Genomic DNA, 142,910 nt, shown 5'->3' with positions numbered 1-142,910 from the left:
TTTTAAGCTGACTCATTTAAAATGATAGAAGTGTTGTTAAATACTATGTGTGTAGTTTCTACCAAAAGGGAGCTCGCAACCAAAATACAGTTTGTTGATGTGGGGAGGCTTTATGAGATCAAACAAAGACAAAAAAAACCCCAAAACAAGTGCTACCAATATAGTATATTCTACATTCAGGTGAGGCACCTACGCAGCGCATAATACAGGCAGGTCATGACTGAGGTCCATGAGCAGCAGTGATGCAGAAAGCAGGGCTCCACTCGTCATGCTCCTAAGCAGCGATGACCACCACAAACAGATGAAAAATGTTTCATGATGCCACCTGCGCATCACGTGAACATGTAGAAAATTACCTGTTTTCATTGCTCAGTCATCGAATATACTGTCTTCCCAAAGTCTTTAGTGTCTCTGACATACTTTGAAGGCGTTATTAGCTGCTTGTGCTCCGATGAAATTGCAACAAAAACCCTTAGTTCCTGTGTTTTTTTTTCTTAGAAAGATGGGCAAAGTCAGCTAAAAAAGGTCGGAGTAGTTTTGGTTGAATTTAGGTGCTAAGATTACTTGGTTGGGATTAGGGAAAAAAATGTAAAAGTGAATTAACCTCACATGTTGTAAAACAATGCTAAAGAGTGTTTGATGCAGTATATTTTGAAACTGACGAGCCTTGACAAGTTGGGATGAAGACAGGCTCACGAAGCTAAAGCTTTCATTTTGTTTTAAGCAATGTTTTGGACTTTAAATTGTCACAACTGCATTCTGTGTGTCCAAACTCGGTTGTTACCATGGAGACCATTTGTTGCCAGACCTTTCGACTATAGGTAAACTGTCAAACTGTGTGTTTCCCCTCTGATTGACCTTTGATGGAAACATAACAGCTGGGGTCGTTTTCTTGACCCTGCTGCAGAAAATATGTGCGTGTCTGTGTGTGCGAATCTGTGTGGGTGTGTGTGTGTGTGTGAGAGTGTTGGACGGGGGTAATGCAAGGAAGGGTTGGAGATGGTGAAAGGAAGGTAAAAGAAGGGTCATGGGACGGATGGACTGAACAGGTTTCAGAGGATGTGAAAGTCGGTGGGCCTCATGTGTAAACATACCTCTAGTGTGACAAGAGAGTGCATGAGTGTGTTTTAGACTGTGTATATGAACAGGATTATTTTCCCATAGTGATCCAGAGAGGCTCGTCTTGGGAATTATCTTGGCTCTCATGAGATGATAAATAACGGGTTCAGTTACAAGTGATGTATGAAAGGCATGAAACGCTGCTGTGTTTAATCAGATCTAAAGATTTTTGCTGTTTCATTCGCACCCTCCTCTCAGTAGTCAGTCTCATTTGATTCTGGCCTCAACCCTTAACCTTGGACCTTGGTGCTTGCTGGAGTCATTTTAAAGCCTACAGTGGAAGACCATAAATCTGCTCTCAGGAAGCTCAGTGAGTTCAGATGCTGGACTTTACCCTCACTGACATGAGACTTTTCATGTCATAAAGGACTACGTCTGATGGCTGATGGTGGGAACCAGAGTGGAACTTGTCCATCAGTGGGAGATAAATAATTTGAGATAATAATTATAAGGTCTGACTTTATCTTATTTGGACTGCGGCTGTTTATTCAGAGAAACTTTTGAATTAAGCACACAAGCACTGTGGTTCGAGCCAAGTTAAATGAATTGCGCCATTATATAGCCGTTATCATTTCTAATGTACCCCTGGGCTTTACAGGCTCTCAATAAAACGATTTCCAAATGCAACTTAAACTCCCAAAACCAAGACACTCCACTCCACAGTCCACCATAAGACATACGTATATAAACACCCAGCGACAACAGGAGACAGACACAGAGTAATAGACCTAAAAAACATTTAAAATGTCAGTTTGACAAAAAAAAAAGCTTATTTTGACAGAACGAGTAGATTTAATACTTAAAGGCAAGTGATTTCACAGTGAAAGAGCAGCAACTTCACAAGTCTGTTACCTTTTACTTTGTGACCTTGTAATGTGTATGAGTTGTTTTTTTTTCAGATTTAAGATGCCGTGGAACTGAGTGCAATTTAAGAGGGTGTAAAAACTAAAAGGGGTCTGTCGCTTGAACTTCTTTCAGCTGCATTTGACAAAAAAGGCTAGAGTTTTGAGACGGTTCTGAACTGATCATACTGTTATTTTTAACAATAAAACTGATGTGTTTATGAAGGCAGAGCTGGAATCAATTACAACACCCAAATATATTAGAAAACCAAATAACCAAGCCTGATTCTTCTAGATGACTCCTCGACTGAAATTGTTACTTCAATCTTAGTGCTATTAAGTCGTAGAAAGCCTTGTGCCATCAGTTCTTTATGTCCTCCACAGAGGCTAGTAGAGGCAGTAGGGAGTCCTGAGATTTCAGTGGAAAGGAGAACTGTGCCAAAATGCCACACTTTCTGATTTAACCAAGCTGAAGCATGTACAGGCAAAATTATAAGAAAATACCTACCTACTATTTGTAAGATAAATGTTGTGCTGTACCCTCAATGTCTGAGGTGTGTGAAAAGGATATAATGATCCATGGAGTCAAAGGCCTACTGAAAATGAAATAGCATTTTCCTTAGTCAACAGGAAGCAAAAAAAATAAAAAATCATGTCACCATTAAACGAGTTGTTTCAGTGCTCCATTCTCCATGTTTAAAAATAGTTTGTGATGCTACAAATCATTCTTGGGGGTATGCCTCTTAAGATAATATTTTCAATGAGCATGGAGGAAAAGTGCTCTTTCATCAATTAATGCGAAAAACAGCATTCTCCCGTCAAACTCTGCACGTTCAATTTAACGTGTTCATTGTTTAAAGGTGATGAAATGACCAGTGTATACACTGGTGACCGTTTGCAGTTATCTGAGTAAGTGAAAAAAAAAATAAAATCATGATTTCATTTATGAGGAGAGACGTACTGATGCTGAAAGGTCCAGAATTGCTGCCTTCCTTTGCACAGTGAAATTTTGACCCATTTACTGTATCCTTTCTGCAGGAACTTTGTCCTTTTAAAATTTGTGCAACTATTTCAAGCTCGCCGTTACGTTTGAACAAGAATGAACCACAAAACTTGCTGTCTGTTCATATCAAGAAAGCCCATCTTTAGAAGGGACCACTACATGTACACAATAAACAGCTGTATATATTTAGTTTTTCCTTTTACTGTCTCGGGCACATTCACATACCATAAAAAAAACTAAACGAGGAAGAAAAATACAGTTGATTAGCCACCCATTAAATGATGCTGAAATGTTGAGGAAAAAGCAAAGGATGCAAGTGAAACAGCAGGGTTGAAATTTTACAGCCTGGGTAATTTTTTGTTTTTTTGTTTTAAAATTGCAAAGATGTTTACATACTTTGTTAGAACACCATGTTCTTGTACATACTTCTTCACCATTGTGGTTACACTACTGGTTCACTAGACTGTAATTAAAAGTACAGATTACAATGGAAGTTGTCATTCTGCCTTGAAGATCTTGCTTTCAAACGTTCTTAGAAAACACCCGATTACGTCTATTAAGCAAACCAGGCCAGGAATGACACTGACTGCGAGCAAATGTCTGACCACACAACAGGAAAAGTGAGACTCTTTTCTGGCCCTCCTGCCTTGTGTGACAAATGGTCTGAGAAACATCCTAGACTCAGTAATTGTATTGGAATGATACCATCAAAAGAATAAAGAAAAAAATGATTCCTTCTTTTGAATCATTAAAGTAGCTTGTGGTTCTTATTTTCTTGTGACTAAACCAGAATACATCTTGCATGGCCGTAGATCAGGAGGAAGAGCAATCATCTCCCAATTAAAAACTTCGACTTCAACTGGTTCGACTGCAAATTGCACAGTGTAGCCTGTAAAACTTTATAGACTAAGAGTACTTGTATAACTGAATGGGTGAATGTAGCATGTAGTGTAAAAGTGCTTTGAGAGGCCACTTAGACTAGAAAAGCGCTTAAGTACAGTCCATTTATCATAAAACTGTTGTACAGATAATATCTAACTAGCATGTTTACCTTTCACTGTCTGAGTAGCTCCAAGCTCCATGTTTACCCTGCTGAAAGTTAAGGAGCAGTGAACTGAACTTGCTTCTTTGATGCATGGAAAGGAACACTGCACCAAATTTAAGATAATCACTTTGTTTGCTGTGCAAACATTACAGTGTACATGCATCAGCAGAAGCATGAGCACACACGCCTCTTGATCATGCATGCGGCATGCTCCACATGGCTGCTGGTGTTTGCAAAAGACCAGGAAACAAGAGGTACATACACACACTTCTGTTTGGTGAAGAAACATTGTGGAGTTTGATTAATACATAATCCTTTTAGCAGATTTTAGCGGTACAGGTAACCTGCATGTTTGGGCCCGTTATTGTTAAGATAACATTATGGGAATGAAAAGCCTCTGACTTGTTTGGATTTTCGTTAACACTTTTTTCTGCAAATTAATTAATTAATCGCAGAGACATCACAGTCTTGGACTGAATGTCTGGTGTATTTGATATTTTCAAGGAGGCAGTTGGGAAATAGTTCTTGAGTGAGCAGTTAGTGAGGAGTTGGCTAATGAGAGAGACAGAGACAGGGTTCAAAAAAGAAAAGGAGAGCTTGGTAAAGAAACTACAGTCTGCTTAAAAAACTCAACTGGATTTCGCAAAAGGTTGGTGAGAACAGCCATTTCTCTCCGATGTTTCCAACGTGCAATATCATGACAGCCTCGAGACAGAGAGGCTGTGTAGATAAACTGCCAGTTCTCTTCTACAACCAGGTGAGAGGAAAAGAGTTGATCACTCAGATATACTTGTAACATTTTGACTCATTAAAGATGAGAGAAAGAAAGCTCTGCACAACTACAAGAACTGCTTGATAGAGATGATTGAGATGGATTAGAGGTTAGGTCTGGTGAAAGATCTTGAAGTGTTTGGCACAGTTCCACAGATAATTTTGAAGTCCTTGTCCTAGACTTCAAAACTTCAGAATACAATGAAAACAAGTCGTGTCAATGATCCAACAACACTGAAAATCTTGTTATCTAAATTTGGATTTAGCAAATATAACATATTCTAAATCCAAATAACATCAACGTCTGATGTCTATTCCTCTTTTAGTGGATGATCTCTCATTCCACACTCCAGTCCAGCTGTAGTTATCGCATTACAGAACCACAAACATGGGTCTTTGTATTTGTTTTCTGCTTACTTTTACAATTCTCATATGTTGTATGAGCTCATGTGTTTTTCACATTTCTTTGAAATGCTTTCAGCTTAACACGAAGTGATGTAAGTCCAACACAATTGATTTAGCTGTGCAATGTTTCACAGTAATCTATTTTGCAGTTGTTCAGCTCTTTAATTGAAAACCAGAAATTTCAGCCCTGTGGTGCCCCTTCACAAGAATTCAGTGGGATGTATTTTTGACATCATGGCAATTAATCCAGCTGTTTCATTCAAATTTTACAAAGCAAGTGTATCAATGAAGGGTGTGTTAAGTTGTTCTAGAGGTCTAAAATGACCTTTTGTTGTGAGCTGAAACAATATAGAAGAAACTGAGTTGGAAATTTAACTGAATTTGTGGCGTATACAACATGCTCAACTTTGCCAGGGACCACAGTTATTTTCCAAACTTTAACCAAAGTGTGTGGGTTGCCAAATAAAACCAAAACCATATGAGTGGAAGATTACAAAATGTCATTTCTTTTGATAATCAGTGGGATTGTATTGGGAGACACGAACAAATAAAATCATCGTTTCTTGTCATCCTTTACTAGATGCAATTATTTTAAATCCTTGTGTTGTAATGTCAGATGCCAATACATAGACAACATATCAAGTTTTTTTTATGCATTCATATAGTTTTAACAAAAGCCCTCTGAACAAAAACTCAAAGGAAAGTTACAGAGCTTTAAGTCTAAGAACAGTAATTCACACAGCTGAATCCAAGCCGTGAGAAGGGAAAACTGAGTTGAGTAAACGCCAGTGGGACTTATCTGATAAAGGTCATATGTTAATTTCTAAAATGCACAAAACCAGCGAAAATGCCTTTGACGTGACATAAATGCATGTCAAAGTGGTTAGCATTAGCGTGATAACAATCACAGTTGATATCTCGGTGCTACAAATTTGTGTTTTCAGAAGTTCATTTTCTCTAAAGTGTTTAGAGCACATTCAGTTATAGTTTGTCATAGGTGGCCAGCACTGTGTTGCATATCAGTATGCAATTTGAAAATGGCATTTTGCTGCAGCTGCTAAACTCGAATGGAAAACTAGTAGTTTTGTCAAACTGTTTTGCTCTGATTTTCTCTGGCTGGGAACAAGGCTTGGTAAGGGGAGCAAACCCTGAGTGTGCAGACTTTCTGACCAGTTGTAGTGTTCATGCATTGTCGTCGTCGTCGTCCCCCCCCCCCCCCCCCCCCCCCCCCACACACACACACACACACACACACATTTGTAGAGCAGCTGTGACTGTCAGAGTTTGTGTAATTAATTAGAACGAATCCTCTGAAACAGACCCCTTCGCCGAGCCTTCAGGATGTGACAACACATAAATCATTGGTGTCAAGCAGCCGATGATATATGATGCTGTAAAGCTCGGTACTAAACATGCCCACATACATATGAAATTTTTTTGAGGCCAGCTTTAACTTTCTGTTTCCCTATATAGAGGCAAAGCTATACTTAACCACATACAGGTGTGTTTTTGGCTCGAGTATTGAGCCGGCAGGTGTGTTTGCTGTTACAATGTGATAATAATTATCATTACAGCTTCGGTAAAAGCAGGCACATAGGAGGCCTGGGCAGATACAAGAGGAAGGTAATAATGCTTTTAGCAGGATGTGAGTGCATAACTGGCTTTACTGCATCCTAAACATAGTTTGAGCAATAGTACACATTTACCCAGATGCACACACATCTTTATCATTCAAATCCTTTTTTCAGAACGGGGAGACATTTTTACAGGTATGGTCAATTTTTATGTTCTGGACACGGTGTGACGACTGAGCATAAATCAAACCACGTTACATCTGCTATGTGCTCAGCATGCACACTGTTTCATCACCATCTGGGGTGAATATTACAGCTTAGGGTTAGCTCCCGTGGTATTGTAAACAGGAACAAAAGATGCATGTGCACGTGGAGACCAAAACACACTTGATGATACTTCACGGGCCATGTTAAATCATACTGCATGACCACTTTGACCATTCACCATAATTGGCAGAAAACCTTCAACTTAACCACGACACCTTTAAAAAGTAAAGATTAAAAAAAAAAATGAGTGCGCTCGCAAAAACACACACACGAATTTGCACTTGAGAACTGCTCCAAAGAAAGCATTATTCTCTAACATGATTCTTAGTGTCAAAGTACTGGGGCCAAGACAAATGATATGGCATGATAAGCACCATCTGCATCAGTGATAAGGGCAAAAATGTTTTTCTAATCACACATTTGGTAATGATGATATAATTGCAATGTTTTTCCCGACTGGGTTGAATATTTGAAGAGCTTATTAATGCTGACTCTTTGCACTCTTTGTGTTTTTCAGCCAGTGTGCACTTACAGTAAAAGGTTATGAGTGAGACTAATGTCATAATATTTGCCAGAGGGCTTGTTAGTGGTTTATGGTGACATTTTTGTGCTTTGAAGATCGTTCAGTAACTTCTTGTCCCATTAACAGGAAGTCAAATCCTGTCATTTCGTTAATGATAACTGGGCCACCGACCGTGCATTAGTATACACGCACTGGAGCAAGACTGAGTTACTGAAATTCAATGAAAAAATTGATTTATCGCAAAGGAAAATTATATTATATATTGACGGAAGTATGTCAGACACAGCTGTAGATCTTCAGATCATTCAAGACATTCACTTGCTTTTAACTGGCTCTGTGGGAGAGATCTTTGTGCATCTAAGTATAGCCAGATTCACTGCACATTTGCTTGAATGGTGATTGTGTCAGATGACTGCTGGTTTAATATTTTATTAGAGCAGAGTGATAATCGGAGAAAGAATAAGGCGACCATGTGATTTTAAGTCACAATTTCTGACATTTTTTTAGTTGCCTGAGAAAAGAAACAGAAAAATATGAGGATGAGGGCAGCTTTTTTGGCTGTAATAACATACAGAATCTACTTAAGCTTTTACATGCAGCGACAGCTGAAATCGAGCGAAAACCGCATTACAACCGTTAGTCTGGCTTGGAGAAGGTTGATTTTTCACAATTTTGGTTGGATTTGGTTGGGCTGATGTGTTTATGTGCGTTTTACAAGTCTAAATAGGAATTATAAAATGCATGTGCATGCACCTTGGACACTAATTAGGTTCTTTCTCATGCCATCTAAATGTGCTTGGTGACAAGCAATAGAACCAGCAACAAGTCCAAATAGGGTGTCATGAAACAGAGTTTTTACCATATTTAACTATGAATTCTGTTAGTCCCACACGAGACAACTGCTCTCCCAATTTCACTCTCACTCCCTGTTCGGTTTGAGTTAAAATACAGCCTTTCACAACTTTAATGGAGCACATTGCAAAATAACTTTTAACCGTATATTCCAGTATAAAGGTCCTGAGAAGTAGTCATATGAGACAGGTTGCGAGTAAACTGATTCACTATGTTACTGTAACTGCGGACGTGATCATTTATTGTTGGAAACCAATAATTAAAGATGTTTTTCACTCTTTGACCACTTGGTGTGCAACCCCGGTACTGTAGTTTCCAATAACTCTCCTTTACAAAGAGCTCTAACTGATAACATTAACAATGGCTGATTAACAAGTTTGTAATGTTTTGTAAAGTTTATGACAATTTAAGAAACATATACATGGGTTACCATGACATCTAACTAATTAGAAGTAATGGTAGATATAATGAAAAACAGGCAATAGTTAAAGGAATTGCCACCTTTATTATTTATTATCCTTAAACAAAACTAATTTTGACCACTTTAAAAACCCTTCTAGAGGGTAGAATTAGAGAAAAACAAAAACTAAACTGATAACTGCTATTCATTTTTACACAACAATCCCTTGAGGATTAGGGTTAGGTTTCTTCTTTTCCTGCATATGGTTAGCATTTGTGGTTATTAATCAAATGGCTGAAACTATTCCACACCTCCCTCCTAATTAACTGCAGTACCAGTATGACTCCTTTTACAATTTAAAAACCAAAAAAATAAGACTTGTATGACCCTTTTTTAGTGGCTGATAGCTGCACGGCAACAAATCAATCTGTATTCCAGTTTCAGACCAGATCCAGCTGGCTAAACAGTTTACACAGCAGTGCACAAACACTTGAAATTAAGGATGAATCTGATTCATTGCTCCATTCCAGCCAGTTGTTTGGCATCTGATGTCATGGAAAAAAAAATCTCTCCAAATGTGAATTATCATTATTGTGTTGCCTAATAATATCAGGAGGATAAAGTTTTGCTTATGGATGCTTTTCACAATCTCTTAAAGCAACATTATCTACAGATGTCTGACACTAAAAAGTAGAGTCAGGTTTTCCTGTAACGCACAGCAAAAACACTGAAATGCAGACTTGCACGCTTGGACACACTCATTATCTGTCTTGCTCTCTTTCACGCAGACACACAGACGGACGAATCGTTCTTTCTCACAGTCTCGTCTTGCTGTTGTTTGACTTACTCGATGGCCTCTGACCCTGGCTGGGCTTAGTTGGATGGACTCTTGGCCCTGCTGCTGCTTCAACTGGTTCGTCTCCAACGTAACCCTGCTGGACCCCAGTGAGTACTCACTAATGTGAGAATGTAACTCTGGACACACTTCGTCATTTGTTTCCAGTGAAGTCTTTTTTTTTTTTTTGAGGCTGTACATTTTAGTGAATGTATAAATAGAACAAAAAAAAAAGGAAAAAGGAACAAAAATAATTGCCTGTTCATACCTTATATCTGTTAAAAGCTGCACTGGAGGTACTTCATCTAAACAAGAGTTACACAAAACAAAGCAGTTCTTATGCACTTGTACTCAGTGAAAACCTCTTCGCTCCCACATTTTCCCTGTTTTACAAGCTGCTAACTGACCTTTTGGTGTTATACATTTCCTGTTTTTTGTGGATTATAACTTAATGAGCCCGTGAACATACTCAAACACCAGCTTGAGAGCATTAGAGAAATTGCTCATTAAAATGTTTAATTTTTCATGAGTAAAAGTTCCTTACACTGCACCGATGTTGGGTTAGATGGCTAATTTATTTGCTTAAACAACAGTAAATGGCCCTTTTTCAAATAGACATAGAGCGAAGTGATTGAATCTTGACCAAGCCTCCCTCTTTGGTCTCTTCAGTCTCCTTTGATTTTATACTCAACTCCCTCAGAAGTAAGACCATATATGTTTTATGTTAGATAATTAATTTACTTTATAGTATTACAGATAATATTAATATTAGTCTGAAGACTTTAACTAAGTTAGCAGGCTGTGAAAACATTGCGTCAGTTCTGAAAACTCGTAATAAGATGGCAAAAAACTGCAGACAAAAGGACAGATAATTTCCACCTGCAGTGAAGGTATGAACCTTTTGCAAATGAGGAATAAAGAGAAAAAAGGAAAAAACTGTTTACAGTTATCTAAAAAAAAAAGTGTTGGCAGGGTAGAGAACATGCAGTTTAAAATCACATTGTTAATGAAGGCTTAAGGAGCACTTACTATAAAAATGTCGCTTGGGAACAGACGTTTCAAGCTTAGATCGCCTCAAGATGTTCCTCACTGCAATGTGACCTGTACTTATACCACCGTATAGGGTCTATTTAGCTGTCTCTCAAGCTCGTCACCATAGTTTGATATAATTTTTATGTTTCTAGAAACTTTTATGCCTATAATTAGGCGCAAAGATATATAATTTGAATGTTTTTCAGACAAAAGAGGGCATTGTAACATTGTTAAATACATAGGGCCCTAAGCAACATACACAGTCTGAAATGCTCTAATTTATCTATGTCTGACTGTTTCCTAATCCGAACCAGTTGGTTTTGTTCCTTAAGATGGACCAGTTTAACTCAACCCAAGCCAACAGTGAATGAGAATTAAAGTAAAAAAATATATAAATCATTGGCTCCAATAGGAATTTATGAGACTGGAGCTGCATGAATAAAGGAGAAACTATTTGAAAAAACTATAGCCTAACACTGGAGGCGTCTTCGGCTTTCTCGGATAAAGGTCAACTTATTCCACAGCCATGACTCTGAGCTTAAATGTTGATAAGGCACATGTTCGCATCATTGCAAGTTTCTGTGAAATATCAAGATTATATATATTTATACATTTGTGGTTTCTAAATAGATAAAATGGTCTGAGATAAAAAGTCTTAGACTAGTGACAAAGTTGGTCAGGTCAATCTAAAGTGGTGCGTGGAGAGCAGAAACAGAGAAATTAAACTTAAATGAAATGGTGAATATTAGAAACTGATATAGTACCTTTTAACACTAGCAGTTTACAAACAGCTTATTCATGGATTCATACAAACCTAGATACCGATAGTGGCAGAGCAGCCATGCAACAAAGTCATCTGCCACTGTAAGCAACCTAAGTGCTTTGTTAAAGGATAGTTCAGTATGTGAGCTGTGTATCAAACCATAAGCCTTATTATACTCCATAAACCTACATTTGTGGCATTTGCTATAGTTTAATCTCTGAAAGCCATATATAAACTTTTTTTTTCTGCACATGCTGCAAATACCCTTTGCTTTTAGACTGCAGTTGTTTGCTACGGGTGATGGATTTCCAAATTATTTGACATTGTGAAAATACATTTCATCACTTTTGCACAATAGGTATGAAAATCAACATAATTAGGATATTCAAATTGTAACTTAGATGGTAATATCTTAACATAGCAAGAAGAAGGAGCAGCTAGCATGATGCAGGAATAGGGTTACAAAAGCTGCCCATCTGCACCTTTAAAACATGTTATATCTTTTTTCTTTGTATACCTTATTGTATAGCAGCTAAAAAAGGTACTAAAATGTGGACTCTTATCTTCAAACAGGGTCAAATTACCAAAGTAACCACCCATACAGGCCAGTTGTAGCCAAGTGTCGACACACTGTACAGCTTCCTTCTAACCAGATGACGACCATTCTGAAAATGGATCTGGGTCAGTGTTTTTGGGGCGTTTCCTGGGTGCTGTTTATCTTATACCAGGACAGCTATGTTTCACCTGGGCTTTCTGTACATGCGTTATTAGGGGGAAATACTATTTTTGGCTACTTAAGTTTTCCCTTGCTGGAAGTTTTTGTTAAAAGCTCAGCTAATGAGATGCAGGTGTTAACTTCGTAGTCATTTTAAAGACAAGATTCGTTTAATTTCATGTGTGTGTCAGATTAGATTAGAAGGCAAGTGGTTTGAAAAGCCAGTTTTTACATCACCACTTTTCTAAAATGTTCTGTTTTTGGAGCAAGAAATTTCATAACACACTCCTTAGCTTAGCCCAGTTGTAGAAAACATTCAGTTTAAGCACCACAGTAACACAATTCCTGTGTTCCATGTCGACTTTTGTTATTGTCTTAGTGCTTTTCGTTGTTGTGCAACATACTGAAAGCCTCAATCCCTTGTTCTCAGTTCCTCTTAAGCCTTTGATAAGGAAGTGGACTCATTTTTTTCTTTGTTTTTTTTTTTTGCCTCTTCCAGAGACAGAGACATAAAAGACTGCAGTAGGTGGGACAGGTATGGGTAACAGGACAATAGCCCGTAAATCTCCCCACAGCAGCCGCACCAGAGCTTTGAGTACATGCTTGCAGAGGAAAGCTAATCAGCTTTTGGCAGATGGGCTAATAACCTTACAGTGGCTGAGAGGGGGGCCTATATTTAGCGTCACTCTCTGTCCCTCTTAACAGGGGATAACACTGGGCATGTTCTCATCTCTGTAGCTTATCTCTCTCTTTTTAAATTCATCAATAAGCCCAGAGAGGCGGAGATGAGGGGGAGTAAGAGAAGACAAATAACCTGCGGTAGAGATGGTACATCGATGTGAAAGAAAGTGAGAGTGATCTCACCATGACACTTATCTAAACCATGAAAATCAGTCAAAAGCCAAGATAGAGAGAAGAGAAAACACAGTGACAAAGGCAGAGAGTGAGAACCAAAAAAAAATAAAAGAGATCAGAGGAGACACAGAGTGAAATATTTTCTCAGTGTCAGCAGGGAAAGTGACATCTGGATGCCGAGGCTTCCGGGCATTAAAGTGATGCAAACCTGGAGCCAATCCACTCAGCAAGTTACCATGTGTTTCTGGACGCCAGGGCTCTGATGGTAGTAAGGTTTGTGCACATACACGATGTCAACCAGCTATTTCAGATTCACTCAGCGCTAATGAAGTTGGCAAACAACCCTATGACGCCCGCTGACGCCCGTCAGTGACGTCTCATGGAGAGGAAATCCTTCACGTTCAAGCTGTCACTTGCTGGCAGTGAAAGTTGTGCCCGGTGAGATTGTGCGGGCACCTAAGAGCATTGACCTAAAGTAGACTTTTCCAGCACATTAAAAAAGAACCTGGGTAACAAATCAAAATGCCAGAGCAGTTTATCTCAGCAAATGGTGAAGCATCTCAGAAACAAGCTGTTAATGTGGCTGTTAGTGTGATGAACAACAGTGAAAACAAAAACTCTTCAGACGAAACGACTCTTTTCTGATGATCTTTTGTAGTTTTTAATTATCAAGTCGATCAACTTGAAACAAAAAAATATCAGTTCATTCTTTTCATGTCACTTCTGTTAAAAAGACAATCAAACAATCTCTTTAGAGCAACAGAAATCCACATGAAACAGATCAGAGCACATACACAGTGAACACGTTAAAACCTCAATAGAACCACACCGTCCACCTGTGCTGCTCTTCATCAGCCAACAAATAACACGAATTCTCACACGCCACAGTAAATACTCAAACAGCTTGGAATCTGCCTGCTACGTCGGCCCAACACAAACTGTACAAAAATAGAGATTGAAAAATAGAAAAATAGGAGATCTGACACGTTTTGAGAGAATCCGCAGTGTGTTTAAAGCCGAAAAAGTACACCTACACCCAAAAATGTCCCCAGAATCAGGGCCAACACATGTTATTGCCATTCGGAAATCAATGCATTTGTGTTCATCATAATGCACACTACATTTCTTACATTATTTGAGATTAAATTTAAATTCTGTCTGTATTGGGAGTGGATTTAATATACATGAGGCTGTGATCTTAGATCATCTCTGAAGCTCCTGTGGTTTCTTGCAGCATGTATACATCTGTGGTGCAACATCCCTGCATACTAAGTACCACTTCCACCCCACATACATCTTGTATTCTCAAACCCCTCTATTTTTCTGTAACACACGGAAAGTCTGCTTTGACAGTGCAAGCCTAATGGCAAAAATGCCTTCAAAAGCCAAATGTTAATAGGATGTTAAAATGTTCAAATTGATTAGTATGAATGTTTAAAAAAAATAATAAAAAAGGGGGTGTTCTCCATATGCTGCAACTTTCCAGTGTTATTTCTTAAACTGAGCACCCGTGCTTTAACATACAAACATGTCATATCTACCATAGCTCATGTTTAATATGAAATTAAGGATCAATATCCTGCCGGCGCTTTTGCACGGTTACATTGATTGACAGCTGCAATTTCAATGCATTCAACGCTAGACATCAAAGAAACACTTAAGACCTTTGCACACAAAATCCGTATTTGTCATCTGCAAGTAAATACAAAAAAACTAATGACAGTAGTTACAGTTTTCCAAACAAGTTAGATTTTTCGCTTTTTCACATCAGTCAAATGCTTTCGGAGTTTTTTTTTTTTTTACTGCTCTTTCATTCCCAGCTTCAGTGATAAGTGACGTAAAGAAAACAGAGTTGATTGGATCATGGAAATTCTTGTCCCTTTTCTTAATGTGAGGTTCAGTCCACATACATCTGGAAACAATGGTGAGAATTCTGCAGCTCTTTCATTAGCAGGTAAACGTCTCCTTCTCTCGCGTTGTCAATTCTGGACGGATCCAGAATTGACTTATCTTTCTCTACTGTGAAGAAGTGAGTGGATAGTCAACCTCACTGCTTAATATTGAGCATATCCGCGAGGGGTAAATTTTTTAAATGTATCACACTCACTGGGTCAAAAAAAAAAAAAGCATACAAAAATACAGACCTGGTGTGCAAAGGCACTTTTAGTGAGTAACTCCAGATGTAAACATTAGTTTTAATTGTTTTCAGGAAAACAACTGGGGGTGCTCTTAATTAACCTTGCATTTGAATGCACAGAAACACTTCAAGAAATAGACTAAGGAAACTGCATTTTTGAAATGGGCATGTATTTTTCCTCCCCTAATGTGATCTTTTCTCTGAGACGTATAGTTTCTTTGGTTGTCAAGCTGTACATGGGTTCTCCTATTTTTCTATCAAAAGGAGTAGTTTACTCTCTCCCTTCTGTCAGCAGTCTTTTCTCTCAAATTCTATTTCACTCTGATAAGCATTTTTGATCCAACCCCCACTGCTTTCTACAGAAGACGAGATTACATTGTTACTTCCTCTTTGGTAATCAGAATGTGTACTTGCGCAGCAGAGCTGCTGATAAGAGCACAGTCTTCGGCTAAACACTGTCAGAATTACCAGTTGGTTTAATACCTCCCACTGTGTAAGAGACCCAACTCAGCACTGGAAAACTTTCAGACCCTAGATACATTCATAATCACCTTAAAAATATCAAAGAGACCTCAACAGTCCTTTATGATAAAGAATCACCAAAAAGCTCTTCCCTTTGGGCACAACCTAGGCACTTAAAATTATTTCTGTACAGAAATAAAGCATGCATTGTTTTGTTGTTTCTTTTTTTTTCTTCTCAGTTAAGAAAGATCACTGAATTTGTAAACAGTATCCAGTTCCTCGTTTTGCATTGTCTGTGAAAAGAGTTACACATGCACACATACACCCACACACACCATACGCAGTGCACATGGAAACCATCTGAATCAATCCATATTTTCAGCACATCAGCGGGGTCGTTTGCACCTCTTTGTGGCAGTTTATGAGCGTCTGATTTGGTTTGTAATGTGAAGAAGATGTGAATATTACATTAGTTGATTGTATAAAATGTCAAACGTTCTCATGAGCCGGAACTCACAACACATGAAGAACTTATCTCATCCATCTCAGTTGTGGTTTAGTTTATCAAACCATTAAACTGTAAGGTCATTTTCTTTCACCCTTTATGCTCAGCTCCTGCTGCTGTGGCCCCTTAACACAGGAAACATCATCTCTCAGGCTCGCTGCCTTGATCCAGTCTCCCTGTCCACATTTCCCTTCTTTCATTCTTCTTGTGTAATTTGGAATCTCTCTTTTATTTCTATTATTTCCCTCAACTTTCCACTTCAAGAAAGAGAGAAAAAGATCCTCATTCTTCCTTCTTGCGTGGACAAGAGCTCCACGAGTTATGCAAAAGTGCATGGGCTTACACAAAGTTTAGTTACAGGGCAGCCAGGTGGCATACATGGGATGCTGCAAGGTGGAAAGGTACTGCTGAGGAGATGAAGGTGGACAAGAGAAAACAGGCTGAATTTGCGCTACATAATAGTTGCTGAAGTTGCCGTCTGACACATAAGGAGCAGGCTGGTAGAAGCAGGTGACGTTGGCAGCGTTAGGGATGGCGTTCTGCTCGGCCAGGACACGAAGTGCCAGCGACGAGATGAGGCTGAGCGTCTGTCGCCTCTCGTGTCCCATCAGGCACACAGTGCTCTCTTGCACCACATCATACAGCGTGGCCAGGTAGTCGTACTTCCTGTCCTCCAGATCCACAAAGTGGTTCTGCAAGTAGGACTCTAACTTTCTCCTCTGCTCACTCACATCGGGGAAATCTATGAAGAAACGTGAGCACATGTAGCGCTGCAGGAACTTCATCTCAGCATCTGATGCGGCACGGAAACCTCGAACCAACAGGTGGCAGTACTTCAGCAGGCCTCCGCCTCGAATCTCCTCTGGGCTCCTGGTGCAGATGAGGCGCTTGCGCAGGTGATCGAGGGCAGCTGGGAAGTCGCCGTAGACACTCTCCCCGAGGATTGTGGGGTGAAACGTGGCCGCCATGGGGTGCTCGGAGCACTCATAGAAGAGGAGTAGGGAGTCCAGGCGAATCTGGAAAGAATCCACGCTGAACTCAAACTGCCGTCGCAAGGAGTCCACAAACTTGAGCTCTACATTCTTGCCACGATTGTTGGAGAGCGAGATGAGACTCCAACGATCTGAGTCGTTACACACCTTCACCATTTTCTGCACATAAGCCTCCTAGGAACAAAGAAAGTGTTAAAAAATTAGGTGTGCACAAAGACTGAAAACATTGATAAGTGTATTTTTGTGAGGTTTAAACAGGTCACTGAGATCTTCAGACTAAACCAAAGACAAAAAAGTTTACTCAGATAACCACAGAACACAAAGGTCGAACTCTTTTTTTTCACTTGTGTGTCTTGTAGTGCTAACAAAAGGCACCCGAGCCTAATTAGAGCCGTATTTGAAATCTTTAAAAACTGTGCTTGAATCCATCCCACACAGGCCTACTACCTCCTCCTCCTCTCTTTTCCACACTTTACCAGCTGCAATACGGTGTCAGCTCTTATGCTCTTACAAGTTCTTTTCTCTTTATACTTAATAATGACACTCATAAGAAAAATGTGTTCAGAATTAGGTTTAAGAATGATTGCACAGTAGATAGTGGGTGAAGACACACTGGATATAAAAGACTAAAAAACTGATTTTATTTGAGGAAGCTTCAACAAGTCAACATTAATTCTATTTGCACCAGATAGATATCTGGATCTGGTCTGTTAGTCATGATGTTTTACAGATCACATCTGTTGGTGGGCCATCATTAGTAGCCTAGGTAGTCAGTGGTATCCACGTAACTAAGGGCCAAGTGATTCATGTGGATCCGACTCCAATTGGATTAGACTGAATCCTCTTTGAATTGGAAACCGACCTTTTTCCTATTTACAGACTTATATATCTGTGCTAGTTGCAAGTATTCAGGGCAGAACTCAATCCTGTTTTGTAAGGCTGACTTAAATACACTTTGGATGGAAAACTTAGGCACCTTCTTTCCTAAATCGGGTGACAGCCTGATAAGTTTAAGAAAAACACCAATTCCTTTCACAAGTTATATTGAGTTTAACTATGAAACATAACTCCATATATATTACCTTTAATGTCACTGGTGTGATCTTTTCTTTATTCACTCCCTCGGGTAGGAAGTCTAGAAGAGAGTCCAGAACTATCTCTTTCACTATCTGAAACTCCAGCTCTCCTTTCAGCTCGGCGCAGAATATTAAATCCAGATCTTTCCATCCCAGACCGCTATCCTCGTGCAGGACGTAGCTGGCCGCTGATCCGTTCAGTCGCACTTCCCGGACATGTATCCGCTTCTCCTCCATGCGGCTCCGGACCACCTTAACGATATCCCGCGGTTTCACCTCTAGCGTCGGGAAGCTCCAGCGGCCGTGGATGGGGATGGACCCAGTGAGGATGGTGTCCAGCCGCTGCACTTGCTCCCAGTTGAGTACACTAAGGTTGATGCTCTCCCCGTCCGGGCAGCTGTCGGACACAACACACTCAGCACTCTGGTCCATGTCGACAGGAGGTAGACGGCAGGATGTAAACGACAAAACTTCTCGGTGACTCCAGTTGGAGCCGTGGCATCAGAAAGCTGCAGCGTTATTTGGAATTGAACCTTCGGAGCTCAACTCTACCATAACAAGATGCTGAACGGCAGAACGTCTCTACGCATGACGGGCAGAACAAGTAGGGCGGCGTTGTCCTACTTCTTACATAAAGTCTGCACACCAGACAAATTCAACGCGTAAGATTGTCCAGTATCAGCAGGCCGACTGCGCTTTCCGCTCTGTCACCAGATTCAGGAAACGGTAAATAACTGCAGTAAATGTTGTATCGGTTGTTCCTCTGGATGTCAGCTTTTGGATACTTCCCGCATCCATCTCACCCGCGAAAACCTATCATCCAGCGATTAAAAGTAAAACTTTTGTTCTCTTTTACGCACAGGATATTGCGCGTCCGTGCGGCGCAACTGCAACTTTAAGACACTTTTTTCCACTACACACCTACTTTCGGGAAGCGGTGTACTGCTGCTTATCCTTTACATTTTGTCCGTTTGTCGCTTGCAGATACTGCGTGATGCCGCACAAGGTTCCACTCCACAGTTCTGGGGAGGTAGTGAACTGTATGCTTCCCGTCTGAAAAACGCTGGGGCGGGTCGATTTGATTGATAGGTCACACTTTCTAATAGTTGCCGCCCCTTCCCATGGCTTTTTTGAGTGGCAGCAAGCTTGAAGATTGGGGCGTGTCCGTGTCTGAAGAGTAGCCGTTTAGAAGGAATCAGAATTAATTCCAAGCATCAGCAGCTGAAATCATTATCACCTTTTCCTCTAAAAACACACTGCTTCAAATACACTCAAGAGATGCCGCCTTCACACACTTTTCTTACATTGTGTCAAGTCTTACTTGACTTCATAAATAGGGGTACTATTATCACTGATCCAGTTTCAGTTGTTATTTGTTCAGTTTGGACATATGAGGAGGAACTGTAGATGTCTGTGCATCTCTTTATGATAACACACTCTGTCTTTCAGAGCCTTTTCTAACATACTAGAACATGAAAATAACAAATGTGAATGTTTCCGCTCTTATATTAAAGTTATGGCTATCCTGATCATTTAAAGCTGAGACTGTGGATACATATATACGTCCTCTAGGGATTTTTTCCCATCCATCTTTATTCAGAAATTCAATAATCGCCTTGCAGCTCCACCACTTTTCTAAATGTAAAACCTGCAGCAAAAATGCATGGAAGATGTGCAACTAAATTCAGTAATCTGAATGCGGACCCCCTTTTTCCCTTTTACCATGCATTAAATATGCATGCTTAGAATGATATATTCAGCATGTAAGCTGTCTGTCTGTATGAATGACTATGGGCCGTATCTGCGGGTTGGTTGTCATGAAGAATCTATCAGTGCAGAGATTGCCGCATACATCTGCGTCACGGCAGACGAGCCCATTAACCAGCTTATCGCAGATTACCCTCTATGTGAAGTGACACAAGTTCACGCAGGAGAAATAGGTAGTTTGCTCACAGAGACACGCATGCGCTCTCACGTTTAAGGTTTAAAGCGTTATTTTTTGGATGTTCTGCACACGTTTAACTAGTAAACACTGAAATAGGGCTCTTTTTGAAATAAGAAAAAACTGTAAACAGGTGATACATTTATTTTTGTCTAAATATGCATTATGTTAGGTCTGATAAAATTTCATATGTTGAACTTTGGAGCCATAAATACACAATTGAAATGCAAAATCCGTTTATTTTCACAGTGCGGCTTGAGGCATTTTGGTCAAGCTTACTGGAACTAATTTCAGTATCAATGGCATTTGTTTATGCAGTGAAGTGTATGGCATCTGTTTCACTTCTTGGTAATGCTTCTTTTCTGAGTCTCGCATTGGTCACAATGAGTTGCAATGAACAGAAGTCTCATCAGATGATGCTCTTCTGTGCAATGCAAACTGTAAACATAATTTCACTAGCGTTAGAACGAGTTTTTTCACTTTTCAGACTGCAGACAGTGCAGCTCTGTACGTTGACACAAGACGTTGGGTCAGTCACACTCTGCCCATTCACCTACTGGCTCGGTGTCAGGCTTACTGCTTGAGATACTTATCACGAAGAAGCTTTTTAACTTGACCTCTGACATGCCAAGTGGATGACACCAGCTTGGTTCTTGATGTCTGACGACATCAGAGGATTGGTGGGAGATTTCATGTGGACCCCTCATTGGGCTGCCCGGCCAACCACATACAGTATGAACACACATTTGTGTGAATATAGTCTCTGTATGTCGGCTTCACAGCTGTGCTGATGAATAAACTACATGTTTCAGTAGTTTATTCTTTGATTACCTTTTTGTGGTGTAATTTTTTTTGGTCCATGCATTTCCTTTTTGTCTGTGAACGTCTGACACCTGTTTTTGGTCCTTTCTATTCTGAGAGCATGACGCTACAAAACAAAGCACCTGATTTGGTGTTTAGCTCTCCACTGTCAGAATCCTTCCCCGCACCTTTTTTACTAATAAGTCTTCCTACCTTCCACCCTATCCCATTAGTCTGCTTTTTCTTGTTGTTGCTCATCCTCTCTCCCATCACCGTTTTCACTATAACTACACGTGGAAGTTCATTAAGAGATTATAGTGAACCTTCCAGATGAACATGCCTCCACCCCAACCCCCCCCTCCCCCTTCCCTTTCTCATCTCAAATCCTTAACACCAACTTATTTTGTTTGGATTTCAATTAGTGTGTTGTGTTACCTTGGGATCATGTACTCTTCACTCTGTCAATCTAACAAGTAGCTCTTCCTGATATTGCAGACTTAATTGCGAGTCATTTTTGAACAACTGATAAAAGAATTAGTAACTGTAAGGGGCATGTTGAGTTTTTGGGTGTTGGATATGCAGATTGTTTTCAAAGTGTAGAAACGATATTCTACAAACTTGTTTTTGTGAAATTGCTTCCAACCAAAGTGCAGGAGCTCTTTTTGGCATTAAAGTGCAATATCCGCAAGCTAACAAGTTTATTATAGACTCTTCTCAGAAGTGTGCGCATAATTTACAGGTCGTGAGTTTATTTCACATCCTATAACCACCAGTCAGAGTTGTTCATCTCCTCCTCACTCCTAAACACAAGCACACAGAGCTCTTTGCTGAGCCCATGGACTGCAACTATATCAACACCACAAGCTCCTTAGTTATAACAGACAATACTGTAATTGTCTGGCTGATTTCATACTATAAGGAGGTAGTCTTTAGGTTTGGGATGAAATGTCTGGTAAGTACAATAGTCTGGTTCTTAATACATCTGAGAGATGGAAGATACTGGATGTGACTTCAGCTTTATGAACATATCCATAGGATGTTTGAGGAGAAGCGGAACTAAAAGATTTGCCTTTATCTATGATTTATTAAACAATTAAAACTAAACTGACAAGAACATATAATATTATAATTGTTATTCCTGCCCTTCATCTTGTTCATGATGTATTAAAGTCTGTTCTTCTTTGTCACATAGCCCAGAAATGGCCAGCACAGGATTTAGTCTTCAGTTCCCTGCTTTCAGAATCTCTTCCTCCATCTTTTTGCAATTAAGCCACCCTTCCCTCTATTCTCTCCCACCAGTCTACTTCCAGTATGAGTCATCTTCTCTTTAAGTATGATCGTAATTAACATTTTTTAGCAAGGGCGATACTCCAACTCCTACTACATATAACCTAAGTCATTTTCACAGTGCAGCAGTGGACATCATACAAAATTCTAAGAATAAATGTCAGATTTTGTTGGATTAGACTTTATTCTTTATTGCTACCATCCAATAAAAGCTCCCCAAACTGCTGCCTCCATCAAATATCCCTGTTAAGCTGCTGAATAGGCCTCAGAAACACACACATTGGCATTAACTCTGTTGTTTGATGTGAATATGTAGAAGCGGATACATGTCCGGGAAGTGCAAAAGTAGGTGGGCTAATTCCTATTCAAATTGAAATATTTCAATATTTCAAAATGAAAGAGGCAGCTTTCAAACAACTAGTGCATTGAAATGTGAACAAATTGCACAACTGCAAAGTTAGCTGCCAATTTGTCTTGTTAGTTAAAAATAAACTTGGCATGAGCTGGATTTTAAAAAATGGGGTTAACTTAAATAGTTCATGCAGTTTAACAAAAACAATCTAACCATCTCCATTGGGTTCTCACTGGCTTGTGGTTAACATCATTCACATCACCTGTTTCATTAGCTTGAAGACTGGATTTATTTGTTTTGACCAGGCTGTCGCACAGATGGTTTTCAAGTTAGGTCAACTTTATAGCCTGTCCGTGTTTTCTAGATGTTACTATTCAACACTTAGCACGTAATGAATCAGCTGCCAGCAATTACAGACCTCCCTGTTCCTCTTATTATGTACAAAATTGTCATTGTTCAGCTTATTTCCCCTTGACATGCAGCAGTCATATGCTGTATATTGTATAAAATATATAGAGTAATATTTTATTATAAAGCTTTGAACTTAAAGAAAAGGAATAAAAATAATGCACAACACTGACCAATGTTACTTTCACAGGCTGTTCACCACCAACATAATTCACAGAGGATAAAAATGAATGCTTTAAAAGTTGTGTTTTGAAGGAATTGTGCAACAAAATGATTGCCTTTCTTTCATAAAGTATGGTCCAAAGAGCAGCTCATAAAACTATTAACTACTTAAATATTTTTGGGTCATTTCACGCAGTAAGACACCCTTCCAAGTAAAAATACTATTTAACCACAATCTTTGGAAAATTTGCAGCTTTTTTTCAATGTTTTCCATTTGTGAATAATCATTCTCTCTGTATAATGATGGATTTCACATTTTTGGGCAACAGCCTTATAAGCCCTCCCAGACGGATGGGCAGCATCAATCGCTTCTCTAAGATAGCAGCCCTGTTCTTTTCGTCTTGGCACTCTCTTTACACTCACCTGAATGTTCAAAACCAGCAACCTGACAAAACATCTGTTTAAGATTGTCACATTAGCTGATAATTGATTCCTTAATTTTATTTGATCAACAGGACCGAGCTGTTGCTGTTACCCACATAATTCCTGTGGAGGGAGTAAGGGTTTACTTAGTTTTTTACACACTGCTTCTGCATTTTGACTCAGATTTTGTTACAAATGAAAGACACCTTGTAATATTTCATGTGTTGTAGTTCATCTGTGGCTGCATTTCACTCGGTTTAAAACTGACTAAGGACGAGATCCCTTTCTGTTATGTCCTTATACGTCAAAGTTTAAATTTGTGTAGGTTTTTTTCAATGTGACTTTATGAACAGTTGGAAAGATGGGGCTGATGAACCCTTATGACTTTCCACCTGCCCACCAATGTAACAGCCCTCTTAGATATTTTTGCGACTAATGCCAAGGGCACATATAAGCTCATATTGCACATAGCGACACTGTATCCAGGCACACATCCAGGCAAAGACAGACATCAGCGGTATTTCCAATCGGTTTTAACCCTGGCCTAAGCAAGTGACCTTTGTTGACCTCCATCAACCTTCAAGAGCGCATATAGCAGTGTAAGCCCCCAACTAAACTCTTCTACAGCCGCTTATGAGATTCACTGATACGCTCTGAACTGTAAGCCAGGCTGCAGTACTCCTAGAAAGTCCTCTGTCTGTGAGTATGTATATTTTACATTAAAAAAAAGATCAGAAATGTTGAAGCACTTGTGCAAGATGATGTTTCCGGTGCACAGTCACAATCGATCATCACACAAAAGTTTGCCAATGTGTATTGCTCAAACAAAGATGTGAATACTGTGTATATAAAAGATACATAAAACAGTTTTACAATGCATGAAATAAAACCTTTTGTATCTGTCTTGTGTCATTACAAGATCACGCAGAAGACATTATTATTGCAGATAACCCCCAGCCTTTTCTTGACTATCTGGAAATATTGTCTGTACACTCAACTAATTTTTTACTACAACCCCAGAGACTCACACAAACCATCTGCCTTCTAGCTCTGTATTTTCTCCGATTGTTCTATCTCGCTCTCCATCTTAACTTGTAATGCTTGAAGGCGGTCAACTATAGTGCGAAAATATAAACAGGAAGTTTATTCGCTCTATGACTCAGTTTCCAGTACAAGATGGTGGTTGGTAAAGTTGTGACCACGGCCGCTATTCCATGTGAACAGACAAGAAAATAAAAGAGTTTCAAGTCATGATCATCAGTTCAACATGAGTTAGAAAAAGCGTTGTAACAGTCAGTCCAAACTTGGGGTTTGGGCCTAGTATGGCCTCAAAGAAAAGTGTTAAAAGGGCACATAAAGAAACTAATTTTAGTTGAAGACTAAGTGAGAATTTTTCATGACACCCAGCAATACCTTCACTCTTGCCTGTTAACACTGACCTATGAATAATTCAGTATAAGAAAAGGCACCTAACTGAACCAGTGCTGTCACTACACATAACAGACAACTTAGAAATAACCCAGTTTTGAATTGTAGCTTTTTGTTTATGCAGTTAGCAGATGCTTTTTTCCAAAGCGACTTACAAATGAGGATATAACATTACAGCTAACAGCAAAGCTAACAATAAGCTACCTAGAAGGAAACCACTAGTCAGACTCTGTCAGAGGTGACAGTGCGGAGATAGAGTGCAGGCATAGAGGGAAGTACAGAGAAAGTGCAGTAGAGGGGGTAGGGAAGTACAGGGTAAGTGCTAGGATAGGAGATGCTCTCTGAAGAGCTGGGTCTTCAAGAGTTTCTTGTAGCACTTGGTAGGTCATTCCAGCATCGTGGAACGACACATGAAAAGAGTGTGGATTGTCTTAAGCGTGATGTAGGCACTGCTAGACGACAACCCTTTGTCGACCGGAGTGACTGAGTTGTAACGTAAGCCTTTGTGAGAGCATTCAAGTAGATGGGAGCCGTTCCATTAAGCACTTTGTAGGCTAACATCAGTCACTTGAATTTGATGCAGGTGGCTAAGGGTAGCCAGTGGAGCTTAATGAACAGAGGGATGACACGTGCTCTTTTAGGCTGATTGAAGACCAGACGCGCTACCGCGTTCTGGACCATCTGCAGGGGTTTCACAGCACAGGCTGGGAGAACAGTTAGGAAAGCTTTAAGTACTTTGTAACTAGCAGCCTGACACAAAGACATATAACTTGTTCCTATTTATTTAGTTGCTTCTAGTAAAAAAAAGCTAAAGATAACACAGCTTGACAGCTTATAGAATAGTATTTTCACACCAAAAAGGTGATTCCCAAAGAGTTATTAGCTGAAAACATGGAATAACTCAGTATGGTGTACAGTGTACTTAAAAAAAAGAAACTGCAAAAGTAGAAGACAAATGAGGTGTGGCAGGCGTAAAAGAAATTTATTTACAGCAGAGGAACAGTATCCGAAAGTGATGTCCTTCAGAAATAGGACAAAATCCAGCAAAGACGTGACACAGGACCTGAGAGATGAATCTTACCCTTCAGTTGACTGTTCACCGAAACCTCTTCAGAAAATGGTCTCTGTGGAAGAGTGGCTGTCAAGAAGCCATTCTTAAGGAGGGGAAACAGGGAGAAAAGGCTGAGCTATGCCAAATGACACAAGAACTGAAAATCAGTGGCAACAGGTCTTATGGATTGATGAATCCTCCCCAGAGCCCGGAGCTCAGCATTATTGAAGCAGTGTGGGATCATCTTGGACAGAATGGAAGACAAGGCAGCCAACATCCATAGAAGAGCTTTGGAATGTTCAAAAAGTCTGGAAAACTATTCTTGAAGACTGCTTAAAGAAATTACGAGGAAGCTTGTCTCAGGGGGTTCAGGCTGTGTTGAAGACTAAAGATGTTCATATAAAATCTTGACTATAAAGACTGTTACAATTCTACAAACTCTGTTTTTTGCCTGAAATGCTGTATTGACATTTATCTTTGCATGTGTTTTCTGTTTTCCTGGCAAAATCCAAAAAAAAATACAGGTGGCTCCAGACTTTTGCACAGTGCTGTATGTTTGTTTGAAACAATCATCCAACAACAACAGCCTGGGTTCATGATGGATGATGATTTGCACATCTGCAACTCTACAACCATCAGCCCCCCCAATTATGTATTTTTTCACCTGCTTTGTCTGTGTCAGAAGACTCATCGCAGGTCAACAAAAAGCAATGAGAATACTCCTATGAGATGGGAATTTCAAGCAAGAATATCATTTGACAGATTCACTGGAAGTTATTCGACCATTTTTCATAGACAATCTCAGACCTCGTTTTAATCTTTTTTCACATTGTTCCACGCAGAACCATTTGACGGCTGTTGTGGTATTTGGCATAATTCTATTATTTGCACAGCTGTAGCATCCAATCTCACTGCACCATTCATGTTTTATTGGAGCCTGTGAGCAGTGAAGGCCTCTTCTTTTGTTAGTTGTGGCAGTTGGCAAACAGTTAGATGCATTACTGTTTTACTGTCAAAACAGTGCTGTGCTGCCAAAAAGAGGGAAAATGTACTTTAATACAAGACGATAACTGCAGAAACCTTTTGCTCTTTCTATGATTTAGTGACTTTTTGAAAATAATAAATTCATGACCTGTTGCTGCCTTCTTTATGTAATGACTATTATGTCTGTGTATTTGGAACGAAAATGAGAACGTTGTATCAAAAAAACGCAAATTAATAGGATTTGTTTTATGGATTGTGATGAGTCTGTATGGCAATCCGACCCAACCAAGTGCTTTTTGTTGTGTACATTTAGTAATGTTTGCGTATTAACTCTAGTTTTGTGTGTGTGCATGCGTTGCATCAAAAAATTCTAGGGTTTTGCAGCAGATGAGCCAATTTGTTTGTGTTAAATGCTCACAAGCTAGCCGGGTTTGGGAGCCACCGCTTTTTCTCAGAACAGTGTACCTGATATTACATTGATTTTCATGTATCTGATGAATGTTTCCTGAATTTAACTGAAGGCAGCAGAAATAAAATTGAAAAGTAATGACAGACTTCATTGCACAGAATTTGCATAGACTATAAAATGACAAAATTAAAGTAATTTAGAGCACTTCTTATATGATAAGATTGGCTTTCCCTCTTTTCTCAGTGTTCTTTTCAGTTTCATGGGGAAACTGGAAAACCCCTGAAAAGTCCCTGCAAAGGTCATACCCAGTCAAGAGTTATAGGTACTACAGTGCCACCTGCTGGATCACCAATCCAAACTCACCGGAAACTCCTCCACTCTCTTCATCTCTGCAGGTGGCGCTCTTTCCACACAGGTTGAATTTCAGTGAACATAACATCCATCTCTCTTTTCCCTTCACCTCAGTTTCCCACACTTCAGAACACTCAGAAATGTGAACACATGTATTTGTACAGCTGTGTTCGGTAAACACCGTCATTCTAAAGCCAAGTTAGATCATTCTATCTCTTAATGTTTGTCATGATTCTTTTATTATAAGCTGAGTGAGATAAACACAGTAATTAAATACATGCAACTATGACGCTTAGTTATTAATCATGCAAAGCATCTCCCTTTATTCCATCTATGTCATGATGTCTGTGTCATGTGTGTAGCGTGATTTAGGGTGAGACTGAACTCTTGTTTACAGTAATGCAGTAAGGCATCTGCTGTGGGGAATTTCATGTTGCTGTGATTATAAGCCTTTCTGTCCCAGAGATTAAACTATACATCTTTTCTACAGTCTTGTTTAGTTGTTTTGACCTGTGTCAGCAATATTATGTAGCAACAGCTCCCATCTTGCTTCGTTCTCTGTGGGACAGATGACTGTTCGCATGTGCTGCTGAAGCAAATGCTTGGGTTCTACCTAATTCTGACTCTGCAAAATGATTTATGGCCACAGACGGTGCACAAGTAGAAACAAATGCATTTTTGGCATCTGTCACAGTCGGGGGTGCTTGTTTGCATGTGTGTGTGAGGGAGAGTGCATGTTTAAGATCACTGTTAGGTCTGTTAGCTATTGAAATAAATTCAATTTGTTTGAATGCGTCCGGTAAACACTGTGAAAGATTGCATTTCCACTATTTTTCCTCTGATGTGTCTGTAACCAGTCAGCTAGCTTAATTGGTGAGAAAAAAGTGAGCCCACCAAACATACACACACCCTCCTGATAATAGCAATCAATCAACAATCCACGCCTCTACATATGACAATTTACGGCTCACATCAGGTTACAAGGGTTTTGGGGCTCCTTAGGAACAAAGTGGATTTTATGGGTAAGAGCTTGAAGGAAATCCAACCTGGCTTGGTTTGGTGGAGCCCTCTGTGAGCTGTAGCTGCAGGTGATGTGGCCATAATTGTCTGGCTGTAGTCAGTCATTTGGCACTTTGCTCTGTCATGAAAGGTTTAGGGTGGTGCTCCGCTCCTCTGCTCCTCTGTGTCAGCATTTTACTGAGCAGTTATTTAGGGTGAGGTGTATTTCCCTCAATTCCATCAGGCAGAGCAGGAGTGGGCGATGGGAAGGAAAGAGGATAATGCTCTCAGGAAAACTCTTCTGTGTAATTTAGGTCTCGGTTGAGGAGACAGAAGAGTGAGCGAGAGAGTCGAATAAAGAGAAAAGTGCAGGGAGTTATGATGAGTTGGACAGTGAGGAAGGGTGGGGACGAAGAGAAGGGAGAAGAGGAGGTTGAGAAGCATAAACAAAACATCAGAAGGAGAGGTAGATGATGAAGAGCATGATATGAACTTGTTAAGTCAAGTCTCAGAGGTTGTGGGATCTTATATGGCATCCAGTTAGCTTGTCTGCTTTTCATCATTTCATCCGTTGCTTACTTTTCATACTTTTCACTTCTTTCCTTGACTTTGCTTTGAGCTTTTGATCTCTTCTTTTCTCCTGCCAACTTTTAGCTTCTCCATGCAATTCTCTCATCCATTCTGAAAGGTATTTGTTGAATCAGTTGGAACATCCAAAACATCTATGAAGCCTGGCATGGGTTTAACCAACTATATAACACAAATGACATAAAGCAATGGCTTGTAACCATGTGTTACCACCAGCTTTCACAAAAAAAGGTTTGTGTTATTAAGACACAAAAACATATGTCTAGAAATCCTCAAAATACCTAAATGTAACATAACTTTAAAGCTGTATATGTGATTTTAAATTTGGTTATTGTAGTGTAGATTGGTTTTCTGCTCCAGGGACATGGCATATGATTTGAACATTTGAGCAACACAGACGCAGTGTCTGTTCTCGTTATGGCACTCACCTGGAGGATGTGTTCCATTTGTGCGTGGTAGCTAAGCATGGCATGTTGCCTGGTTGGCTATTGGTTAATTTGGCAACAAACTTGCTCAATCTGGTAAAGGAGGGAAGGGATGGAAAACGGTAAAACACAGAGAAAATGGACCTGATGGAGAAAAATTTAGTCACACTGCCAAGGAACAAGAAAAACAACATAGATTCATGTACTGGACGGAACTACTGGCCTTGATGCACTAACTTTGCTGAGATTCCTGCTTATTGCCAGCTTGGTTTTTGGACTGAATGGTTGGGAGTTTACAAGCAACAAATCCAAGGAAGCTTGCGAAAGGGTATTGACTCTATTGGTGTTGTAATCTGATTCCAGCTAGACGTGACCCACATTTCCAGTTCAGTCTCATCACAATACATATAATATGTATATTTGTCTACTTGTACAACATGCAGTCATGTTTTCAATTGGGAGATGGTTATATTTTCTTAAGATGTTGTTTTGTGTTGGGCAGAATCCACAAGTCACGACACATGGATATAAAAATGTGGAAACACATTTTTGTAATTGTCTACCCATCATGTTTTATCATGTTGAATAAAAAAGAACTGGTATGTTATTTCAAAAGCTAGTCTCCAGTATCTGCATAAGAATATGATCTAGGAAAATGCTTCATGTTAGCACCCAGCATGGCTAATATGTCTAATACTACAATCAGCTTTCACTGAATGCCAACTGGCTGAGTTATGTTAAGAATATAAGGCTGAAAAAGTACCAGAAACTGTGTTTACAGCAGATTTGAAATCAGTAAACACAAGCTGGGTGTTGGTTGCTGTGTTTTCATGTCAACTCTTGTGCTGTGAACCAATACTCAAAGAATTCCCAAAATTTGATGTGGCCAAGAGGCCATCTGTAATCACTGGCATTTCACAATCACCTTCTCCGCATCGTCTTTATCCACAGTTACAAGCATTCACTCCTGGGTGTGTTTTATGAAAAGTACTTATTAGTCTGGAATCTTTGCTGTTGCCTCATAAATAGTTGTTGTGTGTTTGTAATCAATGCTTTTCCTGTTTCCAGCAGAGATAAATGATTTTGGCCAGAGAGAAGTGTGTCACTGTTTGAGTCTGTAAAGCTGTACTGTTCATAAGAATATATGGTTTCAATGATCTGTTCCCCCAACATGTGAATTGATTACCAAATTACTTTTATTTTAAGTATCAGTGGGGATTGTAGTTAGGTTATAATATTGTCAGGCTATGAAATGATTAAAGCCACGGGCAGAACATACCAACATGTTGCATATCAACTCTTCACAATTTAATTAATCAGTGTACTGCTAGCCAGCAGTCGGCATTATTAGGAAATTCCCTTGTGGAAATGTGCATGGGAGTGTACGTGAAAAGTTTGATTAGCATCGACAGCTGCATGCTATCTCTCTTCATTGTTATTCTTACTAGAAAACTTCAGCTACAGTTCAAGTATTAGTGTCGTTGAGATTTGCCGCACTCATGTAAGCACAGAACTCCTAAAGGCCCACGGAAGTACGTCAATCAGGTGGAGGTCTGGACTTTTACTGGGTCATTACAATTTCGATTCTTTCCTTTTTCAGCCAGTCTGTTTTTGCAGATGTGTTTGGGACCATTTTACTTTCAGCCAAGCTTTAGCTGTGACACGGATGGCCTCACTTTTATACTGCGGTACATAGATGAGTTCCTGGTCTTTTTCTAATTGCACAGTACTGTTTGCAATTTGCAACAGTGGCTAATAGGCCATTTCTTCATACCCTTTAACTTGACCTATAATGGCGTCCTGTAAAGGACAAGCAACAGGGGGGAAATAGGACTCATATGAACATTTCCTGTTATGTGCACTTTGAGCTATATGCCTTATAGGAAGTGAGAACAAGACCAAACTATGACTGACCAACTGCTTTTTTTAACTTGTGAGTTACATTAAGTCACTAACACAACTCTTCACTAAAACACTTTCTGGTAGGGTTAGACAATAACGTTACTTTGGGTAAGAAAACTATCATGGTTAGGGCTAAAATACATTTTTCTTTTTTACAATGTGACCATCACCCTTATTGCTGCCATTTTTTTACACTTAACATGCAACCATTCTCACTACAACTATAGTTTGCATATTCTTTGAGCATATTTATCTTGCTGTATTTGACATGGTCAGATTCCTCATGGGAACGTTTTGGTCTGCTTTTATAGACTTAGTTTGTCACACAATGGTTCTGCCCTTTTGCCTTCATTTTGGTTACATCTATCCATCGACCTGTGTCAAAGAGTAACGTCATATTTGGTTGTTGAGCTGATCTGCATTCACCTAATGTTAGTATCTGGTAAAGTCCAGATGATTTTATGCCCTGATATGTAAAACCTGTGAATTGAAAAAGAGCGTAATAAACAAATTAATGTTTTTAAGTCAATGTTAGCATCTGTCTAGTCTCCACAGCTAGCAGGTGTTTGGCAGTCATAAAATGAATGAGGATTATGAGCTTTAAGTGAAGATATAAAGGACAGAGAAACTGTACCACGAAACCCAGTGATAACTGACATAATCTCAGGCTGTACATCCAGTTGGTTTGTGTGATGGGCAACTTGGATACAACAGCTATGTTTTTCGTTCAGATGGATCCAGATGGAGACAAAGATGATAAAGAAAGTGCATGCAGTTGAGAGGTGGATGATTTATTCAAGTGTAATTATGGACTCTAAGTGTCTCTAAGTGTAAGTGTTAGCCTCGCCAAACTGTCTCCTACTATTTCATGGTGCTGTTGAAATTCAGAAATTCTTTTTTTAAAGAGAAAGTAGCCAAAGTTGGATGGCCTGATAACGCTGCAAATGCAAAAACCCAGCAAAATGACAAAATGGAAACCACAAAAAGAGTGAAGGGAATTACTTAATCTAGTCATAATAACGTTCAAGCTGTCAATACTTGCCAGTTGTCAGACTCTTGTTTCTGTTCAATTACCACCATCAATGCACTGCCTGTAGGCTGACAAAAATAAAAACAATTCAGTGAGCAGCCCAGCTTAAAATATGTTTTAATAAGTGCATTGAGGACACATGTGGCCATGGTTTAAATTTTTTAATTTAATCTAGACTGCAAAGTTTCCATGGAAGATGAAAGTTTTTATCATATCAATATGTGAGTGGTCTGCTACATCAACCACCAATCCACACTGTACAACAAAATGCTGGCTCTGGTTGGCTAATGGAAATGACAATATTTTGTTAGGATATGAAATCAAAACTACTTGGGTTGTAGTTTTGATTTCAAACCCTAACAATAATGGTTAGGGAAAAAACTAGATGCAGTTGTATCCTTCATATTGAGGTGCAGATATTGTGGGGTAAATCTAATTCTTCTGCTTGAAAAATCTCCACTGTCCTCCCTCATCCCAGTGGGTTCATCTGAGGATTACAGGTCTTCATATCTATCCATCTGGTAAACACACAATGCTCAGATTTCTAACGCACGGTGTGATGGAAGAGAGTAAATCAAACAACTCAAAGCAGTGACCCTCACCATGGCAGAGGTTCTGTGGACACCATGTATGGACCACACACTCGTTGAGGAACAGCGGAAACCACACACACACACACACACACATGCACATCTGTTTTGATTTGGAGTAAGCAAACAGCAAAGTCCCCCTCCTCTTTCTGTTGGAATGATAACATGCACTCACCTCACACGTCAGCACTTTTATCACAACTTTGTCTTTCTGAATTAGATCTGGTTACAGATTGTCACAGTAAATTGAACTGATTGAACTTAATTACATGATTTAAAAGTTGATGAGAAAAAAAATCTGACTGTATCTGTGAGTCAGAATGAAGGCAACATTTACAAATTTCCTTACTTTTCAACTTTCATCGTCTGGTTTCCTGGTCTGGTCTAGTTCACGCTGTGTTCTTTCACTGAACCAGTAAATGCCTGATAAAGAAAAAAAAAGAAAAGAAAAAAATGTGGGTGAGGTCACAACTTTTTTTCATACACTTCATTAAATACTTTATGTATGGTGCCCAAACAAAACACAAAATAGTGAATATAAAACAAAACAAAGTCCCAAAGCGGTCTCTCTGGGTCCTGGGGTATCTTTCATCCACCACTCTTCAAGCCTCCTCACATGGGCTTTGCAGGTTTCCCTGAAATTGGAAAAAGGCATCATGAACAATAATGCATTAAGAATAATACAACAGGCAGTTCAAATGATAAGTATCTATTCACAAAACTCACAAATACATTTTCTAGTGTTGTGATCCATCCACCTAACCCTGTTTACATTAACTTCCATTTTTAATGATATACATCACAGAATTTACATTGTCATTGATGGTGTCACCATTAATAGTGTTCCACCATCAGTGTGACTGTGTGTTGCAGTTGGGCCAAAAAAACCTTGCACACCTACTTCTACAGAACAACTCTTCCTTTGGCCTGTAAAACTGAAGCTGCAGGCAGAGTGAAAAGTTAATGACTCCCATTGCAACAATAATCTCCACTAATTTGATAGACATCAGATATTTGTTAATCTGTCTCTCCAATCATGTCACTGAATTAAGGCATTCATGGGCAGTGTTGGGAAAAGTCTCTGGTGTATATTATTTTAGACTCAAGCTGATTTTTGAGAAATACCAGACCTTGTTATACCAGACCCTGAGTTCCTGGAAAAATGTGTAACAGTGTTCTGTACAATATTTGGATTTGGGAGAATTTTCTACCAGCATCCAGAGCTCTCAATCATAACACTGGAAAGATAAGACTGATTAGCATTAATCATGTAATTGACCCGTGTTCTGCACGATCCAAAGAGTCCTGTTCCATATTTAAAGGGGCGTGTCTCTAAAAGTCCCACATGGCCCGCATGTGTGCACACAAATGCAATGCACATGTTCATTCCATGAATTACAATTCATATCATATATTGTCTTGTTATAAATTCACTAATGAATCCTTTTTGTTTCAGTATTCATGCCTGTGTGCATGCAATAGCAAGTTACTTAAGTTGCTTGTATTAGCACCTGTTATACCAATAAGTGCCTCTACACATGCTTGGATTTTGTCTGAATTCGCAGTGTTCAGTGCGTGTGTCTCAGTGCCTCACCCTGAAGAAAAGCAAAGCCACACATCCTCCATCAATCCCTCATGGCTTTTTCAGAAGCCATCACTGCACATCACCATTATGATAACTAAACTCAGGCATCCTTGTAGGCATAGTGTGGCATAATTGTGGTTTACAGTACATGGACTTTAATTTCTTTTGAACCAATCATTTGGAATCTTGTGTCAATATAAAATGGCTCAGCCAGCAACATGTATTCACATGTAGACTGAATCAAACACGAATACAGACCCACACATTCAGTTGAAGATATTTTCAGACTGTTCAAACAACAGGTCACACTGGGATGTGATAATCTAATTCCACTGGTGGTCTCATAGGAAATTTCCATTTAACAACAGAATCCCACTAACTGATAATTATGGTTGGATGGGAACTGGAAAAGTTACGAGACGCATTGACTGAAGGGAGCCAAGATAAACCAACGCCCCCTTGACTCTCAGCTTTCTGCTCACTTATCTCTCCCACACTTGGCTTCTTTGTGAATACTATCAGCTGTGTCTATGTGAAAGAAAAGAGAAATAAAGACATTAAAGAGAAGGAAAAAGGACTGTAAATCTGAAATTCGTGAGAAGGGAAGAATGAGCAGGCAAAAATGAGTCATCAGCCATCCCAGGGCAGTAATGTTAGTTATCTCTTGTTCTCCAAAGACTTGACCCCTTTATATTAAAAGATTTTTATTATGTCACCTTGACTACAGTGATGTTATTTCCACTACATTAAAGTTTCGTAAACTTTAATGGGGGGGGGGGGGGTTACTGAGATTAATACCATTTGCATGCTACATTCAGATTAATTTTGGCTTAGTTTTGACATTCTATGACAGAAAACAGAGAGACTGAACGGTTAAATGAAGGTGGTAGATATAACGTCAAAGCTCACCAATGAAGGTGTTTTTTATTTCTTACCAAATTGGTGAAAGCTAGCTAAAGAGTCACGCCTTGCAAAACTACATCTGAACATCATGTATATCCTAGCTGGCCGTTTCCCTGTTTCCACCCACCCTTGTGCTGAGAGAACTGGTTGCTAAAAATCTTTACGTTTTCAAAATAAATGAAAGTGTCCACGACAATCAGCATATGATTTGGCTTATTTCCATCTCTATGTTTTTATTGTGGCACTCTTTTTGAGGAACTTTCAGTGTTAACCCCCCTCCCCCTACAATAGTATCATATATTGGCCATGTTTGCAGCTAAACATACCCTTTAAGCCCCTTTATTGTTGCTCCCCTATTCCTAAAAGTCCACTATTTGCTGATTAGCAGGACATGGATATAGATTTGAATCCATATCTAAAAGTGGATAACACAATTGTGTGAAATTATAATATATTTATTCTTGCCATCACAAATCGTATATGGTAAAATTTGCGAGAATAAAATTCCTCACACCAAAGGTAACAACAACTGAAATGTTGTTCTGTTGTTACTACAGTTGTTCATTATATCATTACTATAGTAACTTTGTCATTTATATGCTGGAGTACATTAAATGTCCCATACCATACAGATTATTATTTGAGTTTGTGGGTATGCTGTAGATGACTTATGAAGAAATCTGTAACAAATTCATATAACATTGATGTGAAAGTAGAAAAAGCATAAGAAACTGAATATCAAGAGCTGTCTGAAGCCAAAGCTTTTGGCTCAAAAGGATTCCATTTACAAATGCCAATGTCATTATTTGACACCTTGGACATGTTGAATATTGATATCTTTTATGGCACAGGATCTTGAACACATAGTGTTAGTGACCTGTAGAGCAGAAGTCATCCTTGCTTTGGAAAGGGATTCATTTATGTTGAGAACATGCCAGAGAAAACCTCGCCTGGGCCCAAAGGAACAGCTGGGAGAAAGACTGAGTCACAAATAGCAAACAAACACATGTGCACATGTCTCCTGAAGTAGTTCAGACCCTTAGATGGACTGGCTTTACTAACACAAAAAAGGTTACAACTTCATCCAGACTGCTGTCACTAGAGTTTGAGGAGCAAACACAAATGATTTAATTTCATCCGCTTCTGAGGGCAAGAGAAAGAAAAAAAAAGTCCTGCTTCTCACACACATATGAAGTGCACTAAACGCGTCAATGCTGGTGTCAGTTCAAGTACTCTGTAAATTACTCATGAGAAGGCATGAAGAAAAAGCAAATCAAACAATATAGACACTGATAAAACCAAATACTGTATTGTGATACATTTGTCATCAAAGAGTGATTTAGGTCAAAATAGTTATCACATGGCTGCACAGCCTCACCTCACAGCGAGAGGGTTCCTCCGGTTACTCCGGCTTCCTCCCATCGTGCAAAAAACATACCTGTTAGGTTGACTGGTGATTTAAAATAGTCCCTCGGAGTGAGTGCACGCTTGTATGGTTGTGTGTCTTGCTTGTCTCTTGTCTCTGGCGACCTGTTCAGGTTGTACCCTGTCTCTCGCCCAATGATAGCTGGAACACATAGTTGATGAGAGTATAGAATAGTTTCACTTGAACCAGCTGCAGCAGGAAAATTATGGTTGTATTACTAACAATTAAATCTAACAATAAAATGTACAGTCTTTGATGTTTCTCTGCATTCAGTGAGTTTGACTATTTGTTAAATAATATTCTTGTTAAATATTGGCAGAAAAAGTTTGACATTTAGGAAAATCTTTGTTCTCTTGCCGCAGGCAGCCTCGCTGATCATCATCAGTCAGGACTGAGCAGAAATAATCCACCTGGCTAAGTCACAAGTCCACCTCTTTAGCTCTCACCATGGCAGAGAAATATCTGAACTTTACATATGGGAGCAGCTGATTAAGCTTTCCAACGCCTCAAATCCATTGAGTTGAAAAGAAGACATCTAGGATGTAGGGCAGGGGCAGATTGGAGAAATAATAGGAGGAAATTCAAACCATGTCTTCCTATGATCACCATGGGAAATGTGAGATCGCTAACAAATACAGTGGATGAGTTTGCCATGTTTGTTAGTTTTGTTAGGTTTTAAGTTCCTGGTTTAGTCTTTAGTTTTGCCATGTTTTCCTCAGTTTCTTCTGCCCTGCAATCAGCTTCACCCACATCACCTGTGTATTGTCTCAGCTGCACTCACTCACCAATCACCTTTAGTCTCCAGGTTTTGCCATGTTCAATGGCCAGATCCTCACCGTCATCCAAGCCATGTCATAGCTACTCATGTCCAGTCAGGTTTGGACCCATGTTTTCTGTTTAGTCATGGTCAGGTTTTTGTTTTGCCAAGTTTTTTGACATAGTTTAGATTTGTGTTAGATTAAGTTTTACTTTTGAAATATCTGCATCCGAGTCCTACCTCCACTACGCCAAGCCACCATCCAATGTGACAGAGTTAAGTGCAGCGTTGTCAGTGCCATGAGCACCCAAATGTTGTATTTCCGTCAATGCTGTTTGGAGCCAGGACCTTGACAAACGTGCATCGACTTCATAAGTGATTGACTTCAGTTCTTTGAATGAGGAATGAATGATCAATGCCCGATATTAGCAGCTCCAGCCTTTGTGCTAAATTAAGACAACCAGATGTAGCTTTACAGTCAAAGTCATGGTATCATTCTTCTATCTAAATCTCATAAACAAAGATAACAAGCTCTCTTCCTAAAATGCTGTATAACAAACATTATCAATGCAAAACTTCAAGTTGTGTTCTATAATGTGGTCTCCTGACTTCTCTTTGACAAACTAAATGACATAGGGACATAACTTATAAATGAATATTTACATGAGTTTCTGCATGTGCTGGTGTTATAGTGGAGCACGAAACCATGAAACACATGAAACACATGAAAACAAAGTCAGAAAACGACTATACCTTATGAGTGTTAATGCTTTGCATTTCGTACATAAATCAAACATATCTATTTTGTAAATCCAAAATTGTAATTTTATTTCTCTTGCCCTGATTCAGTTTCAACACATTTCTATTTTAACAGCTATAGCTGCACACAAGTTGTAATCAGCACACAGTTGATTTTAGATACTACTTAAGCTTAAAGTTAGTAATTAAAGCACAAATCATTTACAGCTTGCTGTGACAAACTGAACTCCACAGCATGTGTGTATCAACAGAGATCAGATCTTTTAACCGAATAACCTTTTCTTGTTCCATATGCAAAAATCATTCTTCTATTTGTGATCCCTATCAAGGCTCTGCAGCTGGAGGGATGTTGTGTTTTGGGTCATTTGGACCGTCTGCCTCAGTGGTTGAATTTTCTGGCACACAGTGCAAACGTTGTGAGAAGTAAAGGCATACAGAAGTGGATTCAGGCAACCATTCATAAATGTTAGCACTCCAAAAAATGTTCCATGTGTCTGCACAAAGCCTCAACAGGCCCTTGTTGTTGAGGCACATAGCCAGCACATTTATGAATTGATATGGAAGCCACAGGACAAACAAGGTTACAGTGATGCTGGTTACCAGTCTAGTTGTCTGAGGGTGGTTGAATACGGCTACCTGGTTCACCCTCTTCCTACTAGGTTAATGTTCTGGAGCAGAGGAGACATTGGGTTACCACTGTGGAGGTGAGCTCCGCCATGCTGCAAACCTGATGGTAGATATGCAGTAAGTCAGGGAAAGACAAAATAAATGAGATGAGATTGCAAAAAAGGAAGCAGTGACACTGAAGCAAATGAAGGGTGATTCTAAAAATAACTCTTAAATTATAGCTACTTGATTAAGCATATTGGCCTTTTTTAAGTGAATTTGGAATTTCACTTACTTCCAAATAAAACTACATTACACGTTCAATTTATACTCCTAACTTAATAGATTGTTTTTTTTTTTTTCAATGAAAGGTGAATATAGGAACATATTCAAATGAAACACAGTCTGTAATAAGCAATGAAAATAATGTAATTGAAATAAAGTTATACAAAAAAATACATCAATGGATATTTCATGGATATTTCTAACACATTTGGGGCTTTCTGATCAAACGTGGTAAATTTAACAGAGCTTTGCAGAACAACTTCAGTGCAGTGTTTGCCCCGATGAGCAAAATGGTGCTGAGATATTAGAGGTGGAAACTCCTGCTTGTTCTGAATTTTTTATTTTTGTCTTTATTGCTGATCTCCAAAGTTCTGTCAAAATCGAAACCGATGACGTCAATTATTCAGCTGCTGCACAACAGAATTTTGGGTGATGTTTGCAATACATTAGGTCAATAACTGGTTAATCCTGATATCATCTCAAATACTCTCACATAATCTGTCTCTAAAACAGCTATGTGCGTTGATGTTGCAGCGTCCAAAGAAGGAATAAGGAGTTATTGGACTGAGTGAACTCTTGTTGCACAGACCAGTGAAATGAAACCACCATCGGTTACAGATTGCTCAAATTTGCCCTCCACCTGTTTGTAGCACCAATTAACAATTTTGCTTGCAGAATAACCAGAGAGCAATTTTGTCTTGAAATTTTTAAATGGTTTTAAAATCATATTCATCTCTTGAAAGCAGCAATGCTCTGTGTATATTCACTACGTAATGAAAAGGCTTCCAAAAGAGTCTCCGCATGGCTTGTCACGTGATCATAAAGCTCACTCACTCTCCTGAGCTGGCTCGCCCTCTTAACTAATGACTTTTTTTTTCACTCTCAGCCTTGGATGAAGATTTCTATCAGCACCTTTGACGCAGCTTCTCCTTGAGATGCAGAACATATAAGTACGTGTATTAATACTTTATATTATTTACATTTTTTTTACGGAGATAATGGAACTAAAGTCCATCACTTGAGTGAAAGGTTTTTGTTGTTTTTTTAAACAGACGTTTTCATAAATGAGCGGTAGAACACTCGCTGGAGGGGGTTTTAAGTGTTTTCAGGTAGGGACTTTTTAATTGTGTTTTTCTATCGTTTTGCAACTTACCTTTTATTTTTATGGTTTTGCACGGAGAGAAAAATCAAACCATATCAATATTATTTGTTTTAACATTGAGGCTACCAACGTTGTTTTCCTCGTGCACTCGTTAGTTTTCTCTTTTACCAGTGATGCAGTTTTAATTTCGTGAGATTTGAGACCGTTTCTGGCTTTCTTAAATACTGTAGGTCTTATAGACATAATTATTATCAGAATGTAGTAAATAAAAGGGTTTCTTTGTTGTTAGATTACAGTTAAAGTAAGGGCTTGCATGCATTATTAATGATGACATCGTGAATGTTGTTCAGGTATCTATTGCTTGTCGGTTTACAATAATATTACAGACATAATCTTCACTCTGCTGCTTCTTTATTACTGTGTTGCTTATGGATTGTGCGCCATCTGCTGGTCATGTATATCATAGCAAATTTAAAAGAATGTTACTTCTCTCCAGCCCTTAGAGGTAACTGTCTTTTTGACCTTTCATTTTCAGTGGGATGGGCCTTGAACACTTCATGTGTGTGCTGCTTTATGCGGCTGCTCTGACAGTTTCTGGTGTTTTTTCCAAGAATGAGAGCAGTGATGCGTACAGGTGGACCAGGAAGAGTCTGCCGGGGCTGAAGGTTACACACACAGCACTTTTAAACAAAACCTTGTTCAAAGGCCGAGAAGAGAATGAAGTAGGAGGGGAGATAAAGATGCTTTGTGGAATAGAGTGTCAAAGCAGCCTACCATCAATAGACCAGACGGAGCAAGAGAGGATTCTGGGATATGAGACAATGTATGATAATGGCACACGCACACATACAGATATCAGTTTGCAGTGGATAAACAAGACATCTGGAGGATTGCCAACAGGCTCGTCAGTTCGTACACGCAGGAAACGGCAAGTTTACGGAGAAGATGGACGCTTTGTGATATCGGATTCACACTTCATCACCAACTACCCGTTCTCCACTGCAGTCCGCCTCTCCACAGGCTGCTCTGGAGTCCTTGTATCTTCAAAACACGTGTTAACAGCAGCACATTGTATCCATGATGGCAGTGACTACCTGGACAGTGCTAGAAGGCTTAAAGTCGGCGTGCTACAGATTAAGACCAAAAGAAGAAGGATGGGAAGGAGGAGAGGAGGGAGACGAAGGGGTGGCAGGAAGCGAGAAGGAAAGAGAGATGAGAGGGAAAGAGAAGAGCGGCTAACTGTGGAAGGTGAGGAGAAGAATGGTGCAGCAGAGAGGAAGAAAAGGGGAGGTAAAGGTAGAAGCTACAGAGGAAGAAAAGGGGGTGAAGAGGGAGAGGGTGATGGTGGAAACAAGGAGCTAAAGAGAAGAAGAGGAGGAAAGGAAAACAGTCCCAATCGTATACGGCGGAGTGTAGGACCAGAAAAGCAGCCTGTTTTTCGGTGGACTCGAGTGAAACAATCCCAAATCCCTCAAGGATGGATCCACACCAAGAGCTCCTCCAACTCTGTGTCCGATGACTACGATTACGCCCTTTTGGAGCTCAAACGACCCGTCAACCAAAAGTACATGGAGATCGGGGTGGCACCTGCTGCAACACCAATGGAGCGCATCCATTTCTCTGGCTATGACACTGACAAAAGCCTTTTGGACGGACTTGGAGATGAAAAAGTGATTTATCGCTTTTGCTCAGTTGTGAAGGAGTCTGATGACTTGATGTATCAGCACTGTGACGCACAGCGTGGTGCAATAGGTGCAGGAGTTTACATTCGTCTGAGACAGGACGCGACAGGACACAAGGGCAGGAAGGGGATATGGCAGAGGAGGGTGATTGGTGTGTTCTCAGGCCATCAGTGGGTGGAGGTGGAGGGGGGTGAGCAGAGGGAATTCAATGTTGCAGTGAGGATCACGCCTCCCAAATATGCCCAGATCTGCCACTGGATTCATGGTGATCCGAGTCTTTGTAAAGAGGTTTGACTGGACAGATAAATGGATCTTTCAACACCTTCCAAGACACTCTAAGAACATGTCTGGTAAAACTTAAAGACACTGACTCACCACATTCTGAGTTACAACGACATGGAAGCTGTGTACAGTGTAAAAAAACTGTAACTTTTAGTGTTAAGTGCGATTCCTAAGTGCAGACTCCAGTGAGGTTACGTTACAAGAAGGCTACCATCACCATTCCTGCAGCACTGAAACAGCCAATAGCACGTCTCCAAAGTCCAGATGACCTATTTCTTATTTTGTGTAAAATGATATGTTCCTCAGTACATTGCAGCATGAAAGAGAAAAGCTTGGTAAATGTTTTCCCTGTAGTTACTCTTACTGTGTTGTTACTACTTTGGATATTATTCATAAAAGTTATTCTATGGGAATCTTTGAAAAATGCAGTAATTATGTCAAGTATTTTTCTGTGATACTCATCTTATCTATGTCCTATGAAACATTTGTATACTAACACAATGCAAACACCAATAAAACTTTTACTTAAGACTTTTTACACATTCATATCAGAGCATCTGTCCTATATCCACTTGTGTTTCAGGTGTGTTATACTACAGCTCTCAGCAGCTAAAGAAAAGTTTGTACAGGAGCATGTTTACAGTATCTCCTTTTAACACATGCTTAGTTTCCACATGCACCAAATGTTTACAAGAGTTGGCACATCTGGCCCGCAGGTCAGTGAGTTTACCAGCAAGACTCTTTCACTACAGAGCCCTGCTGCCGTTTCTGTGGTTTGGTGTTGTCTCGATGAAATGAGCGCGACCTTCCTGGAAAAGGCAGCTTGTGTTGCCCCAAAACATGAATGTCATTAATCACGAATAGTCTCGTCATTGCACTTACACGCCTCCATACCAGCAGTGAGGCTGGATTTTAAACTGTGCACCGATGACAGGTCAGTTGATTCCTTTCCTCTTTAGTCCTGAGGATGCAGCGTCTATGATTCCAGCTCATCTAGAAGCTCTAAACCCAGATCCAAAGTGTTTCTGGGTCTTATTTGTATGCGTGATTTGTTTTCTCTTGGCATGGTGGAATTTTAACATTTTAATTATTTGATTCAGTGAGGAACTACGCTCACTGACAGTGTTTTTCAGAGGTGTTTTTCTTCAGATCCATGTCTATCTTCACTTCGGACTGTCCTCCCGCTAAATTCATGTCAAATAACTTAATTAGTGGAGAGATGTTAGTTTAGCGTAATCTATCACGTCTTTTCTTTACCCCGTACCATCTTTTTTTTTAAAAACATGTTGTTGGCATAGATAACACACTGAGCAATTATATTTTAAAAAAAGCTTCCCAGTTTCATCATTTGACGTCATCTTTGAAACGTTTTTAACCAAATAAAGGTTTTATATGGTGGGATTTGTAGATTATTGCTTTCTGTTTCTGTTTCCATTTATACAACATAACATTTTTGGGCATGATGTTGAAACTAATGCAGCCTTAAGGTTTTAGGCTTTTGTTTTCATCTTTCCAGCTCACCAATGGTCTTGTATCTGACAGGTAAGCAACAGTCATACTGTCTATGTTATATTAGGGAAATACAAACAAAAGGAAGGATTGCTTTAATGTGAAGAATTATTTGTATCTAACAGTGAGGATAACTCATGTATCTTTTTATTAAATGTACAAATTAGACCATTTGTTACACTGGTGACACACAGCTCAGATCAGCAATTCTGGGTGGCCGACAAGGGTCAAACGGACGGCAACTGCTCAATACGTCTCAGCTCGAGAAAACAGCTTCAAGTACAGAAACTATGCAAAATCACAAACTCAAACACAAGTCTAAACGAGATACAAAACGAGGAAAGTGGTGCAAATGAAAAAAAAAATGTGCTGCAAAAAAACAGACAGATGCATCATCATCAAGCCTGCTTAGTAAGACAAGATGATTAGAGATTGATATAAAACCTGTTTTAATAGTACATCAAAAGGCTCCCATACCACACAACGGTGCACATTATGTGTTACAGTATGCTTGTTAATGGCAGCAGTTAACTTGTAAGCAGTTATGAATTATCTCCATTGTGTGTCAAGAGGTAGTGAAGAGTATTAGGCTAATATTCACCTCAATAATGTTACTTAGGCTATCATGTTTCTCATTTTTAGTTTTCTAGATTATACTGATCCATCTTCTTTTTTCCAGGCTATGTTTTGCCCTTACTATGGACAAGATCTGGGAACAATTTACATGTTCTGTGGCTCATGTGGCTCTAATGTGCATTTTTTGGCAGAATATGCAGACAACAGTAAGTGGACTCATATCCAGTTTGTTAATAACATTGATGTAGTTCACACCACATCTTTATGTAAAATGCATTATATTTTACTTTTAACAGCTTGTGTTGTGTAATAAAGTAACAGTGCAAGCTAACCAAATCTTGACCCGTGTGTCATTGAGGTGCAGATAGTGAGTTTCACTGCCATATGGGTAAAAAAATGGCATTTATGCAGGTTCTGATGTTAAAGGACCTCCACTGGCCATCAGAGGCAAAGTGTGATCATTCTAATAAAATTCAATCTCTGCCTTTATCCCACTTAATGTTTGTCAGGATCAGCATCAGATGACACTCTCCATAGGCAAAGTGGTGTAACGCAGCCAATGACCTGGGAGACCTGTGTGGAACTTTATGACATTGAAGAACATGGCTTATTTGTAACAGAACTGAAAATACAGGTAATAACTGTTGAACTTTAGACACTAAAGGTCAACCTAACAGTTTGTTATACAATGATTTAAAAAAAGTCCAAAACCAGGTGAGTTTTCTATTCCGAAGTCCATGTCCTTTGCAAACTCTTCATAAGTCATTGACAGTGGAATTTCCATTGTGTTTGCACAGGTTCTGCTGCATGGGAAGCGAGACTTCCTTTGAAACACCAGCTTTGGTCTTGGGTTAATCCCAGATGGGGACAGAGAACTGAGTCCTGTGGCGAACATCAGGATGTCAGCCAGGGAAAGTCCCGTTTTTTTATCTGGAAAAAAAACGTTATAAAGTGTTAAAATGTGTTTTATTAAACCTGTCATTCATAAAAGATGAGAGAAATGGGAACAATTGTATGACATGCTATTGTAATAAACCTTCTGTAACGAGGAGACTGTCTCTCCAGAATGCTAGTACTCTGGTTTCCTCTTGGTGTCTTGTAGTGCCTTGTTCATTGGGTTGAACCTCAAAAAGGTTATCCAGTGTTGTGGATGTCAGCTGTTCCACACTTGAGCACATAAATGCTGTAATGGAATTTTATATTATAACGTTAGTGTCTTGCTCGATTATGATTGTGTGCTGAATCAATGTACTATTATGTGCTTTAGTTACTCTTGCAAAAACGGGAAGCTGCATGTGTTGTGTAAATGTCTGATTTTACAAGTTTGATACATCGTACTCAGGTCATGACCAGGAATCTGTAAGCACAGATCCACAGAATGGACGGGACATCTGCTAAAGGTATGGGAGACTGTGATAAGAAGGCCTTTTGATGTACTATTAAAACAGGTGTTTTAAATCAATTTCTAATCATATTATCTTACTAAGTAGGCTAATCTACATGCAAATGTGCAGCATTGTACAGTGATATAAACATAATATATATATATATATATACATCAAGTAAAAGTCACATTACTGTTCCCGCTGTATTTTCATGCACTGTAGTGGTTCAGTCAGCTGTTCTGTCTCTCTCCATCCCATGTGTCTCTCTATTGAGCTGTTACACTGAGAGCGCCCCTTGCAGGTTTGGAACACGATCGTTTTTCGTTTGAAACTCGTTTCTTGGTTTGCAGATCGTTTCTCTATTTGCAGCACGTTTGGTGATGATGCATGTGTCGGTTTCTTGCAGCACTTTTTTTTCATTTGCACCACTTTCCTCGTTTTGTACCTCGTTTAGACTTGTGTTTGAGTTTGTGATTTTGCGTCGTTTCTGTACCTGAAGCTGTTTTTTCGAGCTGAGACGTATTGAGCAGTTGTCGTCAGTCATTTATAGCTTGCTGTGACAAACTGAATGCCACACCATTTGTGTATCAGCGGAAAAAATATCTTTAGACTGAAATAGCCGTTTCCTGTTCCGTATGCAAAATTTCTCTTCTATTTGTGATCGTTATCAAGGCTCTACAGTTGGAGGGACGTCTTGTTTTGGGATCATTTGGACCGTCTGCCTCAGTGGTTGAATTTTTTGGCACAAATGCCGTGATAAGTAAAGGCATTGTTGAGTGACTGATTAGGTTAGGAGAAGAATAGCTTAAAAAGAAAAAAAAACAAATCCCTCATGGATGCATCCACACCAAGAGCTCCTCAAACTCTGTGTCCACTGACTACGATTATGCCCTTTGGGAGCTGAAACGACCTATCAACCAAAATTACATGGAGGTCAGAGTGGCACCTGCTGCAATGCCACTGGCACATATTCGTTTTTCTGGCTATGACACAGACAAAAGCCTTTTGGACGGACTTGGAGATGAAAAGGTGATTTATTGCTTTTGCTCAGTCGCAAAGGAGTCCGATGACTTGATGTATCAGCACTGTGACGCACAGCGTGGTGCAATAGGTGCTGGAGTTTACATTCGTCTGAGACAGGACGCGGAACACAAGGGCAGGAAGGGAATATGGCAGAGGAGGGTGATTGGTGTGTTCTCAGGCCATCAGTGGGTGGAGGTGGAGGGGGGTGAGCAGAGGGACTTCAATGTTGCAGTGAGGATCACGCCTCCCAAATATGCCCAGATCTGCCACTGGATTCATGGTGATCCGAGTCTTTGTAAAGAGGTTTGACCGGACAGATAAATGGATCTTCAACACCTTCCAAGACACTCTAAGAACAGGTCTAGTAAAACTGTGTACAGTGTAAAAAACAATGTCCTGAGCACCCAGGGGTTTCCATCAATGCTGTTTGGGACCAGGACCTGACCATCTACACCAGTTCTTTGAATGAGGGATGATTGCCTATAAGACACCTTCCCATTGCACTCAAAAGCCACATATTAGGAGCCCCAGCCTTAGTGCTAAATTAAAACAACCAGCTGCAAGCTTTGTAGTCACAGTAGTTGTGTCCCTTTCCTCATCTTAATCTCAAGAACAAAGACCACAAGCGCACTCACTAAACTGAAAGAAAACCAACATTATCAATACAAAACTTTTGTTGTGGTATAATATATTATAGTGTGGTATTCTGACTTCACTCAGAGAAACTACACAGTGACAGAACTGAAATGACATGTAAGAAGTTTTAATGTTGTCAGAAATAGATACAATGTCAACAAAATACACAGTGTAAGAACTGAAATATCCTTTCAGAAAATCTTTATACATCGCAGAAAAATGAAAACAGATATTATAGCTGAATTTTAAATGAGTTTCTGCACCTGCTGGTGTTACCGTGGAGCACATCCTCTCTGTTGCCTCTGTTTTCATCTATTTTATGGTCGACAGCAGAGACAGAGTCAGAGTATATGCACACAAATCAGCACACAACAGATTTTAGATGCTGCTTCACATTAAAGTTCATCATTAAAGCTCAAATCATTTACAGCTCTGACAAACTGACTGCCACACTCTGTATGTATCAACAGAGATAAGATCTTTAGACTTAAGTAATCTTTTCCTGTTCCATATGCAAAAATTCCTCTTCTATTTGTGATCATTATCAAGGCTCTGCAGCTGGAGGGACATCTTGTTTTGGGGTCATTTGGACCGTCTGCCTCAGTGGTCGAAGTTTCTGGCACACAGCGCAAATGTTGTGAGAAGTAAAGGCATACAGGAGTGGATTCAGGCAACTATTCATAAATGTTAGCGCTCCAAAAATTGTCCGTGTGTCTGCACAAAACTTCAACATACCCTCATTGTTGAGGTACGTAGCTGCCACAATCAGCAAATTGATGCAAAGATATGGAAGCCACAGGACAAACAAGGTTACAGTGATGCTCGTTACCAGTCTAGTTGTCTGAGGGTTGTTGAAAAAAGCTGCTTGATTCACCTTCTTGTGTAGCCGAAAATACGCAAATGCCACAATGGAAAGTGAAACAAATACCACCATGACCTCCGTCAGCAGCACGGCCAACTTCTGGGCCTCAGAAATGAATTGACCTTGGCAGCATGTCCATTGTTCATCTGTGACCAGCTGTTGAACGACCAAAGAAGGGATTGACACCATCATTGCAACCAGCCAGAGCAGAACCAGCAGCATTCTTATTCTTACTTCATTTGAGCACCTCTGTCGGTGCACCACCAGTAGATAGCGGTGGACGCTCAGTACAGACACAGTCAGCTGGCTGCTGTAAATGCTGGAGTACACAAGAAACATCAAGAGCTTACAGGCCACCAGGCCCAAGGTCCAGCTAGAGAACAAAGAGTAAATCCACAGTGGAAGGGTCAGCAGACAGATCAGGTCTGACATGGCCAGATTCAGCATCAAATGCTGGCTCAGACTGGACAGGTGCTGCCAGTTAGGCTTGAGAATGATCACTGCAATGTTTCCAGGAACTCCCAGCAAGAAGCAGACGGACAGCACCACTGCAGAAACCAGACTGATAGAATCCAAGGAGGCACGAGGCAGATATTCTGAGGAGGAGGAGACGTTAGAAGTGACCACTGTGGAGGTGATCTCTGCCATGCTGCAGACTTACTGGTGAGGTTGTGCACTGAGCAAGTGATTGTAGATATGCAGTGAGATAGGGAAGTAAAATGGAAATGAGATGAGAAGCAATGACACTGATGCGAATGAAGTGAGATCTTGAATATAACTGTTCAATCATGGTAGCTTCATTTCGCATTTTCATGTGAGTTTGAAATCTCAAATTAAAGTTGTTTTTCAACTTCTCTAACATTGGTGGACAGAAATAATGGAAGTCAAACATTTTTGCCTTTCATTTTTAGACATAACTTTGAAAAAACTAACGTTTTTTTTAAATCAAAGGTGACTGCTGGAACATATTCAAATGGAAGTCAGCCTTTAATAAGCAATAAAAACAGGGCTGTAAAAAATAGTGAGGTCATGAATCAGAACTTCTAGCCAGGTTCGGGGGCATGCTCCCCTGGAAATTGTTTTAATTCCGTTATATAAATCTGACCATTTTCAGAGTCTTAAGGAGCAAAAACAACATTGTAATGACTTTTAGGCTTATTTGTTTTGTTTGTTATCAAAGAACATCACCCTCATCCTAAATGATTTGCAAATGAGTTACATTGTGAAATTGGAGAATGAATTTCATCAAGTCATGGATTAGGAATAAAAAGGAATTAACTGTCCTGGGACAGAGGGATAATATATACAAATGCTTCAAATTTCCTTCAGTATTTAAAATAGATACCCAAGCCCTATTACACTATCATGTTGATGACAGTGCCTAATCTGTTCACTCTTGTTAAGGAAAGCCAGCTTTTGAACACATTTCTATTATAATCTTACACAATCCTTCAATTATCATGCATTATACATCTGACATTTAAAACGTATACAGTTCTGGCATAGTCTCTTCCTTTTATAGTACCTGCTCTCCCTCTATCTCTCTCTTCACTGATCCTCTTCTTGCTGCTTAGCCCAAAGATGAGCTTGGTCTGGTTCAGCCTTTTCCTCCCTATCCTGTTTTCCCTTTAGTGAATAATATAAACACAGTCATTAACTAAAATGACATAAATGAAAACATTATGCCATTTCAACATCATGTAATCAGATGTGTCAGAAATCTTAAAAAACCTTGAGGGTAGTGCTGAGCTTTTGAAATTTGAGGTAAAAATGGAGCTTTCTGAAGCTTTTTGAAGGACCATGATAGTGACGTGAAGTAAGGGCAAGTTAGCACAGAAAATTATTTATTATTATCATTATTATTTTGAAAATTAACTGGGTGTTTTATTTTTTTATTTTGTTTCTGCGCACGACTTCCTGTCCCGCACGATCTGCTCTGTGCAGTGTTGCTGCGTTGCATATATAACAGAAATATATATAACAGGTTCAAGATCCAACATTGAGAAATCAACACTGAATAAAAGTTTCATTTTCAATCGAAGACGTCACTGACATATCAATCGCAAAATGAATGTTGACACAACCGGTGGAAATTGATTGACGACAGGTACTGACTGAATTAACCAAAATTAAACTTTGATTTGATGTTTCCTTGCTATCTGAGTAGTACGCTGAGTTTAAAAAAAATCATATATATAAATATAAATATATAAAATAACATTAAAATGCATTATTTTTCTCACATCTACCACTTAAACTGCTGTCCACCTGCATTTTTAGCTTGATGTGCTTCTCTTCCAGTGACTGGTGTGACTGACTGACTCACTAACGGTAGTGGTAACAGCATCAAAGTCCGACTTGTGTGTGGCAGTTACCATAGAAAGTGCATGTTGTTGATGACGCGCAGCACGTATGCCCAAACTGAGCCACTGTTGTATTGAACACTCGCGCTACTCTTGGCTCTTCAAATATAAAATCACCACAATTTAAGCAAAAAAAAAAAAAAAAAAAGTATGCTAGTTATAATTCTTGTTTCATGCTTCTATATATACTCACATTATGAGTAAAAAGCAAACACAGTGTAATTTATCGGCACTGAAATTTCACCATCGTATTTGCAACTATGTTCAAATTCATTCTGTTGTGCCCTGTAGGATATTTTTGGCTTCATAGTTGAGCTCCAAAGTTCTCTCGAAATGGAAACCGGAATAACTTGATAGCAACTTTGTCTGTAAAGTTTTAAGTGGCTTTAAAATTATATTCATCTCTTGAAAGCAGCAATGCTCTTTGCATATTCACTACATAACGAAAAGGCTACCAAAAGTAGTCTCCACATGGCTTGTCACATGATCAGAAACCTCATTCATGCTGCTCAAATGGCTCCTCCTCATAACTAGACATTTTTTTTCACTCTCAAACGATGGAGGTTTCTATCATGACATTTAACGCAGCTTCTCTTTTAGCTCCAGTACATAGAATAACTGGAGTTTTTTTTTTTAGTGTTTTCAGATAGGAACTTTTTAGATTGTCTTTTACTGCATCCATTCACAGCAAACCTTTTTTTTTCTTTTTATCTTTGCACAGAGAGAAAATCAAACCATATCAGTATTATTTCCCTTAACATTAAGGCTACCAACGTTGTTTTCCTCACGCACTCGTTAGTTTTCTCTTTTACCAGTGATGCAGTTTTAATGTCGTGAGATTTGAGATGGTTTCGGGCTTTCTTAAATACTGTAGGTCTTATAGACGTATCTTATAGGATGTAGTAAATAAAAAGGTTTCTTTGTTAAATAACAGTTAAAGTAAGGGCTTGCATGCATTATTAATGATGATATTGTGTGAAATTTGTTAATGTAATTATTACAGGCTTGTCTGTTTACAACATCACCACAGACATAACATTCTCTCTGCTGCTTCTTTAGTTACTGTGTTGCCTATAGATTGAGATTGTTCGCCATCTGCTGGTCATATGTCTCATAGCAAACTTAAAACAATGTTACTTCTCTCCAACTCTTTGAGGTAACTAACGTTTTGTGTTTTCATTTTCAGTGGGATGGGTACTGAACACATTATGTGTGTGCTGCTTTATGCCGCTGCTCTGACAGTTTGCTTTTGCCAAGAATGAGAGCAGTGATTCGTATAGGTGGACCAGGAAGAGTCTCCCGGGGCTAAAAGTTACACACACACAGCACTTTTAAACAAAACCTTGTTCAAATGAGATAATGTTTATGAGATTCCATTATCTGTTGCAGAAAAAATAAATGGAAAGATTTGTTAGCTTTTACATTAGGACATTAGAAAGTGGCTAGTTGTTCCTAGATGCTTCAGTACTGTGGCACTGTATGGGAAAGGCATACTCCAGGTTTCTAGACTTGTAGAGGAGTTTAAATGTACTAAAGTTAGGACAGAGCTCCTGTTAGCTAATAAGAGAGTGGCAATTCAGTTTGTTAGGAAGACAATAAGGAGGCAAGGCAGCTTAGAGGATGCTTGTGATTGGGAGATGCAGGTAGATTTAGCAGATAAGCTTGTTGTTCCCCAGGAAATAACCTCTACAAATGTAAGGCCTGATTTAGTCTTGTGGTCTAGGAGTAGAATGGGAGTCTATTTGATAGAGCTGACTGTTCCTTGGGAGGAATTAGTGGTAGCAGCATATGAAAGGAAAAAGCTTAGGTATGTGGAGTTGGGGGCAGAAGCAGAGCAGCGAGGATGGAAAGTTAGGATATGTCATAGTGAAGTGAATATAGTGAAGGAAGTGTCAGATGAGGCAGTAAAGTCCAGTCAAAGGATTTGGATTAGAGGAAACAATAGTAGCTGGAGGCCCAGCAGGGGGAGCACCTAGGGTAAACAGACTCTTGGAGGAAGTAAGGAAGAAATCCGAGATATATTTAAATGGAGGGTGTGCCCCATGTGAGCCTTTTGAAAGCAGGCGGTTTTTAGGTGAAACAGCCAATAGCACATCTCCAAAATCCAGATTACCTGTTTCTCATTCTGAGCAAAATTATATGTTCTGCAGTACATTGCAGCATGAAAAAGAAAAGCTTGGCAGAAATGTTTTATCTGTTATTACATTGACTGTGTTGTTGTTCCTTCAAGTCACTACAAGGTCCAAATGCCTATCAGACACCTTCCCATTGTCCTCAAAAGCCAGATATTAGCAGGTCCAGCCTTTGCACTAAATTAAGAAAACCAGCAGTAAATTTTAAGTCATAGTCGTGGTGTCACTCTTCTAGTCTAAATCTTACGAAGAAAGAGAATAAGTACACTTCCCTAAATACTGTAAAATAACACTTTTATATTGTGGTGTTCCGACTTCACTTTGAGAAATTGAGTGACACAGTGACAGAACTGAAATGACAAGCAAGAGGTTTAATGTAGTCAGAAATATATACAATTCCTTTCCAGAGAATCTTTATACACTGCAGGAAAAAAAAAGACTTCATTGCTGAATATCAAAAATGAGTTTCTGCACCTGCTGATGTTACAGTGGAGCATATTCTCTGTCTTCTCTGTTTTAATCTACTTTATGGTTGACAGGAGAGACGGAGACATCGTGGTAACTGTCTGAACTTCAATGCAAAGAGTGATAGATTTTATTAATGGTTATTTCCTCTGATACTCACATGAAAACAAAGACAGATTTTTTTTTGTATTTCCAAACATTTGTATTTTTCTCTTTTCCTGATTCAATTTGAACATATTTCTATTTTAACAGCTATAGCTGCACACAAGTTGTAATCAGCACACAGTTGATTTTAGATGCTACTTAAGCTTAAAGTTAGTAATTAAAGCACAAATCATTTACAGCTTACTGTGACAAACTGAATGCCACACCATGTGTGTATCAACAGAGATAAGCTCTTTAGACTGAAATAGCCTTTTCCTGTTCCTTAAACAAAAATTCATCTTCTATTTGGGATCATTATCAAGGCTCTGCAGCTGGAAGGACGTCTTGTTTTGGGGTTATTTGGACCGTCTGCCTTTGTGGTCGAATTTTCTGGCACAAAGCGCAAAACTTGTGGGAAGTAAAGGCATACAGGAGTGGATTCAGGCAACTATTTATAAATGTTAGCGCTCCAAAAATGTTCCATGTGTCTGTACAAAACTTCAACATACTCTCGTTGTTGAGGTACGTAGCTGCCACAATCAGCACATTGATGCAAAGATATGGAAGCCACAGGACAAACAAGGTTACAGTGATGCTGGTTACCAGTCTAGTTGTCTGAGGGTGGCTGAAAAAAGCTGCTTGATTCACCTTCTTGTGTAGCCGAATATACGCAAATGCCACAATGGAAAGTAAAACAAATCCCATCATGATCTCCGTCAGCAGCACGGCCAACTTCTGGGTCTGAGAAATGAATTGACCTTGGCAGCATGTCCATTGTTCATCTGTGACCAGCTGTTGAACGACCAAAGTAGGGATTGACACCATCATTGCAACCAGCCAGAGCAGAACCAGCAGCATTCTTATTCTTACTTCATTTGAGCACCTCTGTCGGTGCACCACCAGTAGATAGCGGTGGATGCTCAGTACAGACACAGTCAGTTGTCTGCTGTAAATGCTGGAGTACACAAGGAACATCAAGAGCTTACAGGCCACCAGGCCCAAGGTCCAGCTAGAGAACAAAGAGTAAATCAATGTCGGAATGGTCAGCACACAGAGCAGATCTGACATGGCCAGATTCAGCATCAAATGCTGGCTCAGACTGGACAGGTGTTGCCAGTTAGGCTTGAGAATGATCACTGCAATGTTTCCAGGAAGTCCCAGCAGGAAGCAGACTGACAGCACCACTGCAGGAACCAGACTGATAGAATCCAAGGAGGCACGAGGCAGATATTCTGAGGAGGAGACGTTAGAAGTGACCACTGTGGAGGTGATCTCTGCCATGCTGCAGACTTACTGGTGAGGTTGTGCACTGAGCAAGTGATTGTAGATATGCAGTGAGATAGGGAAGTAGAAAGGAAATGAGATGAGAAGCAATGACACTGATGCGAATGAAGTGAGATCCTGAATATAACTGTTCAATCACGGTAGCTTGATTTTGCATTTTCATGTGAGTTTGAAATCTCTAATTCCAAATGAAAGTTGTTTTTCAACTTCTCTAACATGTCTCGTTTCAAATTAGTGGAAAGAAATAACCTAAGTGACCCATTGTTGCCTTTACTTTTTATACTTTGAAAAAATTAATCATCATCATCATCATCTGCCGCTTATCCGGGGGTCGGGTCGCGGGGGCAGCAGCTTGAGCAGACAAACCCAGACGTCTCTGTCCCCGGCCACTTCCTCCAGCTCTTCCGGGGGGACCCCGAGGCGTTCCCAGGCCAGCCGAGAGACATAGTCTCTCCAGCGTGTCCTGGGTCTTCCCCGGGGTCTCCTCCCAGTGGGACGTGCCCGGAACACCTCCCCAGGGAGGCGCCCAGGGGGCATCCTAACCAGATGCCCGAGCCACCTCATCTGACTCCTCTCAATGCGGAGGAGCAGCGGTTCTACTCCGAGCCCCTCCCGGATGACTGAGCTTCTCACCCTATCTCTAAGGGAGAGCCCAGACACCCTGCGGAGGAAACCCATTTCGGCCGCTTGTATTCGCGATCTTGTTCTTTCGGTCACTACCCACAACTCGTGACCATAGGTGAGGATGGGAACGTAGATTGACCAGTAAGTAGAGAGCTTCGCCTTCTGGCTCAGCTCCCTCTTCACAACGACGGGTCGGTGCAGAGCCCGCAACACTGCAGACGCCGCACCGATCCGCCCGTCAATCTCCCGCTCCATTCGTCCCTCACTCGTGAACAAGACCCCGAGATACTTGAACTCCTCCACTTGGGGAAGGATCTCATTCCCGACCCGGAGAGAGCATTCCACCCTTTTCCGGCTGAGAACCATAGTCTCGGATTTGGAGGTGCTGATTCTCATCCCAGCCGCTTCACACTCGGCTGCGAATCGCTCCAGTGAGAGCTGAAGGTCACGGCCTGACGACGCTAACAGAACCACATCATCTGCAAAAAGCAGAGACCCGATTCTGAGGTCGCCAAATCGGACACCCTCAACGCCCTGGCTGCGCCTAGAAATTCTGTCCATAAAAGTTAGGAACAGAATCGGTGACAAAGGGCAGCCCTGACGGAGTCCAACTCTCACCGGAAACGTATCCGACTTACTGCCGGCAATGCGGACCAAACTCTGGCACCGGTCATACAGAGACCGAACGGACCCTATCAAGGGGTCCGGCACTCCATATTCCCGGAGCACCCCCCACAGGACTCCACGAGGGACACGGTCGAACGCTTTCTCCAAGTCCACAAAACACATGTAGACTGGTTGGGCGAACTCCCATGCACCCTCCAGGATCCTGCCGAGGGTATAGAGCTGGTCCACTGTTCCACGGCCAGGACGAAAGCCACACTGCATCTCCTGAATCCGAGGCTCGATTATCCGACGGATCCTCCTCTCCAATACCCCCGAATAGACCTTACCAGGGAGGCTGAGGAGTGTGATACCCCTATAGTTGGAACACACCCTCCGGTCCCCCTTTTTAAAGAGGGGGACCACCACCCCAATCTGCCAGTCCAGAGGCACTGTCCCCGATGTCCACGCGATGCTGCAGAGGCGTGTCAGCCAAGACAGCCCTACAACATCCAGAGCCTTGAGAAACTCAGGACGGACCTCATCCACCCCCGGGGCCTTGCCACCGAGGAGCTTTTTGACCACCTCGGCAACCTCAGCCCCAGAAATGGGAGGCCCCGTCTCCGAGCTCTCCGACTCTGCCTCTTCCGAGCACGTGTTGGTAGGATTGAGGAGTTCCTCGAAGTACTCCCCCCACCGACTCACAACATCCCTAGTTGAGGTCAGCAAAGCCCCGTCCCCACTGTAAACAGTGTTGACTGTGAGCCGCTTCCCCCCCCTGAGACGCCGGATGGTGGACCAGAATCTCTTCGAGGCCGTCCGGAAATCGTTCTCCATGGTCTCACCGAACTCCTCCCAGGCCCGAGTTTTTGCCTCAGCAACCGCCGAAGCCGCAGCCCGTCTGGCCTGTCGGTACCTATCAGCTGCTTCCAGGGTCCCACTGGCCAAAAAGGCCCGATAGGACTCCTTCTTCAGCTTGACGGCTTCCCTCACCACTGGTGTCCACCAGCAGGTTCGAGGGTTGCCGCCACGACAGGCACCGACCACCTTACGGCCACAACTCTGATCAGCTGCCTCGGCAATGGAGTCACGGAACATGGCCCATTCGGACTCAATGTCCCCCACCTCCCCCGGGATATGGTTGAAGCTCTGCCGGAGGTGGGAGTTAAAGCTCCTTCTGACGGGGGATTCTGACAAACGCTCCCAGCAGACCCTCACAATACGTTTGGGCCTGCCAGCTCTGATCGGCATCCTCCCCCACCAGCGGAGCCAACTCACCACCAGGTGGTGATCAGTTGACAGCTCCGCCCCTCTCTTCACCCGAGTGTCCAGGACATACGGCCGCAAGTCCGATGATACAACCACAAAGTCGATCATCGAACTGCGGCCAAGGGTGTCCTGGTGCCAAGTGCACATATGGACACCCTTATGTCTGAACATGGTGTTCGTTATGGACAGTCCATGACCAGCACAGAAGTCCAACAACATAACACCACTCTGGTTCAGATCGGGGGGGCCGTTCCTCCCAATCACACCCCTCCAGGTCTCACTGTCATTGCCCACGTGAGCATTGAAGTCCCCCAGCAGAACGAGGGAGTCTCCGGTAGGAGCATTCTCCAGTGCCTCCCCCAGAGACTCCAAAAAGGGTGGGTACTCTGAACTGCTGTTTGGCGCATAGGCACAAACAACAGTCAGGACTCGTCCCCCCACCCGAAGGCGGAGGGAGGCTACCCTCTCGTTCACTGGGGTAAACCCCAATGTACTGGCACACAGCCGGGGGGCAATAAGTATGCCCACACCTGCTCTGCGCCTCTCACCACGGGCAACTCCAGAGTGGAAGAGAGTCCAACCCCTCTCAAGAGGACTGGTTCCAGAGCCCAAGCCGTGCGTCGAGGTGAGTCCGACTATATCTAGCCGGAACCGCTCAGCCTCGCGCACCAGCTCCGGCTCCTTCCCCAACAGAGAGGTGACATTCCACGTCCCAAGAGCTAGCTTCAGTAGCCGAGGATCAGACCGCCAAGGCCTCTGCCTTCGGCCGCTACCCAGCTCACATCGCACCCGACCCCCTTGGCCCCTCCCACGGGTGGTGAGCCCGTCGGAAGGGGGACCCACGTCATCATTTCGGGCTATGCCCGACCGAGCCCCATGGGCACAGACCCGGCCACCAGGCGCCCGCTGCCGGGCCCCACCCCCGGGCCTGGCTCCGGGGGGAGGCCCCGGTGTCCCATATCCGGGCAAGGGATCACGAGGTCCAAATTTTTTGTTCATCATAAGGGGTCTTTTGAGCTGTTCTTTGTCTGGTCCCTCATCTAGGATCTGTTTGCCTTGGGTGACCCTACCAGGGGCTTAAAGCCCCGGGCAACATAGCTCCCAGACTCATTGGGGCACGCAAACTCCCCCACCACGATAAGGTGACAGCTCAATTAATGTTTTTTTAAATCAAAGGTGACTACTGGAACATATTCAAATGGAACGCACCCTGTAATAAGCATTGAAAATAAGATGTTTTTTAAAAAGTTAACACATCAAACAATACTTGTCAATATATATTCATTCTTTAATGCTGCTCTTTCAATAGAACTGGCAGTAACTTAAATAATTAATCTTTCATGTTTAGACATTGTTTAAAATAAAGACATTAAATAAACATACAAAATAAAAAGACATGTAATAAACAACATACTCTGAACTTAAATAACATGCATTGCGGGTGTTGATCGTGAATACCTCTCGAATTCAGATGGATATCTGTAAAGTTACGACATATGAATGAAGAACCGGACAATGTTATCTTCCTATGTTTAACAATGTGTCACTAAAAACAATAGCAGGTAACATCTGTTAACAGTTGAGTTACTTCATATAAATGCCTGATTACTTGAATAACTTAGGTTTAACTACTCGGTGCCTGTCAAAGTTCCTGATTAAATGTGGTAAATTTAACAGAGCTTTGCAGAACAAGTTCAGTGCAGTATTTGAACGCTGCTCTTTAGATAAAACTGGCTGGAACCTAAAATAATTATTCTTTCATGGTTTCTAATATTTACTATTTCTATGACTTATAGACTCATCATCACACAGAAAAAAAAGACAGCAATGTCAGATGTTAGAGGAACCCCTGGTTGAGTTGAAAGGAAGCTTATATGCACCATATTTTACTCATATTAGGAACAAGAATCAAACAAACTCAGGTCATTTTCAAACACTGAAATTTCTCCATGGCATTCATAGTTATAGATAATTAAGTTACCTTTTTTGTCACCTTTAAGATATTTTGGCATCAAAGTTGAGCTCCAAAGTTGGAAATGAAAACCAGTGAAATGATTTCTTCAGCTGCTGCACAGCGGAAACTTTTCGGTGATGTCTGCAACACATGGGGTCCATAAATAACTCTGGGTTTTTCCTGATATCACCGCAAATGCTCTCATATAATATGTCAGCAAGACAGCTATGTGCGTTGGTGTTGCAGCAGCTAAAGAAGGAAGAAGGAGTTCTCGAACTGAGTGAACTCAGATTGCAGACAGATTGCTCAGGTTTGCACTCCACCTGTTTGTAGGTCTGATTAACACATTTGCTTGCAGGATAACCAGATAGCAACTTTGTCTGTAAAGTTTTAAGTGGCTTTACAATTAGCAGTGCTCTGTGCATACATAGAATAACAAGAGTCTTTTTTTTAGTGTTTTCAGGTAGGAACTTTTTAGATTGTCTTTTACTGCATCCATTCACAGCAAACCTTTTTTTTCTTTTTATCTTTGCACAGAGAGAAAATTAAACCATATCAGTATTATTTCCCTTAACATTGAGGCTACCAACTTTGTTTTCCTCGTGCACTCGTTAGTTTTCTCTTTTACCAGTGATGCAGTTTTAATGTCGTTAGATTTGAGATGTTTTCGGGCTTTCTTAAATACTGTAGGTCTTATAGACGTATCTTATAGGATGTAGTAAATAAAAAGGTTTCTTTGTTAAATGACAGTTAAAGTAAGGGCTTGCATGCATTATTAATGATGACATTGTGTGAAATTTGTTAATGTAATTATTACAGGCTTGTCTGTTTACAACATCACCACAGACATAACATTCTCTCTGCTGCTTCTTTAGTTACTGTGTTGCCTATAGATTGAGATTGTTCGCCATCTACTGGTCATATGTCTCATAGCAAACTTAAAACAATGTTACTTCTCTCCAACTCTTTGAGGTAACTAACTTTTTGTGTTTTCATTTTCAATGGGATGGGCACTGAACACATTATGTGTGTGCTGCTTTATGCCGCTGCTCTGACAGTTTGCTTTTGCCAAGAATGAGAGCAGTGATTTGTATAGGTGGACCAGGAAGAGTCTACCGGGGGCTAAAAGTTACACACACACAGCACTTTTAAACAAAACCTTGTTCAAATGAGATAATGTTTATGAGATTCCATTATCTGTTGCAGAAAAAATGGAAAGATTCGTTAGCTTTTACATTAGGACATTAGAAAGTGGCTAGTTGTTCCTAGATGCTTCAGTACTGTGGCACTGTGTGGGAAAGGCATACTCCAGGTTTCTAGACTTGTAGAGGAGTTTAAATGTACTAAAGTTAGGACAGAGCTCCTGTTAGCTAATAAGAGAGTGGCAATTCAGTTTGTTAGGAAGACAATAAGGAGGCAAGGCAGCTTAGAGGATGCTTGTGATTGGGAGATGCAGGTAGATTTAGCAGATAAGCTTGTTGTTCCCCAGGAAATAACCTCTACAAATTTAAGGCCTGATATAGTCTTGTGGTCTAGGAGTAGAATGGGAGTCTATTTGATAGAGCTGACTGTTCCTTGGGAGGAATTAGTGGTAGCAGCATATGAAAGGAAAAAGCTTAGGTATGTGGAGTTGGGGGCAGAAGCAGAGCAGCGAGGATGGAAAGTTAGGATATGTCATAGTGAAGTGAATATAGTGAAGGAAGTGTCAGATGAGGCAATAAAGTCCAGTCAATGGATTTGGATTAGAGGAAACAATAGTAGCTGGCGGCCCAGCAGGGGGAGCACCTAGGGTAAACAGACTCTTGGAGGAAGTAAGGAAGAAATCCGAGATATATTTAAATGGAGGGTGTGCCCCATGTGAGCCTTTTGAAAGCAGGTGGTTTTTAGGTGAAACAGCCAATAGCACATCTCCAAAATCCAGATTACCTGTTTCTCATTCTGAGCAAAATTATATGTTCTGCAGTACATTGCAGCATGAAAAAGAAAAGCTTGGCAGAAATGTTTTATCTGTTGTTACATTGACTGTGTTGTTGTTCCTTCAGGTCACTACAAGGTCCAAATGCCTATCAGACACCTTCCCATTGTCCTCAAAAGCCAGATATTAGCAGGTCCAGCCTTTGCACTAAATTAAGAAAAACCAGCAGTCAATTTTAAGTCATAGTCGTGGTGTCACTCTTCTAGTCTAAATCTTACGAAGAAAGAGAATAAGTACACTTCCCTAAATACTGTAAAATAACACTTTTATATTGTGGTATTCCGTCTTCACTTTGAGAAATTGAGTGACACAGTGACAGAACTGAAATGACAAGCAAGAGGTTTAATGTAGTCAGAAATATATACAATTCCTTTCCAGAGAATCGTTATACACTGCAGGAAAAAAAAAGACTTCATTGCTGAATATCAAAAATGAGTTTCTGCACCTGCTGATGTTACAGTGGAGCATATTCTCTGTCTTCTCTGTTTTAATCTACTTTATGGTTGACAGGAGAGACGGAGACATTGTGGTAACTGTCTGAACTTCAATGCAAAGAGTGATAGATTTTATTAATGGTTATTTCCTCTGATACTCACATGAAAACAAAGACAGATTTTTTTTTGTATTTCCAAACATTTGTATTTTTCTCTTTTCCTGATTCAATTTGAACATATTTCTATTTTAACAGCTATAGCTGCACACAAGTTGTAATCAGCACACAGTTGATTTTAGATGCTACTTAAGCTTAAAGTTAGTAATTAAAGCACAAATCATTTACAGCTTACTGTGACAAACTGAATGCCACACCATGTGTGTATCAACAGAGATAAGCTCTTTAGACTGAAATAGCCTTTTCCTGTTCCTTAAACAAAAATTCATCTTCTATTTGGGATCATTATCAAGGCTCTGCAGCTGGAAGGACGTCTTGTTTTGGGGTTATTTGGACCGTCTGCCTTTGTGGTCGAATTTTCTGGCACAAAGCGCAAAACTTGTGGGAAGTAAAGGCATACAGGAGTGGATTCAGGCAACTATTTATAAATGTTAGCGCTCCAAAAATGTTCCATGTGTCTGTACAAAACTTCAACATACTCTCGTTGTTGAGGTACGTAGCTGCCACAATCAGCACATTGATGCAAAGATATGGAAGCCACAGGACAAACAAGGTTACAGTGATGCTGGTTACCAGTCTAGTTGTCTGAGGGTGGCTGAAAAAAGCTGCTTGATTCACCTTCTTGTGTAGCCGAATATACGCAAATGCCACAATGGAAAGTGAAACAAATCCCATCATGATCTCCGTCAGCAGCACGGCCAACTTCTGGGTCTGAGAAATGAATTGACCTTGGCAGCATGTCCATTGTTCATCTGTGACCAGCTGTTGAATGACCAAAGTAGGGATTGACACCATCATTGCAACCAGCCAGAGCAGAACCAGCAGCATTCTTATTCTTACTTCATTTGAGCACCTCTGTCGGTGCACCACCAGTAGATAGCGGTGAACGCTCAGTACAGACACAGTCAGTTGTCTGCTGTAAATGCTGGAGTACACAAGGAACATCAAGAGCTTACAGGCCACCAGGCCCAAGGTCCAGCTAGAGAACAAAGAGTAAATCAATGTCGGAATGGTCAGCACACAGAGCAGATCTGACATGGCCAGATTCAGCATCAAATGCTGGCTCAGACTGGACAGGTGTTGCCAGTTAGGCTTGAGAATGATCACTGCAATGTTTCCAGGAAGTCCCAGCAGGAAGCAGAGTGACAGCACCACTGCAGGAACGAGAACACAGTAATCCCAGGAGGAATGAGGCAGATATTCTGAGGAGGAGGAGAGGTTAGAGGTGACCACTGTGGAGGTTAGCTCCGCCATGCTGCAGACTTGTTGGTGATGTTTGGCACTGAGCAAGTGATGATGATAGATATGCTGTAAATCAGGGAAGTAAAAAAGGAAATTAGATGCTTTCTTAGTAACAGTGAATGAGGAAGTAACAAAAAAAAAGAAGTAGTGAGGCTGGTGCAAATTAATTGAGATCTTGAACATCATAGCTGCATGGCTTTGCATATTAGGCTTTTTGATGTGAATACTTGGAAATCCTGTTACTTTCAAACAAAACTTTTTTTGTCTTCTATAACATGTCTTGTGACTCTGTAATGGACTTAAAGTTCTCTCAAAATGGAAACCGGTGAGATAAATCTCACTGGTTATCTAGCTGTTGCACAGCGGAACTTTTTTAGGTGATGTCTGCAACACATCGAGTCAATTAATAAATCCGTCTGTCAGCAAGACAGCTATGTGCGTTGGTGTTGCAGCATCTAAAGAAATACTCCACATGGCTTGTCAAATGACCTCACTCATGCTGCTCAACTGGCTCTTTCTTGTAACTAGACTTTTTTTTTTTGCGAACCCTTTATTTCTATGTTTTCACAGAGAGAAATGTAAGAAAATCCATGTCGGCATCCTTTCCCTTAACAGTTAAGCTACCAATTTTAAGTGGGATTCCAGTGACTTTATGTTATAAAAAGCTGCACCACTGAAACAGCCAATAGCATATCACTAAAGTTCAGATGAGTCATTTCTCATTCTGTGCAAAATGATATGTTCCTCAGTACATTGCAGCATGAAAGAGAAAAACTGAAATGTTTTCCCGTGTCGTTACAATGGCTGTGTTGTTGATATTTGTAATATCATTCATAAAAGCCATTCATCTATGTGAATCTTTGAAGAAGACAAGCCAATATTATATTCATCATAATCATTTTATGTGGTACTCATCCTATATATGTCCTATGAAACATTTGTACACTAATACAATACAGACTCCAATAAAACACCAGGAGTTTTTACAGATTCCGATCAGAGCATCTGTCTTGTATTCATTTGTGTTGCAGGTGTTATATACTATGTTTATGTTTATGTATTTAGCAGACGCTTTTATCCAAAGCGACTTACAGGTAGGCATATAGGGTAAGGGGGTCTTGCCTAAGGACCCCTACTGGAAGTAGTACCTTTCATGGAGAGGATTTGAACTCAGGTCTCCCACAGGAAAGGTGGCAATCATACCACTACACTATCCAGTCCTAATATTAATGCAACTTTGTTTGCAAAAAAAGTGTTGGTTTGTAAAATGTAGATAAAAGCTGAATCCATTCATACTCCATTCCTGTTTAATCTAATGCACGGTCATGGGGCGTCTGGATCCTGTCCTAACTCCCATTGGACAAGAGATGGGGTACACCCTGGAAAGATCGCCAGTCCATCTCAGGGCCACACAGAGACAAACAACCATGCATGCTCACCACTAGGGTCAGTTTAGAAACCCCATTTAACCTAACATACATGTTTTTAAGTTAGTTAAGATTTATCTGTCACTAAATGTAAAAATTAGACCCTTTGTTGACACACATCTAAGATCAAAAATCTGGGCTTTATACAACCCGGGCCAGGAAGACTGAGAAGAGGCCGCATTACCTCCTAAGTGACAGTATGTCTGATTAACTTTGAATCTCACGGTACTCTAGTTGTACTGTGGTCTGTTCAGCCATTCATCTGGTTGTTTAAAGATTCCAGTCATCTGTAATGTGTCTGCTAAAGCCTTAGCAAGCCTTATCCAATTTTTATGCATGCATTATGACGTAGGACATCTGTCCACATGCATAAAAAAAATAAAAAATTAAAATCAATAGCAGCAATGCTTGTTACACACTCACTGCACAAAACATGATTTTTATAGATATTTAGAAAAAATATCTTGACTTGAGTTTTTATTGATCTTTCCTTTTCTTTCTAATGAAAAAAAAAGAAAAAATTGTATGATCGAAGCTAACAAAACCAGAGCAAATGTAAGGGATCGACCACAAGGATAAATCGGATCAGTGTATTTGTCTTTTATTGCATCTCATTTGGACTCACATGCAGGTTGAAAGGGAGGATGATACCATCCATTATTACAAAAAAAGGGGAAAAAAAGTCTTCATATGAAGACTTAGCAAACATTACTTATCCACGTTTGTTTTTCAGAGTCATAGTCATCTTTATTTTTCTTTCAACACATTGTTAATGCCACAATGGAGTAAGATACAGTCACTTTTCTGAAATAAATAACACAGAGAAACATCCAGCATACACATGAGTGCTTTACAGTGAGTCCCTAAGACTTCAGTGGCAACACATGAGCAAATGTACTGACCGCTGCTGTATCAGAAATGACTCAAGAAGAGCTGAGGCCCCATTCCAATCACACACACACATTTACTTCTATGTCTCTCCCCTTAGCTTCTCTTGTGTTGAGACCGAGACAAAGAAAGGAGCTCTTTGAGCGAATCAAAATGCGTCCCAGATTTGATCAACCCATGTTGTGCGCTATGATGCAGTATCACTCCACACCAGCAAGGGGCGGAACAGAACACATCGTGGGCAACACTTCCATTCAAATCCATCTCTTATTTCTGAGAAGTATGTACAAGGACTGGATAAATGTATGTCTGTCTGCCTTTTTCCTACATGTTAAAGTAACTAAAATATATGATACAATTTCTTTGTCAGAATAAAGATTAAAGAAAATATGTATAATCTATATTTCAATAGTCCAAAATGCATATGTCAATTTGAACACAGGACACAAATTTTTGCATGTTTCATACCGTTTCTATCATAAAAAAACAAATAAACAAATAAAACTAGTAAAAAGTAAAACTAACCACTGTTTGATGTGGTGCTCAATGATAAGTTCACATTTCCAGTGTAAGTTGGGGTATGGTACATTTTGATCAACTGTTTTCCAAAAAATTGTATTAGACAGGAGGAGGAAGAATGGCCACTCAGATATGGGTACAACCAAGTCTTTGATGACATTGAACACAGCTCAGTATTAGTTTGGACATTAGGGGTGGAGGAGCAGGGGTGCAGATTTGCCAGTGAGGTCACACCGAACACAGTCCACATTTAACAACACGGTCCTCGTCTGGGAGATGCGCAAAGAAACCAACATATATCCACCATTCCAAGTCAGCTGATATGCTGAAATCCAGAACAAATCTAAATATCCATTAATTTATTTTTTTGTTTATTTTTCTGTTGTATATTAAGTAAAGATTAACACTGAATACACACACACTCACACACACTTAAACAGAATTCAGGTTTTCTGTAACTAGGGTTCACATTCACTGTTGTGCTACAACATTAGATAAGGAGGACATCTTTTTTTTTGTTGTTTTCTTTTTTTTTCTCAGGAATAGAGGCCAGTTGGAAGTTAGAGGGCATAGATTAAAGAGATGATGGCTGGTTGGCTGGGGGGGATTGGGAGGGGGGTGCAGACATCCACATCCACAGAGCTCCAGACACAAAGACAAACCTGCAGAAGAATGAGAGAGAATTAATCATGGCTGGAACAAAAAACTTGTGAGGCTGAGTCTGATCATATTGGTAATTATGCATATTGCACAAAAACAGAAAATAAGTCTCAGACAAATTTAGTTTGCAGCTTGCGTTCAAGTTTCTTTACACAAATCAGGAAAATAAAGAGTAAAATTCATAAAGATACACAATACAATGGTGGGTCTTGTCTATATCCGAGCCACATTTTTAGTGCCCAACTGTTAAAATGATACATTTTCAAACTGATGCTTTACAGCAGTGTCTCATATGTATCCCTAAAACAGTGGCAGCTAGACTGTCAGACAATCTAAATCACAACCGTGTTGTTTGTTTAAAGCCAGTAAGCTTTACTCATCCAGCTTGACTTCTCCAGGGCTCATTGAATATAGTACTATGCTCGTTGCTGCTAACATAGCTAAGCTACTATCTTCTGGCAGTAAGGAGCAGCAGGTTACAGGGGTCTGGTAAGCTCCATATCTATGTTCTATTTTCAAGCTTGTGATCTCTAGCTATCTTATTGAGCTAGTTTACCTACTGCTTTCCTCTTTATGATAAGATAAGCTAACAGTCTCCTAAACTCTGGCCTAACTTTCAGAGATGAAGTGCTTCTCAAAGTCATGGATGCTTCCTTGGTAGGATGAAACCCTCTAAGTCGCATCATTCTCAGAATAGAAAAGAGTCCTTTCTTGCATTTGGAAACTCCATAATAGAAAAAACAAGTGGGCACAAGTCAAGGTCACAGACCCACTGTCAAAAAGACCTGACAGACAACAGCTAAAAAGCTGAAATGGCTGCTAGCTTTTAACTGACAACCTAACGGCCATTAATACTGCCAATTACATTTTATCGTCTTTTAAAGGAACACATTGGAATGTTGACAACTTTAAAAGTGAGAATAATATGGTGAACCCAAAAAATGTAAATGCACAGTGCACAAACCTCAGTCCATCTTCCATCTGCAACATCTTTGATGTGAGCAAAGGACTGAGGGCACTTTGAGAACAGTGAAGAAACGGAGAGGCATCTTTGAAATCTGACAGAAAGACGGACCAACTCTTTCAAAAGATTCTTAACCCTGAACAGCTCTTTTGGCAAGATTTTATGATGGGGCATCCAAAACACACATGTTGTTGTTGTTAAGGTGCTGCTAAGGATCCATCTTTGACTTTGAGAAGCAGCATTCGAGAAATATGCTTAAAATCAGTCCTCTCCACAGTAACAGGCTGAAAACTATCAGATAAAACCATTGCACTAATATCACTGTGTTCCTGTCAGCTTGCCTTGACTGCTGGTTGAAATATGGCTCATCTAGTGAGGGCTGCATGATGCTGGAGGTAACAGAGGATTCTGCTCTATAAACTTTGCTGTGTAATCATGGCTTATAAAGAAGAACACGTCTGAAATCCTAATGTTTAATTGGAATGTTCATTTTACTTTAATAATTGCATTAAAGGTTTACAAAAGCATGCATATCAGTGAGTGTTATTTAGGAAGAGACAGCAAATGCACCTCAGGGGTTATATGTCAGGCAGTCTACATGAAGTCTTTAATATTTAGGTCATCCAGAGCATTCCTGGGAGGTGGGGGCTTTCTGGGACTCTGGGCCATTCCAGGAGACATCTGCAGAAACATTTTCTTTTAATATGCAACTTCATTCTTAGTGTATGAAATAGTTATGAGTATATATTATCCACATAGGAATGAACATGTTACCGGCGCTCCTGGGGTCACTCCGGGGGCAGGGAATCCTGGTCTGGCCATGGGCATCATGGGTGCTCCGGCAACTGGTGCCCCAGCCTTTCACAGAGAAAAATGAAGGAATAGAAAGAAAATAAGGCAAAATGTCTGCCATCTGATGGATGTGTAAGGGGAACCTAAAGGGCTGATAGTCCATCAATATCCACTAATGTCCAAGCTGAACATTACTGGACTGGACTGGAGAGGTCGTCTTACCATGGTGAAGCTAGGGTGAGTCCCCATAAAAGGAGCGACACCCATGGGTATGGTCTAAACGTGTGGAGGGAAGGGGATGGAGAGGAGGAGTTGGGATGTTACTGTACTACATATAACACAGACAAAGGTGACACAGACAAAATGTTTTCATGTTTTCTAGTTGAACACAAAAGTAATGTTGAAGACAAACAAACCGATACAAGAAATATACAGACGAGACAACAAAAAACCTGACTTTAAGCCTGGAGTGATGTTCTTAATTGACACATGCACAAAGAAATAAAGGGCAGGGGGGAGGCTTGTAGCCTTAAGATGGAAAAGTCAAATCTGTTGTTGTCAAAAAATGCAAGTGTGTTAATTAAGGTATTCAGCTATGAAGGTATAACCACTTCTCTGAACTCTATCATGCTTGAAGGAAGATATACTTCTTCAAGAGAAAAAAAAGTTGTTTCCCTGCAACAACTTCTTAATTTAGCGGTAGCCTATCATTTGCCACTTCATCACTCTTCAGTAGACACTCCAGATATATAACCTTTCTTTTAAATACTTGTGATTGAGATCCATCTTATACGTTGTGTACTCATTATTGGCTGTGTAGAATGTGATCTCTTTTCTCTTGTTTCCTTGCATTCCTCTCTGGAGAGTCCAATGAAGGTAATGCTTTGAGTTTGCTGCTACAGGTATGCTCTGTCTGCCATGCAGCTCCACTCCATGCTATAAGACACAGACAACATTTACCATGGGAGCACCCCAGCTGGGGGGAGCTACCTGAGGGGCCGCTGTAGTTCCCATCGTCAAGTCTTAGACAAAGAAAGAGATAGAGACACAAGTACTTCATTAGCATTGTTTTGAATAAGCAAATGAAGAAAGCATGAAATTAACAAAAAATAACAAGAAAGTGATTAGCTCAGTTTAGCTTAAAGATTTAAGACAGGACCAGACAGCTAGCATGAGTTTAAAATCTGCACCATCAAATGTCACTGAGATGTCCTTTTTTTGTAAGTGAATTAATAAAGAGTAGGTCAAAAATGTTATTTTTATGGTTTTTGATGACGTTAAATGAATTGATGCAAGATATTGAGCGAAGCTACCTGCCCTCTATTTTTTGACCGATAGAAGATGTGAAGCTGACGCAATGCATCAGTTTGTTTGGATGTCATCTTCTATTCCAGCTTGCTTTGAGGTTGTATTTTGTATCAATAGACCCTTGATGCTCTAACCATTGGATGAGTCTCTAAAATCATATCCGATTAATTTTTAATCCTCATAAACAAACAAAAGTATATATATGTATGTATATATATATATATATACACATACTGCAGGTAAAAAAAGAGTTTATAATAAAATATAATATAAATATGATAAAAACCCACTACATATGACTCCATAAAAGGAACACATTAACAAATGTATTTGGAAGCACTCTAAGTAGTTGACATGAATAAAAACGTAGGTCAAATTTTGTGTTGTATCAGATTTCGGCACAATGCTGGCTTATTCATTTGCAGATATATATCCAGCTGTGCAATTCAGTTACTTCCAGTAAGGTTTGTCTTCTTTTTCCTTTTTTCTTCCTCCATCTCTTCTCTTCTCCACTAGATTTGATTGTTTATAGCCAAACAAAACAAAATGTAACCAGGCAATAGTGGTTGTAAAGAGAGGTAATGGGAAAGCATTACTTGTAAGATGGCGCTCCCCATCCCAGCATGCAACACAATATGACGTATCTTCATGTTCTTCACACTTTAAGAAATGCTTCAACATTTTGAGAAATATGCATTTTTTCTGGATAGTAGATGCAAAAATGAACGTTTTTAAAGTCTGCAGTTAGCTTAGTTTATTAGTGGAACAGTCTGACTCTATCCAATGAAATCTGCCAACCAGCACACCAAAAACTCCTGAGTAAAAGGTGATATGTTACACCACTTTATCATTTTATGGCAGTGTATTTACCGTTTGCCTGTACAACTTTGAAGAATCAACTTAGCTCCTTTTTTGTGTTGGCTTGATTGAAATATTGTCTCTAAGCGTGCTTACGAGGGAGCTTCACAGGTGCTGGTACAGTGTATTAGACAATTTTCTTACAGATGGATGGAGCCGGACTTGCTTGAGCTTCTTTGCCAACACAACTCATCCCATACTTACATGTGTTCTTGAGCAAGCCCTTGCCATCATATCATAATGAGCTGGGTAACTATTTTTCAGCATTTAAGATAGTTATATATATCTGCATCTTCCTAGGAGACCATACATAAATACTCTTGCCAGCTTCTGACTGTAAATTTGTACTCATTGGAACAATGAGGGTGCCTGAAAAAAATAATGAAAAAACAAACTTTGTCCTCAAAAGTTTAAGCATCTTTTAAGTCAGTATTTTTCTCAACAATTACTTACTACTAGCCATGTTAGCCATGGATGTGTCAACATCACCCGCTTGAGGGGTGACAGTGGGCTTCATTACATCTCCTAGGCCATCAAATACTACAGCAGGGAGGGGGGCAGAAGAAAGGAAAGGACAGGAAGGAAAAGGGAGGAAGATATTAGAATTCCTTAGTGTGAGCTATCCTCACACTCTACCACAACTCAGTCATAGGCCTTCTTACTACTGGGGATTACCATGACAACCAATGAGTGTCTCCATGACAACAGAGAGAAGAGAAAAAGCAATGTAACATGGAATTATGTGGAGAGCAGGAATAATCAATACAAAGTAGTGAAATGATCACTTCATACTCTTAAATAAGTATTTGATACTGTAATAGTTGTTACATGAAATACCAGTAATGATAATTTCACAATATGGCAAAATGAATGAAGATTTTTGCATCAATATGTGTATGTGGAATTAATAACAGCAGAAAGTACCCTATACTGATTTGTTCATCAAAAGTCAGGAAAACACTTTCAATAGTTTAAGGAAAATATGAATTATTTGTGTTTTATCAGGTTTGTGGTTGCCACAGAGATTGAGATGAGGGCAAAAGCACTGTAGCTAAATGAAGACAGGTTACAGGCTAAGGAAGCATTATACAATAACACTATTTCCCACAGACACTTTTTGTAACCATCAAGCATCTGTTGGTGGAGGGGACAGTGCGGCTGAGCTCGTATTGCACCACTGCAATGCAGTGCACTGTGGGAAATTAGCGTGTTAAAGAGCAAGGAAACTCACCCAATCAAATGGCAGGAAGCAAGAAATGAGCCAGCCCAAGAGCCAGATGGAGAAAGACAGCAGGGAAGATTGAAGAAGAGAAAAAGTGGATTGCAAAGAAAGCACATATGCCAGAGAAAGAGAGAGAGAGAAAAAATGCAACGAGGTTTTAAAGGAGTGGCTGACAAAGAGACCATCAGCGGTTATTGTATGAATACAAAGAGAGAAAAGGAGCAAGAGTTAAGGCTTAAAGCAGTTCTATTGCAGACCATCAATAATCAGATATGCGAGTAGTGGTGCTGAAGGAGATGACCAGGAACCAGGTGAGCAGAGGCCAATGTTGTCATGGTAACAGTTACTGAGGTTACCAGTTGCATAGTTGAATAGAGAGAAACATTTCTCCACAGACGGTATGTAAACGTGATGATCAAATGATGACGTATGATTGACCTTATATGGACATGTGTTCAAATCAACAAATTTACACTGAACACTGAACCTTAAAAACTAACAAAAATAACACTCACACTTTCTATACAACCGTCTTTTCTAAGCAAAGAACATGTAGCACAGGTGAGTGGATGAATCAAATATGGAAGAGCCAACAGCAAACTTTTTCATTAACCTTTACCAAAGTTAATAGAAACAGTGACTGATAGATGTATCACAAAACAACCAGTTTTGTAGTTATCATTGTAGATGATGTCAATATAATGTTCAAAAATGATGTTAGGATCTTAGAAGAACAATGACAAGGCACCATGCATCAGATTAATGGCTACAGACACGGACAAATTATGAGCCAATGGGCCCAAAGCATCCCATCTTTATCAGAAACAAGTAGCGAGTGAATACAGACTCTGAGGTGCTGCTGATGTTTGAAATTGTTGCTGCTGATCTTATTTTTTTGTATCTCCAGTTTAGTTCACACTGGAGATAAAGAGAGACTGTTAGACTCCTTCCCTTCTGACCGCCCACCACAGCCACAGCTAGACGTGCAAAGTCATTACACTGTTCAAAATACTGTAGAGAGCATTTGAATTGCCTTACAATGTTACAAAATGAATACAAAACAAGCACACACTTTATTTATCCTCTTAACTAAACTCCGCAAATTCAAAAAAGTGAGTAATCTGTCCACGAGTACAGCTCACAGAGCCTACATTTCTACAGCATGTCAGTGCTCTGGCTCAAGGCTTCTTATGTCCTGCTTGCAGACTACATTTTAAAACATTGCTTATGTCACAATCTTTCTTTTTTTTGGCTTGTGAAATGGTAAATATCACATGGCTGAAAAACTGCAACTGCACGTACAGACTAGTTCTGCAGAATGCCAATTATTTAAACATAAATACATTCATGCAATTTATATATATGAATACGCAAATGATCATCTTGATACTATTTTGTTTGACAAACTGTTTAGTTTACTAGCTAGAGATGTTGCTCAGATCAGCGTTGTCTGACTGTGCTTTACTTGAAAATATAGATGCTTACTCAATATCTGGGTGTGATCCACACCACTGCTAAACCTTTCATTTCAACCTTCATTAAGGTCTAACGTGTATCTTTTCAATGTGTTTTACACCTTGAAGTGCTCAGTCAGTGAAATGAAGCTAAAGCTGTGAAATGTCTGTGACATGTTGTCCCTCTGCCGTTCACGTGCAAGTTCACACATGTGAGGATGTACCTGACATCAGCTCAGCACCGGGGGCAGCAGGAGCAGCAGCAGCTGGGGCGTCTCCTCCTGCAGACTCTGTGGCAGGTCAACCAAAACATGACCAAACCATTCCATGCCAGGTCAAAACAAGTTGAGCCGTTTCCATCGCAGCATAAGGGCAAAGAAGGGTAATAATCAGCCTTCGCCTTCAACACTAGTAATTCCAAACAAAATGTTTAGAGTTAGAAATCAGGGCTGAAAATGCAAAGAAACAATCTCAAACATTTTATCAGCAATGTACCAGTAACATGGCCTTTTTGGATTCAAAACACGCACCCACTCACACTCACATATCTTAATGCTTTCTTAATTTTTCAGTGGTCAAAGAGTCCTCATACATGTTTAAATACACTCATGTTTATCTGATGTCGTATCTGTGCTCATAGTTGTTTTTCCTAAGTCAGCACACATCAGTAACCCTAGTTGTACCAATGCAGTCCAATTCAAAACAGCTTTATAAAGTAATTTTTCACAATAAAAGGCCAAAGATGTTATTTGAAGTTGAAGATGAATAATTAACTTAAAATAGTATTTCAAATTAAACTATTTCAATAAGACCAAGCTTAATTTCAAGCGCCCTGGTGTTACAATTCCAAAAAGAGGCAAACAAGTTGTCTACAAAGAACAAGAGTACAGTTTGTAGCAGACACAGTCCCTGTAGTTATGAAGGAAAACTTAATGGTTTCAGTTTGATTATCAGCTGTTCTTCTGTTTTTTTAATGGTATTTTCATGAACCAGTGAGACAGAGTGAGGGTAGGCAGTCATATGAGTTACCCACCACCAAATAAGCTCATGATGGCTCCTGTGTCAATTTTGGGTGGGGGTGCTGAGGAGAGGATGGGGGCAGGGGAGCTGAAGGCATCCGCTAGAGAAGGCAAGGTGGAGATGATGTTCAGACCACACACTTGCACAAATACTCACAAACTGTTGACTGTGATTCATTATAATGCACCGGCAAATTACAGTTGCAGTGCACACAATTCATGCTGGAATTGGAAAGGAGCTAAGGAGTCATTTAGTAAACATTTCAGACAGCTCAGCAGCTTCTGGCCAACCCACAAGAAAGCAATCCCATCTCTCTTTTCTGTTGCCAAATCAAAGCCAAGGGCAAAGCAAAAAAGCAGACACAACAAGACAGCATAGAAGAATAAGAGCGCACACAATGGCCGACTGAGTGCAAAAGGGTACCTGCTGAAAACAAGTCAGCACTGGGAGAGGGGTCCACTTTGCAGAGGCTTGGTTCTGGCATGGAGTCAAAGATATCTACGAACACATGCGCACCGAAAAAAAGGGGAGGGAGGGGGGGGAGGGGTCGGTAAAATGCTCAACCTTTTAACAATGTTGATGAGGCTCAACCACAGCAAAATTGTAAATATGTGACACAAGAAAACAATAAAAGAGGGGTGAGAAGAAGAGACTAGAGAAGATGACAAGGCGCATCAGACCAGTGAGCAGGCGAAGATGCAAATTAGTATGACAAAAAAGAGAGAGAAGAATCCGGAACCACACACATCTCTAACGTTTACCGCTGAAAAGGTCAGTCCCAGGCCCGGTGGTGTCTGAAGCTGAAATGGTTGCAGTGGTGGTGATGGTGTTGGATGCGGATGTGAAGAGGGGGGAAGGGGAGGGGGAGGGCTGGGGCACCACAGAACTAAAACAGGCGTCCAGTGAACTATTAGTCTCCACCGTCATCATGCTGAAAAGATCTAGACCTGAAGACGTTGCGTTGGCACTACCATCCAAAGGTGCAAAAGGGTCTTTTTGGAAGAAGTGGGATGGGGAGAGAAAGAAATATGACACATGGAAGGGAAGGGTAATGTTAGACAATGACCTCACTCGAAAACAGATTACTGATGACTTTGATGCAATACTGAATGAAAGTTTGAGACAATTTCAGATCTTGAAATTATTATTCATCGAGAAGTAGTCTTATTAGTCCTTCTCATGTTCCTCAGTCGATCTCGGGTTAAACGACAAGACAGAAAAAGCTAGTTTATTAATCCCTGCGTTATTTTCTAAAGAATTCTCACTGACTTACTTTTAGTGCTCAGCATGTTCGCACAGTACTGTTCTGTATTTCATTCATGGGTACTGAAAACACTCCAATAGCCATAAAAGGAGGAGAGGGGGATGAAAAAGCATTTGAGATCTGAGAAGAATGATAGGAAAACACGCAGAATTCCAACACACTCCATCTGTGTTTAAAAAAAAAAGGACAAACAACTGGGGTACACAATAAATGCTTTCGCAATTCAAAAACTGTCCGAAGAAACTACAACAAAACTCTTAAAGCAGATGACTATTATCATCAAAGGAAACTTCACTTATTTTCTTCTTCTACCAAAAGACAAGAGACAAGCCAAAGTTTTGTTCTTGATTGCAACAGTAACAGCAATGGTCCCTCCAGACGGAAGCAACTATGAACCGTGAATCTGCCTCTTACTGTTCCAGCACCAAGACTCAAGATGAACTAATTAGCTTTGAAAGCAGCGATGAATGCATAGACTCAATCATACACACCTATGCAATCTTTATGAAACACTCAAACTATAGGTAAAAACAGTACAAAATTTAGTTTATTTTTGCACACAGCTGGTTTGTCTTGGGACAATTAAAAATGATATGAACGATATTTTGAACAGATGTGAGAGTGGTATGGACGATTCAGTCTAAAATAAAGTCAGTGTTATATCAATAGTTATAGTATGTCATAAGCAATGTACCCATTCATATTATGCTGTCAGAGTTAAAAAAAAACTTTTACAAAAGTTTTACAATTGTAAGACAGGATTCAAACTTATGGCTTGTTGGTGTGTGTCTCTGATGTGTCTGGCAAGGTTGCCACAATAAGTCAGACGTGCTTTGATTAGGTGGAACCTGCTCTATTACTTGAAACAGACTGTGTTAATCCTGCTTTGGTGAAGAACAAAGCCCTCGGGACAGTGGGAAAAATTTGGCAATCTTTTCTACAAAAAGCCTCTCTGTCAGAGAGCCGGCACTCTTGGCACAAAAAGCATCACATATGGACACTTGGTTAAGACTCAAGCAACACCATCGAGCTATATATTTTAAGTGAAAGCATGATCTTTTCCCAGCCCTGAATAGTTTCGACAAAGGAAATATCATGCTAACTGATAGCAAGTAAAAAAGAGTAATCATCACAGGAAGCAAGAAAAAAAGGCAAATGTTTTTGCACCACCAAGCTAACCATGTGGTTGTTACTTAGATTAACACACGTAAGCCACTGACTTGAATACATTCACACTCACTCCCACAAGCAGACGCTCACTCTGATTTTCAATCACCCACCAGCTCCAGCGTTGGTGGCTGGGGTGGGCGTGGCAGCAGCCCCACCCTCAGTTGTTGCAGCAGAGGCCTCAGTGGCAGGAGCAGGTGTTGCAAAGGCATCTGAAGTTCACACAAACCCCAGGATGGAAACGTCAAGAGAGAGATGAGGATATAAGAATTAGAAAAGAGAAGAATAAGTTAAGAAATATCAGGAGGTAAGGAGAATACCAAGAAAATGAAGGTAAGATTCAACTATTTGAGTCATAAAAATTATTCAGCACTTGTTACATTGTATGCAAGTGTAAAAGAGCAGCATTATGTGACATAGATGACTGACAGGTGAATGGATAAATGGGTACAGACAGGAGGCACTAAAGCAAGGATTAATCTACTGCACAAAGAGCAGAGTAAGCCAGCAGTCTACAAATGTTACAGCTGCCAACTGTAGCTGTATCCACGTGACAGGGTTTGATACAATTGCTTTTCACTGCGGTCAAAGAAAAGCATGTTGAACTATCAAACAAGATGCATGTGGGGAATGAGTGTAGCGGTGTGCCAGCCAAATGTTGAGTGTGCATGTGAATATGTTAAGTGTTTCTGAAAGAATACCAAATCCAGATGTGTGTGAGTAGAAGAAAGGGAATGACATTGCACTTTTATGTTTATTACATCTGTGTGGAATGGAGCCCAAAATTGGTTCTTATAAAAAAAAAGAAAAGAAAAATAGTCAAATAAATAATCTTAGAATTGCAGACTCATTGTTTTCTAATCAAAGGTACTGTTTGATCTCATCATTAAAAAATAGTATTTCATCATTACTATTTAATAATAAAATCCTTCTCTAATTAATTAATTTCTTAATTAAAATGACTCATTTGAAATCATAATTTTCCAAGTTTCCACTGCAGTCACTTGCAGCGAGTGAGAGAACGCTTTGTGTGTGTGCTCTAAATGCCTAAATCCCTAAATGCCTCTAAAGAGCCTCCTCTGTAGCACCTAATCTAAACCTTTTGTAGTAGTTAATGCAAAAATGATGAGGCGGAACGAAGATCCTCTTCATACAAGATGATGCGTTACAAATTACAAGTATAATGAAAAGTTATTTAGACTTCTGGTCTCAGGAGAGAGCCTGGTAGGAGTGTTGTGAAATGTGAGCTTGGGATATGCCTTGTGCAAATTTTGTGGAACTTTATTGGTTACGCGTGGGCCAATAAACAAATGTTGAAATTTGCATTTATCTTATATTTGGGTAATCTAGTCATATTTTCTCTTGCTAAGAGATAACTGCATTGCCAGATCTTTGTGGAAGTATGTCCTGCTGAGACACAGACAGACCTCAATTTATTGATTTGCCAGTTTGAAAAGAGCAAATTCAATGTCATAATATTCAAAGATGTGTGACTTGTTCAAATAGGTATCATTTCCTTTGAAAACTGCATGTATGAGCAAAATGATCTCTTATCTGTTACTTATGTTCATGCTCGATTCTCCCATGAGAATATATAGGCTCTGTAACCAATTTTCTCCTAAACAAGTGGGTCAGAGAAAGCCATGTTACATGGATACAAGAAATTACTCTTCTTAACAATCGCCAGCTGGGTGCAGAAGTCTGTGAGCAGGTCAGTTCTCACACAAATCTCTACAACCCATGAACGCAAGAGCATAACAATTCCCAGATAGCCCAAAAACGCATGGAAGAAAGCTACTGCAACTATGGAATAATCAAAGGAAATAATCAAATTGCATCAAGAAAACTGTGAAAAAAAAGCATTGTTTGTGTGAATTACAGATTTCCGGTACAGTGTATACTTAAATATATCTATCACAATGTATTGTAGGTTGTATTTTTGCTCAGCAGCTACTCCTACCCATTGTTTAAGATAAGACTACAGTGAGTCAAAAATAAAAAGTTACAGAACTGTTTTGACGTCCCAGTTTGTGCGAGGAATTACACATGTGACAAATATATCGGGAGAACTGCAGAAACTATCTATGTTCCCTCTACTGTTGTTGTTGTTTTGGCACGCGCAGAGCTGATGTCGTGATCAAAGATGCTGCAAAATATCACACCACCACGTGAGTGGTGAAATCACCATGAAATCAAAAAGGGGCCGTTCCTTCAATTGTAACATTAGCACTGCAAGCCTGCAAGTTTCCATCAATGGAAAGGCACCTTATGTTATTTTCTATGCAGTGTTAGTTTTGATTTCATAATGTCACCCGATGACGCTTATGCACAGTTACCCCCCCAACTTTCAACAAATCACTTGCCCCCAGACTCATTTTATCATCCAGACTATGGCAGTGTCAGAATAGAAAGCAGCAAGCTAATGTTAACTGCTGTTGCCATGTTTAAGGTAGCTGGCCTGCTGCCTTGCTGTTGGGCAGTTGACATTATCTATGAGAGCATAGTTACTATTTTTTGCATCAATGCAACAAATATCGAATGTAACATTAATGTTACAAATGGAATAATTCTCTTTGATGTCAAACTTTCAATGAGCGTGTATTTTTCAAAAAACGAGAAAAATGACTTTTTGTTTGAATATTTAACATTTTGTGTCATGCAGTACTATTTTCTGTTAAATGTGGAGTTTAAAGGATTTGCAAACCATTGCATTCTGTTTTCTTTATATTTTTTGCAGCTTCCTGGTGCTTTTCAATTTGGTCTTTGTGGTTATTCAATAACTTTCATCATTTCTATGCGACATAGAGCTGAAAATGAGGGGGATGTGCATCAGTGCAGTAAGAAGCAACTGTTTTTGATGATTGCTTGTAGTGTACAAACAATATCTGTGCCGTCTACATACTAGATGTGTTTCAGCATGCATTTGAGTGTGTTATTGTGTGTGATGGGTTTTAGGGCTTGAGCTTCTCAGATTGATTCCTTCGCAGAGAATTTTCTGGAAGCCCACTGACCTCCCAACAGATCCATATTGGTGGCGCCAGGGGAAGTGGCGGCTGCTGTGCTAGTGGGAGGAGCTAGAGAGACTCCAGGTTCTGCCGCTGCAGGAGTGGGCGTTGCTGCTGCAGGGGAGGGCTCTGCGGTGAGGGTGGGTTCAGATAGCAAGGAAACGCCCATTTCTGCCATTTGGGTGTTTGAAATCCCCAAAGAAAGGCAGAAAAATAAACCACAAGGGAGCAACCAAAGTAACCAGAGGAGTCACCGATGTGACAGTGAGGAAAAGAAGCCAAAACAAAAGTCCAGTCAAATTAAAACCATTTAGGCAATTTAAAATGTATTGACAAAAGCAAAATCCAGATTGTAAACAAATTAAAGTCGCAAAACGATCGAACACCACCCGTTCATAACCAATAAATAAAACAACAACCAACCAAAATAGCCCCCGTTAAAAACCAAAAACATACAAATGGAATATGTGGAGGAAGGGGAGAGAGAAGGCAGAGAGAAACAAAAACAGTACTCAGACTAAAGAGAACAGCTCAAGGAGACAAACAGGGAGCTAACTATGTGACATTAATACACTATAGTCTATTTCCATTTATTTGAATCAAACACTAATAGTGTGGCCAGATCACTTCAATTTTATGTTAGTGTTTGCTTGGAAGGAAAGTTAGTAAAATCATTGCAACCTGGAATATTATTTAAGACTACACTAGTCTGGATCAGAGTCTCTACAAGAGAAGTGAGGAGGGAAGTGAGACTCACCTGATCCAAGAAGATCTATGGAAGCAAAAAATTAAAGAAACAGAAAAAAAAAATATATATACATATCATTCTGGTATGTTTTTTTTTACAAGGAATAAAAAGGTTATTTTTTGAAAGTCTGGAGTATTTCATGCGCTAACTCTACTGTGGATTGACGACTACTCATTAACAAAGTCAAACGGCTAACTTGTGCCAGGTGTAGTTACTGCAGTTCACTGCCTGAGATGCTGGTAAGTGGGTGCGCCTGCCCTCAGATGAAGTGGCAGCTGATTTGACTAGAACGAACCACTCACCTCCCCAAGATGTCGGAGCAGCTGATGGTGCTGAGGGACCAGAGGAGGACAATGGATCCAGGTCCAACAGAGAGCTAAAGAATGACAACATTCAGCCCATGAATTCATTTCTGGGGTTCTTTCACCTCTTTACTTATTCATTTATTTGGTTAAAAAGGTCTCATTTTCAGTACAACTGAGTAAGTTGTAATGAACAAAAGCAGAAGATATGGGGACAGTTACATTGGTCTTATTGTTAGTATTTGGGTTTTTTATTAGCTGTATCAAATTACACTCTTAAGCCCAATGTAATGTGCGCTGTAAGAAGGTTTCTTTCTTTGGGTTAGAGTTATTGGTTTGAATTAGGATCTATTTTCTGTATTAGTCTTTTCTTGATGTGCCTTTTTGTTTCTAGTCGTTCTTTGATGATTTGCCTTAGTTATAACTTTTGTTTTCTTGATATAGTCTTAGACTGCTGGGATAGGCTCCAGCCCACCCGCTACCCGGCCGACGGATTGACGGTATAGAAAATGGATGGATGGATGGATATAGTCTTAGTCTTGTCTTGCCTCAATTCTGATCTTGAGCTTATCTTTGAGTCCTGGTCTCAATTCACTTTCTAGTTTATTCAGACTTAGCTTCCCAGATTCACCAGTATTTGTCCTCAGTCCAGTTTTACTCTGGATTTTGTTGTTAGCTTGTATTCTGATTGTGTTCTGTTTAGTTTTTAGTGTGTTCTGTTCAGGGCTTTCTTAAGTTTCCATTTTCTGTTTTATTTTGAAAGTCAGTTTTCTGTTACTTCCTGCTTGGTTGGCTTTGGTTGCGCATGTGTTTCCAGTTAGTTTGTATATGTCCTGTCACTATTAAGTCTCCTGAGTTTTCCTTGACAGTTGCCGGTTTGTTGTTGACATTATCCTTGTTTTTTTTAGTCTGGCTCTGCCTGTTCATTTTGGGTTTAGTTTATTTTGACTATCTTTGAGCACACAGAATTTCCTGTTGAGCAGCACTTTCATTTAGTGAGTTCAATAAAGACTTTTGGTTCTGCTGAGTTCCATCTCTGGCTGGTTTGCTTTTGGGTCCAAACTTCATCCCTTTTATCATGGACTTTAGCATATAGCTGACAACTACACCTATTATATCCATCATTGACAATGATGGTGATGGCAAACAGCATCCATGGGGTTTGAGGGCCGAAGCTAAAGCACGCATTTATAAAATATCACAATCACCAAGACGGTATAAAAGTTGCTACAATAATTGTATTACTGCAATGCAGGAGAAAACGTTAATACCTGTCAAAAGAAATAGTTGTTTGGTTTAGTCACATGATACTTACAAGCCCAAAAACTCTGCTTAAACTGCTTAAACTCTTAATGTTGATGTAATCCATTGCATTGTTTACCCGTAATCATAATCTTGGACATCATCAAGAAAAAGCAATAGAAGGAACCACAAACTTACTCTTCAGCTGGTTCTGGAGCAGCTGACGCAGCGGCACCGGCAGCACCATCCCCAGGAGGAGGCTGCAGTGTGGGAACAGCGTTTGAAGATTTGGCAGGAGTCGATGTTGGTGAGACGTTGTTTGTTGGAGACCCCTAAAAGATAGACATAGAAACCCTCGTCTGGCACTGCCTCAGACAGAAGGAGCACCATGAAAAATAAGAAGAGTTTTGCAATGTTCTTCTTACCTTTGTTGGAGACCTGGAAGTGGAAGAAAAGGAGGGTTGTAAGTGACAAAAATTAGCAGCTCCTCTTGACACAGACTATGTTAGATCTAGAGATCTGTCTGGATTCCACTTAGACAGATCTCAGGAGACCAAACAAATACCCAACATACTGCAGATTGCATCATATGTGATCATGCGAAGGGTTAATTCCCCAAGTGACATGCTGTACCTTAAGTTGAATACATCTATTGCATGAGAAATATAACAAAATCCAGACAAAATTTTTACTAAACAACTTCGCCTGGGAAAAAACCCTTCATGCACTGATCCACATCGCATATGACAGTACACATGTGGCTTACCATTTGTCTGCACATGTGTCTCTTTCAAAAATCACACATGAAGTCACAAAGCAACAAAACACATTTCCTCATGTGAATCAAGTTAGATGTGAAGCCCCATCTGCATTATGTGCACCTAATTCACATGTGAATAATGTGCAAATTTCTATCTTGTGTTGGGGTGAAAGCAAGTACATCTACATAGTTTTCTAAGCAGTTAGTAAACTCAAATACATAATTTACAATATATGCTCACCCTTCACTGTTGTTCCCAAATCAACATAAAGGAGAATAGAAAAGAGGAGGGGTTAAAGAAAATAATAAAAGTATGTTTTCTACCAACCTTTCTGGTGGTTCCTAAAAGATTCCATATTGTAGAAAATGACATTTACATGTTTGGGTTTTAGTACAAACAGCTACAACAATAAACAACTACAAACACTTATAAAGTGGAAGGTGACACTCGATGAGCCGATACTCATTCTGTACATTGTCCACTTCCTTTTCTTACTTCCTTCCCTCTCACATTTTCTTTATATTTTTACTAAACTCACAAATATCTGTGCATCGTGAGTGTTGGAATTAGGACACGTTTACGCTCAGATGTTTTAAAAATACAAGGTTACACCACTGCAAAAATCTGCATGATTATGGCTTATACATTTTACTATTCATGCTTTGCAACTTTCCTGTCACATGAACGTGGCCCTGCAGAAAATAACAGCCTGAGGATTTGTTGCCATCTTACAGTTGACAACCATGGATTGTGACAATTCTAGGTTTTGGACTAATGAACGGAAATGTTCCTAACACGGATTTTGTAGTGAAACTGAGCTGTTCGAGGTGAAACTTGAAAGACACATTCAGGTATCGTGTGATACGTCAACTTTGAAAAAAGGTAAAATCAGCAAAAGGCAAATCATGAAAACAGAAGAGCGAGATGGAGGGAGTAAATTGCATCTCAGCCTGATTTGCTTTTGTTTCAATGTAATTCCTGTTCTTCTCTGAAAAGAAAAAGACTATCCTAAACACTGTCTTACCCCTTCTTTCCACCTTTTACATCCTCCAGACCGTTCATGTGTGTTTCCAGAGACTCCAGGATACTGCTGGGAGCCTGACAAATAAAATAAAATAAAATAAAACTGGAGTCACCAAGAAATAATTCTTTCAACAAAACTCCAAGTAAACATTTCATCTACAAGGAAAAAAAGAGGGGCAAAGCTTCTGAAAATCTCACTGCAGCATGGACATGCATGCATAAGCACACAAACCCACACGTTTGCTTTGTCAAATTAAATTCTGTAATCAACATGTCAACACTTCATCCTGTAGTTAAACAGGCACTCAGCCAGGGCACCCTTTTGTTTCAGTTGTTACCGGGTCCTCAAGGGATTTAAAAGGACAGTCTTCATCATCTGAGTCAGCGAGATCCACCACAACCCCCGGGTGGAGACACTGAGTGAGGAGATGGTGTTGGATGAGACACACAGGCTTGTGTGTGTGAACGTGTGTGTGCTGGGATTGATGCTGTGACTGATTGATTCATGTGAGTCACATTCCTGCTCCCAATTCTTCAAAGGAATAATAAATAATAACATGGAGTTACTATGAAATGTAACTTACATAGTTGATGTCAGGAATGTCGTTTTTGTCCACCCCAACTGTCTGTTAAAGATAAGACCAATATCATCCCACTGCAGAGACTCAACACAGCTCAGTTATGACAGTGATGCTGAAGAGGACACTTTATCCCTACCTCAGCGAGCTTTATGAATTCCCCAATTTTTGTCACCCTGGTCAGGAACCTCTTGTAAATCTCCAAGGCCTCCTTACATTCACTTTTTTTCATCTTGAAGAATTTCTCTGTGCACAAAATCAAGATTTGAAAAGTCACAGACAGTCCAATTTGTATTTCTTTTTATCTACACTTACCGCATTAATCCTGCGTGGACTACAGACCTAATAGGTTGATGATTCCATCGTTGTAGGATGCAAACAGTTTGACCATGTCCTTGAAGAGAAGCAGGAATGCAGCATTGATGATCCCATTGTTCAGCTCCTTGGGGTGAACCTGAGAGGAGGTGGGGCAGGACAATGAGATTTTGATCAGCAAGATGAAAACCTCAGGAAAAAGACTGTAAGTGAATCAGAGAAAAGACGCACATCAAACTCCAGGAGTGTGTCGATCTGAGTCTGCAGAACAGGCATGCCTTTCAGCAGCTTCTCAGTGGTCATGGTTCTCATCACTCCCTCGGCGCTGAGAGGATCCAACACAAAGGGTATTTTACACAAAAGAATAGCAAGCACAAAGACATTAAAACTGTCCCTAAATGAGTGTAATACTAAATGACAAGAGCTTCAAGGAGGTACTATCTTAAGGATGTAGAAGAGAATGATATTTGATGTTAACGTACCCTTTCTTGACTCTGGTGAAATCGAAAGCCATCTGGCGGTAGGCAAAGGCTTTCTCGTTAAGGTACCGTCCGTACCTCCTGATGAATGTGGACATATCATAGCCTGAACAGATAGAGATCAAAACCAGGAAATGCTCAGCACTGTATTTCCTGTCACATGTTGGATATCACAAGCTTTCCGTGTTCCAGTGGGTAGCTACGTTAAACTGTGCCTTTAAGCATCAACAAATACGTTTACTATTGGGTTAGTGAGAATTTCAAGTTTGGGTGAGAGCAACTGAAACTGATCATTTCTTTACAAGATACTATGTAAAATGGGAAATGAACTAAACTAACTAAACTTTCTAAAGAGTGACAAGAAACTTCTTCAGAAGTTTACATTTGAATAATTATATTTCATACAACAAGTTTCTGTCAACAGCCCAAAACTGACACATTTTATTGTGTTATTAGGAATAAAACAGAAACTTAAAAATAAGGTTGTGAATGAGGTATCAACATAACAACGTAACAACCCCCTCCAACCCCTACCTCAGTTAAATATTTACAGAATATGGGCAAGAATAAAACTGGAAAGTTTAGTTTACATCAGTGCGACTGAACCGGAGATTTATGGTTCGAGCATTTAATCAAATGGATTGTGAAAATTTCATACATTTATCATAACTTGATTTTAAAGGGTTAAAATCTCAACCAAAATCACCAATGAACTGCAATCATAAGAGACTCATTTTTGGAAATGTTATGTTAATCGTTCAAATATTACACTATGTGTAATATGCTCTTATCTCATTAATACGAAATATGCAAAGTATAGTCAAATAAACACATCGCAATGTATCTTGGATGTTCTTTTTCCAGCAGTGTGAAAGATGATATATTATCAAAATAACCAAAAACACTTCTTACAAACCATAAATTTGGCAGCTTTGATAATCTCTAACATCCAAACATTTCTAATTTTCTAATGTTTTGAAAAAAACGTGTGAGGTTTGTGCTTTTGTTTTACTAAATTTAGCCTTTACTGCAAATGTATCCAATAGTAACCATGAAAAATACCAGGCTTTGTGAAATATATAGTTCATTTCTAGAGAAAAACATACTGTGATAAAATGTTTAAACAACATTTGAGAATAATTCATGAGACATCAGACATTGAAAACATGTGTTTGCATGTGTTCTTCTATTTACCAGATGTCTGTCTTTATGTGGATCCTTCTTGTTTTGTACCTATTTTGGCATGATATACATAATACATATACATTTATACAGGATTAATTCTATCTTCTTACCATGAGAGCCGGTTTTGTCGATGAAATTGCTGAGGTTGAACAAAGAGGTTCTGGAAGCCAGGTACTGAATGAACCTCTGAGAAAGAAAAATACATTTTACATGTGTGTCGCAAGGACAGATATTTAGATTCCACTTAGACAGATATTTAAATTCCAAAAACCAAACAAATATTTAAATTCCACTAATCAGGACTTATGTTGTTGTGCTTTTTTAATATCTTTATGCAGCAGATTTTACAGATCTTGTGTTCACACAGGACACACTGCATTCCGTGTGTTTGAACATCTGAGGTCAAAGCCTCTGTTTATCTGCACAACATCAGACTTCACACGTGAGGGAACCACAAACTGGCCTCAAAAGATATATTTTAGCTCTCTGATGCGGTAACTCATTCATTATACAATTAAAATGGGTGATAACCCATTCATTTGTATTCTTTCTCATTCATCTTATTATAGGAAATATAAGTGGAACAGATCCATTGCTCCATATGTGCTCAGGCAGTATGGCACTCACTAACCTCATTGCCGTGAACACACATGTGATGAGTGGTGACGAGGGCCTTGAAGACCACCACCCAGCTAGCATTGGTGGCTCGTTCAAACAACGTGTCAGCCATCTGAGGGATGTTCACGTTGGTGGTGTTGGTGGCTGACACCAGGTCTGCAACACAGCCACAAGGATATTAAGACATCTTTAATCTGTCAAAGCTCCCCTTCTATTTAGTGCCATGTAACACTCATCAGATAGCATACATTAAAAAAGGTAAGTCTTTTCTAGATTTTCCTCATAAAAATGTCTGCATAGTTTGCTGCTTTGATTAAACTGTTCTGATTAAACTCTGGCGAAGAAGAGGCTGAGTGCTCACTGCAGAGCTGCTCCAGACACCCATGAGAATATTAAGCCAGGAAGAAGACCCGACACACATACAGAATAAGATTGGCACAAGAACCCACACACACACAAACAGGCACACACACACATGCTGACAATGCAGGCAGAGACAGTAAGATGCTTTGTCATCCCTTCCACTGGTTGTCATATCCCTGGTTGACACTAAGACAGAGAGCTCTCTAAAAGCGAGGGGTTTACACCACTACATAAACACCAAGTGGAATACAAAACATACAAGTGCAGCAGGAAGTGTGCAGACATGTAACATTTGATTTCAATGATACAGGTTAAAGTGTACAATGGAATCTAAACAATGACTCTGTGTTCTGTTTAGAGGAACATGAAGTAAAACACATACATAATACCGCAGTTTATTTTAGGCACACTTTCTGCTACACTGATGATGAGCAGTTTTCCTTCACTTTAGCAAGAAAAGCAAAATGTTGTTCTGGTAACACAAATGTCACTGCAACCATCAGAAAGGTAGTATTTAGACAGTTGCTAAATATATGATTTTGTAAGGCTACAAGTTTTTTCAAGATGACAGTAACAACACGGTGCAAGATACAGACGTGAAACTTTGTGGGTAAATGAAAATCAAAAGAAAGGTCAAGTTCTTAAGCCATTCTGGTTCAAACTGAGTAAGGGGACTGAGCAAATCGATCATTTTCTTCTTAATCTACTCTCACATAATATCTAAAAAATTATTAATTTGGACACCCTGAAACTATAGACTGTTTATAATTCTGAAATAATTCATCAGTTATCAAGTTGTGTGGTTTCATCAAATCCAGTCTGACTTCTAGGATGTCTACTGGAATAAGTCTGCCTGCTTCATTTCAGGCTGCATTCTCCTCTCCTGTCCTAGAATGTTAAGGTGCGGCCAAATCTTTTTCCACTGCTTACGCAATGCTGTTGAGACAAGTCTGACAAGAAAAAGTAAACCACAGATTGGGATAATCTCTACATTTTTCATCCAATCCTTCATATCGCAGCATGTGCATCTCCAATATTAACCAACAAACACGTTAACGTTAAGAAGGTCGGTTCAAATCCTGTGTGAGATCTTCTTTGGTTCTTTAGTTTCAATTTCACTCTCTGTTTTGTTTGGTTTCGGTAACAAGAGAAGGACCCGGCTCTTTTGGTTCAGTGGAAAGTTGACACTGTAGTGATGATCTAAAATGGCAATATTTTATATCAGAAAGTGGGCTGGTCTTATGTAATTGGAGCCCATTTTACGTCATCTGTAATATTAAAGCATAAGATTTTCTTATATCAATGCCTGAAACCTTATACTTGTGCTTCAACAAACTGGTATCAACAAATTACTTTTCTCATTGATTGATGATCATACTTATATTTCTATCCACACCAATGCCATCATGAGTTTTGAGATAGGATATCTTGGGCTATTGTATTCAGGGGTAAAATCAGTCAAACATTAGTATATTGCTGGATGTTCGACAATCTAGTCATGCAATAGAGTCCCTAAACATATTTAACATACATGATATAAATAAACACAAAGGCAAATTATGTATTTGTGCTCAAATTAAAATAGCAAGTAGACTATAAATTAAGAAGGTCAGGCTGCAGCGTATCTATACAGATAGCAGTGCAACAAATATTGGCAGGCTTCAACACTAATGGAAAGAAAGGAAGGCCGTTAAACTCAATAAGCCTTGGATTTTCCCTCAAATAGGTATCTCTCTGTAATTCATGCAGGACTTACGATAAAGTACGGCAGCAGGTTGAACAGAGGGGTTGAGGGTTTCTACAGTTGGGGCGCGTAAACAGATTAATGCTAATCTCTGATCCAAGTCTTTTTGTGGCGGATGTCTGGCAGTCCACCCCCATCACAACACACTTTAAGCACATCCACACCTCACACACCCTGTTTGAACACATCGCCATTATTAGCTTTTTGTCGCAAGACTGTAAGATGTTAGACAGTAATGACAATCTTCCTAGTACAAAACGGACACCAAAAGTGATTGCAAAGAATATAAGTGATTAATTATTTTAAAGCTATGTTTTATCTGGCTTTAAAAGCTGATGGTATAATCACAGATCTTCTTCTGATCGTTATGTAACTAATTATACTCCAGTCTGTATGTACAGCTTGACCAGATGGTAACAGCCACACAGTAGCTGCTCTAATGGAGCCTGATGTTTTCATATTTAATGAAGGCAGCATGCGACATTTGTCACTTAATTCAAATGTCTATGTTTCCTTTCTCCCACATTGGTGCTTTGTATTCTGTTCTGTTCGATTCATCAGTCTTCACCTTGTGTTGGATTTTATTCCCTTTTTCCACAGTCTTCTTCAGCCTTTTGAAATGATACACACACAGGGACATGGTCCACAATGGTGAAATGTGATTATATAACATTATCATGTCACTGGCTCAGCTACAAGCCAATATTTCTAGTAACATCATGAGCACAGTACCCATCCACAGACATTTTTTTCTCAATTGCTCAGCTGTAAATAACTGTGTGTATGGGTCTGTGATTTCTATCTTTTCTGGGGCCATATATCATAGGCAATAATCCAATTTCTGTTGTGGTATCACCACCTGAAACAGACACTCACTGACATACAACTTGTGTGTTTGTGCATAATGAGGATTGGCAGAGCTAAATAAAGATTCTTACGGTAATCCACAGCCTAGAGGAGGGTTCTAAGAATGAACTGTGAGACCTCACGCTGTGCAAGTGAGTGTTGGGTGTGTTTTTCTACTCTGTTTCCGAGTCTGAACAGGATTGTTGTGTTGTATAGTTACACAACAAATCCCTAGTGGTAGCCAGAAAAGTCCAGATGAAGGTAACTAAAGCACACATGTGCATATTGTGAATGCTGAATGTTGGACCAGAAATGACGTCTAAACAATTTGTGAGGTCACAAATCACGCTCATACCTGTAGGCCTGCCTCCAAATATCAGAATTTCAGAGCACACCCAGAAAATAAATATTTTCATTACATGAATGTTAGGACAGCCTTCTGGTGACAAATGCTGCACCTACATACAGTAAAACTCAAACAGTAAACTGTTGGAAAAAGAAAAAAAGTACACTGTTGAGTGGAGGGGGGCTTGAAATATAGTTTGACATTTTGGGGAATTAATTCAAAGATAAACATTTAAGCTGATTTTAACTATGGGTAAGAAAGAGAAACAACTGGTTATATTAACTTTCAATAGATTTACCTTCTAAACACAAAAAAGACCTCATCGAGTTAGCGCTCCAGGCTAGAAATAGCTAAATATATAACCCCAGAACAACCACTTCTTGCCTTTACACTTAAATTAATGAGGTATGACAATTTGATAACTATTAAGATACTAGTGGGTAGGCTGGAAATTGACTAATGTACACACCATACCATGGATTAAACACCCTGGGAACATATCAGCAGCCGCCTGATGGCTTCACCTCAGGTAGATGCACACAAAATTTCTGGGTTTCTTGTGTAGCCAGCAGATCTGAATAACAGACATTCATTTTCTATGCATACTTTATGCTATTTAGGGTCTTGGCAGGGGCCTGGAGCCTGTCCTAGCTGCCAGTGGGTGAGAGGCAGGATACTTGCTGGACAGATCGCCAGCCCACCACAGGACCAACTCAGAGAAAAACAACCATGCTATCTGAACAGCCAGCCACACAATCTGGGAACGTATGGTTACAAAAATCTCATCCCTTCTATACAAATTTTGCTTATTCGTGTGCAGATATCTGCTTATAGAAACAAGCAAACGGTTGTCTGACATAATTCCAATATATTTACACTCAAGTTTAAATAGCTGTTGTCATTATTCCGTGACATTTTCTATAATGACGTTTAAAATGTAATTCTTTTTATGTTCCTCACAAAAAGCAAAAGTTCAGGACAACATATTAAGTCCATTCATCAGAACAGCCCTGTCTACACCCAGCATGTTTGCAGCTTGATTTATCTTCAGTTCAAATCTGCTGCCCGAGTGAATTCAACAGGTTCTCTAGAAATTTGAAACACATGCCCTCCAGGTTTTTTTCACTATATCTGCCATGTCTGGACATGACTAAATCATCCCATTTTGTTACATTTTGTTACAGAGAGAAAGAACTTGCAATGCTGCACAAAATTTCAATCAAAAGGCCATCCATTTTCTTTTTTTTTTTTACTTCATATAGATTAAAGTCCTGCATACATGTGCAACCTTCACTGTTTTTATTTTGCCACTGAATCATGCGTCTGTAGGCACTTGCCAAACGAACAACTCTATATTTCTAGCTACACTAACACTTGCTTATCTTTAACATTGTGTGACAGTACGATGAGCGTAAAAACAATGCACTCATTTCACCTCAGAGCATCAGTAATGTTTGCATTAACACTCATTATTTTGGTGTGTTTTGATTACAGAACTACTGTACCATTTTGTATCATTGTGATTGCGCCTGCAGTGAGATGGCAAGCCCTGTCATTTGCCCTCTTCTTTCTCACTGTCCCACTCTGTCATTACAGTGGCTATCCTGACACTTGCAATCTGTTGCCATGGCAACTACACTGCACAACCACCTCTACCAACAGGCATGCACGTCCACCCCAAGGGTCACTGTGTGTATGTCAGAAAGCAATAACTGTGAGCTCTCTGGTTATGCACTGCACTAAAAATTGATTATTATATGCTATGGCTGAATTAAGTGGCCTCAGCTTGGATCACTGAATAAATTACACTTACTGCTTACAGTTTGAGGTAACTTGTTTGAGTTACTTGTTGCTACTTTCATCCACTTATTTTCAGCCTTTGATTGTGTCATCGTCATCTTGGTGCATGCATTTTTCTTTGTTTTGAGGTGAGCACTTTTTGTCTCATCCAAGATTTCAAGACAAGCACTGTGGCATAATATACATACCAGAAGTCCATTGAATTGCCCCAGAAATAGACACAACACAACCGCACTGATTAAAAACCAAATGGGCAAATATTGTCTGTATTTTGAATGTATGCAAATATCATTATTAATCAAATGAAATGCTCGTACAGGTCTGCATTTTTTCAAAATCGAACATCAAGATTAAAGAGAAAAATTAGGTGTATATCACAGACAGTTTGCCAAACAGACATAAAAGTCAAAGTCTGTGCTGGGAAGATAGTGACAGAAAACAAACACACAAAGACACAGCAGAGAATGTGGACGCAATGGTCTCTGGTGCATTCTAGCTTTAGCCTTATCACCTTTGGCTGTATAAATAATGCAAAGCAGTCATTGGCTGATTATTAAATTATTCAGCAGGGGAGCGGATCACAAGATATAAGTCCCGGAGCAAGATACGGGACCGAACCTTTCTTGTCATGAAAACATACAGAAACGGGGGAAATCAAAAGCAACATGGAACCAACCAGAACACCAGTCATCTGTATTCAGTGCCATGCCACTGCTTTGGTTTGACTCAGTATTTGTGGTGGATGACAGTGACTAATCATGATTTGTCATAAGGTGGCCCCTGCTGTCATCTCTAGATGTGTCAATAAAGCTGTGATGATTAAACTCTGCTGTGACTTCACAGTCCTATACTGACCCAAACTCACTGAGAGACAGGGTGCATGTTGCTCAGACAGCATAGCTTGAAATTTACCTTTTGAAACTTACATTTTATCATTTCCACACTTTATCGCCTCTGCTGGAGTCTGTTTCAGTGTGAATTTTGGCAAACATGGTGTTATGATAGCACAAAGAAAAGGAAATAAATTTGGTCTGTCTGCCTGTCTTCAATAATGACCTCTTTTCCAACCCTGTCACTGTCTCCTGATCTCCCTTTCTATCACCAGGTTTAAATAATCTTCACTGGAGGCTGACACAAAGGGTCAATAAAGGGGTCATCATCGTGGGTACATCATTTCATTATGGCACCACACCCAATTAGGATGAAAGACTCAGCAAATAGCTACTTATAATGGTGATGATGACATGTGTGTTTGTGTGTGCATACTATGAGCCATGTTAATCGAGGCCCTTTAGAGATGCTATATGCATTAGGAGAAGAGGCGAAAGGGCTATACTTACAGTCCAGGTGCTTTTTCTTGGGCGCCATCACTTCATGAGTGGTGGCTTTGCAGACAGAGCGGGCCATATCTGATCCCGTTAGCTGGTACTGCGCAGCGGCGATGCGATCCGTGAGCGTTTGCCCCGACATTTTATCTCCGTGCAGTCAACCACCTCAGGAATCTATAATACCACTGGCCGAAATAAAAAAAAAATGTATATATATGTATGAATATAACCCGGCTTCCTGTTGGTTGGGTGAGATGGGACCAGTGCTTTCCTATTTCCGACTGATAGGCCCGTGACCTTCTGTGTGGGCGGAAAAAGACAAAAAAAAAAAAAAAAAAAAAAAATTACCATATAAATATTACTTTAGAATGAAATTGTGAGGTGACGTTGATACCGTGCGCTTTGACATTAGTAGACTTACGCAAGGTTGTGAATTCCCCTTAGCTCGTCCCGTTATAGGCTTCGACCGTTCAGTTCAGCACCTTGGACAGCTAAAGCCACTCGGTTATGTAACCCTCTTTCGGCAATGAAAGCTATTTCCTTACCCCGCAGCAATTCTTTAAAAAATTGGCCGGTGAAAAAGGCTGCAAGATCGAAAAATCCCAAAATATGCGTGAATCAAAAAATGCTAATCAGCACTCCATAAATCGGGACATCAGGTTTGACTGGCTTTCCTCCCGCCTCGGTGCATCGGGATAAAAGAGCTTTCAAAATAAGAGGAGAACCCGCAGTGTCTTCTTCTGCTGTCAGACACGAGCGTTTCGCTATCCTTTTATGCGTCCGCCGCCTCAGGTGCTGTGGTCGCCTCCTCAGACCGACAGAGAACGTGCACCCCTCCCGGTGGTGTTACCAGCGCTACGCTGCGCACGATTCACTGAAACAGGAAAAGACGGGCGGGAATACCCTCTCCTTGCTTCTGCAGTTTGTCTTTATTTTTTCTTTTCTTTTTATCAAGTTTATATATCCTTCCATCTAGACTCTAGAGGGCTAGTGGACACGGCTGGACAACTCGCGTCGTAGGCTATCCCACATATATCCTATGTTGTTGGGGTGACGACGTGGGGTCACTGTACGGGAACTGTTGTCACTATGCGACAAAGGGTTAATTTACGAGCGTGACTATGGTTTGTGCGTTGCCGCATGTACTATGCATCACAGGTGTGCAAGCAGCAGATGATGAAGATGACATATTTCTTCATGTGCCCTCAAACCGACCAGTATAGGATGTACGGTTAAGATTAGCTTTTGTGAGGTATTCTATTATCGCTACGTTTTTATTGTTTCAAAAACACAGATTAAAACATTTTTTAGGCGTTTCTTGATAATGGGGATGAAAAATGCAATTAGCCATTTACACATTTTGAGAAAACAATACATGTTATTGTAAAGAATTTTTTATGCCATTTTAACTATGCCATGTGGTTTTATTATATGGCGCGATACTCCGCGCTTTCCCGTAGAATGTTAAGCAAAGATTAATCTGTGGGCAAGAGTGCTCTGACGTGCATGCTCAGCGTAATGCGTGATATGACGTATACGGAAATGTGGTCCAATCAATTATTAAGAGGTCTTTCTCAGCTCTTTTCCTTAATCTCCTGAAAAACATCATGGTGAGCAGGTAGAATTGTAGGAGAAATTGAAAGGAATTATGGGACGGAATTATTCCCTTTCTCCCATAAAGTATGATCCACTGCTAAAGGAGATAATTAAGCAAGCATAGCATCTTGCTCTCATCATACTACGTAGATATTTCTGGGTCATTTCACTCAGTTAAACAGATTCCTAAACTAAATAGACTATTCAACTTGAGCCCTAAAAACTGAAGGGTGTCACCGCCCCGTTATTTATTATTTATCTATTTTTTTCTAATCTTTATTGCAGATTTACAAATAGTAACAGTCGGTACGAAAAAGGGAGAAAAAAAGACAATAGTACTAGCCAGACTGTGCAAGAGTCTCCTCTTTTTTTCTTCTTCTTTGATATGCTTTGCTGGAATAATCTGAACAAATGCAGTAAATTATTAAAGCACCTGCGATCATAAATGGAATTAAAGTATGCTTGGCACAAACGAGTTTCTACAATTCACACAAGGTTAAAGGTCACCTTTATGGGGATGACTACATTATGAGCACCTTTATTCGTCAAAGCGGCCTGCAGTGATTCATGGGTCAGTGTTATGTCACTTAACAGACATAAAAAAATTAAATAAAAATCACAGTCCTCTGAAAACAGACTATTGTTCAAGACTAGGCTACTTTGAAAGGTTACAAGAAAGTCTGGTTGCTTGGAGGCTAAATATAAAGTTGTGAGAAATCAGCATCATATCATATCATATATCATATTAAAGTAATGGGCTAAGAATAAGGCACATAAACAGTTTATCCACTTAATAGGAAAGCATTCACAAAGTCTTATCTTCTACATCTTATCTTGTTTTTTTTTCTTTGCGAATTTTGTTGGCAAGAAGCAACAGTTGAAATTGAAGTTGCTATTTGAGGAGATATTTGACACAAAGTCGGGACGTTACATCAATGCTGTGACGAAGAACAAAACAAAAAAACTGTAGTGAAAGGGAACAAGGACGGAGGCACATTTTGTTCTGGTCTGTTTAGAAGAATCTGGGTGGGGTTAGCTGGAGCCAGAAGATGGCAGTAACACAGCTTTAATAAAACAAGCTGCCGTAAAAAACTCAACGAAGAAGAACTCCGGTCTCAGTGAATCGTATCCACTGACAAGAGCCACGCTGTCACAAGGAAAAGCAGGAAGCTACCTCAGCTGCACTGAAGCTCCAGGAAACACAAAACAGTAAGTGAATTAGAAAGACATTCAGCTTTGTCCTTTAGCTGTAAGCGCCGTGCTCGCGTTCTGTTGCTGTCAGGTAATGTGACTTCAGCTAACTTGTGGAAGGGTCCACGTCAGAGAGTTTTTATATCGGGTTTCACCGTGCCGCCACGGTCACGCCTTCCCGCAAAACGCCACAGCGTTCAAAATTGAGTATCGTCAACTTGCTGCGTGTTAACTGAACACACATGAAGTAGGCTCAGAGAAACAAGTTCAAAAGCGAAACATGCAACTATAAGACGGACTGCGGGAGAAGGGTGTCACTCCCTGTATGTATATATGTATGTATGGATGAGGAAAAACATGTTAGCCGGGGGGAGGAGCCGTTGCCTTTAAACAGGGACTGTCTGTTAAAGGGATCCAGGTTTATTGAGTCATTAATCGATAAGATCCATGCGTCCCGGAGAAAGGAAAGAAAATACCAGCAATCGAATGCAAGAATTAAACGTATCCATCAAATTTACGGACGTCATTTATTAGTTGTTTTGTTGCATCAGTCACACGGTTGAAGTGGGCGTGTATGCCGTTTTCTTCGTTGCATCTCTTCTTTTCCGGAGATTCGGTTTATTGAGCTTATCTCTTTAGTTAGCGATACATTATTGCTGCAGTTGGCTGTATACTTTGCCCTCGGGCAGTGCTTGATATGTTTAGTTACAAATACCTAAATGCTTACTCCACCGCTATGTTTTTCAGTGACTGCTAACTTTGAAGAGGTTCTCAAACAGTCAAGTCAGCACCCTAAGCCTGCAGGGTTGGTTTTGGAGTATGGCACATCTGGCTTTCGGACCAATGCCAAACAGCTGGACCACATCATGTTCAGGATGGGCATGCTGGCCACGCTACGTTCCAAGAAGACCAAAGCTACCATCGGAGTCATGGTGACCGCATCGCACAACCCTGAGGTCAGGCTCTCCGTGTTTTGAGGTTTTCTTCTTTAAATGCACTCATTGTAAATTTGACATATTCAGTATCTCAATTCTCCTTTGTCTTCTAGGTCATTTTGCAGACTTGAATACATCCTTTTACAAATAAACCATAATCACAACACTCCGCCTCAGCCCTATCCTCGTGTATTCTTTATTGCACTTGATTTTCAGGAGGACAATGGGGTGAAGCTGGTTGACCCGATGGGAGAGATGGTGACCCTGACATGGGAGGGCTACGCCACCCAGCTGGCCAACGCTGAGCAGGAGGATTTGCTCACAGCTCTGAAGAACATAACAGAGAAGGAGGTCATAAACTTGAGCCAGGAGGCAAACGTGTTCGTGGGAAAAGATACCAGGTATATAAAACTTAAAACAGGCAAGTACAGATTTAGGTGGAGTGTGAACCTTCTTGCTGTGCAGGAATTGATTCCTCACGTTTACATTTTTGTGAATTTGTCGTCTGACTGTAGGAGCAGTAGTGCCAGACTCTCACAAGCAGTGTTGGATGGAATTAACGCCCTTGGTGGTCACAGCAAAGGTGGAGTTTATTTAAAGATCTGATCAGTCTTTGCTGTTTTTGCATTTTTCTTGTCATGGACCAACCTTCCAATGCTATGTTGTGTTTCCTATCAGACTTTGGCTTGGTGACCACCCCACAGCTCCACTACATGGTTTGCTGTCAGAACACACAGGGTAAATATGGAGATGCAACAGTGGAAGGATACTACAGCAAACTCAGCCAAGCTTTCAGTCAGCTCACTAAGAATGTAAGAAAATAGGGTGTGTCGTGCGTTCTTGTTCCTACGTTTAGTGCTTTCTCTCCAAGGGTGTGTGTTTTCCCACAGCACTCTATCATAAATGTTTAACTCCCTTCCCGTATCCAACCCTGTTTTTCCCTCTGGAAGGCGTCCAACCGTACAGACGACCAGAAGCACCTCTGTGTAGATGGTGCTAATGGTATCGGAGCCCTGAAGGTGCGGGAAATGGAAAGTTACCTGAAGAATGACCTGCAGATGTCTATCTTCAACGACGGCAGCAAAGGGAAGCTGAACTTCCAGTGTGGAGCCGACTTTGTCAAAGTGCAGCAAAAACCTCCAACAGGTGTGGCTTCAATTGAAGATGGAGCCATTTGTTATCATTAACGCTAATGCTCTGTCACAATATTTACATTTGAGCTTTTTGCTAAAATTTGCCTGAGACTGATGGCATCTCTTAAGGTTACCATCACCTTTTATAATCCACTCGACTAACATGGTGGCGTAATACAATTACAACAGTTGTGACTTTAAAATCTTGAGAGCACCTAAAAAAAAGAAATCTTCAAGTTATGAATGTAACTACAGATTCTTCATTTTGCAATTGAGAGGTTGTTGGATTTTCAAAAAAGATAACTTTTTCCAAGCCTCTCCCCTTAAAGATGCCTCTAGAGATTCAGTTGCTGTGACTAGACACGGAGGAGAAGTCTATAGCGCTCTCTCTCAAAAAATAATAGGTCGTATGTCCTATGCGAAAAGCATATGGTGAACTTTGACTTTGACTTTTTGTTTTTAATTTACCACCTCTGTCGGTTTCCTCTCTGTTCCCTGTATGAAGGCATTGAGATAAATCCCGGAGATCGTTGCTGTTCCTTTGATGGGGACGCTGACCGAATCGTGTACTACTACACCGACTCTCAGGGACTTTTCCACCTGTTGGACGGAGACAAGATCGCTACTCTCATCTGCACTTTTCTGAAAGAGCTGCTCAATCAGGTATACTCTCACATACAAACGGGTTAACAACAAACAGGCACACACTCGCTAAGGCGTTCCTTTCTGCACACACAGGCTGCTCTTGACTTGAAAATTGCAGTGGTTCAAACCGCCTATGCAAACGGAAGCTCAACACATTATGTGGAGGACACTATGAAGGTGAGAGAACACACAAAGTGCACTCCTTTTTGCTTTTACTTTTGTTTTTTTCTCACAAATTTGGGTGTCACTTAGGTAATAATAAAGTGCACCAAGACTGGAGTGAAGCATCTTCATCATGCGGCACAGGTGTTTGATATTGGTGTGTACTTCGAGGCAAACGGCCATGGGACTGTAAGTAGACACACGCTCACGCTTATGATCACCAGTCCAGCACCAGTAATACAAACCCGTTGTACTTTTGGTACCTTTTGCATTGTGGCCAGGTGTTGTTCAGTAAGGCGGCTGAGGAGAAAATTCACCAGCTTGCCGAAGACGGCAGCATCAGCAGCGAGAGGAAGAAGGCAGCTCTCTTGCTGCAAAGCACCATCAGCGTCATCAACCAGGTACACGCACACACCCACACTGAACTGACTGTGTGGAAAGGTTGTGCAAACACTGGAGCGATTTGTAAATTTATTATTTCCCTCCTTGTTTCCTTCAAAGACTGTAGGAGATGCCATATCTGACATGCTGCTGATTGAAGCCATATTAGCCATCAAAGGGATGACAGTGCAGCAGTGGGACACCATCTACACCGACCTGCCAAACAGGCAGCTCAAAGTTAAGGTACACATACAGTCATGCACTGCAGAGTATGATATTTCAGGCAGTTTGTAATCGATTCATTCGGAGGTCAGGGATGGCTGCTAAATGCAATCTGAGTGTCAAGGTTATGAAGTCTATGGAAGATGTTGATTGAAAATATGACCACACTATTATTTTATGTTCCATTCCTCATCCATCCTGGATGCAGAATTAGTATACCGCTTAATGTGCATCACCGTTTTCATGAACTAACATTAAGACTTTTGCATTTTTCTACCGAATCATAAAACTTCCCACAGTACCACACAAGTTTGTTGTGCGACAGCTTCCACAGACAGCTGCACTTGAGCTTCGTCTGATTTATTTTAATTTTTTTCCCCTGGAGGTTGCCGACCGCAGGGTGATAGACACGACAGATGCAGAGAGACGGGCAGTGAGCCCAGCAGGGCTGCAGGATGCCATTGACGGTTTAGTGAAGAAGTACAGACAGGCTCGCTCCTTTGTGAGGCCCTCCGGCACCGAGGACGTGGTGAGAGTTTATTCAGAAGCAGACACGCAGGTGAGAAATATTCCTTTTTGGGAAGATTTGCTCCTAACTTTCATGCTTATGTCAGTGTTTAAAGATACCCGTGGGGTTGTACTGCGTTGTGAATCATGCTGTGGCTGCCCTGTGTTGCGTTTCAGGAGAGTGCCGATGCTCTGGCGCATGAAGTCAGCCTTGCGGTGTATCGTCTCGCAGGAGGAGTGGGGGATGAACCCAAACCTCTTCACTAGAAGCACATCCACAAGCTGCAATTTCTCATGTTTGCGTTTTTTTTGGTTTGCAAGGGAGGGGCCAAATGACTTTATAATATTTAATTGCACTCTTTATCCCGCTATGTGCGTTTCCATGACTGTGATTATTATGCACACACTACAGTGTGATACATTTACAGGAAGGGATTGTATTTAAAAAAAAAAAAAAGCTCTTCGTTATTAACCTTCTGTGTAATATAAATGAGCTACTGTACTGTATACATGAACAATGTGATTTCAAATATCAATTGTCAACTATTTTTACGAGGTTTTCACAAGGGTTTCAATCAAGATTTCTTTTTTAAATTGTAACCTTTTTTTTTTTTTTTTTTACTGGCACCGTAATTCATTTCTTTGCTTTTCAATACAATGATATCAATAGTTTATATGTCAGTTGAAAAGACGGCTGCTTTGATTTTAAATAAATGATTAATAGGAGGATAAGCATTTCCTTTTTTTATCACAGTGAAGCAACATTGATAGGAACTTTTGATTTCATGAAAACACCAACTTTGCTTGCTTGCCGTTTTATTTTGTTACGGTCAGAAGTATTTTCTTGTCACACATGAGGTTAAAGAAGCAGAGAAGCTGGCAGTTAAAAGCAGGTGGGGCAGAATAATGGGACACATGACATCTGAGGACAAGTCAGAGTTCTTCTCTTTGCTGTTGAAGATCACTATTAGGCCTCTAAGATGCTAGTGAAAAGACATGAAACATCTGAGAGCAGCATAATATCGGGGGGATCGCGCAGGAGACGTTTTAGTCTTGATCCGTCTCCTCTGAGGCTCCAGAAATGGTGATGGTGCATTCCTGTGTGTTGCTTACATAAGTGTCATCATCTGTCTTAACTGTTCTGGGAAAAGAATACAATTGACGGAGATTACTGTGCTGTTTGACCGGTTTGCTTATAACATACATCAAAGTCGTCATCTACCTGATGAGAACTGTTTTCCTCTCAGATGTCTCAGAGGCTTGCTGCTGGGTGTTTGATGAAAACACCCTCACTCGGCCAGCAGCTGGAGCCTTCTCAGCCACGTCTCTGCCTGTTTCACCGGGACCTCCATCAAGCTTTAAAATACCTACAGGGCTTGAGCTGTTCGAGGTTAAGAGTGAGCAAGCGAGCTCATTGGAGGTGAGAGGGAGTCTGCCAGTCAGGGACAGGTTTCCAACCATGGTGCTCAGGCGGCTGTCTTCCCCCTCGATCAGTTTCCTAACGGATAGAGTAGAAAGAAGCTAAAACAAACGCATTCAATACACAGAACCTTTAAAAACACATGAAGCAAGATGGATATGCGAAAAAGGACCACAGTATAAATTGACCTGGAGATCATCTCCGGGACTGAACTTTTATCACAAAGCCTAGAGTATGTTTAAGCTCTGTTCACCTATAGGTAGTGATTTCAATTTCCAGAGCCATCTTGGCATTAAGTAGATCCTGATATTCCCGCATCAGCAGCGCAGTCTTCTCCTTGCTCAGCTTTAGGTCCGCCTTAATTGTCTCTGTATGCTCCTGTTGTAACAGATCAGGACTGTAGTTAGTTTTTAAGGATGTTCGGGTAATACTGTGACCTGAAAATGCCCACGTAGTTGTCAAAAATTAATATAATCACAAAAAATGTTTGAATGATATGCACATAATTTGATCTATGTTTAACAATCAAGTTTAAAATGGTACAAAGACAAGATGTTTTGAATTCGATGGCTGCAACATGTTAAAAAAAGTTGAAAGCAGCATGTTTACCACTGTGTGATATCACCATCTTCTTTTAACAAATTAGGAGACTAGTTGCTGTGGTTTTAAAAATTAAATGTTTTGCTTGCTTTATTAGACGGTATTCAGCTGCCAAACTGCTTGGGACCCCATTGTTACTTCCATTGCTATCTATTTCATAATAATTCATAATGAACCAAATGTTTTTAGGCAGGTCTGTTTAGCACTCGGACTGTTTTGACTCTTTTACAACAGCAATGTGGTAGCATATGTTGCTCCAAAACCTGTACATATAATTCAGCATTAATGGCACCTTCACAGATCACAATCCATGCCATAATGTTCTGAAAACAAACCTCATGGTCCCTCTTCTCTCGGGACAGAAGAAATTAGATAAAGAAATTTCAAATGTTGATTCACTTCAGGACAGTTCTTGGAGTTGTTCACCAATGTGGCTGTCTGTATGGATCTCCCAATATTTGGAACAGAGTTTCCACCAGATTTTTATGCTCATGCAATCGTAGATAAACATTCTTTCATTGTAAAACTCTTTGACCTCAGAGTGGTGAAACCCTCTCTGTCTTTATTTTTTGACAGATTCAGTTTCTCTGGGATGCTCTTTTTTTACACCCAGTCATATAACTAATTGAGAGATGTTTCTTTCCCCTTTCTTATTAAAAATAGCCCAACTTTTCAAGTCTTAGGTTGTCCCGTTTTCTTCTTTTGTCTTTTAGGAGAAGTGTTGCCAGGATCAAATTCAAAATAAACAAGTATTAGCAACATTTAAAGCATTAACTTTGTACTTTATTCAATTAAACAGTCTGATTTGTAACTTGTTGTAAATGTGAAGCCACATCAGTTAGTTACCTCTAAGTTATCTTCCTCCTTCTTGTATCTCTCCACTGCATCACGAATGTGGGCCTCCAAATACTCATTTCTTGTCTTTTGTGACTCCAAGTCACGTTCCTTGTTAAGGATCTAAACATGCACATGCATGAGCACAAAGCATGTGCATTAACAAGTAGAAGAAGCAACCGTAAAACAAGATGAAGAAGTCATACTCACGTCCTTCCTATATCCAGCGATTTCTTCTCTCATATTACGCACACTTTGAGCGTGTCTGGCAGAGGCATCATTCAGGTCCTGAAACTTTGTTTTGTACCAATCATCCATTTCCTAGACAATAACAGAGTGAGAAGTGGTCATATTACAGTGCAATTTACACTTTTACATGCTCTTTTTCTTGTGTGGCGCTGCATGCATCACTGTACGTCTCAGAATTTCTTCAGGTTAGATTTTTCTTCAAAGACCTATAGACGTGAGCAACAAACTGTCAATAGATACTCGAGCTTCATCGTTACGCTGTACCTGTAGGTTTTTAGCAGCAATGCTGTCATACTGAGACTGAATCTGTGTGAGAGCAGAGGAGAGGTCCGGGAGGCCAAAGGTCAAGTCCACCTTGGAGGAAGCTGAATAGATCTGTTGCATCAGCTCCTCGATTTCCTTTCAGTGGACCACAAACAGCATCACAGATAAAAGATGAACGAGAAGGGGGGTTGGGAATAACCGCTCAAAAGAATAATTATCAACCCATTACACCATTAATGATAAAATGAATGGCATGTCAGACACAGGCTACTGACTCGTACTAAAGTGTGCACAGGACAGGCAGACATATATGCTGTTACCTCCTTGTGAACTCTCTGCAGGAAGGCCAGTTCAACTTCCAAGTTTTCCAGCTGCCTCTCTAGTTTAATTCTGGCCGACGTTGCTTTGTCCACATCCTGGGACACACAGACATAAATTTAGGTGTTTCAATTTCTATTCAAAATGTTTTGTAATTTACAGCTTAAGTGAGAGTTGTATGAAGAGTTTCTTTTGTGTCTTACCGGACGTAAAGTCTCAATGTCAAGCTCAGTCTGCTTCCTGGCCTCCAGAGCTTCATGATATTTGGCCTTTAGCATGTCCAGCTGGCCTATCATCGCCTCTTTGGCTGCCAAAGATAAATCCTGTAAGGGAAAAATGGCCAAACAGTTGTTTAATGCAGCAGACAAATGGGAGAAAAGGAAAGACTGACAGTAAAACACATCTGGCCTCTAATGCTGTCGCTTAAAAATGCTGTGATCCAAACGTGGTAAAGCGGGTTTATTGGACGCAGCCTCTTTCTCACCCTCTGCGTTTTCATTTGCTCAGCTTCATTGTTGAGCTCCTTCAGCTGAGACCCATACAGTTGTCTGAGGCCAGATGTTCTGTCATAGGAGCTTTTCAAGGCCTCAATCTCGGCCTCTAGCAACTTGTTTTTTGATTCCAGTGTTCGCACCTACAGGACGAGAAAGGACATACAGACTTACTTAGACAGATTATGGCATATTCCTAAGTGTAAGTAGCAAACAAACAAACAACAGTGTATGTGCTTTGTGTATGTGAAATTATAACACTATGGATGCGTTTATTCTTGCCTTTTCAATATACACCGCCAGGCGGTCATTGAGGACAACCATCTCCTGCCTTTCACTGGTGCGAGTCAACTTGAAGGCCTGGTTCTCTGCTGCAGCCACATCCAGGTCCAGATTCACCCCATGTCCCGTAGACACACCCAAGCACAATGTCCCCATACTCACACTGCTGGAAGAGCAGAAGAGATGTTTTTTTTTTATCAATAGATGTGTTTTTTTTTTTTTAAGTTGGTGATTAGTAGGAATTTTGCTTTAATTGAAGCAGCTATTACTAAATAGACTTAATTGCACTTGATATTTTTAAGTTGAACACAAAAACAGATTTGAACACAAGTGGGAGCTGGATTCTCTTACTGCTACACTAGTGACCCACCTGGTCAGGCTAGGCTTGGTGGTGATGGCCCTGTGCCCCATCATCTTCCACCCACCACTTCGGGTGACGCTGGCCGACCGGTGGCGAGTCTCCCTTCGGCTGGGAGACGGACTAGACTGCCGAAGGTAGTATACAGAGGTGGCTGCGTCGGTGCCCTCAAAACGACGGCGGTAGGAGGACATCCTCTCTGGGCTGTGGCTCATGCTGACGGCTCTGAAACTGATGCAAGTTCAACTGAAGACTGGCAACGGGCTGTTTCTCGCACCCTGTGGCGGTGCGGTCTTTATACCCTTCTCAGCCCTTCCCTTAACGCTACAGAGGAATGTTGAACCCTCCCAACCTATGGGCTAATGTCCCCACAAACATCTATCAAAGTCACGTCAAATAATTCATACAGCCTATAGACTGTTGACAGAATGATACACTTAGAATAAATTATTCTTTTGACTTACCTTTAATGGGTATGTGATCAGACTACTTTCCAATTTAAATAGCAGGATAAGAAAGACATTGCTATTTCTGAAATGATCTTTATCCAAATTCAATTAGAAATATATAATCTTGTAAATAAACGCTTGTTGCGTCAAATTGAAACATTGAAAATATGCCTGTTGTATTTTCATACTAAATAAATACACAGAGACGACATCTTGAGTTTAACAGAAATATTTAGCATTTATTTAGTATTTAGCCTACTGGTAAGAAAAATAATTACTTTTGACAAAAATTAATAATGGGACTGACGCAAACTACATGTTTTATGTGCATTACGTGGTATTCTGTTACCGCAGCCATTTGCAATCAGAGGCCAAATTAAGGAACTCTCTTTTATACATCAAGTTGAGCGCTCTCTTATTTCCTACCGTTCATTTGCAATGTGAATGAAAACAAAAAAATCTCCAAATGACACGAAATGAGTTAATGAAATTGCTAATTGAGTCGCCTTTAACGAAAATGATAATGTGAGCTGAGAAAATTGTTTTGACGTGCAACAATTGACATTATGAATTGGTCAAGTCAAATCAGTCTCATAAAGACCGCCTTGCACGTATAATGCTTCGTTATACTATTTTCAAGTTTTTTTGGGGGGTATTCCCATCTTTGTGCCGTAAAATGTTTTTATCATGTACCAATTTCCTCACATAAAAATGGTAAGCGGGCCACAATTTCCGGAACCATCATTCGACGTTCTCCGGAAGGTTTTTGGTGTTACTCCAGCTCTTGCTAGCACAACTATTTTTCCTGTTGCATCCGCTTCTTTGAAGGCCTATAATATCAATTAAAATTGTAATACTCTACCTCAACTGCTACGACATGGCCGGGAACTTCTGGCAGAGTTCTCACTAGTACGTTTGTATGAAATTTGTGACATATTATGTCTTTATGTTCTCACTGGTCGTCTTTGTTGTGAGGCCTAGCTATATGCGGCTACATCGAGCGGTCCAAAGCTCAGTTTCCTCTACACATTGCTACGATATAAACTAGATATGTAAATACAAATAAAGGAAACCCATTCAAGGTTTTTTTTAAAAACAAAATAAAACTGATTTAAACTGCAAGCTTCTCTGAATATTTCACAGTAGCTTGATAGCCGACTAGGCTGTGCTTTGTGTTATTGTTGTGCTGTCTGTGAGCTTTCTTGTTCGCCGTTTGACAAGCCAGGCATCTGTCTTGAAATAATTCCATCCAATTTATTCATTACAGTCTGCAGTGGGTCCTGGATAAACAGGACCTCATGAAAGAGCGGCAGAAGGACCTGAAGTTCCTCACAGAAGAGGAGTACTGGAAGCTGCAGATATTCTTCGCTAATGGTATTTTTAAAATTAATTTCATAACGCAGATTTACATTAAATATGACTATTGGTAATGCTTACTGTAGTTACCATCTTTGTCACATCTGTTTTTTTTTGTTGTTTCAGTTGTTACCAACTTATCTATGTGCAACAATGTATGATGTCAGATTATTTTACTTGGATTTAAGAATCTGAATGTCTTTCAGTGATCCAGGCTTTGGGCGAGCACCTGAAGCTGCGGCAGCAGGTCATTGCTACTGCGACAGTGTACTTTAAACGCTTCTATGCCAGGTAAGGAGCTGTATCAGTTCACACCAAGAGATCATAATTTATATGTCTAAAAAGTCTGAAGACTTATAGCTGTTTTCTTAGCATTTGTCAGGTCTGGGTAAGCTATTTTGTATGGGGGGAAAAACAAGATGCTGTGAATCGCAAACAGAAACACCATGATTTTGCACTTTTAGGTATTTAACATTTTTACTTTGCTTTTATCCATTAAAGCCCCACTACATTTAGTTGACACTCTTATCTGAGATTTCTCTGAAGGACTGACTGACCATCATATCTACACGATTTTTTTGTTTTTGTAACTAAAAAACATGTCGCATACCCTGCTTTACTTTAAACCCTGTGCTTGAGGTGTGTTCCTACCACTGGTAACACTCCCAAAGTGGTGCCCGAGTAGAATGTAGAAGACACGAAACAAGATACAAAAATTATGTTGTGAATATCACAGGGATTTATTGACAAATTTAGCTTCCTGTCAGGATTTTCTGTTGTGACCGCAGCCTGGCACCCTTCACCGATCTTCCAAACTTCTCATTAGGATGGTTGGTAATCTCTGCAAGGAGTCGGGAGCAGATTGCACCGACATTTGTAGTCTTTCATGTATGAAAGCACAAAGTAGGATAGAAGTAAATCGTTTTCAGTATAACAAATCTAGACTTTGAAAACATTCACTTCTCTCTTTATTCCCTTAATGCACATTATGTTTCATTCACCTAACAGAATTGTTGTAACCTCTTCGTCTGGAGTTAATCTCGGTGTAATCTTTCTTGTCCAGCAGAAATGTTTGTCAGTAATAACATCCTCTGTTCTGCAGGTATTCTCTGAAAAGTATAGACCCAGTACTCATGGCTCCGACTTGTGTTTTCTTGGCTTCAAAAGTTGAGGTATGGAAGTTTCACGGCATGAATCTTAATCTTAATCTGTTGTGTCTCAGATTTCTATGTGTTATCTTTTTCATCTTCAGTTGTAATGTGTTTGACCAAAGCTTAATGATTGCTGTTCCTTCAGGAATTTGGAGTTGTGTCCAATACCAGGCTGATCTCTGCTGCAACATCTGTGTGTAAGTGATCACATTCATGTTCCAAAGAATTAAGTAGTAGTCCAACTTTCTCATGTTAATCTTCTCCTGCTTCAGAGACTACATGTTCACCCTCTGTTTTTACTCAAACAGTGAAAACCAGATTTTCCTACGCCTTTCCAAAGGAGTTCCCTTACAGAATGAATCATGTAAGTGAAACACTCTGGTTACAGTTTGCATTTTTTCACCGAGAGCAATGTAAAATGCACGTTAGAATTATCGACAGTAAAAGAAACGTTTGTGAAGTTATAAGTTGTGTTTTTGTTGAGAGGTAGCCAGGACTCTTATCTGTGTGCCATTTGAACGTGAGGAGAGCTCGATGGGACAAATGTAGTCTAGAAAGAGGTGGCTTTGCACTTTGTTATTTCAGAATTAAGCATATAATGCAAAGACACAATCACTGATACAACTCACCAGTTTAAACTTCTCGAAAACCACATTCCAAAGGATGAGCCATGCAATGCATCACACTGCTTCCTCTGCAAAGTTATTTATGAACTGTTGTGCTGAATTACAGCTTACCGAGAACCCCTTACACTGTCTCACAGTGTTGACACATTACTGTCTATCAGTATGCGAGATTCCTCAGCTAATGTTCGCATTCTGGTGATAAAAACGTAGTTGATGTGGGAGATAGCGTTGTAACCTACGCAAAGCTCCATGCATTTTATTTACCCATCTATCCATTATTTACTCATCACTACAGAGGTGCGAGAACGTCGCCGGGTCTGCTCTGACAGGCTGCCGTTTAAACTATTAATTACAGAGGGCCACCGTGGAGCGACAGAAAGAGGGAGTGGTTCACACAGCAGAGAATCAGTTAGCAAAGTGCTGTGACTCATAAACACAATTCTTCTCGTCCACATTGCAGACATAGTAAAACAGAGGGATGAGGGCACAGATGGGGGGGTGACGAAAATAGTCCTGGTGTCCGTGAGGTCAATTCCCAATAAAAGAGGAAAAATAACTTGGTTAATGTGATTCCTTTTGTAGTTTAGTGTTTTTTAAAAAAAATGTATTTAAGACTTAACACTTACAGCACAATTACAGGACACTAGAAAAAATGAAGAATTCCTGCATCAGTCTCACCAAAAGTGGACTTTCGAAAGAATATGAACGTGTTAGTGAGGCCAAAATCGCACCAAGTCGAGCTCAACTCAGCGACTGAAGGTGGAAACGGAAAGTAACTCACTACAGATTTTACATTCCACAACATTAAAGAAAGTCTGTTGAATGTTATTACTTGAACGTGATGAACCAAGATGCACACGGCTGATGAAATGCATGGTCCAAACTCAAACTGTCAGATTTCCCCACAGCTTTGCAGGTCATGTGTTGGGTTTTTGTTTCACACTGAATTTAGACCTGTTTTGTGTCTTTACAGATATTAGAATGTGAGTTCTACCTTTTGGAGTTAATGGTGAGGAAAAAAAACAAAAAAAATCGTGTATTTTTTTTGTTTTCTGGACAGAAATAGGCGTGGTGTGATTGAATGTTTGTCCGCATGACTTATCACTGATGTTTTCTCTGTTTCAGGACTGCTGCCTAATTGTGTACCACCCCTACAGACCACTGTTGCAGTATGTGCAGGATATGGGACAGGAGGACATGCTGCTGCCGCTGGCCTGGTATGAAACCCGTTCGCTGTTTGTGGAAAATGCATTTGATGAAGTTGTTTTCGGGTGTTCTCACTCCCCCTGTCGTCTGTCTTTACCAGGCGAATAGTGAATGACACATACAGGACAGACCTGTGCCTGCTCTACCCTCCCTTCATGATTGCCCTCGGTGAGCTTGTCCCCTTCCTTTTCTAATTGCGGCTGTTGATACGCGCACTGACCAATTTTTGCTTTATTAGACGTGACTTGATCAGTTCCTCTCTTCCTCCTGCAGCCTGTCTCCATGTTGCCTGTGTGGTGCAGCAGAAAGATGCAAGACAGTGGTTTGCAGAGCTCTCTGTGGACATGGACAAAGTAAGCCTGATATCTCTTTTCAAAGCTTTCGAATAAAGTCCAGTTCGGTTTACTTTGAGACACTACAGCATCTTGTTATTCCTCATCCCGTGTCAACAACCCGAAACAACATTTTGTGCTACATCAAAGAAAGCAAAGTGGAGTGTCAGTTATATCTTTATTCACAAACTAAACTGCTTTTCATTGTTATGGGTTCGAGCAACATGAAGCATGAAGTAGAGCTTATAATCAAAATCAATGCAGATGTTACAAAACTGTGTGATGGATGCAGACAGCATGTGCTTTTAGTAAATGTAAATGTAATTGTTTGCCTTTGTTATCAATTGTTGACGGTATAGCCACAGTCAGGGTTAAAAGTGTGCAGGCTGTGAAGTTGTATAAATGAATAGTGTCAGTTTCTATAGACGGACTCAGAGATATGACAGCCACTTATGTGTGAACACTGTCTACGAGAAGTGAACCTACGCAGAATCTCGCCTTTTCTGTCATTATTCTGTGTTTAGAAACTTCCCAATAAGGTACCTCACACACCAAGCCGCCGCTCAGCTGTTGGGAGCATCTCTGAAAATCTCTCTTGTATATTTTGTGTGTGTGTGCTTAGTTGACTTTTTATTTTATTTTATTTATTCCAACCAATTCAACAGGTTGACTCGTTGTTGCAGCCGTTAATGATGGCGTGCGCTCTGGTTGGGCAGCAACCAACCAAATGAATGAGGGCACCCTAAATGAGTGTAGGAAAAGGGAGTGGCAGTCACTACAGAAAGCATCTTCGTTTCTCCAAAACAAGCGACGCTTTTCACTACTGAGGATTAACATTACCGAATAACACGAAGCACGTGCTTCTATGGTTACGGAGGCTGTCGTCGCCCTCATTTTTCACGTTGGTTTGATCTTTAAGGGGCCCTTAGTGAACTTAAGTTTCTGTGTGTGTTTTATTTTTAAGATTCTGGAGATTATACGTGTCATTCTGAAGCTCTATGACCAATGGAAAAATTTTGATGACCGAAAGGAGATTGCTGCTGTCCTTAACAAGATGCCAAAACCCAAACCACCTCCCAACAGGTATGGCTTGGTTTTCCAATGCATACAGTGCATGCATATTTAATTTGAGGGTTTGTAGACCGTTAGTGTTGTGGAGAAATCTTATTTTTGTGCAATGAATGAAGTCTGCAACATATGAACTTGGATTCGGTGTCGCGACAAAGCAAAAACGCTCTGAGGTGGGTTTTACCGTATGTGATGTTTCACTTAAAGGACATATTACATGAAACTTTGCATACAAGAGTCAGTTTTGTGCTGCTTTTATTTCCAAGTGTTTTTTGCTAAACTGTTCCAGATTGACTTGTAGTCTGGAATAGAGTGCACACTGAGACATGTCTCAAAGATCTGTGTTATTCTTTTCTGTCCTCAGTGAGAGCGATCAGAGCTCCAACGGGAACCAAAGCAACTCCTACAGCCAGTCTTAGCGGAGCTCGTGCACTTCCGTTGGAATCCATAACGTGAACTTTGGGAAGGTTGGACAGCTTAGTGTTACGCAGCACAACATTTGCAGCGTCGGTTGAAAAGAAAAAGAAAAAAAAAAAAAAGAAGCTGATTGAGATGTCTGTTCATCATCTATGAACACTGCAACAAACTGAGAGCTGAGAGTTTTCACCTTTCCTTCCTCTGACCATTATGGGTTCATGGATGGAGCAAGCAACCATGGAAAAGCCTGCAGTAAGCAGCCGACCTGTGACAGCAGACTGCGGCAATGATGCTCTCTATTCTGACTTGAAATGAACTAAAACTTAGGAGGGGGAGGGGAACTGATGAGAGAACAGATGTGATGGTTCGGTCAAAACTTGCCATTGTGATATTACTGACATCCTCGAAAAGCCCAGAGGAGCACGTTGGATCAGGTGGAGCTCTGTGGGATTTCGGGGAAACTTGATCACAAGAACAGTGTGTCTGTGTGTTGTTCATGTGAGTGATCGGTGTGGCTTTGATTCCTCAGGGATTCCGGTTGTCTCCTCTGTAAAATGACAGGATTTCTTGTGCTCTTTGAATGGATGTGACTGAATATCCCCGTGTCTACTGTGAGGATGATAGGAGACCTATGCCCTCTTGAGGCTCTGTGCTACTTGATTAAAGCACTTCAGCAGGAAATATCCCAAGAGGCCCCTCTTTAAGATAGAAACTAGCTCTTTGGATAAAAGAATGAACTGTTTGAACAGTCCACTTCCCTCCCATTCCCTCCTTATTTGTAAATAGCCTCACAATTATTTTCATTGATTTTTCACATTTTTGCTTGATTAAGGAAACTGATCCCTGAGTTGGTTTGATTTTGTATTCATGACCTAGATGAAAGTACCCCTGTTTGTCTCACCGTTACTGTACTGTTTGCCTGCTGCAAAGCTTAGTTTGTAATTTACTGTTTAGTTGTACAATAATGTATCAGGAAAAGCTATTTTCGGGAAAAGCCTTTCTGGAGTTAAATGCAAATCATAATTGTTCTTGATTAACCTTTTTTTTTTTTTTTAAATCTCCCCCGCTTTCTATTAAATCATCAAACGTGGCAATATGTCCATGCTCTTACGCACAGATTTCTATGTTTTTTGTGACTTGTGGCTGTTTTCAGAACGGGGTGTTTGAAAGCATTACGAAATAAAAAGAATGCTTCGGAATTCGATTTATTTCTTTGGCTATTGTGACACTGTGACAAAAAAAAGAGATACAAAATCATCTTGTTAAACGCAACCCCGTATCCTTTTTAAACTAAGCTAAATAAACACACGTGACAGTGAATCCTATGAGGGATTTTCCCTAACAGGCATTCTCTTCCCCTTCAGCTGGCTTCATGTTGGTGCCGTTCACATGAACGAACATGAAAATAAAAGGGCTTCATCCTAATTACGGTCAAAACATTTCCCTGTTCCGTTTGGGGGGAGGGGGGTGGGCGTCTCTTATGGTTATGATGTTGAGTCACGTTTATCTAACAGACTTTTGGGGATTTTCCAGCGAGACACAAAAAAAAGGGTAGCCTATATGCAGTACGTTTACCTAACTTCAATGTCGGCTCAGGATAGAGGCTGTAATGGGCCCCCTAGTGGTGAATCCAAAGGACATGCAATGCAGATGTTGGAAGCGTGAGTGTCGCTACACCAAAGCGCACAATAGAAATCATTCACTGCTCTGGTGTTTTTATAATTAACAGCTTGGCTGGATGTAGTGATCAGCGTATTTGCCAGTGTTTTCATGTCCAAGTTGACACCCCAGTACGGTCAGTTCCCTTTACATCACTTGCTGCAGGAAGCCCGCAGGAAGCAGCGGAAGTCGTACCACAAACCACGTCTCCTTCAGATTAAAATCCTGAAATTGCGTCGACTTCGTGCAGAAAGCAGTTACGTGCACATTGAGTCCAGAACAAAACAGCAAAATAAATTTAATAAACCCCGGAAAAAGGGAAAATATAAGTTTCTATAAGAACACACCATAAAAAACTTTTTCTTTTATTAGCTGTTGCTCTTTCTGTCTCATTAGTGTGTTTTCTGAAGAAATATCTGTGGTTTAAGTTTCTGTGTTTTGTGAACCGTCGTTGTGGCTTTTTTTTCTTTCCCCGTTTTTCTTTGAAAACTGCTTTTCATTTTTGTGTTTTTGAAATTTTTGTTTTTTTTCTGTCTGAGAAACAGTTCACCTACTTGTTGTGGTTCAGTAATTACCGCTGTAGAAATGGAGCCCGAATCGTCTGCCTGTACTCTGGACTTTTAGTTATTATTTTATCCCACTAAGTACCCATGAATGAACAGGAGATCCTCAGTGACGGTCCTAACATCTTTACAGATGAGTGTTGGTGTCATGAGATAGGCTTCCGTAGTCCAGTGGTTTTGTAGAAGCCTGGATGAATTAAGCGTGAATAGCTGTCTTGACACATTTAGATAAAAGAAATTTAGGTAATTTGACATATTGATATTGTTAAACTGTTGCAAAAGAGAAATCTACTATTATTTTGAAAAATAAAACCAGAAGTGTCGGTGTTCGCTTGTTTGTCTTGCTTGTAACCAGAGAAGAGGGGTCAAATCAGTGAGCTCCGAACGGGCTCCAGATGATGCTCGCCCCGCTTCGGGGTGTAACCTCGGACGGGATGCCTGAGCCCCCCCGGCTGTTCCTGATCCAGTCGCATTTCACCTGCCTCTGTCGGCACTCATGAAGCCCCCGCTGATGAAGGCCCGAGCTGCCAAAGTGAGGCGGAAAGTGGCCGGAGATACTGAACATGTACTGGCGCGTCGGCTTCGCCTGGACGGGGTCGTGTGTGGTTGATTTTTACCAGAACCAGAGCTTCTCCTTCGGCCTGCTGGGCTCCGATGAGCAGCTCTCGTTTTATGGGTACATCATCGCCTGCCCATTGCAGGACTACGGCGGGATAATGTCAGCTTTGGGCTCGGACTCGTGGTGGCGGAAAACGCTGTATTTGACTGGAGGGGCTCTGCTCGCTGCCGCTGCTTATCTGCTGCACGAACTGCTGGCCATCAGGTACCAACAACACAGAAGCTGTCAGAGGAGCTCAGGGCTCCTCAGCCAGGCTTCTGGAGCCGGATCATAATCAAAGTCAAAGCAGTTGTGGATTTAAATCTGTTTAAATCTCACAGGTCTGCTGTATTTTTCTCTCTGCTTTGATATTACTTAATCTCGTCTGACTGGGCGGGGTGAGAGTGGAGACGGTGGGAAAATAAGAAATCGTGAGTGGTGGGTTGTGATGTAACGGACCCCCCCACCACACGACTCCATCCTCACAAACACACAGATTAGGATATTTCTACCTTCGGCTAATTTTGTGGATTATTGACACGAGTGACCCGCGGCAAGGACTATGGGCTCTTCCAGGCTATGTCCTTGCTTATTCAATTACGATTACAAAACCATGGCAATGGCTCATTCCCCGATGTTGTTTGTCTAAGTTCCTGTGCCAGCCTGCAGGCTCTCAAACAGCTCCACTGCCACTCGAATTGACATCATAGTCAATAGGTCACTTATATTTGTGCATTTCAAGGACAAGTCGACACAACACAGGCTCACGTGATGTTTTTTTTTTTTGAATTTAATTTTTATATTACTCCCAATCACACAGTGGACTTTGATCTAAAATAATGCAGCTTTTTTATTCTCCTCTGTGAATGCGATCCTCAAACATGGGTTATTTGATCAGTGTCCTTTTAAACGTCGGTTATACCTGCAGTCTGGGCCCATGACTGTGTTACAACACAGTTTAAAAGGACAGTGAATATTACATGTCAGAGAGGGGCTCTCATCGCTGCAAGATGCATGTTATATATATATATATATATATATATATTTATATATACAATGCTAAATGCAGGGTTGATTCCTATACGTTCAGAGCGTAAACACAAGCTGTTCATGTAGCTGTGACGTACAATATTGCAGCTCTATGCCTCCCTGTGTGCAAGGCTTCATATTACCATGCCATAGGCTTTGTGTATCAAATAGCGAAGTGTCTGTTGGAGGCAGTTCAGCACCACACTGAGACAGACAGCTCCTCTCCAAAGAGGCCTGTTTGTGTTCCTATGTTTCAGCACTTTCACCAGTGGACAGCTCCTCCGGACTTGTGCAGCACGTACAAATGAATTTGTTGCCATTTGTGGGCACGTGCACGTCCAATAAGAGACCCCATCACCAGAATAATCAGCAGATAATCTCTCACAAGGGGATGCTTCATTACACTGCAGTGTTCCTTGCCACGATGAATAACCCTGGGCTGACAGTCACTCAGAGTCACTTATAGAAGCTTTGTTGGTTTATTCAGTCAGTCATGTGATGAGCCTTGTCCACTCGCATGACTCACGCACACACATTGTCATGTTTACAGTAGAAAACATTCAGAAATTCAACATGACCACAGCTTGCTTAACACATAACTCAACAAACTTGCTCCGTACACCAACCTAGACTAGTACCAAACCTTACTCAAACCCCAACCCCAACTCTTAATTCTAAAACTAGTTATCAACACTCAAACAGCCCTGTGAAGGTGTGTCAGAGTTGAGGACAGATCAAACATTCTCACTGTCCTGGTCTGAAACCTAAACATGTCCTCCTAAAGATAACCATAGATTAACTACAATATATTATCACTAATAATATTACTAAATATTAAAATACTTTCTTATGCTAACAACAGTCATGAGTGCTTGTCTAACCATGTGTCTGAGTTTAAGCTTAACCTTAAATCAAGCCTTGATACCAGAATTTGAATACATCAAGACTTGCATCTTGCTTCTTTAAGGGTAACAGAAACAGGATAAGCTTTTCTCATTGTTTCCAGTTGTAATGGAGAGCAGACTTCTGATGAAGAGATATGAGATAGTTGCAGTCCTTTCGTGGAAGCATACAAGTAAATAAATTAACAGTGATTGCTTTAAGTCGGAGGTGCTCGGTTGCCGAGTGGCAAAAACACATCCCATGTTGGCAATGCCCATTGCAGTGAATGCTGGTTGAATTCCCAACTGTGCCGATCTTTCCTGCGTGTCTTTCTTCTCTTCTTTTAATATGTTTGATAAAAGCCAGAATTTTAACCCCTCAAATGCCATTTTAATCACATATTTATCATTTCCGTAGAGGCTGAGAAGTAAAAAATCTTTTAAGATAAGCCTTAAATTTTTTTTTCAAGAAACACTGAGATTTTATAATTTTTTTATACCACCTTATACACCTTCTGTCACAGTAGTTCCAACAAATTCAAAGTTAACCAAGTCAAGGAAAACTATTTTTCCTAGTTGCTATTTTTTCTAGTTGGTTGTCTTGCCTATAAACAAAGCCTTACTCACTAGACAGCCAGCCTTAAAAACCTTTTTTTTCCCCCTAAAATCTGATGATTAATGTTGTGAGGACCACATTTGATTTCTGCAGCATACACGGATATAAAAGATTTCTAGTTTGCAGCCTCACTCAGCCTCTGTGTGACATGTTAATCTGTCTGTATTGGCTACTCACAGGAAGGAGGAAGAGCTGGACTCTAAGGATGCCATCATACTCCACCAGTTCTCAAGGCCCAAATCTGGTGTCCCATCCCTGTCCCCTTTCTGCCTTAAGCTGGAGACCTACCTCCGTATGGTTGACCTACCCTACCAGGTATGGCTATGTACCTTCCAAAAACAAATAATAGAAATAAAAAAAACACTCACACTGGGAATATGCAATAACTGCATGGCTGCTTAATAGGGATGTTTGCACAATTTACTTAAAATGCTCATTTATAGCAACTTTTGGATTTTTGGACTCAAATCAATGTGAATCTAGCATAAAGGATGTTTATCTCTATTTTTGTCACCTGAAAACCTTAGTTAGTTCTTTTGCTGTGACTGATTCTTCTGTAATTTGTTATTGAGACAAATATTCACTCAGTCTCCATTGCAGCAGGGATAAAAATTTCCTTCATCCAGCTCCATAATAACTATCTCAGCACCAATTATCAGTCTCTTTCTACATTCTGTTGTTTCGTTAAAACATCCTCTGTCCACCTTTTCTGACTCTCATTTCTGCTCCTACAGAACTACTTTGATGGGAGGCTATCGCCGCAGGGAAAGATGCCGTGGATCGAGTACAACCAGGAGCAGGTGTTCGGCGCCGAGTTCATCATCGAGTTCTTGGAGGAGAGGCTGGGCGTGAGCCTCAACAAGGGTCTGACCCCGCAGGAGAGAGCGGTGTCTCGCGTCATCACCAAAATGGTGGAGGAACACTTCTACTGGTAAGTTTAGGCTGAAGTTCACACTGCCGTCACTTTGCCTTTTGTGCGGCTCATTCAGAGATCTTTAGTAGGAAAACAACAAATGTGCGACCAAATGGAGCTTTTTTTGTGTTTGAAATGTAACTTACGAAATAAAGACAAGGTTTCCAACACAATTATTAGATTTTATAATTTGGTGATACTCCTTCTTCTACTTTGACGTCCTCTTCTCAGTAAAAGTAGCAGTGACTGTTGAAGCTCTGCTTTAGATGCATCTGTGTACAACCTGTACAAATGCACATTTTTGTGCCCCAGGACAATAGCTTACTGTCAGTGGGTGGACAATCTGGAGGAGACCCAGAAGATGCTGACGGTGAGCGGACCGCTGAGCGACCTGCTCAAGTGGATCCTGAGTCACCTGACTGGTGGGATTGTTAAGAGGGAGATGTATGGCCATGGGATTGGACGGTTCTCTACAGAGGAGGTTTACGCCTTGATGGAGAAGGACATGCGCACACTGGCCACTCTGCTAGGTGAGTCTTTATGAATGATAATTGTAATCTTTAGAAATATACATTATCTTTCAATTTAAGCTCAGTCAGATTTATATTGGCCTTGTGTGGAAGGGTTAACAGAAAAAAAAAATCGGAGGTACTCGCATACACATTTGTGAGCGACGGATATTAAAGACAGGCTTTAGATCAAAGACTGCTGCCATCCAATTAACATATTTTTCTTTTTATTGACAGATTTGCCCATTAAACTGTTAATTAGAGGAAATCCAGTATTGACTATTTCACTTGCAAAGTTACAGAAGTCTTTCTACTCAGTTCCCAAAACCTGAAAGTGTTGCCAAAAGGAGGAGAGACACAACTCAGAGGCAAACATGCCCCGATCCTAGCCTTTTAAAAACGTACCACTGGCATCAAACTTAAAACAAGGATATATTTGTCCAATAAAATAAAATGTTTCTAAATGTTGTCTTTAAAGAATTTACAACTTGTTACAAATCTGATATAGTTAAAATTTGCTAGAGTCCAAACTTATTTAGAAACGGACAAAGATTTTTAAAAAATCACTTTGTCACAATTTCCATCACTTTGAATGTTCACATAGTTTAGCCTGCAGGGGAATCGATGGCTTTTCAATGTCCACCTGGAGAATAGAAACCACAGTCATCATTCTTGCACTTGTCAAGAGACAGCAGAGGCTGAGAAAAAAAGTGGAAAGACACGTCAACAGTGACCTCTTGTGGTCATTTTTAACATTGTAGTCTCCTCAAATCAGATTGAGTGTTTTCTTTGGTCATCACAAACAGCAATTATTTTTAAGAGGAACAGCATGGCTGCACTTTGTACTTTTGTGTTGGAATTTGACTTTTTGGTATTTTTTTTGTGTGTGTCCTGTTTAAGGTGACAAGAAGTACCTTATGGGCTCTAAGCTTTCAACAGTAGACGCTGCGGTGTTCGGTCACCTGGCCCCGGCCATGTGGATGCTGCCAGGATCGCGGCCGGAGCAGCTAATTAAAGGTGAGTTAACCAAAAACATTTTACAAAGAAATACAAGTTTTATTTTGCCCCTTGTAGTGTATAGACAAGCGGATGATTTCACTTCCATGCCAGTCTACATCCAAATACAGCCATGCTTCCATTGTGTACCCACTGAGCTCATGGTTCCTCCCAGGTGACCTCATAAACTTGGCCATGTACTGTGAGCGCATCCGCCGGCGATTCTGGCCTGAGTGGTTTGTTGACCTGGAGGATTTCCGCTACGACAACACCACAGAGGAGAGCGACTCGCCCTCCCAATTCCCGGATCTGGGCCTCTACTCCCGCACGGACACATCCCAGGACATTACACACTCGCACGCTTCCTCGCACACTCAAACACCGCAAGACCCACCGTCGCCCGTCAGCGACCCTACAGGCCACTCACTGTACGACTCTGACATGGACACTGAGTGCTCTGAAATAGACCAGCTCAAGTGTTGACAAAACACACACTCACAGTACACACACCACCTATACACACTTCACGGGAGGGTTGCTCATCCTGCCTGTGCACATGCTCCCCTACCTCTTTGAACAGAAAAAAAAAAAAAGCTGGGGACTATTTTTTTGGTGTTGCTGTTTCAGTGGAGACGTAGAGGACTTTAAGGGTTAACTTGCAAAACTGTTGTGGAGGAAAGACTGCAGTAGAAGGGAACAAAGTTGAAGCACACTGTAGCCCTAAAGAGAGGGAACTGACAGATGGAGGGAAACGGAATAAGAGCGTAGGAAACTTTAAATGGAGATGAGGAAAAAAAGTGAAATACTGGAGCTAGTTGAAAGGTAGAAAGGAGTAAATGACGCTGTTGCTGAGAAACTCCTCCACTAAGTTGACATCAGATGCAATCACAACCTTTTACCCGTGTCCCATTGCTGTAACCATGGCAACAACATGCCTGCGTGCCCCCTGTGGTCCCTTGTAGCAATTTGTACCACCCAGCCTTGTGTGTGTTTTAATCGGTTAACACCCTGTGCTGAAATGATATCAACACTTACAGAGCTGTACAGGACTCATGTGAGTGAACACGACTCAGTGTAAATGTATATAAAGCAATCTGATTGAATTCTCAGATTGAATAAATAGGATATTTGATCAAATTGTGAATATAGATGGTACAGCTAGCCTGAAAATAGATAGAATAATCTCCTCTGTCATATGGTGTAAATACTGTAGGTGTCTTTTAAAATCCCTTTTGTGTTGCACACTGACTATCTCCACAAATGCCCACTCTGCTGGTCTAGGATCAGCAAGAAGAGCCGTAAGCGCTCCCGAGCATCTGTTTACACAAGGGGGATGAGAGAGTCATGCCTGCTGCCTATGGTTAAGGAGTGCTGTAAAATTTCAGAGCAGATAATAGAGCACTTTTGTTTCAATTAGCTAAAAAATGTTAAGATGCCCACAGTAGAATCATTGTGTCATAGAACAGTAGCTTTAGCTCAAAAAGATGTTTCATACGCATTCACTCATTGAGAGCGAGTCAAACAATCATTTGAAAATAGGCTGAATTCATGTACAGTGAATGAGAGCGCATGGCTGGTACATGCCCACAAGTTTCTCCCTTTACTCTTCACGTAGATAAAGTTAATCTACATGTCTTAGCTGGTTCATTTAAGTTTGATGTCAGGATACAGCTTTCTTTTTTTTTTTTTTTCTTTGTCAGTAGCCAAATCATCCATGTAATCAACCTCTGGCCAAATCAACCACACAAAGATGTAGCCGATGGATCTTTACAAACTTTTGCTGGTTGTTTCAAACATTGCCCAGAAAAAACATCAGGTAAAGCAATAAGAGCGCAGACACTCTGTTCATTTGTACTTTAAGCTGCTGCTGGCTGTGCGGTGTTTTGAGGCTTGAGACAGCACGGTGCAGGTTTCGTGTGTGTTTGTCACTCAGCAAACGCTCATACGGCACCAGCTGTGGTGTGTTAAGTCTGCTGAAGGTGCGAGCAAGGAGCACGCCGTACGTATGCTTCTGTTCATGTTGTACGCAGAGTCACCGTCTGCATGAGTGATGGCGCCTTCGTGAGGCTTCAGCCGAACGTTTCTTCTCAGACACACACACACACGTGAACTACAAACTGTAATCACTGCTCACTGTTGTTCACAGAGATTGTTGTCTGAGAAAAATACAGCCGTGATAGCAGCTTTGTAACAGTTAAAAATCATGTTGATCATAAAAAGGCTAATATTGACCTAAAAAAAGAATCCACTTGATTAGGTGCTGGATTGGTTGACAGTAAACATAGACACAGAACATATGGATCTGCACAACAAAGAGCTCCCATGTAGGATTTGATTTTTCTGTCATGACATTTCGAACACCACAGGCCTTCTTCAGTCCAGGGGTGTTGATCAAAAACCAGTATTGATCAAAATAAAGACATATCGATATTGTGTTGATAATACACATATGATAACACGGTTATTTGATATCAGCTGATAAAAAATAGACTTTATTGATGCCTGTTAGAGGTTTTTGTACAGTTTTTACAGTTCCTTGCCTCGTTTTTTCAATTCAAAAGCCAAAAAAAATTAAATAGAATTTGTAAAAAGATGTAAGATGTAAAAAAAAAAGACAAAAGGAAATTAAACTGACAGCCCTATGATTTTTTTCAAGTTTTCTACAGATATCTCCGTTATGTCTTTGATGCTTTCAGCTAAGATAGTTATATATATAAAATGGTGATTTATAGGCCCAGAGATCGAAATGTCACGAAATAAAACATAAAACCCAGTTTTGGAGATCTTTAATGTGAGGATCTATCCTTTCTTTTTCGAAAGCCTGTGCGGTATACCATTAAAAAATTACTGAACAGGGAGATTAAAACTTTCCAAGATCCTTATCCCATTGAAATAAGGAGCCAGTACATTAGGTGAAAACATGTTGGAAGCAGTATGTTCATTGCATCAATTGTCCACCAGAGTGCACTGGCAGCTTTTTTCCAATCTAAATTGTTCCACTCATCACCTGTAAATTTACAGGATCTCTGTAAGAAATAGTTCAGGATCTTAACAGCTGATTCTTCTAATCAAAACTACACTGATTTCACAGATCCAATAGCTTTTATTATGCGCCTTTCCCTGTGGACGCATGACGCATACGTTAACCTGTCATCTTACGCAGTTCCTCTCTTTGATTAAACATGAACATTTAGCAATAAGAAATAACAGCACGACTTCAGTCGTGGATTTTTGTTCATGAACAGTTTTACGGGTTTAAGATCTTATGATTTTGATATGATTTAAAACCAAAATATTGGGCTGAAAAAGTGTTCAGGACGACAGCAGAAGGTGAAGTCTATGGGTTTGTGTGTGTGTGATGTTGCAGCTGAATTTCAGTAAAACGATACAAACTGAAGCAGAAAAATTGAACAGAATTGTTTTATTTGGTGTCTTAAAAACCCTTGCCTGCATGCTATTGCCTTCTTTCATCAGTGGTCAGATTTAGCCTCATGGGAACAGAAGTTACAGTTTACTGTATACTTGTGCCAGCATTTAACTTTAACTATGTATTTTTTTAAATATTTTTATATATAAGATTTATTTATTTGTATTAATTTCTTGTTGGTTACATTAAGTTGTTTTAATGGTGGATGCACTTAGATTTAGGAATCCATTTACTGTTGATTATTTTGCACTTTTTGTCTTATGTTTACGATGGCTGAATATTGTTCTCAAAGTCACTTATTGATCTTGTATTAGTGCAATACTGTATGACTCCTGGTGACATGTTACACTGAATTAACAACATATTTCCATGCTGCCTCTCATTAGCCAAACCGCATGTGCATCCCTCTTTCCAGAAGTCCCTTGGAAAATGTTCAAATTCATTTCACTGCAGAAATAGTACTAAACATGCATCATGTTAAAGTCTATCATTCCCGCTCAGATCTGCTCTCGGCAAAAATATACAAGAAGTGGAAATTTTCCTCTGTTAACTCCCTGGTTAGGTGACGATAGAACACCAGACTGACCACCTGATCTCAGATCAGCAGGGTGAGGTGAGCCATCCTGCTGGAGATCAGTATCACTTCAACCTTTTTGTAAGTTCACTAGTCGCAGGACGAGACTACACAAGTCCTTCCTGATCTGTGTCTGTGGGCCAACTCCATCTGTCTCTGTGCTCCTCAGCATTTAAAGGTCATGGACCAGAGTCCCCCCCCACGGGTGGTGCATTCCCTTCATGATTTCAGCTTGTAGACTAAAGAAGCCATATTGCATTGTCTCTTGATATTGTGTGTGCTGAAACACTTGTGGAATCTCATCAGACTGTAAATAAGAGAGCCAGAAAATATATATATATATATATATAACTAATATGTCAACATGGCTTAAAAGAAAATGCTCTATAAAGCTTAAAAAGAATTCTTATGAATGTATCATAACTAGAGATAAAAGGCTGTATGACAATGGATGCATTATGATATTTCATTAAATATAGCTGTGATATTTTTCTTTGGTTTGCTTCAGTTCTTCTGTGCTTTGTTAGCGACTCACCTGAGATAAAGAATGTGTGCAAAGAGAACTATTCACTCTTAACATTTAAAGGTTTGTGCACTCTGGCATATGTCTGTCTCATAATCCCTGTTCCTTTGTGCTTGCTACCATATGACAATACTAAACCCGTCCAACAATTCTGAAGGATTAGCCCTGTGCCCTTTTCTTTGTGCACATGCTGGAGCTCTGGAGAAACACAGAAAAAAAAAAAAAAAGGCCAGAGGGGGAGACGACAAGTTGTGGGAGCTCCACTAAGAGAAGGAGCACGGATTCGAGTGAGAAAAGGGCATGAAAAGGGGAAGAGGCAAACGGCAACGAACAGATGAATGATATTTGATGGCTTTTAGCTCGTCAGATTTCTGCCTCCATTGTGCAAAATCCCAGGAAGATCCCTCTCACACAAGACAGAGGAGACAATTGTGGACTGACAATGATAGCGGAGTGTGAATCATCTCTGGTGTACAGTGTCAGAGGTGGCAGCTGTGTGTGTGTGTGTGTGTGTGTGTGAGGCTGTCTAACACGTGACTGTGCGCACGATGTGTGAGGTGAGGCCTTGTGTGCTGTGAAGGGTAAGCGTGTGTGTGTTTTTTTATGTGCGAAAATATGAATAATGTAGAGGATGCCTGTAGGAGCGTGAGGGCCTGGAGGAGGGCAGATGGTCGTCCACTGATAGGACAGAATCCAGCCAGCAGGGTCCTCCAGAGAGCTGGTTTCACACACATACACACAGACAGACAGAAACCCACAAAACCCCACAAATCATTCTTTTTTTTTCCTTTGTGCAGTCACTCTCGTTTTCTTTAAACGAAAACTGTACATGCTGAATCAGATTTCAAGTTACAGAAAAATCCTCTGTATTAATGGGATGAGTTAAAACAACACATCCCAACGTTGCCACATTCCTGTCTGGTTATTCAAAGACCGACTGAAAATAATTACAAAGCTTAGAGATTGCATTAAATGCATTATTCATTTACTGCACTTGAATTTCTGATTTTGAGCTACACTTAAACAGCAATTTATCATCCTGCAGCTACAAGTCCAGGATAAAAAGTCAATGTTAGTTAGAAAAAAAAGTACAAATATTGATATTTAAGTAAGTTCAAAGCACAAGTATTGGTCTGACCCTGCTGATGTTTTGTTAGAATATGATCAAACATAATCAAATTGTAAATACCAACACAGTATGTTGTGTACAGATTGTGTAAGTTCAATATTTGGACTTTCTCTTGCTTAGATATTTGGATCTTTTGAACATTTATTGAAATTAATTTGTGGGAAAGTTTGAGGCACCAAAATGCACTAATCGACATCTGAAATGTGACCCCGACTCCACACTTTTGTAATTTGTCAGAAGCCAAAAAAAGCCTTGAAACCACTAGTTTAATCTGTGGAAATATGTTTTATTGTATGCCTTTATTTTTAAATCTTTTGTTCGCTGTGTAAAACTACCACCTTGAAAGTAACAAACTAAAGTTGTCAAGGAAACCTAGTGGAGTATAAAGTACGACATGCCCCCTTGAAATGCAGAAAGGTGAGTCTAAAGTGGCATCACATACTCAAGCAAAGTAAAATACTTTTAACGGCACTTTCAGAATAAATGTTTGTAGCCACAGTGTTTCATTCACACAGGGCAAATAACTGAACTGAACTCTAAATGAGTAACTGTTTTGATTTATGAGTCACTGCATTAATCCTGAAATAAGTGTTAATCTACAAGATAAAGTGTTTTAACTATGCAGGAAGTAAAAGTGTTGACTGAGTTCTGGTACGAAAATAAATGACAGAACCAAATAACAGAAAAGTTTGCTAGAGATAGTGGAGTGACGTGGCCCAGCATTGTTTCAGCAGCTAAAAAGAAAAGACATTAAAAAGGAAAAATGATCCATGATCGAATCAACATTCTTTGTCCATGAGGCCATCGCCTTACACCCAAGTCAGGGCTGCATTTGGCCACTAGGTGGCGGCAGCACTCTGTTTTTGTTCAGGCCATCGATCCGCCCAGGTTGCAATAAATCACCGCGTGTGTTGGACACGAGGTGAACAAAAACCACCGGGAGATGTGTTGTGAAACACACAGTCTCTGGCTTTTAAATACTCTAAAATGTCCGAGATTATTCAAGGTAAAAAAATAAATAAGAAAGGCAAAAAGTGAGTGAGGCTCAGTGCCACAAAATGTACACTACAGCCACAAACTATATCTTCATCTATGTCTGGATTTCAAGCTGGAGAATGGGGGGAGGGGGTCATTTCATTTTTCCCACGATATTTCAGAGTCATGGTGGATGACATCGACATTTGTTTTGTGTTCTTAATACCCACGTTTGTACATCAAAAGTGACAGAATATACAACCTTTTGTATTTTTTTTCAGGGTGCATCGCGAGATAAATAAATACATCTGGCCTGCATCACCTGCCCTGCACCTGCTCTGATTTGACCTCCAGATATCTTGTTCAGTGCACGTTTCTGGCCCCTCTTTGGACAGGCCTGTCGCTTTCCTTCCAGAAAACTTTTATAACGTTTTTTTTTTTTTTTTTGGTTGTTATTTTATACTCTAAATCACAATTGTAGATTTATCCTGATAAAAATGTGAATTGATGCTTTGCATCGTCTTCACGGGTTTGTCTCTTCAGCACACTCACATCAGCGGGAGCAAACACCTGACATCTGAAGGACACTTCCAAGCAACCGAGACGAATTGATAAAATCCATAATCGCAATGCAAGGCCGAGCACAGTTGAAAGGAAGAAAACAAAAGAAAACAAAAAACCCAGCTTGTTGCTTATTGTTTTTTCCCCATCAATAACGAGCAAGACTGCACTTTTTGTAGAAAACAATTAGGATTTAATGACAAAAAGCATATAGAAATTGTGCAATCGTTGATTTCAGTTTTCCTCATTGTTTGATCACAGATTTCAGGTCAATGCTGTTTTTGTTTTGGTTTTATTGATTCTTTTTTTTTTTCTTTCTTTTCTTCTAAACCTCAGAAACTCAAATTCAGCTGGAGGATTGCCTGTGGTGGAGTCACAACCAGAGACAGAAATACCGGGCCTTGTTTGAACGAAAGGCTAATAGTTATATAACACCTGCGCTTATAAATAAAGAAAATGGCCCCTGTGCGTACACACTGCAGAAGATTGCGTAAAATATTGCTGTGATTATTCTTTGATGATTGACGATGAAAGGGAGGTTGGAGATCCGCTTTGACGTTGTTTACATTCAGAAAGTTCTTACTTACTAAATGAATGATCATTGCCCACGCCATAATATTAAAACATCACCGTCTCTCCCTCCTGCAGTCATCTGAATTCTTCAACTGTTTTTGAGTTTCTGACTTTCAACACTTTTTTTTTATCATCATTAGAATTTGTCCAGAGAATTATTCTCCGGCTGCTCCTTGGATTTTCGCCACATAAAACCACACACATCAGATTATTAATCACAGGATTTAGGTGGCACAAGAACACGTGTCCGCGTTTGTGCTTTGGCACAGACTGACAGGAAGAAAAAAAAAAAAAAAACAAGAACAAGCGAACGTACAAACGAACGAAGCAATACAAAAAAAAAAAGGAAAAAGAAAATGAATGCAGATCCATTCTCACAGATCATCTTCTGCGTGAATGAGAGAGTCAGAGAGTTGTAGCCATTGTGGCCAGAGCTGGTTCCAGGAAATAGTCAGTGTTTGTGTGTTTCTCTTATTATAGGAAAGCAAGGCAAAAAAAGGAGAGGGGGCTGGATTGTTTGTTTGTTTTGTTGTTGTTTTTTGGGGGGTGAGGGGGGGTCCAGCCGGACAGTCTTGGTCTCTTTCTCGTCACAGCATCTTGGAAAAGGTACAGAAATAAAACAAACAGCAAGAAGACTGTAAACAGGCGCACAGAGATGTCTGCACAGAGAGGAAAGCATTACGGTCCACCAATACTCACTCTCTATAGGAACCTTATTATTATTACTATTTTCATTATTATTAGTAGTTTTATCATGATTATTATTGTTGTTGTTATTATGCCGGGACTTAACTAAATTCAGAATGTGAAATTGTATCTTTTTATATTAAAGCAGGGAGAGATTTGCACTTAATCTATTTATGGATAGGCCTACGTTTATTGTAAATGCATTAAATTACCAAAACAGCTTAATGATAATAATAATAACAATAACAATAGTAACAATAATAATAAAAATGGTGATAATGATAGCAATAATAACAAAAGCTGCTGGCTGGTATTGGCTTCCGTTTTTAACATTGTGGGTTACAGCAGGTGTCTGCCATTTCAACCCCGTCTTGCCACAAGCTGCGAAGAACCCCTGTCGCTTTTGTTATGATGGAAAGATGGCGTTTATTTACCCACACTGACTGCGACTAAATCATCAAGCCCGAAGCTTGTTTTTTCTTTTTTTTTTAATGTCCCCCCACCACCACCCCTGCGGACCCTTCTTGTCCACACCACCCTCTGCTTTTCTTTAATGACACGTTACATAATGACACACTGGCGCCTCGGTCGAAGATACAGAAAAAGCGCATCCCCGTCGCTGTTTTTTGTGAGGTTTTTTTTTTCGTCTTTTTTTTTTTCGGGTTAGCACACACTAGCTCAATATGCTTGGCATGAAATCTCTCCATACAGCACGGCTATGAGTATTTTCAGCGCTCGGTTGCCACTCTGTGTTCCCGCTGTCCATCTAACATCTTAACTGGCCGAGGTCCAGTTCCGAGCGGTCCAGCACAGAGACTTAAACAAATAAGGAGGCATTATACCTCCATAAGGGGTCCGTGTTTTTCTCAAAATAACAGACAGGGGTCACTGCACAGGAGTCTGTCCTCCGTGGTGAGGAGGGGTGTCCCCGTACATGTCTTCTCCTCCTGCTATCTGTCCCCCAACGGGTGTCATCCTCTTCTCCTTCTGCCGCCGGTTACAAAACCAAACCCTCACCACCTCCTTTTCCAGCTGAAGGCTGTCCGCTAGGGAGTTGATCTCCGCCGCTCCCGGTTTTGGACATTTGAGAAAATGGCTCTCTAGAGCGCCTTTGACGCCCACCTCAATGGAGGTCCTCTTTTTCCTTTTCCTCCCCTGTGCCGCGATTTTGTCCAGACTAGTGGGGCTCCCCGAGGTGGAGTCCGCCTCCTCCAGCCACTTGTTCAACAACGGCTTGAGTTTACACATGTTTTTGAAGCTGAGCTGAAGTGCCTCGAACCTGCAAATGGTGGTCTGAGAAAAAACGTTTCCATAAAGCGTCCCAAGAGCCAGTCCCACGTCCGCCTGGGTGAAGCCCAGCTTGATTCGCCGCTGCTTGAACTGCTTGGCAAACTGCTCCAACTCGTCAGAGGTCGGTGTGTCCTCGTCCGACTGGTCCTGATGGGCCCCGTGCTGGTGATGGTGTGAGATAGACTGCTGGTGGGCCCCAGGGCCGGCCCCGTGTTCACTGAGGTGCGGACTGTGGCTGTGGTGGTCCTCGTCCCGCAGGGGGTGGTGGTGCATCCCTCCTTGATCTCCCCCCGGCATCAAACCGAAACCGGACTGGGTGTACACCAGGCTCTGAGTGTCAGATGTCGCCATGCCGGAGATGTGAGTAGTGGCTGTGCTGGTTCGCCATGCTCTGGCGTCGTGATGCGCCTGCTGGTGCGCTAGGTGAGGGTGTCGCTGTTGCTGCTGCTGCTGCTGCAGACTGCTGGAGTTCTGCAGCTCCTCTCGGTCACTGTCATGCAGTATGGGCTTCACGTCCTGCTCTCCGAGAGGACTGGATGGCCACGGCGCCCCGCTGTCACTGTGAGACAGCGCCGTTATCCACTGGTGCGCGTGGCTGAGCGGATGTCCACTGCCCGGTAACGTGCTGTAGTCGTTCTGGAGCAGGGTGTGCGCGTCCCTGTACGCTGCCGCCTGCTGCATGCTCCCGGACTCCGAGTGTGGCGGCGGCGCGCTACTGGGGGTTGTAAGGACGCTGTAGTGGTTGGACGTTGCGGTCGCCATAACTATCGGAGCCAGAGTGATAGTTGGAGTTAAAAGGAGGCTGCCTTTGACAGTAACTCTTTTGCGCCACGGGGCAGCTCCGCGTCTCTCTCCAGCATCTCCCGGGCGCTGTGCCAAGGGGACGCAGAGGCGCGCACCTGTGGTCCGCCTCGCTCCGCTCTTTATTGGCCAAGAACGGTTGACAGATGTGGTTACCCCTGACAGCACCCCGCTCATTGGTCACGGGAGATTGTACAGAAACCCCAATCGCTCTGCCCAACAATACAAGCAGTCCTGCAGCATGTTGGAGTACCAAGTGGAGGGAGAGAATCTGGCAGATGAGTGTAAACACAGAAAAGGCACAACACGATCGAAGAAAAAACTAACAGTCGTTTCTTAAAGTTTCTCATTGTTGTTGATGTGGGTCAATAGGTCAAATTTGTTAGTTGCGTCAAAAACGTCGCGTAAAAGTTGTAGTTTTCACATTATTCAATACAACACATGAACCTTGAGGGTCCAGAGCAGTGCCATATTACATTCTTATCTCATTTCCAGGCATTTTAAATCAAATACTCGGGGGGATTTTTTTTCTTTTTTCTTTTCACCGTGAAACACTGAGAAGTGTTCCTTACGAGAAACCTCCAGCTGCCTCTCTGCCCTTAGGACGCTGTCCAGAAACACACACAGAGGAGAGGGGCCGCGTGCTTCCAGCTTCTGCCCCGTTGCCATGGGGAGTGCGGTGAATGGAACAACAACGCCCACGTCACAGCTGCAATTCGCTCCTTCTTTTCGTTCCGTTCCAAAGGGCTCATTGGGGCCGCGCGCTCGGCCGTCGGGACAAATAATGGGGGGTGAGCGGAGAGGGCAGCTCGGGGCCAAAGAGAGTGGAGGCAGCAAGAGCCTCAGTCTGCTCTGCACCCACCGTGTCCCCTTCCACCTGCTTGTTGGGTAAACTTTGAGATGGATGCACCCACAGTGGCACGCGGGGGCTTGCTCTCCCTAATGCCCTCAGCGGCTCAGGCCTTTCGCTTTCAAGATGTGGAGTCGAACCAAATACTTAATCCAAATGTTTCCTGCCTCACTACTACACCGAAAGAGTAAAAAAAGTAATTACTAATTAAATGGCCCTTTTCTTTATCAATTGATCCCACTTATGATTTAATGCAGGATGTATCATAAATTCCTGCTGTTCACTATCAAGTAAAGTTTAGGCCACTGATCTGTGATTTGATCAAAAATCGTAAGGTTTGGGGTGTTAATTAAAAGTAATTGTATGTGTTTGGCTACTGAACTGATATGGAATCGAGTTAGCTTGATTTTGGTTCCATACAATTTTTATTTATGCTTTTCTATTTGTGTATCAGTTTGATTATAAATAATAGTTTCTTATGTCTATGAGAAACTCTGCTTTAGAGAAGATGTGCTTACATTCAGGTTTCTAAATCTAAACACGGTTAGATTACTTATAAATCAGATATGTACTCTTTAGCATTGTAAATACTAAACTGATATGAGCTCATCATATTAAGTAATTGTCAATTGATCATTTGTTAATGAGAAGCAACTGGACGCCATGATATATCCTTTATTAAATCATCACAAGTCATGTGTTAGTTAAACATCAATCGTGTAATTTGTACCCTTATCATACTTTAAAACATTACCAGTCATGACACCCTCATATGAATGCATTGAGTCCTGTAAATTTTGCTAATGACACATTTGTACTTTTTTTTTTTTTTACATGTAATGTAAAGTTATGACTACTTCTTCCATCTTTCCAACACAGATTTGTGAGGGCGACGGGCCTGTCGGTAAAAGAATAACAGTGAACTTTGCAAAAAAGAAAAAAGTCATCAAAGCCCTTATTTTGCATTATCTGCTGCTGCTATCTGTAAATTAATGCAGTGATATTGAAATGAAACTATTCCTCATTCTGCTGAGTCTCCCTGAAAGCCTCTCAAATCCCTCAAGGCGTCCTTGGACCTACTTTTGGCAGTCACAACTTTTTAGGAGATGTGGTCCTATTGGCTCAAGGTGTGGCTCTGGCTGTAAAACATCCCAGCTGTTAGGAGTTTAAAGAAACCTCAAGGAAAAAAATACATTGATGTTTCACTCTTAGACACAGTGCCACATCCTGGGTACTATGACAACCCGGGTGTGTATTTATTTTAAATTCATTGCACACAAAGACAACAGCATTCATACAGTTGATGAAAAACCACAGTACAGAGAAACTGCACAAAGGAGTTGATACGCTACTCAATGAATCCTTTGACTCATACACAGGATAGGAGGATACACAGACATAAACTGATGCACAATGAATTACTCGGATCGAAAGAACACTGGCTTATGATTAGGGTGTAATTCGAAGAATTACCAAATGTGTCGCCAGGGGCTTTGGCAAGCCGTGTGTTGAGAGAGGCAAAACATATTACCCTAACAGACTAATATGCAAACTACTGGCTGCCCAATCACAGGACTTAATAACGCATAAACGATGCCAGTCCTGTTCTTACAAGTCGAAGAGGTCGCTGTTAATTCAGTTAAAGTCCCGGGTATGCTGTCAACACATGTAACATTTTTACACTATCTCACTTTCCCTCTCTGTTTTCAGGAGTGAGGGTTAACGATGGAGATTCAGAGCGTTAAATTAACAGTAATTATTTGGCCCCAATGCTATAAAGATTCAATTTGTTTGCAAGTCTAATGGATCTAAGTGTCCCTATGTGCAGGCAGAAATCTGTATGAGATGTTCATGATTAAAAAGCACACAGATAGAACAAAAACAACCACAGAGGAAAGCCATCTGTGCCTTTTTTACATGCAGATTTTGAAGAAATTTCATTCAATGTAGATGTACAGCTTGAACTCTGCACTTTTCCATTCCAGATGTGAAAAGCCGTTTCTGTTTGTTGCTCTTGTGTAAACAGTGCCACCTGCTCTTCCCTATTGCTTTGAGACAGTATGGTTCAAGTGCGAGGTGAAGCCATTTATGTGAGTGAACCAGTGCTCTAGTTGCTTGCACTTTCTCCAGACCAGTATGTGACCCACTCATTTCCCTCCCCCTGTGGGAACCCTAACACAGGGGTAACTGTGGAAGGGAGGGAGGAGGGGGGGCTTCTTTATGCTGCCGGACACAGGGAGATAATGGCCATTCCTCCACAGCTGGCCCTCACAATCAAAGGAAGAGGGAGCTCGGAGGATTCCAGCTTTAACCAGGCCATTGTCTGGGCTAATTACATCTGAATGCACGACCCCAAGAACCCACCTCCCCCTTGAGCAAAACCTTCACAGAATACCCCAAACAACCCTTCAGAGATGAGGGAGAGTGCACAGACACGGGGGACACAGAAAATATATAAACCCTAGACTAATTCATTACCCAGAAAATGCGACACAATTGCACACAAACACACACACACACACACACACACACTCTGAAGTTGTTCATTACCCACATACATATTCCCATCCCCAGCAGGCTGTCATCAAAGTGTTGTGTCTCACTCACACACACTCACATGTGGCACTCGGCATTAGATCAGATCTCAGTTTGCTGCTCTCAGAAGAGATGAGGAGGTCTTAAAGGACTTAGGTTGAATAGGAAAAACAGTGAAGAGCCTCTCCCCAATGCACCCCCCATGATCCCAATCTACACACTCCCTTCGGCCCCCAACCTCCAGCGCTCAACTCCATCTGGGGCCTGAACTACGCAGCTCCACAGTGTGTGCAAAAGCTGTTTGGTGATGTCGAGTGATAATTCTAGAATGTTACAAAGTTTGGCTGCTTTTTTTCTTCTTTTTTTTTTTGTAAAATACAATGTAACACATTTGTTTTGCTTTTTTTTTTAAATATAGCTAGTCTCTTGCTTTTTTTTTTAAATTTATTTTTAATCTTAGTAGTTTCTCACTTGTTGGCAAGTAGCTGGATTGTATTGGAAGTCTCTAATGACAAATCTGTCAGGGCATGTGTGTCGTTCAGCTAGCAAGATGGCGAGGAGGACAACTTATGTTTTCACACCGTTTTATATTGTGAAACCATTGCAGTCAGCTGCAGAGAGCTTTTGGGAAGTACCTGCAATCATAACATTGCTACTATTGAGATCCATTCAGGATAATAATGCAAAACTTGTGAAATCCACCTTTCAGTATGATTAAAGCTGTTCCTCAGAGGGAAATTTACAATCATGTTGCTGGTTACATGGTGGAGGAGTTGCTAAATAGAAGTCTACAAAACCTCCGAGAAATGAAATCCACAAGCGCAAGAAACTTTAAAGGGTATTGTAATGTACCAGAGTCAAGTCTCCCCAGATCTATTTGTATTCTTGTCCAAAATGTAAATGTAACACAGTCCATAGTTAGAAATGATAAAATGGCAGTTCATCCCCAGCGTATTGTTTAGTGAAAAGTTTATGAGACACAAAGGGAAGTGTGAATGACCCAAACTATTTTTGAATGGGAGCAAATTAGAAAAGAGCAACAACTGCAGAAATTGTGCTGTAGAATGAGTTTCAATTGCTCTAATCCCAGCAACAACTTCATCCAGTCCCCCTACCTCCTTATAATCATTTCTATCCATATTGGCAGTGTCATACATGTACATCATCATGTGTGAGACATCAAATGTTGATTTGTGATTGACGTCAGTGTCATCATGAAAGGAGACGTAAGCCCCATCTCTGTTTGATTACAAAGGAAAATGAGTGTTGAAAATGTAGTTTTTGTATCATTTTTGAGACTTTATTGTGAAACTGTAACATGGACCAACAAAGACGTTCTGTTTAGAGATTGGGTTGTTAATCATTGCAATTTCAAATGCAAAGATATTCAACACTGGTGATGCTCTTTTAGTGCTTTGTACTTTGGTATACGTAGCCAATACTTCCAGTTTGTTTCCTCAGATCCTCTAAAATACTGATTCTCTCCCTTATGATGGTATGCAGGTGTGTGCAAAAACAAAGTGAAAGCTGTAAAACATACTTAAAAAGCTGTCATTGTAAATTTGCTTGTTTATTCAGGAAACTTTAAGCACAAAAATAATTAATATCACAAAGGTTGGGCATTTTAGATTTAAAACATTTACAGAGAGACCCAGGGTGCCCTTGCAGACAAGTTAAGGTGATGAAATTTAAGTCACACAGACATCATGGCCGATCAGAGTTGGGACCCGTGAATTGCTTTTGGGAGGCTAAGTAATCTCAGATCAGTTGAAGCTCAAGCACTTGAAGAATTTCTATTTTCAGTGAACAGACTTGAACTGATGGTGGATTTGTGAATGATGACAGCGATTTTTTTTTTATATATCTGAAACTGAAGCACCGGAGATGTTTTACTGTAAGTGCACTCTAGTGAACTGAAATGTCTAGTTTGAGTAAAGTTCAAGTGCAGGTAAACATATAAAGGTTGAAAGCCATTTGTTAGATTTAGATTCCAAGTTTTAAGCCGAGTAGGCTGTTGAATTGTCTGTGTGTATGTCAACACTGAAAAACAGCTACGCATTGTAGATGAAAGCAGTTGAAATATCTGCACTGTAAATAAGGGAAGCACCAACAGATGTGCGGCAGGGTAAAAACTACTGGCCTTAGTTAAAGTTCTGGTGATTGTTGGGTTAAGCTCAAGAGTTATAGTGTGACCAAGTGCTGGTCTGAACCCATTCATTCAGCCAGCCAATTCTCCTCTCTCAGCCCATATGTATGGGGTTTGTGTGGTTATTATGGATGTATATAACAGTTTCCCTGGACACATTGCACATTTTTTGTGTGTGCATGTGTATGTGTGAGTGACAGTGTGAGGGTTAGGAGGTCCCACTGGTGCTCAGTTTAGCATTGATTTATTCCCTTTCTCCAATTTATTTCCCTTTTGTCTGATCTGCCTCTGGGAGGACAAATGGAGGAGAAACGCCAGGCACAGTAACTGTCCCTCACACACACACGCATACACACACAAATGTACAAACACATATGTACAAGCGTTTCCACAAGTAGAAACAAACCTAAATTCCTATTTTTGTGTAGGACTTGCAGGCAAACACGCACACATGCTCAAAACAATTTAAAACTTAGGTCTCCATTTCCAGTGTTACTCTTCATAACCAATAACAGTGGTGACCATTCTGCAGAACTATAAATTTACCACACTCCCCATGCCCCAAGGCACCAGAGCGCCTATAAGAGTTCCCATGTTGTCCCATATAACTGTCTTCAGAGAACCCATAAAGACATAAAGGGACGGTCCTACCTCTAGCTGAGTGGTCGTAATTCACCAGCAGGTATTTTTATCATGACATTGCTGTCGAGGTGCACAGATTCATCTCGTCCCCTGTTTTATAATGTCCTATACAAACTCCAGAGATAGGAGAAGCATGAGTGCAGTCATATTTTACTGACAACTCCTTGTCACATGCCTCTGTAATGGTTCCGAGCTGGAAGGTGTTGGAAAAGGAATATGTGGAGTTGTGGATACAAGCCTAATGCCTCGCTTAATTTCTGCTGCGAGGTGTGATAATGAACTTCAGAAAAAGAGCAGAAAAAGGGGTGTGAGGGAGCAGGGAAGGGGGCAGGTAGGTCGTTAAACCCACTTGAAAGCTCAGCGCCCTGATCGATAGTCTCGGGCCAAGCAGGGATTAAAATCAGGCTAAGTCTGTTCCAATCAATACTGATGGCTAACCCTGGGGTTAAAACAGGAGTAAATCTCCATACATGCCCATACACAAGTCTGCACTAGGCCCTATAGAACAGATAAATCCAAAGCTATCCATGCAAATGGACACACAATGGGTTACCATGCAGGTGCAGTCGATATGAACGAGCGCTGTACAGACCTTCAGCAGCGACATATCTGGTTGTATTTAAGTGGATATACACTCTGTCTAGTTAGAAGATTGGGGTAATAAATTTGGATTTGTCGATGCAGTTGAGCAGAGTGAGTAAAGCTCTCATAAAAGTGTTTGAGGTGCAGAGTGTGTAATGTACCGTTTGTGTGAGAAGAGAGAGCCAAACTGTAATTTTTGTTGCCATGTTGTCTATTCACACAACAAAGCTTTAACAGAGGTGAGAATGAGTTATAGACAAAGAGCTCACATGCATGATTGACTGCTCCACACTCTACAGGAAGGTGGCCATCGCTGCACAGATTGATCTTACAAGCATAGGTCTGCTTATCAATTACCAATACTGATCAATGTACCTACAGAGAGACAACACACGGAGAAGCTGCCGCACATCTATATTCCATGAGCTAATTTTCGTAGTGCAGAGATTTATGGCTATGGCTTAATGTTACTTTTTACCTTCGTTAAAACAAGGATGCTTTTTTTTTGTGTTACAAGCATTTTGAAATGTTATGTTTTAAAAAAAGAGATATTACCTAATAGAACACATGCTGTGTGTGTCAAAATGCAGTAAAATGAAAACCAGAATGTGCGTCCAGGTATTATCTTTCAGCTAGTTTGAAAAAAAAAGCTAATTATGGAAGGAAAAGTAACTCTAATCTCAAAGTCAAATGGTATAGTAAAACAAAATTCTCCCCTCACAGTGTAAGAACTTTTATTTCAAGTGAAGAAAAACATATTAGAAACTAGAATTAAGTGCCGTTTCTGAGCTTTTGGCAAACAGGGGACCTTTTTTTTTTTTTACAAATATCTACATCCTAATCCTTTTTAAATAAAAAATCCAACATGATAAACTTTTTTAAATTTATAGATTATTGAAATATTACAGATTTCCTCTATAATGACTTACAATTATACATACATGTGCTTTCACCCAGTTTTTTTCCCCTGCTCATTTTTGACACTTTTCTCTAAACTGGATACAAACTGACAAAAAACCTGACAGCTCAGTCCCAAGCACTTAAAGCCAGCATGTTTTCCACTATTCACTGTTAATGCAGTGGCAAATATCACAGCTTTTTCCATCACACACAATTGAATACATTTGGCACAGATTTCATAACTCTTTTGCTCTTGTGAACAAAATAATCTTTCGAAATGCTGGAGGGATCAGCTGGCCGCTGACAACTGACAGGTGCAAACGCTTGTAGTTACACTGGCCAGTTACAAATCGGAGTAATCTGGCCAATGAAAATAAATGGGCAGAAATGATGCAGAGAGATATAGAGGGAGAATGCAGTTGTGGAAAAAGGATGAAAAGGAAGAAACAGTTCCATAAAAGAATAAGAGAGTGGAATCTCAGAGGAGGTCATTGAAACTTCATTTGATCGCTTCAGTTGGTAAGCTGTCCGTTTCTGCTTTTGCCATTAGAAATGTGCAGATCCATATTCTATCAGCTGATATTGTACATTAATACTTAGCAGAAGAACTATAAAAGAGTAATAGTAGCAGAAAGCTCAAATTTACATAAAGTGTGACAAAGAAACAAAGTAAATCCTTATCCACACACACCATAATCTTAACAGGCTTATATACATCCCCTCAAGCCAAATCTAAAAGGTGGATTATATCTTCTGTTTACATAATACGTTTTCTTTTTTCATGACTATAGCTGGGGGCGGTTAAATTATTTTACAGTCCAGTAAAAATACTGAGGTACAGATACATGATTGTGGTTTTTAAAACAACATAAATTACATTTTACTGTTCAGTTTGTGGGGTTTTAAAAGAAGTGTTGTGTTTGTTCTTCATCAGCCACACTTTCAGCGAGCTTTCTTGTTCATCTCTTTACAAGACTCAAACTGTTGGTCTCCCTTGCACCCCATCGCTGCTGCAAGCTGGGGGGCAGGGCAAAGAGAAACCTATTCAGCTGAATTCTTACTTTTGTGTTAACAAAATATAACCCCCTCCCCACCACACATACAAACCACCCCAACTGCAGAACCCACGGCAGACCAAAATGCAAAGGGTGGAAGTTTGGTTTAGAAAGCTTTCAAAATATTTCAAAAGACTTGTCCCCTATTAACTTCCTGTGCTGAAAAGAATCAAAGCTTTCTACAAAAGTGCCTTTTACATGGTTGAAATAATTTAAGGCTTAATGAATATCATGAGAAACTCATCCAGAAAAAAGGTCCTGAAACTAAGCCAAGGTGTACGTCCAAGAATCAAACCAAGATGGATAGCAGAGAGACCTCTGGGAGCAATAGATGTTCTCTGTGTGGTAATTAAACTAATCTCTACCTTGTTCCTTTACTTGTTTTCTGTCTGTAACACACAAGAACAAATTGAGCATCTCTTATTCTAATCAAGTTCAGCCCCCCAAACGTATCTTTTCTGTGCAGTAACAACTTTTCTGGCTATAAAATCTTTGAAGGAATAGCCCCTACTATTTCCAGTCATCAGTTACTACGGGCTACAGATGTGCTCCTGTTCATTACAGTGTCTCTCAGTATGTGGAATTTGTATGACTAATGAACAGACCAATTCACCCTCAACGAAAACGTTGAGGCAGTGCAACATGCGCCGGAAAGGAAATGCTGCCAATGAAGAAATAATATTTATTTCAGTTTTTTACTTGCTTATATGTGGAGACAATTAGTCATACACAATCCGATTATATGAGTGACAGATGCACAAAATTGAAGAAATGAGAGCAAGTGTTGCTTTTGTGAAGGAACACTGCTTTACACGCTTTTCTCCCCCATGCATATCAAATATGTTTCAGCAATTGAAAAGCATAATTCGGGGTGGAGGAAAAACAGAGGAGCTACTCTTGGAGGCAACCTTGCCAATTAATTTGCAGCTCAACTCTCAAAGCCTCACTGGAGAGGTGCTAGGCTACATACCACTGGGCTAATTTGTGTAGCAGGTCTGTATTAAATATATGCATGAGGCTAAATCAGTAAGTGTCATAGGCCTGTAGCTGTGGTGAGTGCGGCGCTAGCTTCCATTAGAAATGTTTCTGCCTCCAGTGCAAATCAACAGAAGTTATGGTCTGTGGCGTTTTTTTTGTTTGTTTTGTTTTGTTTTGTTGCATAAAGCAAACAAAATTTAATTTGCTTTGCTAAATCAAAGTGCCAAATGTGGAACTCTCTCATCCTTTCTCCTTTTCTCTGTATGTCTGTCTTTTTCTCTCTGAGGGATAAATTACTCCAGAATCCTAAAAGAAAAATGAAAAAACACAGAGAGGAAAAGAGAGATTTTCACTCATGTGGGATTCCCACTCCCAGACAATCCCAGCATGCTTTTGCTCCCTGAGATGTTGGCTTGTGTCTCCAGCATGTGGTAGGAGTTGCTATGATTTCAGCTGTCTTTTCCTGCATGCTTCCCTCTGTGTGTTTGGTTTCTCTATGCACAGTATTACAGGGTTTTGTGCCCCTGTCAGCGTGATATCACACAAAGATTCATACCCATTTGGGCAAAAATTTGTCTTTTTTTTGTGTGCAAATAGGAGCAAAACCCGTAGACCCTATCAGAGCATTTTTTATCATTCCCAAACTGCCAAATTCGATGTATATTTTTTCTTATTTGATCTTTATTTAAACATGAAAAATAAAAAACAAAGGCAATGTTCCTCCTTAAAGTGAACCCAGGGCACGACAAGCAGCAGTTCAATCAGCAATAGTTATACAACCACAGTATACACAAAATAAGTGAAATACAGAAACCTCCCAAATCCTCAACATCATATATTAAGAACACCTAAACATCAGAATATCCAATCAATGCTGTTCATGGCAGCTCAGAATAGTAATTTGTTACAAAGTAGCTTCAGTAGTAGGTTCAAAGTAGCTCTGAGATTCAGATGATTTTTTGCAGCTGGTTCCAAGCAGAGCGAGTAGTATACTTAAATGTCCATTATCCTGGTTTAAATCAGGCTCTATAGAGTAAGATGAAAGCAGTACGTGCTAGAAGCTAAGACAATAACTTCTCAAACTTTTTTGAAGATAAGGTAAGGCAAAGACGGGAGCAGATCAAGAATAGCTATGTAGATAAAAAAATCAATTATTACTTATGGCGCAGGACAAAACATGCAACCAGAGCCGACAAGGTGGAGTGGTGAGAAAGGATTGTAAGATGAACCCCAGATGCGTGTTGATGAGATTTCCCCTCCTGTTCATTTTTTCAGTGATATGCACGTGAGGTCCGTTGCATATACAATGCTTACACACAAAAAACCTCCATGCATATGTCTTTACAAGCCGGTATTTATGAAAGAAGTATAGTATTTAGAGATTGTTCTAACTTTCTGGTTCAAAATTGGCTCATGCACTGCTTTAAGTTTTCAAAGGCTGAATATGGAAGCACTCATTATACCATGTTTCATCTGTCCGCCTGTGTCTTCCTATGCCATATATGCTATGTGTTGATCCGTTACAGATGATAGCAGGGGTTTGCTGGTCCACCACACGCTGTCCTAATATACCTCTTCCTCGTCATTCAACCAATACTTTTGCTTTGAACTTACGCAATTGATCACTTCTATTACATTTATAATCAAAGGATTTTGTTCTGTTATTCAATCCAGAACAGAGGCCACCAAAAAAAAAAGAGTTTATTTCCTCTACTTCAGTGATAAGTGTCTCCACTGATGAGTAAGCTTCTTCTTTGTTGTTGCTTTTGTTGCCTCGTCTGTTTAGTTGTAGGGCTAATTATGTTTAAATATGCAAATGACTAATAATATGAATGACTAATGACTAATAATATGAGTGTTGACATTCATTCATAGGTTATAGGGTGTAGTTTCACAATGACAGACATTTAGAAAAGTGAACAATTAGTACGCTGGGCTTTATAAATCTGGCCAAAATTGAGAAGAAGGAACAAAGTCCCATTTCTTATCTTTTGCTGTTTCACTCACTGTTTGGGCAAGATCAGGCAACACAAATTGCATGGTTAGGTTTAAGATAAAATTCCAATCGGGTAAAAAAATACAACTCTTCATGATGCTAACATCATGCACAGCTGTTTGGAAGAACACATTTTCAGTCACTATACAGTCATCTATTGTATTTGACACTTTGACTATAAAGTGTCACCCCAATAATTTGTTTAGGAAAAAAGAATCTAGTTATTACTACATAAGACTGATTTTGAAACCTTTTTTTACATAAATTACAGGGATTCAAGTGATGGTATCTTTTGTTGGTCTATAAGGTAACACAAAATTATATTCTTAAATTAAACCCAAAATCTGCTAAAGTTTAGAGAGAGAATCCTCAATCAGAATTTGACACTGGAATGAAAATGGGTGTTGGAAGGTTGGTAGCACAGCTTTGATTTTGCATTTGGGGGAGCCATGGGTTTTGTTTTGTTAGGTGACATCCTAAAACTGCACTGAACTACAAAATGCACTTGCAAACAGCTCATTTCAGTAAAGATTAAAACTAGAATTTTGGACAGTGAAATTCTGCAAATAATGATTTTCTGTTTCCATATGTTGAATAAGGAAAGCCCTGCGTAAAGGAACATGGCTGAAGCCAGTCCTCGAGTGCACAAATAGCACATACATGTAAAGACGAATGTGTTCTGGAAATTAATATTTAGAAATCCAAGGTTAGAATGTGACACAACCTACAGCAAAAGTAAATCTACACTTCAAGCCAAAGTTTGTTATGACAGGGTGTTATGACAATGAGCAGTCAAGGGATGAAAAATCCAATCAAGGCCATTTCTGTGGACCGTGTGAAGACCTTTGGAGACCATATGACTTCGGCAAAAGCTGTGTAAAATATAGATTTTTTACACTGTTATTATCATGTTTTGACTAAGACTTGATAAGGCATCAGGCTGTGGTTCAATCATGTTTCCTAACAAATAGCTCACACATTGTAATGTTATAGGTCCACTGTATTTCTCTGCACTCAGCAACAAACCCAACGAAACTGTAAACAATATTACAAAAAAAAATGTATACATCCATTGAAACCCAGACAAAATGACATAAATAAAGCAAGGAATAAAAGATGTGTCAAAAGTTTTGGTGCAGCTTGTGTAGACAAGAT

General features: G+C 40.4%; 11 protein-coding genes across 13 annotated transcripts; 4 read left to right on the top strand and 7 right to left on the bottom strand.

The window, feature by feature from the left end:
* Window positions 1-16,058: 16,058 nt before the first annotated feature.
* On the bottom strand, window positions 16,059-19,223 carry LOC140267377 (terminal nucleotidyltransferase 5A-like). Its single transcript, XM_072362632.1, has 2 exons — window positions 18,180-19,223; window positions 16,059-17,271 (listed from the first exon to the last, which is right to left on the bottom strand). Exons 1-2 carry the CDS (start codon window positions 18,603-18,605, stop codon window positions 16,456-16,458), a joined length of 1,242 nt encoding a protein of 413 aa, XP_072218733.1. The 5' UTR covers window positions 18,606-19,223; the 3' UTR covers window positions 16,059-16,455.
* A 21,272-nt stretch (window positions 19,224-40,495) lies between these two features.
* On the top strand, window positions 40,496-43,223 carry LOC140267421 (inactive serine protease 35-like). 2 transcript variants are annotated; one of them, XM_072362691.1, is made up of 2 exons: window positions 40,496-40,576; window positions 41,264-43,223. In XM_072362691.1, exon 2 carries the CDS (start codon window positions 41,268-41,270, stop codon window positions 42,702-42,704), a length of 1,437 nt encoding a protein of 478 aa, XP_072218792.1. In that variant the 5' UTR covers window positions 40,496-40,576; window positions 41,264-41,267; the 3' UTR covers window positions 42,705-43,223. The 2 variants fall into 2 exon arrangements, with proteins under 2 accessions (XP_072218792.1, XP_072218793.1); XM_072362692.1 differs by lacking the exon at window positions 40,496-40,576 and adding an exon at window positions 40,666-40,735.
* Window positions 43,224-48,365: 5,142 nt separating this feature from the next.
* On the bottom strand, window positions 48,366-49,340 carry LOC140266776 (C-C chemokine receptor type 8-like). Its single transcript, XM_072361878.1, has one exon. The coding sequence runs from the start codon at window positions 49,329-49,331 to the stop codon at window positions 48,366-48,368; it is 966 nt and encodes a 321-aa protein (XP_072217979.1). The 5' UTR covers window positions 49,332-49,340.
* A 4,765-nt stretch (window positions 49,341-54,105) lies between these two features.
* LOC140266775 (C-C chemokine receptor type 8-like) lies at window positions 54,106-55,068 on the bottom strand. The gene has a single exon (XM_072361877.1). It carries the CDS (start codon window positions 55,066-55,068, stop codon window positions 54,106-54,108), a length of 963 nt encoding a protein of 320 aa, XP_072217978.1.
* Window positions 55,069-62,394: 7,326 nt separating this feature from the next.
* Window positions 62,395-65,433, bottom strand: LOC140266774 (C-C chemokine receptor type 8-like). The gene is made up of 2 exons (XM_072361876.1): window positions 65,401-65,433; window positions 62,395-63,414 (listed from the first exon to the last, which is right to left on the bottom strand). The coding sequence occupies exons 1-2, from the start codon at window positions 65,431-65,433 to the stop codon at window positions 62,395-62,397; spliced, it is 1,053 nt and encodes a 350-aa protein (XP_072217977.1).
* On the bottom strand, window positions 65,361-94,608 carry LOC140267309 (clathrin coat assembly protein AP180-like). Its single transcript, XM_072362543.1, has 23 exons — window positions 93,996-94,608; window positions 93,587-93,874; window positions 87,161-87,303; window positions 86,640-86,715; window positions 85,348-85,450; window positions 85,097-85,190; window positions 84,893-85,004; window positions 84,690-84,796; window positions 84,557-84,598; window positions 83,974-84,047; window positions 83,190-83,195; window positions 82,614-82,626; window positions 82,387-82,520; window positions 80,947-81,020; window positions 80,654-80,668; window positions 79,903-80,067; window positions 77,005-77,103; window positions 73,665-73,730; window positions 71,218-71,304; window positions 69,559-69,620; window positions 68,581-68,664; window positions 68,377-68,487; window positions 65,361-66,844 (listed from the first exon to the last, which is right to left on the bottom strand). The coding sequence occupies exons 2-22, from the start codon at window positions 93,714-93,716 to the stop codon at window positions 68,401-68,403; spliced, it is 1,773 nt and encodes a 590-aa protein (XP_072218644.1). The 5' UTR covers window positions 93,717-93,874; window positions 93,996-94,608; the 3' UTR covers window positions 65,361-66,844; window positions 68,377-68,400.
* A 1,663-nt stretch (window positions 94,609-96,271) lies between these two features.
* pgm3 (phosphoglucomutase 3) lies at window positions 96,272-101,078 on the top strand. Its single transcript, XM_072362455.1, has 13 exons — window positions 96,272-96,379; window positions 97,109-97,317; window positions 97,513-97,697; window positions 97,812-97,879; window positions 97,975-98,108; window positions 98,247-98,442; window positions 98,935-99,092; window positions 99,168-99,251; window positions 99,327-99,425; window positions 99,518-99,637; window positions 99,738-99,860; window positions 100,225-100,398; window positions 100,524-101,078. Coding segments are annotated over exons 1-13 (1,641 nt in total). The 5' UTR covers window positions 96,272-96,378; the 3' UTR covers window positions 100,614-101,078.
* A 151-nt stretch (window positions 101,079-101,229) lies between these two features.
* Window positions 101,230-105,377, bottom strand: ngs (notochord granular surface). Its single transcript, XM_072362593.1, has 11 exons — window positions 105,175-105,377; window positions 104,805-104,970; window positions 104,516-104,665; window positions 104,235-104,354; window positions 104,034-104,129; window positions 103,714-103,848; window positions 103,411-103,521; window positions 103,213-103,323; window positions 102,020-102,144; window positions 101,569-101,844; window positions 101,230-101,487 (listed from the first exon to the last, which is right to left on the bottom strand). Exons 1-11 carry the CDS (start codon window positions 105,375-105,377, stop codon window positions 101,394-101,396), a joined length of 1,587 nt encoding a protein of 528 aa, XP_072218694.1. The 3' UTR covers window positions 101,230-101,393.
* A 1,008-nt stretch (window positions 105,378-106,385) lies between these two features.
* On the top strand, window positions 106,386-112,749 carry ccnc (cyclin C). Of its 2 annotated transcripts, none has more exons than XM_072362448.1 (12): window positions 106,386-106,520; window positions 106,904-106,985; window positions 107,174-107,258; window positions 108,070-108,139; window positions 108,264-108,315; window positions 108,427-108,482; window positions 109,718-109,753; window positions 109,870-109,961; window positions 110,051-110,118; window positions 110,224-110,303; window positions 111,247-111,365; window positions 111,715-112,749. In XM_072362448.1, the coding sequence occupies exons 2-12, from the start codon at window positions 106,910-106,912 to the stop codon at window positions 111,767-111,769; spliced, it is 789 nt and encodes a 262-aa protein (XP_072218549.1). In that variant the 5' UTR covers window positions 106,386-106,520; window positions 106,904-106,909; the 3' UTR covers window positions 111,770-112,749. The 2 variants fall into 2 exon arrangements, with proteins under 2 accessions (XP_072218549.1, XP_072218548.1); XM_072362447.1 differs by having other exon boundaries at window positions 106,879-106,985.
* Window positions 112,750-114,316: 1,567 nt separating this feature from the next.
* On the top strand, window positions 114,317-122,218 carry faxca (failed axon connections homolog, metaxin like GST domain containing a). Its single transcript, XM_072362723.1, has 6 exons — window positions 114,317-114,812; window positions 117,293-117,428; window positions 117,848-118,044; window positions 118,339-118,556; window positions 119,436-119,552; window positions 119,707-122,218. Exons 1-6 carry the CDS (start codon window positions 114,553-114,555, stop codon window positions 120,012-120,014), a joined length of 1,236 nt encoding a protein of 411 aa, XP_072218824.1. The 5' UTR covers window positions 114,317-114,552; the 3' UTR covers window positions 120,015-122,218.
* Window positions 122,219-126,886: 4,668 nt separating this feature from the next.
* On the bottom strand, window positions 126,887-130,248 carry pou3f2a (POU class 3 homeobox 2a). Its single transcript, XM_072362031.1, has one exon. The coding sequence runs from the start codon at window positions 130,246-130,248 to the stop codon at window positions 128,866-128,868; it is 1,383 nt and encodes a 460-aa protein (XP_072218132.1). The 3' UTR covers window positions 126,887-128,865.
* Window positions 130,249-142,910: the final 12,662 nt, after the last annotated feature.

The sequence above is a fragment of the Leuresthes tenuis genome, unplaced genomic scaffold (genome assembly GCF_036924035.1).
Source record: "Leuresthes tenuis unplaced genomic scaffold, fLeuTen1.0.hap1 SCAF_13, whole genome shotgun sequence".
Classification (NCBI taxonomy): domain Eukaryota; kingdom Metazoa; phylum Chordata; class Actinopteri; order Atheriniformes; family Atherinopsidae; genus Leuresthes; species Leuresthes tenuis.
The sequence above is the reverse complement of the archived record's forward strand: the minus strand, read 5'-3'. Positions and strand labels throughout refer to the sequence as shown.

Excerpts from the sequence above, each read along its gene's own strand:
- LOC140267377 (XM_072362632.1), bottom strand. The coding sequence starts at position 18,605 with ATGGACCAGAGTGCTGAGTGTGTTGTGTCCGACAGCTGCCCGGACGGG. Across the intron at positions 17,272-18,179 it reads TCACACCAGTGACATTAAAG|GAGGCTTATGTGCAGAAAAT; the intron begins GTAATATATATG and ends CTTTGTTCCTAG.
- LOC140267421 (XM_072362691.1), top strand. The coding sequence starts at position 41,268 with ATGGGCCTTGAACACTTCATGTGTGTGCTGCTTTATGCGGCTGCTCTG.
- LOC140266776 (XM_072361878.1), bottom strand. The coding sequence starts at position 49,331 with ATGGCAGAGATCACCTCCACAGTGGTCACTTCTAACGTCTCCTCCTCC.
- LOC140266775 (XM_072361877.1), bottom strand. The coding sequence starts at position 55,068 with ATGGCAGAGATCACCTCCACAGTGGTCACTTCTAACGTCTCCTCCTCA.
- LOC140266774 (XM_072361876.1), bottom strand. The coding sequence starts at position 65,433 with ATGGATGGTATCATCCTCCCTTTCAACCTGCAT. Across the intron at positions 63,415-65,400 it reads TCCTCCCTTTCAACCTGCAT|CATATCTATCATCATCACTT; the intron begins GTGAGTCCAAAT and ends CCTGATTTACAG.
- LOC140267309 (XM_072362543.1), bottom strand. The coding sequence starts at position 93,716 with ATGTCGGGGCAAACGCTCACGGATCGCATCGCCGCTGCGCAGTACCAG. Across the intron at positions 77,104-79,902 it reads CAATATGGATCTGTTGGGAG|ATGCCTTTGCAACACCTGCT; the intron begins GTCAGTGGGCTT and ends TGTGAACTTCAG. Across the intron at positions 69,621-71,217 it reads CATGGCTAACATGGCTAGTA|ACTTGACGATGGGAACTACA; the intron begins GTAAGTAATTGT and ends TCTTTGTCTAAG.
- pgm3 (XM_072362455.1), top strand. Across the intron at positions 99,093-99,167 it reads TGAAAGAGCTGCTCAATCAG|GCTGCTCTTGACTTGAAAAT; the intron begins GTATACTCTCAC and ends CTGCACACACAG. Across the intron at positions 99,861-100,224 it reads ACAGGCAGCTCAAAGTTAAG|GTTGCCGACCGCAGGGTGAT; the intron begins GTACACATACAG and ends TTTCCCCTGGAG.
- ngs (XM_072362593.1), bottom strand. The coding sequence starts at position 105,377 with ATGAGCCACAGCCCAGAGAGGATGTCCTCCTACCGCCGTCGTTTTGAG. Across the intron at positions 103,522-103,713 it reads TTGCTGCTAAAAACCTACAG|GAAATGGATGATTGGTACAA; the intron begins GTACAGCGTAAC and ends GTTATTGTCTAG. Across the intron at positions 103,324-103,410 it reads TCGCTGGATATAGGAAGGAC|ATCCTTAACAAGGAACGTGA; the intron begins GTGAGTATGACT and ends GTGCATGTTTAG.
- ccnc (XM_072362447.1), top strand. The coding sequence starts at position 106,489 with ATGGCCGGGAACTTCTGGCAGAGTTCTCACTA. Across the intron at positions 107,259-108,069 it reads TTTAAACGCTTCTATGCCAG|GTATTCTCTGAAAAGTATAG; the intron begins GTAAGGAGCTGT and ends TCTGTTCTGCAG. Across the intron at positions 109,962-110,050 it reads ATGCTGCTGCCGCTGGCCTG|GCGAATAGTGAATGACACAT; the intron begins GTATGAAACCCG and ends TGTCTTTACCAG.
- faxca (XM_072362723.1), top strand. The coding sequence starts at position 114,553 with ATGTACTGGCGCGTCGGCTTCGCCTGGACGGGGTCGTGTGTGGTTGAT. Across the intron at positions 114,813-117,292 it reads CACGAACTGCTGGCCATCAG|GAAGGAGGAAGAGCTGGACT; the intron begins GTACCAACAACA and ends GGCTACTCACAG. Across the intron at positions 118,557-119,435 it reads CACACTGGCCACTCTGCTAG|GTGACAAGAAGTACCTTATG; the intron begins GTGAGTCTTTAT and ends GTCCTGTTTAAG.
- pou3f2a (XM_072362031.1), bottom strand. The coding sequence starts at position 130,248 with ATGAGCGGGGTGCTGTCAGGGGTAACCACATCTGTCAACCGTTCTTGG.